General features: G+C 38.6%; 3 protein-coding genes across 6 annotated transcripts; 2 read left to right on the forward strand and 1 right to left on the reverse strand.

Moving 5' to 3' along the window:
• The first annotated feature begins 6064 nt into the window (after positions 1-6064).
• Positions 6065-15616, forward strand: masp2 (MBL associated serine protease 2). 2 transcript variants are annotated; one of them, XM_041799664.1, is made up of 6 exons: positions 6065-6151; positions 6224-6446; positions 6531-6708; positions 8820-8951; positions 10980-11176; positions 11399-15616. In XM_041799664.1, the coding sequence occupies exons 1-6, from the start codon at positions 6144-6146 to the stop codon at positions 11564-11566; spliced, it is 906 nt and encodes a 301-aa protein (XP_041655598.1). In that variant the 5' UTR covers positions 6065-6143; the 3' UTR covers positions 11567-15616. The 2 variants fall into 2 exon arrangements, with proteins under 2 accessions (XP_041655598.1, XP_041655599.1); XM_041799665.1 differs by lacking the exon at positions 8820-8951.
• A 138-nt stretch (positions 15617-15754) lies between these two features.
• Positions 15755-25862, reverse strand: dffa (DNA fragmentation factor, alpha polypeptide). Its single transcript, XM_041799663.1, has 6 exons — positions 25668-25862; positions 22091-22249; positions 21861-22015; positions 21123-21327; positions 20470-20597; positions 15755-17824 (listed from the first exon to the last, which is right to left on the reverse strand). Exons 1-6 carry the CDS (start codon positions 25759-25761, stop codon positions 17600-17602), a joined length of 966 nt encoding a protein of 321 aa, XP_041655597.1. The 5' UTR covers positions 25762-25862; the 3' UTR covers positions 15755-17599.
• Positions 25863-27587: 1725 nt separating this feature from the next.
• On the forward strand, positions 27588-103917 carry pex14 (peroxisomal biogenesis factor 14). Of its 3 annotated transcripts, XM_041800195.1 has the most exons (11): positions 27588-27676; positions 30383-30433; positions 46371-46415; positions 60595-60679; positions 70453-70578; positions 77864-77949; positions 79850-79952; positions 83739-83836; positions 96120-96211; positions 101750-102197; positions 103545-103917. In XM_041800195.1, exons 1-11 carry the CDS (start codon positions 27641-27643, stop codon positions 103566-103568), a joined length of 1194 nt encoding a protein of 397 aa, XP_041656129.1. In that variant the 5' UTR covers positions 27588-27640; the 3' UTR covers positions 103569-103917. The 3 variants fall into 3 exon arrangements, with proteins under 3 accessions (XP_041656129.1, XP_041656130.1, XP_041656131.1); XM_041800196.1 differs by having other exon boundaries at positions 101750-103917; XM_041800197.1 differs by lacking the exon at positions 46371-46415.
• The last annotated feature ends 15190 nt before the right edge of the window (positions 103918-119107 follow it).

The raw sequence follows: 119107 nt of genomic DNA on the forward strand, positions 1-119107 counted from the left end.
TCTGCTTCTAGCAATTCTAAATTACTCATCACAGTGCTAATCAATTCAGTGACATTTAGAAGAGTTGTCACAGGTTTCAGGAAAAACTCAAAACGGAGGACCCAAATGCAGATAAAACAAAAGGATTTAATGAAACAAAAGAACTTACTTGAACAAAAAACCAGGAATCAAAATCAACTAAACAAAATCCAAAGGAGCACGAGGGAAGCACGAGGAATAACTGACACGAGGAAGACATCAACAATGAACCGACACAGACACAGGGAGACACAGAGCTTATATACACAGGGAGTGATTAACAATGGCAGACAGGTGTGGACAATCAGACACAGGTGAAACTGGTGAAGGATAATCAAAGTGGAGGGAAACTCAGGAAGGAAGCAAAACTGGAATCACACACAAGGGAAGGCAACTACAAAATAAAACAGGAAACATGGAACCTAACACAAGAAGCACACAAGGACTGAAAACTGGACACAAGAAGCTAAACTACAGAAACACTGAAAACACAGGAGGATACAAAGAACCAAGGAGGGAAACTCAAACACAGGGAGTAAAACTAAAACATGAAACAAAACAAGAAGCACAGGGAAACTAAACATGAAACAGGGAATTAACTAAACATAAAACACAAGGAGCAAAAACTGAACATGAAGCAGGGAAATAAACTAGACATGAAATACATGGAGTACTACACATGAAACACAGGGGAAAACCTAAACATGGAACACAGGGAATTACTTAATACAATAAAAAACTAGACACATGGAAAATAACAAAAGCCCAAAATACACAGAAACACAAAGACTATATAAAACACTAAAAGCTGAACAAAGGAAACACAAGGGCTACAGATAACATCTAAGAACTAAACCAAATACAAAGTCAAACTAGAAAACACAGAATTCACAAAGGAAAACCATAGGAAAACTCAGACATTAATAAATCAAAACCTGGATCATGACAAGAGTTACCTTTACAAGTGCATACTGTCACTTTCAGACAGGGAAATTCTTAATGGCAAATTTTACAAACTGCTTTCACTGTTTTTTAGACAATTTTATATAATCATAAGCTATAAACAAATCATTTTAGAGACTGTCTCAAATCTCAAAATGAAACATTAAAAAACTCCCTTATAAAATGGACTTGTCTAAGGATATGATTTATTCAATCTAATTTAATAAAAAAAAATAGCTGCAAATAGAGTTGAATTTCACTCTAGTATGCAGGTACACTTTTGTTTTAATGAGATGCATCATCGTCTAGGAAAGTCTAAGAACCATCCATTATGTTGAGTATAAAGACACCATGTCAAACAGCAGGATCAGGTCGTGGCATTGCATGCAGTGCAGGGAATATGTCTCAAGTGGCTGTAGTATAAAGGTCCAGTCACTGGTTAATCAGTATTCCTGGCTACCATTATACCATGAAGACAAAGGAACACTCCAAGCAACTCAGAGAAAAGGTTATTCCAAAATATAAGTCAGGGGATGGATACAAAAAAAATCCAAGGCGCTGAACACCCCCAGAGTTCAGTTAAATCCATCATCAAGAAAAGGAAGGAATATGGCACATGAGTAAATCTGCAGGCCATCCTTGCAAAGTGAGTGACTATGCAAGTCGGAGTCAAGAGAGAGAGGCCACCAAGACACTTCTGAGAGAGGCAAAGAGAAAGCCACTGTTAAAGAAAACTCATATCAACTCTCAAGTAGAGTGTGCAAAAAAGCACGTGGAAGACTCTATAGGTAAGTAGAAGAAAGTTCTTTTCTCTGATGAGACAAAATTGGTGCCTTTTGGCCATCAGACAGGGCATGGTGATATGCAGTGTTTGATGGTGGACACCAAACATTGCACATAGCCACAAACACACCATCTTCGCTGTGAAGCATGGTGGGGGCAGCATCATGCTGTGGGGATGCTTCTCTGCAGTCAGCCCTGGAAGGTTTATAAAGGTAGAGGGTAAAATGAATGCAGCAGAAGAATATAGGAAGATTCTGGAGGCCAATCTAATTCAGTCTGCAAGAGACAGCTTATTAAAAAATCCAACCTCTGATATAACAAATGACCACGGGTATCTGTTAGAGTTTAGCTCTCCTGGCACAAGTAAACTGCATCTGCTGTATCTCACTTACTTGTGAAGGACCATGATTAACCTCTACCATCAGCTGCATGTTGTGTTGCCCAAGTGTCCTCTGTAACGGGTCTATACCCTCCACCCCCCTGAGCCTGGTAACACGACATACTTGAGGCGCTCTGCTTAGCTCTGCCCAACTCCGTTGCTTACTTCTTGTTTTGGATTGACTATTCCACTCAACAAAACTGCCGTCCATAACTAAACAGTTAACGATCAAGTTCGCTTCATGGATGAATTTCAAATAATGAGGGAGAACAGCTGTTAAAAATGGCCTTCCAGGTTAATGCTGAATGCTTCACAAGTAACTTAAAGCACAAACCAGGAAGGTAATTTTTAACAACTTTTCTCCCTCATTATCAGAAATCCATCCATTACATGAACAATGATATTTACTGTCATTGAATAAACATTATGGAGTACAGTTTTCATTCAACAGTCCTTCATTCAGAATGAGAGGTAGGCAGAGCTGAGCACAGTCTCCACTCTTCATCTTTTGATATTGTTTTGATTTAGGACCTCATGATGATATAACTGATCATAACAGCTACTGCACTCACTGATCTTCTCTTTACTTGCACATTCATACAGAGACATTGTTGAAGTATCCTTTTAGGCAACATTAAGCTCAGCTTTAATGTTGTAAAAGGCTTCTGTACTGGTAAGGATAATGTTGAACAGACTTATTGTGGACTTGCAACATTTAATCCTTCAGATACCATCCACAGGAATGGTTTTCTTGAAAGCAGTTCACTCTCCCACCAAGTAACCTGCTTTAACTGCTGCATCAGCATTCTGCTGTCACTTTAAGACAGGTATTACTGAGATGTTAGTCCTCTTTCTTGCTGTGTGGCTTGTTTTTTTTTTTTTACTTTGATCTCCCTGATTCTTCTCTGTGTTTATTTTAGTAATGAAATTTCATGAAATTCTTTTCCTTTAAAAGTGCGACATTAAATCATATCAGGCAATGTATTCTTAATACATGTACCTTTTGTACCCTTTTACAGCTATAACAGCCTCTACTCTTCTTGGAAAGCTTTCCAAGAGATTTTGGAGTGTTTCTGTTGGATTTGTACCCATTCAATCTGTAGAGCATTTATTGGGTGATGTTGGATGAGGGAGCCTGGCTTACAATTTCCATTCCAGTTCATCCCAAAGATGCTCAGTGTAGTTGAGGTCAGGGCTCTGTGTGAGCCAGTCAAGTTCTTCCACACCAAACTCATCGAACCATGTCTTTATAGTCCCTGCTTTGTGCACTAGGGCACAGTCATGTTGGAATAGAAAAGGGCCTTCCCCAAACTGTTGCCACAAAGTTTGAAGCATAGCATTGTCCAAAATGTCTTGGTAGGCTGAAGCATTAAGACTGGCCTTCACTAGAAATAATGGGCCTGGCCAAAACCCTGAAAAACAGCCTAATACCATTATCCCTCCTCCACCAAACTTCACTGTTGGCACATTGCAGTCAGGCAGGTAATTTTCTCAACCCAGACTCATCCATCTGACTACTAAATCAGAAGAGTGTTGGCAAGTTTTACACACCATTCCCCTCAGCAGTCATTTCACTCACTGTCGGATTTTACATTGTCTTACGCTTTGTGACTGAGTTGCTGTTATTCCTAAATGCTTCCACTTTCAAAGTATATTACAGTTGACTGGGGAATCCACTCCAGGTATGAACTGATACTAGACTTATAGTTAATTTTTTAGTGTTTAGTTATTATGAAGTCTTTCCATAAATTGCAATATATGCAGTGCAGATTAAAGAGGGCAATGACTTTTTACAAGCAGAGTTTTCAGCTGAAGCTTCAGTGCATCCAAGAAAAGTGGTAAGAAAGGTTAGAACAGGCTGTTATTTTCTCTGCAAACCAGCACATATTCCTTCATGAGGGACTCTCAGGATCGCTCTGTACCAACAAATAGTTTGGTATCTTAGAAGCATTTGTGCAAAATATGCTTGCGGCCAAATTTTAAGGGGTTTGTCAAGAGGTTTACAGAGTTTAAAGTGTTGATGCAGCCCCTTGAAGATTAGACCTTAATGAGAAAAAGCCAAGAGCCTTGTGTATTTTTCACCTCTAACATCCTGCTGAGCTCTCCCCAAAGGCAATAGAAATGAGACCCTCATGAAACTATGACAAAAGTAGATTTTCCAGGAATGTTTGCTGGTGTTAGAGAGGGTCATGTCTGTTGATATCCCAGTAGCTCCCCATTCAGCCAAAGAAAAGGTTATAGCACCATTAAAAAGAGCACCATCACAAAGATCATTTGCAAAAGGGAAAATTAATATTGATGCCTATGTAGATGATTATTGCTATTCCATTAAACACCAGCCATTGGTGCTTTAGTGTTCGGAGGTGATGGGGAATGGTCATTACAAGCTTACCTACTGACAAAGTGCTGATGGTTGAAAGGCAGCATCACCTCTGAATGACATCAATATCCATATTCCATCAAAAGAGACAGCATGAATATTTGCAATCCTCTTATTATGAAAGCATTTGCAATGAGACTACAGACCTAGACATGTAAAAAAAAAGGTTTTATTCTCATGGAAAGTGCTGTTGACGTACCCCTGACTGTTTGTGTCCCTGATACAGTAATTATGGTAAATGGACTGCACTTACAGGCTTTTTCTACCTTACAAAGTGCTTTTCAATCGTCTGTTATTCACACACACTGATACCAACAGAGATGCTTTTCAATGTGGGGTTAAGTGTCTTTAGCAATGACACATTGTGTTTGCACCTAATGAAAAGAGACAGTACATTTTGTGGGTAAAGTGTATACACTCATCAATCACTTTATTAGGTACACCTGTCCAACTGCTCCAATGCAAATATCTCATCAGTCAATAACAGCAGCAACAACCAGTGAATTTAGACAAGTAGACATGGCAAAGGTGATCAGCTGAAGTTTAAACAGTGCATCAGAAAGGGGAGAAAAGGTGATATAAGGGATACTGGATAAGGCAAACTCATGATCGACTGTGCCCCATCATTTCTAGTGTTTACAGACAAGTTCTAAAAACAAAAATTCACATGCTCATAACTATTCGATGTAAACAGTTTCTTTGAACCAGGGAAAAATTTATCATTTAAACTCCTATACCCTGTATGTACATTTGGCTTCCTTACAGTGCTATTAGATTTTTCCAGCAGCAGGCCTTCCCGTCCAGCATCAGTGCCTGACCTCGTGATTGCTCTTACAGAATGAATGGACGCAAATTCCCACAGATACAATCCAAAATCTTGTGGAAAGCCCTCCAATAAGAGTGGAGGCTGTTACAGCTGCAAAAGGAGGCCAAACTTGGTATTAAACTACATGTATATGTAATGTCATTACAGTCCCTTTTGAAGTAATGGTCAGGTGGCTGAATACTTTTATCCATATAAAAGTTTATTTATGTGTAAGTTGGCTCATCAAGGTCTTTTTTGTTTCTTATGTTATGCTCAAAGTAATTGAATCCCTATCTTCTTTTCAGGTGCTCAGTATCTTTAAATCAACACTTTTTTCATAAGGAAATGAATGATATTTATGTCTGTGACCCAGGTTTTAAATTGGTAATCCATTTCAAGAGGTTTAAATCCTACACCAAAAGCATCCCATTGATTGATTTGTGTTATATCATCCGGATTATAATCACTCCTTTTTTTAAAAATGTATAGTGATGATTTGGACAACCCAGTAATGTGCCTTCAGTCTCCCCAGTCATGTTTTGTGTGTTTTTTTGGAGATGTGAGTACTGTGTTAATCATTACTAGCTCATTAAAAGTGATAAAACATTAAGAAAAAGAGACTAACAGATGAGAATGAATATAAATGATTCTGGCATTCAGCTCTGTGACAGATTTCTGTGACCAAGGGTCAGAGGAAATGATGACAAACTGATCATGCGCCTGTCTCACTTTGTTTACCTAAATGTCGACCAGCCAGCTGGGTTCATTTACCCTCAGATCACTGAGAGTGAAGCACTCCAAAAACACGCCTCATATCTGGGGACTTTCATGCCAACATGACCAGGTGAGTGTCACTTAGTATTATTTGTGGAAAATAATCCTGGAAACTACTGCCATCAGTGCTTATTTTGCCCAGTGGGTGCTGTGTTTTTGTCCTATTTTCCCTCCTCCATGTCTCGCTGAGTGTGGAAATGACAGGATTATATGGCAGCTTCTCCTCCCCCAACTTCCCCCAGCCTTACCCTGACAATCAGCTCACAGTGTGGAACATCTCTGTCACTGACGGCCTCAGGGTCAAACTATACTTCAGACACTTCAGCTTGGAGCCCTCAAACCAGTGTGAATATGACTTTGTTCAGGTACACACTGCAAAACTACAAATCCCATTATCAGCACTAGAGTCTGTCATGCTCTTTCAAAAGTCTCTGACCTTTTCTAACCAGGTTCTGGCAGAGGGGAATGAAACGCTGCGGTTCTGCGGTGAGGAGGAGAAGAACTACGAAAGCAGCCCGAGGAACACAGTCATCCTGTCTGCCAGGAACCTGATGTCAGTCGTCTTTAGGAGCGACTATTCTAACGAGGGCAGATTCACCGGCTTCCAAGCATTTTACACATCAGAAGGTGATGCTCACTAGTGACATGCAATGCCTGAAGACAGACACAGTTTTTTCATCTAACATGCTAAAAATCACACAGTAGAACATACTGTAATTTTTAAAAAATCAAATACGGAAAGAAAAGCAAGGGTTATATAAAAGATTTTTAAAAATACCAAAAAAAAAAAACAAATTACACATATTAAGAAAAAACTAGGGTTGTCTAACATTTAAATGTCTTAAAACTTGTGATTTATCTCAGAGTTCCTATTATAAATTGCAAAATAAACCTCCGTTTAATTCTTATTTTGAAATTCCAATATTTTGCATTAAAATAGTTTTTGTTTAATTTGGGATGTTTGTACTTCCTAAAACTAAGAGTAACTGATTTGCTGTTCTGATACAGACCAGCTTTATTTTGGAAGAAAAGAAGGAACTTTTTAGATCAAAGATTACGTTCACAACTGAACCACAAAAAAGGAGCTTGTTATGAATTGAAAGGGGAAATAGGGGGAAAAAAGTTTTGAAAACTGAAGGTGTGGATGACTTTAGATTTGTCCAATTAACTGTCTGTGAGTTTTATGTGAATTTAAACATCAAAGCACAGTGGTGTTTTTATTTCACATCACTGAGGCTTCAGGGAAATGTATGGCTTAACAAAAGCGTGCTGAATTGCAGTGGTGGACTCTGAATTTTTGGGGAGGGCAGGGGCGAAATAATAGAAAAGGCACCTGCTGTATGTGATGGGACCCCAGGGCATGAAAGTTGTAATAGAATTATTAAAAAGTTGACTAAATATTAATACTAATACTAGAAACTCATAGTACTCTATTAATTTCTCCATAATTAGATGTGTTTCATAGAGAGTAATTTGTCTAATTTTGTATATTTAACACGGTGGTTTGTCATATTTTGTTCATTTTGGGGTGCAAATGAGGGCACTCAATTTTGTACATTTTGAAGTAAAATATTGGGCAATTTGTCTAATTTGGACACTAAAAAGAGCACCAAAAAAGGGGTAACTCATCCAATTTTGCCCCTTTAGATGGCATAAAACAGTGGAAACTGAAGAAACCCAATTAAAGGGCACCAAAGAGGGCAATTTGTCAAATTCTGTTAATTTAGAGGGCACCAAGGAAAGCACTTAGTCCATTTATAAACATTTACAGGGCAGCAAAAAGGCCCTTTGGGCGCATTTTTTTTTTTTTTTTTCAAATATTACAGCACTTGGAGGACTGTTTACCCCCTGTTTGAGTCCACCAGTGCTGAATTGGATAGTAAATTAATGCAAGTTTTGAAAGTGTATCTACTAATTATGGACCTTAATCACATCATGGTTAAGGTCATTGGCCTACACTGTATAACTAAATGTAATAATGCAACACATTGCATTTGCTGTTCAGATTTAAATTTACTTTTTTCACTAATCATTAGCAACTTCTGGGTCTGCCTTGGGGTCTCCTCCCAGTTGGGTGTCTCCAGAAGACCCCCACAGGGAGGCAACCAGGAGGTGTCCTGATCACATGCCCATCCATCTCAACTGGCTCCTTTAGGAGTAGGAGCAGCAGCTCTGCTCTCTCCCTCCAGATGTCCAAGCTCCTCACTCTACCTCAAAGGCTGAGCCTAACCACCCTTCTGAGGAATCTCATTTCAACTACTTATATCTGTGATCTCATTCTGTCAGTCATTATCTTCAACTCATGACCTTAGGTTTGGGTTGGAACATAGATTGGCAAGTAAGTTGAAAGTTTTGCCCTCTGATTGGGCTCCCTCTTCTCCACAACAGTCTAGTACAATGCCAGCTACACTGTCGATGCTGCACCAGTCCGCATGTCAATCTCACTGTGAATTCAACCCTCACTCGTGAACAAGAGAGTGAGATAGTTCTTTGGTCTGATGAGACCACAATGGTGCTTTTCGGCCATCAGACAAGATGATGAATACTTTTTACAGGCACTGTATGTGTCTTTGTTAGGAATTAGAGTCATATAGCTGACTTTATTTTTCTTAAGCTAAGTTTAAATCAGTCTTATTTGTTAAGTTTCAGCCAACAGCTGACACATTTTTGCGGTACACCTGAAGGCAATTCCTTATAACGTGTCATGTTTAAATCTCTATTTTCTTCTTCTCCTACAGATATAAACGAGTGTCTATCTAAGATTGATGGGGAGAGTGTGTGTGATCATTTTTGCCACAATTACATCGGTGGATTTTACTGCACATGCAGACATGGATTCCTTCTCCATGACAATAACAGATCCTGCACAGGTATTAGCCACACAGTTACGCTTAAAAAGAATGTTTAGAGAAGACAGTCGAAAGCTGTGCAGGGTTTAAAGCTTCCATTCATGCTATTGATCCCTACATGGTTTAGCAGTTTGGCAAGCTAAATACTCTGCTGATTAGCTTCTCAGTGCTAGACACAGCAGATATTTAGGGCGACAAAGGAAAACTATTTTAATTAGAGCTTATTCACTTCTTTTGATGCTTTTTAACACATCTGCATTCAAGCCCAGCTGCCAATGACATAACGGGACACAACACATATCTTTCAGTAAGCTACAGATCTTTAGAAGTACAAAGCCTGCTAATTTTCACTCTTTGTCAAAGGGGTGGAGGAAATTGAGCTCAAATGCTGGGTTGTAAGCTGATTACTAAACCTAATATTGGTAGAAAGTGGCATTTCTCTTTAAATCGGTGCTTCACCGTTGTACTGAACATCCAAAAAACACATTTTCTGACAATCTTGCAGGTCACAGAGTTGATAATATTCTAGATTGTATTTTGTTCCTTCATAACCGGCCTGTGCTAACTAATCTGAGACTGAAAAGCCACACTGATGCACAGAGTAGCTGATCTCTGCCAGCAAGAATGAGGCAGGGTTAATTACTGTCGATTCCTGAGGGATAAGCAACTTCAGCATGGCATTATAAATTGATACCTGCGTGCAGCGCTTAAAGTGAACAAACACTTGGTAATTAATCACAATTAACAGTTGATGTGCCTTAAATTATTATTCTTAGCCGGAGGAAAGAAAGGGTGACAAAACAAATCATGCAATGAAAAGGCAAAAATGATTATCTGTCTACAGATTGAAGTAATTATATGAATTACAGCAGCTCAGCCTCTTTGCAATACTCATTTGTTTTTCTCTAACATCTGCACATTTACTGCACCAATAATACAAGCCTAATTTAATCCCATTATTTATGATGCAAGGACATGTGTCAGTTTACATTAAAAAAAAATTTCTTTTGTTTTTAAACCTTTTTATGGCCATAGTAAAATCTATTCTTTTTCTTTTTGCCAGTCAAATGTGCTGTATTTATACCCCTGTAATGACCCCTGTTTAATGTGAATATCACAGCAGCAGCTGTGCCATAGAGGGAACAAGGCTCTGTAAAAGCATGACAGGATCACTGTCAGCAGGAGAAAACAACACTGCGTATGTATTTGTGCATGTCTGAATATGTGCTTCTGTTAGGCTTTGGATTAAACTGAACTCTGGAGGATGTTCAGTGCCTTGGAAATTGTTTCTGTACCAGTCCCCTGACTTATACTTTTCAATAACCTTTTCTCTGAGTTGCTTGTTCTTTTGTCTTCATGGTGTAATGGTAGTCAGGAATACTGATTGAACAGTGACTGGACCTTTCAGATACACATCTTGATACAACAATCACTTGAGACATATTCACTGCACTCAGTGATCCACATTTCACTAATTGTGAGACTACTAGCATCAACCGGCCTGACCTTTGTTGAATAAGTCAGTCACTTGGGAGGGGGTGAATATTTATGCAATCACTTATTTAAATGTAAATGTTTTTCTTTCATTTGCATTACTTTGTAGAAATCTATTTTCACAGACTGTATTTTTTTGTAAAAAGGGCATAAGAGGTTGTTGTCATGGTGCTTTCAGACACTGTCAACTATTTTGAGCATGTGTAATCAGGAAATAAAGCCCTGAAGTTAGGGAGAGAGCGTGCAATCATACAGCCAGAATTGAATTCAAACCAGCAAACCAACCAACTGGTCAGAAGCAGCTGATCAAGCTGTCACTGATTCATGCCCCCTTGTACACTGCATGTCAAATGACACGTAATCAGGTTGTAATTCAGGTTGGTTAATCAGTCTTGAAAACCTAGCATATGTCAAGCTTAAAGTGCTTACAAAGCAGTTGCAGGTTGATCCTAAGACTTGTCTAGTATCAAATAAACATTTTAGGGTTTTTAAAACAACTGTAGAAAATATCACGAACATTCCAAGATTACTCATGTTTATGTGTCTTTCCAACAGTGCCGTGCCAAAACCAGGTGTTCACCACACTGTCAGGGGTTCTCACTAGTCCCGGCTACCCGAGTCCTTACCTTCCCATGAGTCAGTGTGACCACACAATCCATCTTCCCGAAGGATACAGAATAATCCTGGACTTCCTGGAGCCCTTTGACATAGAGGGACACCCTGATGTCCCCTGTCCGTATGATACGTTGAAGGTTAGTCGTGTGTAACTTCGGAATAACACACATACACAGGATGGTACCAAAGCAATGTATTCCTCCTCATGCTTGTGGAGGCAGTTTGTTACTTACTTGTCCACCTCAGCTGATTAACTGCTTGGTTTTATCACGTCCCGAAAACGTACGTTTTTCTAGGAATAAATCAGTCAGGAGTTTCACAAATTAACATCTCTGTGTCTGCTGTTTCTCTTTGAAAAGATTTCCACGGTGGGGCAGGAGTATGGACCCTTCTGTGGATCAACGGCACCGGCTCGCATTGACACAGGAAGTTACCAGGTGCAAGTTGCATTCCGATCAGACGCCAGTGGGAAAAACAAAGGATGGAAGATCAAGTATACAAGTACCCAGGCTGAATCCAGGAACTGAGGGCCTGTTGACATGAAAATTACATATGGTTACACTGTTTTGAAAAGTTAACTTAATGATATTCTCATAATTAAGGCCACCTATAAGGGGAGACAAAGGGCAGAGCTTTCTGGGGCCCAGCCATATGCAGGGCCAATGGAAGTCTGGAAAATCATGGTCCATTGTAAAGTCAAGCTGTGATAACCATATTTTATACTTAACCTGAATGATAATCGCTCTTATCAAAGTAACAAAATATAAATTTTGTTTATTTGTTTATGCCAGAGTACAATATAGCATTTTTAAAGGGGCAAAATTATTATGAAAAAGGAGTGGAAATAATGGAAGCAAATAAAAAGTAGCAAAACTGGGTTAAAACAGCAAGTATCGGTTTAAAAAAGGCAAAAAAAAAGGGTTCAATTAAACAGAAAATGTTAAAATGAGTTCAAAAGTGGTAAAAAGGGGTAATAGCGGCAAAGACGGTAAAAGGTATAAAATAAGTTGCTAAAGTAGTTTGAAATAAGGGTTAAAAGAAGCAACAATTGTTAAAAGTAACAAAAATGATTAAAAGAGGTAAAAATCTGGTTTAAAAGGGAAAATCTGGGGAAACAGTGATAAAAATGGGTTTAAAAAAAAGACTTTGACATCAATAAATAATTTCAACTTCAGAACCACTATAACTGGACACTCTTTTAAGCTCCAAAATGAAGTAACTGTTAGCCAGCATGCCAATGCTACTGATCCAACACACATGCGTCAATATCATCGATAAATCACAGCAGGGGAGGGCCAATTCATCGGGATTTTCAGGGGTCCAGCCAACTCTGTGGGCTGGCCTGCCCATAATCGTAACTTAGTTGAAAGGAACTTTCTCAGGCATGAATAATAATGATATAAACAATCAATCTGGTTGCTTATGGGCCTGTTTGCCTTTCTAAGTAAAATAAAGCATCAGAACAGATTTCAGTCATGCTTCATAACAAGTTTGAAATCCCCACAGGATCTTGAACTTTACCTTTATTGAGGCAAAGCTTCAGCATTGCATCTATAATTTCCTGGCATGGCTTTATATAACACAGAGATACTCTTCAGATTAAAAATGGCTCATTGAATGTATCAAATTAGTTTTTTCAGTTATCAAAATACTACAAAACTACAAAAATCTACAGCACACTTGTGCTACTTGTGCATATAAGAGAGGACTGAAAGATACCGAAAAAGCATTAATATAAAGACAATTAAATAAATGGCAGCTATAATGTGATTCTTTGTGACCATATCTGTTCATATTTCAAAGTGATGATACAAAATTCAGTAGCTGCACTTTCTTTCATTGAAGACACAAACACTGGCAGACTAAATAGCCTGATTCTGTAAAGTAGTTAATAAATCAGCCGTCTGGTCTAAGAGGCAGCGACCGTTCGTCGTTTAACCCTCATACATTATGCAGCTTGTTCTCAGCAACCCCAGCTCCACTCCTCTATCTAAACAGTCATTATGAGGTTCTTCAGACCCATGTAATTGCCTCTCATTTCACACTTTTGCATACACTCATTAATGTTTCCCCGTCTATGACCTATGAGTAGGCCAAAGTGCATGTCTGGATGTGAGAATGAAATGCACTTGTGTTGATTTACACTTCTGTTGCTTTAGTGTTTTTTTTTTTGCTTCAAGTCTCATAGATAAAGCCCCCACCACTTTTCAGTGGACTTTTTTATGACCTGATTGTGTTCACTTTGTCTGAACTGTTATGCTGCTGTTTTCTGATCTCTTTGAAGGCCACAGCTTAGCAGAGCAGGGAGCATACTGACCCATACACCACCTTGGCATTTGCAAACATACGATACCTCAGGTGGACATGCATACGAAGAAAGTCATCTGACCACATCGCATTGTGTTTGTTTCCAGCATGACATGCCCAGACAGTCCTCAGGGCAGCTTGGTGCTCTCAGATCCAACCTGCAGTTAAACTGAGCACCGTTATGTTAACTCATTATATAATCCTCCAGACACTGTGACACATGAGAGCACCATCGACTGCTCCACTTTGCTCACTTTGAACAGCTGCGCCTTGTTGGAGCCAATTCCACAGGAATTACGCACACCATGAAACCCATTAAACAACAGTTGGAAGACATCTAGCAGCAGCATGCAACCTGTTGGCTTACAGTTAACACACCCATCACTATTTTGTTGACAACCCTGCCTACTTTTCTCCATGTGAAAGAGATGCACGGATGTTTATCTTTCTCAGAAAAAATGTTGATTTTATTAGTTTTAAACCACACAAAAGCTTTAGCTGGTCTGTTTTTAGTTCATTTATTGATATTTTATTTGAAAACTAGTCTTCTGATTTATTTTACAAGATCTAATGTAACATAATGTAATATAATTTTTTTTATTATTAGATAGTATCTTTATAAATCCATGTTACCAAGTGATTTACAGCAAACATGATTAAAAAGCTTGTATGATTAAAAAAATAAGTAAATAGATAAAAATAATAGAAATAACAGTTACCAGAAAACCCCCAAAACAGGGAGACATATACACTAAAATGATACAAAACATACAAAAACACAGACAGATTTGGGACTACCTGAAAGCTGGCGTAAAAATTTTTTAAAAGTAATTATTAAAGCTCCAGTGAGGATGTTTTGCTCTCAATAAAACAGACTGAAATTAATAGGGATGTTTCTTGATGTCCTGCAAAAGCAAACAGGACCCATCAGAAAGAAGATGAATTTTACTGCAGATATTTATTTGATATGCTTTTAACCCCTGTCATGGGGTTAGCTGTCAACAAGATGTTAAAAAGCCTATACAGCCTTTAAAAATCTTAAAAGATTTATTGTTTTGTTGTTTTAAAACAATGATTTAACACATGCACCAGGAGAGATCCACAAAAAATGGCATCTGACTCACATCCCTTTTCCAACTTTTAACAATTTTAAACTCTTTTCAGTATAAACCAGCTCTGTACAGTCTTTCTCAGAATGGTCTGTGTTGGCATGTCTCTTTAGATGCAAACAAGCCCCTTCTTACCCCGTTTCTCTCACATGTACTTCCATGACTCTAGACGGAGATCTCTGGGTGGAGGCCCCAGGTGAGGGTCAAGTAACATTAAAATAACTCACTAGGTGTTTTCCCGGGGCATTTCGTTAACAGAACTATACTGGAACGTCGCCATCATTTCGCCTTGAGGCACTCATAACAACGCCATGCTCCAGAGCTGTCAGAGCTGAATGGACATAGTTTGCCAGGACAGTTTGACAGTTACATTAATGAAAAAACACATAGCAAACATAACAGACTAAGCAATATTCCATAAATAAAAGAGAAATAAAGGTCAGAAGTCTAATCCAGGGTTAAATTATAGTATAGACCAGTTGTAGAAGTAGCTACGCTAACAGTGGCTCCTCAAGCATTGTCAGGTTTAGCTAAAGCTAATGTAGCTACATTAGCTTCATAGTTAACATTACTACATAAGCTAGTGTAGCTATGTTAGCTTTAATAACGTGAGCTTTAGCAAACATAGCAAGTTAGCTACATAGGTAACATAGCTAATGTAATTTTGTTAGCTTTAGCTGCGTTAGCTATCTAGATTTACGTGAATAAAAATATGGTTTTATGAGAAAAACTGATAAAGGTGGACAGTATGATACCTACATCGCTTATGTTGCTTTGTTAGCTTTAACCTAAGCTACATTTCACAGAAGACAAACTTTTCCCATGTAAGCAGACTCTTAAATCTTTAACTTTCTGTTTCCTAACCCTTGCCTTAACCCTGACCCTATCCAGAGGTTTATTCGAATTTTATTTTGAAAGTTGTAGAATGTATTCCCTTCCTGACTGATGCAGAGTCTGCAAGAGTCAGAGAGCTGCAGTCAGACTGTTCTGACAGGGACTTTCAGAAAAAAATGGAGCAACAACGCTGTGAAACAAATGTGGGATAGTTAATTCCAGAAAATCACTTTCATCATTCAACATGTTTTAAAAGTTTTTAAATCACGTACTTTACAGCCATAAACACATTTTATTTGTACCATTTGTTCAATGTTTAAATAAGATGAAAACTGTGACTATGTTGGGGTAATCACATGGCCTTCCTCACAGGGTTATAAAACAGGAGAATGACAGGTGATATCATAAAGCTCAGCTGTTGAGTCATACATTGACTGGGTGCTCAGCAAAGAAGAGATATTGATGAATGCTCCACATGGGTGTGTATTTAATGTTAATGTATGAGCCAGCAGCAACATCTAATTCTCATCAAAATACATCATTCTGCAAATTTAAATCTTTAGTCTATTGCATACATTGTTTAAGACTTGAAAACACTCTATGATAGGCATGACAATAGCCCTCTCCTATGTAACCTATGAGTCAGAGACCTACACACATCAAGCACACCATCTTACATCACAATGCCATAAGATTGATACACAATTTCAATAAAATGCATAATAGAGGATGTCTAAAATACTGAGCCTAATTCAAAGGTGAAGCCACATCATTCTGATACATAATGTTGGAGATGATCTGTTCAGTGAGACTTGGATGAATGACTGTCCCACAGATAATAACACAAAAATACTAAGCTGCACAATCCGTTTGGTCAAAGTAAGAACTTTTACATACAATACAAAAAAAAAATTTTTTTTCATGTACAGTTTGTAATTGCAGAATTTCTTGTGTATTACACTGAATAAACACAAGTATGTGCTTAGATATATGGACTAATGCATTCTAGTCATTAAAATATATAAATTATCTCTCTTTACCTTTATTGAGAATGAATACAAGAAACATGTTTCTTTTAATCTTGATTTGGCCTGCTGTCTTCCTCTATGCTCCTTTTCACCCAAGGCTATCATAACTTACAATTTCGAAATTCTCTCAACAGACATTTTACTACCAAGATACACAAAAGGGGGGGAAATGTCACATTTAGGTGGGTGAAACTTTATTTTAAAAATGCTTTTACTTGCAGTAAAAATGCTTTTTGTTTTTTTTTTCAACTTTTTGTTGAAGTCTACTGGTCTCTAAAAACTATGGCACAGTATACTATTGTTTTTGTTTTGGCAAAAGTTGCTTGCAAACACAAGCAGGAGCATGTCATACATATGGCATAGGATCAGTTTGGTTATCAGCTGATATAAATAACAAACTGCTCAATTCAACATTTCATCCCTTGGATGCTGAAGATGTAAATCTATTTGAAGTAATAGCAAAGGGTATCATATTATTTTTTATGTATTCTGTATTGTATTGTGTATTACTAATATGCTGGAAATCCAGGATGCTTTTATAGGTAGTTTGTAATATTTTTCTCCTTATTGTACTCAGCATTGCAGCTTGTTGTAAAATAAAAAATAGTGCATAGTTTCTGTTTTAATTGGCACTGTTTCAGTGGGAGCAGCATATAAACATTAACACAATGAAGCTGTTTCTGCTGTTTTTTCAACTAAACTTTATGTCCAGGTTTATTTCTTTTGCAAACCTCCTGGAGAGCCCTAGAGGATATGATATTATTGTTAGTCAGAATATTTTTTAACTCTTGACAAAGCCAGGCAGTGTGTTTTTCTCTTGTTCAGTCTTAACACTAACTAAGCTGATCTAGCAGGCTGCTATTCCAGTTTAATAGCTAAGATACAGATCTGAGATTATCAGCTGTACCAACTTAATATCTGCAACAAAGCAAGAAGGCATTTCCTCTTAAATCTGCAACTATTTCTTAAAGTATTAAACTGATGTTTTTTTCTGCATTTTAAAAAAGTTTGACGGCTTCAAAATAAGAAGCCATAAAAGTTGAAGCCAGTGGTTGACGCACAAATGTCTTTGATAAACATGACTCATGCAAATCACGCTGCTCTCTCTTGGTGCAGTCAAGTGGTTAACAAGGTGAACAAAGTGATCCGAACATCAACATTATTAACATTCATAAATTCCAGCATTATGGATACTATCAGCAACACAGGCAAAATCCCATTCTTCTGACCCTGAGGCAGGTAGTGTCATTGTTATCAGTCTCTGCTCAGGGAAAACTTTGGCCTAGTTGCTGCCTTCAGTTGGAGCTTTTACAATGTCCTCCTGGGTCGTCTCATTGGTTGGCTGGCTGCTGTCTGGCTGGGTACTACTCCTGATGGACTGCACGGCCTGAATCTGCTGGAGACGCTTGGTCAGCTCGGCTTCACAGGCTGACAGCAGTGAAGACGTCCTTGTTTTGTCCCAGCCCAGGACTGAAACCATGGCGTCCACACCTCTACTCACTACCATCTGAGAGCGAAGAGAAGTCGATGTAATTCAATTATATGAAAAGGGAAGATGCTAGATAAAATATGCTGTCCACCCACTAACAGAGGCTGCCCTAACGTCCAGTGATGTTGACAGTTAATTACAGAGAAGATGATTTAAGGGTTCACTGACTTTTTCTGGTCTATCACACTAAGTTGTTTTAAAAGGGGGGTTCTAATATTTTGCTTCCCTTGAATACACAAATTGAAGTGTACAAAGTGTAGTCCAAATTAAATTCCCTTTTGTTGATAAAAAAGAAAATCATTTAAAAAATCATTGTTGTGTTGTGTACAGACGAACAGTGGTATACAATTGCTTCTCAATTGTTGTATCCAAGGATTAAGCTGTCTAATGGTCTAGTGCAAACAGGGCCCAGTGCTAGGAAAAATGATACATGATGAAGCATATGAATGATGGCCAAATTATAGCCCTGAATAACTTATATAGTCATTAAAATGTTTGTTTATATGCTAAATAAACAGTTTTTAATTTAATCCTCTCTTCCAACTCTTCACTTAAATGTTTAAATAAATATGACACACCCAAAAAAGTTTAATAGCACTTCATACCATCTGATGAATCATGATGTATTTCATATCAATGTGATTAATCTGACTGCATATCATATCAAGCTGATGACTTGTCGTAGCCTGTTTTTTAGATAGCAGCTTGGCCAGCTAGCAAGCTGCCATACGGTTTCTCCGAAAACTACCGCAAAAGTTCAATGTTTTTAATGTACTCCCAGCACATTACGGACGAGATATTACTGAGAGGAGTTTCCAGGCATGTCAGACATCACAGAGATTTCCATAGGAATGAATGGACTTCCTGTTGACTTAACCATACATATGTGGAAACGTGGTGTGTTGCACTATGTTGCAACAGCCCTATCTCTACTTTTTTCAGATGTGTTGCTGCCATCAAATTCAAAATGAGCTAATATTTTTTTATAGAATGTTAAAATATCTTAGTTTCAACATCTGGTATGTTATTCATATTTTTTGGGGATAAAATATGGGTTTATGAGATATGCAGATCATTGCATTGTGTTTTTATACATATTTTACACACAATTTTGGAATTGGGGTTGTACATATAACACTGTGACATATACAAAAAGTGGCTGTCAGTGCCTTTTTTACTTTCTGGTGTATGATGAGTACTGTAAAGCTATAACCGTTTAATCTATTTTACAATTACCAGTACATATTTTAATTGAAAAGTATATGATTGGAAACTCAGTGTTTTTCAGTAACTCTTCCTCCTCCCCATGCATGATCACTGTGATCAATACACAATGTGTTTTATACAGCTTGATTTCTTATCTCAAACATTACCTGCCCTGAAGCAAGTTAGGTGTTCCATCGATCTACAGTTGCTGGTCTTTGGCATATGCAGGTCAGTACAGGGCCATGTCCTGTTCACACTATAGTCTGACACAGACAGAGCTGGCCTGAGGCATAAGTGACATAAGCGGCTGCTCAGGGCCCTGTAGGAAACCAGGGGAGCCCCCAAGAGCAAGGAAGTGAATGTTCACAAGCAGTTCATAAGAAACTATAGTGAGATCAGCCAGGCTGTGAAGGGGAATAAAGTGCTGGGAGCAAAAGTCAGGAAGAAACAATGCCCCACCTCAGATTCAATTGTTTAAATCGATGTTTTCTTAGGCTGTTTCTCAAGTCTGTTCTTTAGAACTAATGTAACGTAAAGTTCTTGAACGCACCACACAACAGTCAAACAGCATCTCTGCACGCTGTGCACCTTAGCAGTACAGACATGCTAAAAACTAGAGTCCCGTTAAACTCGTGGTTTTCTTAAGTTTCTGTTACCAAATTACAGTTTTGTCTCTTCTTAGCGGGAAGCTGAGCTTTGTAGGGTCTAACTGTTTTTGTACAGACTGGGAGAAAGGACATAAAGTAGATAAAAGAAGACTCGTCATCATGCCCCCATGCACACAGACAACATCTGCAGACCACACGGATAGATAAATACAATCACAGGTAAGATACCTTTTAATGAATTTATCCAGATTATGATTAACATAATTAGGGGAGGGTGTAGGACATCAGCACGTTTTATCTAATTTAAAGAATAAACTGAGACAAATCACTTCAGGATTAACTAAAGTAATGTACGTGATGTTATATGTTGAATTTCTTTCAATATTTATGATGTGGTTTTAAATAAAATGAACAAAATCTCAAGTTCTGTTACCTAATTTTTTTCTCCACTGGGGTTTAGATTAGTTATATATGTGCAGATTATCTAGCATTGACTGCATCAGTAACAGTAATCGGCGGTTGGGGGGCCTCCAGTCAAACTTTGCTTAGGGCTCCAAGTAAGCTTTGGCTGGCCCTGAACACAGTCCATAATCTAAAAATTGATGGAAACAGCCATACAAAAAAATCTGACTGGGGCATCAGAACTGAACAGTAATGCTTGTCGTGTTATTGCAGCCTTAGTTTTCTTCATGTAATGCTGGTGTGTCAGTACAAATTTGATTAATTTCTAAGTAAAACTGACTCTTCTGATGTGTAGAATGGCTTGTATACAGATTAAAGCTATATTTTAATATTTTATTTCTGCAGAAGTTTTGAGCCACTTTGACATCAGTGGTGTGAGTGGAGTACCTGCAGGTCTTCAGTGGAGAGTCTTGTTTCTGGGCTTGTTTTGCCTTTAAGCACCATCAGTGTCCTAGTCATGAATCCAGACGCAGAGTCCACCTCCATTCCATCAGTCACATCCATGTCTCCAGCCCCTGACACATTCAAAAGAGATCTGTCTCAGGCTTTGTGTTACAAGAGGGATAAGTTATAATAAATCACAACATATTTGAGATTCAACAACAATGCTTCCACCTAGTGACCAAAAGGCCAAAGCACAGCTTACTGATTAATTTACAAGGGCTGGCATGAAAACATATTTAAAAGGGCATAATGTTAAGTCACTTATATTGATGTTTTGATCTTGTGCACATAATATTACAAGGATAATTTTTGCGTTCATGTTTGATTTAGTTTTAAGTTGTGATGAGATACTTTGCAGCTTTGGGCATGAAAAAATGAAGGATATGGACATACTGCTAACATTACATCGATCAATAAAATATGAACAATTTTAATGCTTGTTTAAAAAAATTCCAACAAATAAATTCTAAGAGCCAGAAAGCTCCTTAACTTCTTAAAAGATTATGCCAAGATTGAAACGCTTTAGTGCCTTAATTTAGGATCACTGTTCATAATGACACAGTTAAATAATGACACTGCTGAGGACTAGGCCATACCTTCCTGGCTAGGTTGACTTGGCTCTCCCTGCTGTTCATCCTCTTTCTCCGCTGTCTGAAGGTAGAGCTGGAGCAACTCCTTGGACCGCCTCTCCTCCTCTCGTCGGTCCAGAACTCTCTGCAGTGTCTTCTGGAGGTCCTCTGTCCTCTTCTCTTGGAAGTTCAGAGCAGAGGCTAGTTCAGAGCATGGAGCCTCTACTAGAGTCTGGGACAGCACATGATACATGTTATATTAAAGCTATGGCATGCTTTAGTTTGAGTACATTTCTGTGTGCGTATGTTTTACTTCCAAGTAGCAGCAATTAAATAATTGCTGGTATTCTGTTGCTCCTGATGTTGTATTGTATTGTAATAGGGTTATGTGTATGTGTGTGAGCACTATTTTTGTGAGCTGGTGATGGGGTGAGTGGGATGTGGGGGCTATGGAAGTGGTAAAGCAGTGTGTTTTGTGTTTGTTGTGTATTATTGTAATGTATGTTTTGTGTTATTTTCTGTATCTGTGTTGGGACCCCCTCAAAAACAAGATGCTGCATCTCAAGGGGCTATCCTAAATAAATTGAATTAAATAATCAAACAGAAGAAAGATAAAATAAACTGAGCATTAAAGCAAACAAATCATCCAAGTCTTCAACTCAAGAAGGTGCTTTTCAAGTACAACTCTTTGTTTATTGCTTTCTTAACAGAATATACTTAGTCAGGCATGACAACAAACGCTCTTAATCTGAAATTATTAAATACCTGAAGGTCTGCGTCGGACATAAGGATGATGCTGGTAAGGTCCTGTCTCAGCTGCTGAGCCAGGTCCCACCATAATGCTGCAGAGCTTGAAGTGTCCACAGCATCAGCCTCCAGCACCACAGACTCCCTGGCCATCCAGGCCGTGCCGCCGTCCACTGAAATGGCAAGTAAATAACTGAGTACCTAAACACAAGACTATGCTGCTTTTGGACAGAAATAAGATGGCTTACTTTTGCGGACTGGAGACCATGTCTCTTTCTCATTCAGCAGCATGAACTTTGTGTTTGTGGGTAAACACAGAAAGTAGCCCTGATCCGCTACTATCGTCCCATCATCCTCCAGGACCACTGTGACTGATTCACTGGGGTTGAAGCCAAGAAACTCACAACCTGAGGAAAGGACAGAGAAATACACTTCACTAGTATCATTTGCTATGAGTAGTGGCAGGAACTGCAGGTAGCTCATGATGTGATAAGATACTAGACCAACAATAACAATAACTAGAAATAATACCAAATAAATGCTAGTACAAATCTAAATCTTAATTTTAATACTTTGAAAGTTCATGATTTTTGTATTTAAGGTTTAATTCCTGTACAGTGAGAGGAAAGCTAACCAGAGTCAAATTCCTTGTTGCGTAGGCACATCTGGCCAATGAAGCTGATTCTGACTTCAAGCCCGCTCTGGCCCCAGGACTACACCTCACTATGCCTGGTGATTTCAACTGTGTGAAATTATCTGATCTCATGTAAAGCTACCCACACCTTTACATATTTTACACTTCTGATCATGTCTAGTCAGCATTCTTGTACACTTTATATATCTTGCAACCATACTATCAATACACACAGACCTGTATACACTAAAAGACTGTAACAAAGTTGTTGCTCGTTTATTTGGCATCACCGGCTACTGGGGGCTGGCTATAGCTGAGAATAAAAGTTTGGATTCAGTGGTGTGGAGCCATGTTTCCTAAAGAGTAACCCTGTCCTCCAGAGCTACAAATAAACTACATTTAATACACGTGCCATTATTGGTAAAGGGGGCAGAAGCAGACAGAGAAGGAAGAGAGAAGGCTAGCCTAAGTTGTTGTAAAAGAGGAAAGCAAGGGTAAGAGAAAAAAAGCTACAAGGCGACGGTGCCTGTAGTTAACAACTGTATATGTACACCTAAACGCACAACAGCTATAACACAGTAGTGATTAGTAGTGGAAAGAGAGAAAAATGTAACTTCAGCTCGATCAATGCTTAGAGAAACACAACAACAGATCAACTGCACAAACAGGCAGTGATGCAACACGATCACCGTACGTCAGCACGTCAGCCGTACTGGTGGATGGGGACGTGAGGGGGAGCAAACTGAAGCAAAAAACAGCAACCCATACATATTTATGATTTTGGCATGGTTCCAGTTTCCCCAAGAAGTCCTCTGAGAGGTATGAATGACAATTGGAGCAAAAGGGAGGTTTGCAAGTCGAGACATACGGACAGACAGCTCCTTATTGTAGTAAGATGTTGAAAAAAAGAAGTTCTAGTGATATAATGCAAGGAAACCACATAATGAGGCATTGTATCTGACCAACTGAGGAGTACTTTATATCCCTTAAAAGATAAAGCGCAGAAATTATTTTGTACATACAGCAGTTTCTTAGCATTTCCACCTCTTACCATGTTTTATCTCTTGATCTCTTTTGACAGCAGTCCAACATAATCCCACCTTCTGTTTTTATCCTGCTGTAACCTCTTCTTAATTATTGTAATACTGAAAAATCAATGTTTGAGACTTGCAGACTACATAAATATTCACCACCTCCAAGTCAGTATTTAGTAGATGCACCTTTGGCTGCAATCACAGCACTGATTCTGTGTGGATAGGTCTCAATCAGGCTTGCACATCAGGACAATGTAATTTTTCTTCATTCCTACTTACAAAACTGCTCAGGCTCTGTCCGGTTGAACGGTGATCAGGCGTGAACAGCCCTTCTCTAGTCCAGCCACAAATTCTCTACTGGTTTGAGGTCTGGGCTTTGGTTCAGCCACTCTAGAACATTCGTAGCATGTGTGCTTTGGGTCATTGTCTTGCTTGAACATAAATCTTCTCCCAAGCCGTAGTTTTCTTGCAAACTGAATAAGATTGTCCTCCAGGATTTTCCTATATTTTGCTGCATTCATTTTACCCTCTACCTTTACAAGCCTTCCAAGGGTAGCTGCTGAGAAGCATCCCCACAGCATGATGCTGCCATTACTGTGCTTCATTGTAGAAATGGTGTGTTGATGTGCAGTGTTTTGGTGTCTGCCAAACATAGCATCTTGTCTGATGGCAAAAAAGCACCATCTCTGAGTTTTGCTTGGAGTGTTCTTCTGTCTTGATGGTGTAATGGTAGTCAGGGATACAGATTAAACAGTGACTGGACCTTCCAGACAGGTGTCTTTACACTACAATCACTTGAGACACATGGACTGCACTCAGGGGATCCCCGTTTCACTAATTGTTTGACCTCTGTGAAATCATGTCAGTCACTTTAAAGTGGGTGAATATTTATACAATCACCTATTATATCTTTTACATATTTTCTTTCATTGACATTATTTTGCAGAAGTCTGTTTTAACAAAGCCAAATTATATTGACCATGATTGATTTATAAAATCAATCAAAAGGGTAAAACATCCAAGGGGGTGAATACTTTTTATGGGCCCTGTATAAATGGGATTAGGTTAATACCAATGGCCACTTTAAATGGCAGGCTTTATCATCAGTGTGAGAGTGAAGAGTGAGTGGGTGTGACCTGGGGTGTATAAAGCAAGCTGAGATGTCAGACAAGTAGGAAAGTGTTCAACAAGCTCAAACCCATTTACCATTTAAAAAGCCTGAGATTTTTTGGTGAATGTCACACAGCACTTGATCAGTTGTTGATTAAGCCAATGCCAGTGACTTCTGTATTCACAATGACAGACTCCAATTCTGTCTCTTCATCTCTAATCTCATCATTTCAGTGCACTGCTGTTGAATGCGTCTTTTTCCTCCATATGGCACCTTCGTTGGGAGATTTGCCTTCAAAAACATTACTTGTGTCTTCTAGTACATTGTGGATTAGCTTTGTGTTTAGTTAGAGGCCACATGCATCTTGGGTGAGTCTTTAAGAAGATGTATGACAGCCAGGGAAGGATTAATGGTGCAGTAAGAATTTCAACTTCCCTCTTTCACTGAGTAAATAACCTGTCTAATGTCTGCTAAAACATATTTTGTGATCATTCATACAACGGTCAAAACGTTAAATCCATTACTGCACTCTCTCTGGAATACACCTCCATAGGACAGACAGAAAAGAGTGAACTGATCTGGGCAACGCCTGGTGACGAGCATTCAAAGAATGAGCAGAGCTGGAGGGAGGTCTTTTCTGACTTTTCATGTTCAGTTCCTACAAGTTTGGACACGAACAAAGAGTTGCCACACAGTGATCATGACAGATAGGTGAGCTAAAGTGTGCAGAAATATCACGGCGGTGATATTAACAGCTGACCACAGTGACATCAGTAATATTTGTTAGTGACTTTTACATAGTAGCCTACAACACCTTTCTGCTCAGCAATAACGGACCATTAATTTATGAACAAAGCTAACGGCTTGATGCAATAAAAATAAACATCACCTACCTCAATGTAGGACTGGGTTACATCTTAATGGTGCATTTTAGTGTATTTTTTCTAATTTCAAACACTTCTTTAAAAATGTCAGTACAGGTTAACAGGTACAAAACTCAGCCTACAGTCAAAGATACAAGTTTAAACCCGTCTATGACAACTCACCTTTTACTTTCAGCTCATCCAGGGAAGGAACGGCCAACCCATATGACTTCTGTCGGGTGTAATTGCACACCCTACAAGGTTTACAATCCGTCATTTGGGGCCTTTAGAGGAGAAATACCTCTCCTTTATTAAGCTTAAAACTGACAAATAAACACTGCAGTCTCACTTACTGTCTGCAGCAGTTTCGAACACGGAACCGCCGCACATTCTTCTTCGTCTTTTTCAGAGTTTTAACAGCAGATGGCATAGCCAGTGTCTCATTACTGCCACCCTCTGGGCTAAGTAACTTCTGCAGTAGGTTTGAGGTTTAAGGTGAATTTTTTAAGCTATCAGCAGTCAAATATACGTCCAGACCAAGGTTATTATACTGAACTAAAACGACCTAAATAACTAAAATCAAGATCTTAAAGCATTCTAGTTAACTGCAACTACATAAAAAATAGACTTTAAAAAAATACATTAAAATAAAAACTAACCAAAAGTGGTGTGGTGCTTACAGAAATAACAAAAATAAGAATAAAGAAAAAAAAATATTTCCTTTTATTCTTTGACAGCAGAAGACTGACTGACATGTCCACCCTAGCCTGGAGAGAGAAAAATGGCCTGATTTTATTAAAGAAGACTTAACACAATGGTAATTCAATGTCTAGAGTTGTATACAAACAGACAAATTGAATAGATAAAATGAAATGTGAAGAGCCTTCTAGGGTTTGGCCCCTGACAGGTATCCCATATTGCCACAGAAAGAAAAACTAACACCAAAGCTAATAAAAGAATAAATGAAAAAAAAAAAAACTTTTTTTTTTATGGGGGGGGGGCTTAAACTGACAAACCAGCAGAAAAAACTGGTTAGGACTAAGCTGAAATTTAAAACAAATGTTATAAACTTAATAATAATAATAATAAAAACCAGAAAATACCAAAGTATTATAACCTTGATTCTAAACCAATCACAAATACAGCATAAAACACACACACAGAAAAGCCCTATAAAGTAAAATATAACCATAAGAATCAGAGGTGGATAAGGGTATATTTATTTTACTCGAGTAAAAATAAATCTGTGCCTTGCAGCAACCACGTGTCTGAGCTCTACAGGCAGTTAAATATACTATTGATGTGCTGCACATCTATAATGACTTTAGGGCCCCTAGCACCCTACCTTTGCCTAGTGGTTGGACCACCTGCACAACACGCATTAATGAATCTGAATACAGCCCTGCTTTAAGCTCATTTCTGTTAATCTGCAATACCAAAAAGCCCCCTAAGATTAAGTCAATCTTTTTATGTTTGTTTAATTAGGAAATACAAAGACAATATGATCACCAAATGAAGCACTGTTACCATGGCCATACCAACTGGCTGAGATCACCATGGTCAGGACCTCTGTCTTTCTGTACTTTTCCAATATTGGCCTATCTAAATACTATCTTGTCATCCATCCATCTTCTTCCCTTATCTGAGGTCGGGTCACGGGGTCAGCAGCTTAAGCAGGGAAGCCCAGACTTCCCTCTTGCATTTTCAAATCCAAATACGTTAATCAGGGAAATTGGGGTGCTGGACCTCAGCAGTATTTCTAAAACCCTGCATATGACCCTGACTGTTACTGCAATCAGCTTTTTGTCTCAGAAATACTACATAGTCATACTGGCCTTTATTTATTGGAGCAATAAGACTGTCAGGTATGGGCGGTAAAATAAGGTACTAATGCATTGGTAACTTCTTTAAAGCTCGTGAACTTTTGGCCCTCAACAAACATATTTATGCTACATTATAGATTTCGTGGCAGCTTTGAAGAGCAAGGTAGGCTTGGTAACTATGTTGTTGGATCAGCCTGTCGCATGAACTGCCGTGCTCCTTTCACCTTACTGAAACTTGTGGGATTGAATACGGAATGTTGATCCCATTCAGGAAAAGCAATCGAGCGTGATTCACTCGAGCAGCTTGCTAGCAAACAAGGGATTGGAAGGAAAATGGAACCCACCGATCAACCTGATCCACCAACACAGGTCAATATTTATGCCAGTAAAGCATTTGTCTCCTTCTGTCCCTTTACAGCAACGAACTGTTAAGACGTGTACATATTTGCGACACACGATATTTCATTTGTTACGTTGGGAACTTCTCAACGAGCAAAGGTTAGCATACTTGCTAGTTAGCATGCTAGCTGTTGCAGCGTTTCCAAAGTTGTCTCTCAGACATGCTTAAGTTTACAAGTGGACGACAAATGACCCGAATGACGGTCATTTACATTACCACATAGTGCTAACATAGCTTCCTGACGGTTGCTATTCATGTTGACCACGTGTTCGTGTCCCATTTGTCAAGTTATAAATCTTTCTGTTTTCTTTTATGTTCAGATATTGATAACATGTAGAAAGGTCATTTGCTAGCTGAACAAACGTGTGGCTGTGTACTGACACTCATGCCTGCTCTTGACAAACATGGGTCATTCAGGACGTAAGAGAAACTTAAAGTAAAGTTTTGGTTAATAAATTCAGCTAGAGACATCAACCTAGCTGCTGTATTCTTTAGACTGGTTTCAGAAAGCATGCAGTACACAATGTGCTATACAGAGTAAATTTGCATAATTTCAGACTAAGTCACGTTTAAGTGAGTTAGTTAGGAACTCATCTCATGATGATCATAAGTGCTAGCATTCACTAAAAAGTCTGCAAACCTTTTGGTGAAACCTTAAGAATTTAAGGCAGGATCTAAAGATTCTGTCCAACAAGTTCCAGACCATATTATTGGTGTTGTCTGAGTGTGAACATTTGGGCCCATACCGATGTTTACAACAGCTATTTAGCCGATGCAGAAGCCTATACTGATTTTTAAAATCTCTTCTGTTGGTGTAACATTACTACTACACTGACATTTTCTCTCATTTTAAACCTTGAAAATCGATTTGTTCAACAGGTAACTTCTTCTGCATAATAAAAACTTCCTATTTAGGGATGCATCAATACCACATATTTCCAGACTGAGGATAAGTATGACTACTTGCATTCAGATTCTCACTGATAGAACCAACATGAGGACTTATTAGGGGTTGACTGATGTTCATTTTTCTGGGCCAGTACTGATACAGATTATTAGTTATTAATGAGAATAATAACTGATATTTAGAACTGATATACATTTATTGTGATGTAAAAATATACTGAATTTGGCAAAAGTAAATTTGCATAAACATCAAAATGAAGGAAAATTTTGTAAACAATTTAGCCCTTGTTTTGTCTGCATAAGGAACTGCACAGAGCAACTCAGTGACAGCAGGAAAAACAGAAGTGATTTCATATGCTCACTGTGTCAGTGGCACCCAGGCTTAAGTGTTTTTAAGTGTGATTGGCTGGTACTTATGACATCTAGCCAATCAGGTTGTGTTGTATGCAGGACATTTGGTGAGACTGAAATCAATGCCATTATTGATTCTGCTTATTGATTCAATTCTTTATTGATTCCCTTATCGAGTCCATCCTGTGAATTTTCATTTTGGAAATAGTAGACTATAGCCTATGGGCTTTCACTGTTAACTCAAATTTTATTGAGTCTCTTTCTCTCTGAACACTGAAAAAGACATATGCCACCTTTAAAAAGAGTCGGTGACATATACTGTAAAGATAAGTGGAAATCTTGTACAAAATTGACAGTTTCTGTACAAAAAGATGCATGCCTTGCATGAAATCACTGTTCGATAGACGTTGCACGTCCAGCTGTTCATGTCATTTTGTGAATGTCTGTCATGTTTACTTCCTTGTAAGTAAAGCATTGATAAGGGAATTGTTAAGATTGGATGTAAATGAGGCCGATTGGATTAAACCAGTTGTAATGAGTTCTCAACTGGAACCAGTTCTTGATTCCCATCCCTATTTATAACATTTTTAAAAAAGTCAATTACTGAACAAAAAAAATAAACAACTAGGCTAACAGTCAAAATGTGAAGGTTCTAACTTTCTGTCAACAGGATGAATCAGGCCTGTTGTTTGGGTTTGACTACATAGCATTTGAAGCCAGACGAGATTCCACACTACCTCCCAATACAGCTGTTTCATTCCAATTTATCATAAAGGTGTGACTTTACCTTAAAAGCCTGGTTGGAGATCCATATTCTAATGTTGTTATTGCCATTAAGGAAAGCATACGGTTTACTGTACACCTCCTCAGTAGCTACTCCATAATCAAAACTTAATGTAAACTTGAAATTAATAATTTTTACTTTATCTAGAGTATATTTTTAGGCCAGTTATTTAACGTGATACTTAAGCAAATTTTAACCAAAGTAACTTTACTTTTACTTGAGTACAATTTTCTTGTACTTTTTCCACCTCAGCTGCTATCGGTGGGTGCCAGTGTTAAACCGATGCATCCCTACATAGTTTGTGCATGTATCAAGCTTCTGTTTTGCTGTTTCTTTGACTACTTTCTTTAACTTAACTAGTACAGGCTAAAGCATGTTAAGTACAATGTAAATTCTTATTGTTTTATTCTCCAGTTTACTAGATTTTTGGGGAATTCAGCAAATCAAGGAGGCTTTGAAGAAACTCAAGTAACAGAAGTGTTAATTTTAGTCTAAATAGATGGTAAGGCTGACAGACAGAAAGAAAGACAGTCTCTATTTTCCAGTGCAGTTTTGTTCTTACTGCAGGAACACAGTATAACCTTTGCCTTCCACTAGATGGCACTCTTACACAAGTGTTTCTTTATTTTCTCAGCCTGTACTTCCACCTGGAGATGTGCCAGCAGCTGCTCCCAGAGAAGCACTGGTAAGGATTCTGTTTTAATACATATAACTTGACTGACAGGATAAACAAAGCAACATATAAGAAAATAGCAGCTAATACCACAGGTCTATTGCTGTACTTTAGTTTTGTAATAAGAAGTCAAAACAACTGCCTTAACTTATTGGTGTACGCCACAGTGTAAAAGAATACTGAGTTCAGTTTGTTTGATCTTTTGATTCAGATACATTTTCTTTTATTTCTACATCAACAAACTTATTTCTGTTGGCCATTCAGAGGACATTACACATTTCTTCGGCAATATCAAGAGTTAACAGCTTCTAATTAGCAGTGGGTAACTTAAGTGCCAGACTGATGTCCACAAGCCCATAATGAGAGTGAACTTTATGTTCCTTGCCTTTAGAGAATAAAAAGAATGTAGAAAAGTTTTTTTTAAGCTGTCGCTGTACACCGAGGCCGCTTTAATCATCTGTGGTGTTAAACTTTCCCTACATACTTCTGTAGTCGGTAGTTAAGCACACTTTTTTATCTGTGCAGATAATGATCCATAATGAGTCAAAATTGATTTTGAATTTATTGTAGTCTTGTGTCCAGAATAAGACTTACATAGCTAGATTTAAACTATATAACAGGTCTTGATTTTACAAAGATGAATGCCCTAGGATCATCTTCCAAGCTGTGAACTTGGAACCATAATATAATCTTTATTTTGATTTTATTTAAACAGGAGTAAGTCGTTAAGATGAAAAAATCCTTTTAAAGAGTGTTGTGGCCAAGAAAATCAGCAGGAAAGTTAACTAAGTTTCTGGCAAATAACAAGCAAACATATCCAAAAGCAGAATGACTTTAAAAATCTTATAAAGACACAAAATAACCAATTTAGCCTGGAAATGCTCCTGTGCTTTATTCAGTATATCTATATGCTTAAGTAATGTAGAGAAAATAAACAAGAAATCAACAAATAATCTACAACTTTATTTTGTTAACATGTAATTTTGTTGTCTGGCATCTTACCAGAGCTATAACTGAATGGTGCAATAAGGTTAGCTCCTTAAATGGGTAGATGCAGCTAGAAATGAAGACAGCCGATGAGTGGATATCATCACCTAGCACTAAAGGGTAAGAAGGTGGCACAAAGATGATGACAGAATTTTGCAATCCACCCTGAATTCATGAAAAATAAACAAAAACAAGTATCCTTTTAATTCTTTTAGGTTTATTCTGGATAAAATTCAAGCACAGCATTCAATAATTGCTCCACCATAGTAGTACAGTTATAATAGCCATTCTAAAGTCATGAAAATAACAAACTATAATTTTTTAAAAGAATTATTCAGGGGAAACATCTTAGAAACTTTTGCTTAACATTTTCTATAATCTTGCTGGTGCACTGAAGTTGTTGAAGTTATGACTACATGCAAATGTAAGAAATATAACCACATTTGATTATCACAAACATTTCAATATAGTGTGAAAAAGTGTTTATAAGACCAAGTGATGACAGTGATCATAGGCAGGACTGTCTCCTCGCTAATTGGGATGGAGTCCATCACAGGTACATTCCCTGTCCTTGTTTGGACAACACATCCAGGTTAGAGCAGTGCTGCATTGTTCAGCCTACATGTCTCAATGTCATTCACCACCATTCACTCTTCATCCTCCCCCCATCATCCCTTCATGCCAAGGCTAATTTAATCCTGGGGTTATTGATTGTGGGAGCATTCTCCCAGGCTTTCTTTCAATTTACTTCAATTTCATCATCCCAGTGCGCTTCAAGACTGCCTCCTCAAAAAGGGAAGAAATTCTTGTTATGAGGGTCCTGATTCGAGACTGGTTGACAAGTCTCCCCCACCGCCACCACCATCACTTCAGCCCCTTTTTCTCCTTTCTCTTTTTGATGAGCTGCTCTTTCCCAGTTAAGTGGATTATTACAGTAGGGATAATTCTTGTCACATGGCATTATTTGGATGAGGTGAATAATTGAAATTTGTGTCTGAAAGGATTTTATCTGGATGAGAGGAAAGGGAGTGCTGGCAGGGTTGAGAGGGTAGAGAGAGAGAGGGAGAGAGAGAGAGAGGGAGGGAGAGAGAGCGCACACGTTTGTATAACATTTATGTGCACATGTGCATGTCAGAGCAGCCAGTGTGTCAGGCTGGGGACACCAGTCATGTTAACAGGTTCTGACTCACCTCGCCCAGATCAGCAGGCCCTGGCAGACTGCATGGCGTGGGCTTTCCTCTGTGGCAAGAGGGCCCAGCTCAGGGGCCAGTGCCACAGCCTCTGCCCCCGTCCAGGCCAGAGGGGCCAGTCTGGACCTGCTGTGAGAGAGAGGGAGAAAAAGGGAGCGACCATGTGATTGTGTGTTCCATAGATGACTGGTATACCAGTCACTGCCAGCCGCTGCTGTTGCCGCTGGCAATGCTCCTTTCTCGCTCTCACCCCGACCTGCTTCTTCTCCATATAACCCCCGCTCCTCCTCTCCTCCCACCTTCAGCTGCCCCCTCCCTTTCCTTCTCATTTCTTCATAGTCTTTGTGCTCTCCTCCTGCAGTGACACCCTGCACTCACCCCTCGTCTCCTCTAATCAGTATGTCCCTACTGCTTTCAGCTGCACCCAAACATATCAAAACAATAATTAGAAATGGACAAGAACCTTTGATCGCATGTTACAGGATGAGATATGAAAGCAGCATTATTTAGGCATTAAGCCATGATGAATATCTTATTTTTTACTTTAATGAAGAGATTTTGTTTTCTTCCCTATTACAAGTGATAAAACGCTAAATTTGACAGAAATTTGTATCAAATAAAATTGTACAGTAAGAAAGACACTAAAAGTTTTTCATTATTAATTATTTTTTTACTTTGTGGAAAAATAATTTTCCAGTATCTTCCAAAGATTTTCCTTAAATTTGTTCTTAAGAAATTTTCTTAGAGAAAAATACATGGGGTTCATGACACATTCTTAAACTGCTGAATTGTTCATACCTGTTTTCTTGAGTTGAACAATGCTAGGTGCCCATAATCTCAAAGCACATGCACATTTCTCCAAATTAACAGAAAGAAATGCCCCTTTTATGCCCATATAAGGGCATGAGACTGCAGGGAGGTGTGCAAACACACAAGGCACACAAGAGTTCAGTACAGTTCCACACTGGCATAGCGTTGAGCTATGTGAGAGACAGCAGCTCAGTCTGATTCCACTCATCATATTCATCTCAGACACTTGAGGACAGTAAGTTCATAATACAAACCTCACCAGTTTGTGTCTGGGGGACTAATGTGAAACACAGTAATGAGGAAAACTCTTAAATTTAATATCTATAATGCATCATGAGGTAGGTCTACTCCGTCAGCCTGTCTGGCTTTTAATGCAAGCTGCAGCGACTCGTATGACAGCAGCTTCAACAACAGTTTGAAGTAGGGCTGGGCAATTCACTAAACTTTAGATTAAATTGCAATGTGGCCTGCTGCAATTTTCAAATCGCAGAAGATACAATAGGCTATTTCTTCAACTTGCAATGTGTGTCAAAATGCCAGTTTAAAACTTTTTTTTTTTCCCAGCGGAAATGTTGTGCCTTACACAGCATGCAATCCTTCAAGTGTATTGTTTTAATACTTTTCCAAAAAATCCTACTTTCCTCATTTTTGTAGTTTTTCAAAAATCATAATGAGAATTGCATAAAATTCATCATCTTTTAGCCCTAGTTTGATCTGTTTAATATTGTATTGGTTATAATATAGAATTATTTACTACTTCCTATGTTTGTTGAAAAATACATAAGATGAGAAAATAAAAAAATCATTTAAATTGCTATTGCAATGCTTGAAAAAATTGCAATAAGGTTATTTTCGTTCATCCTTAGTTTAAAGGTGTTTTAACTCATGACTCACTTATTTTAAGTCCACGTTGATTCAAAGAAGCAGGTGGTAGCGTTAAGCGAGGTCAGAAAAACTGCTATATAGAGAGACAGGGGGGCTGATTATTAAGACTTTGGCTGCTTCTAAAGATAAGTCAAATCAATAATAAACTTCCAACAAACACTTCAAAATAAAAGTTCTTAGTTCTTCTTTTGCTGCTATTTTTTTGTGGACGGCCACATCAGTTTTGGATTTGAAAACTTGACATCTGTTGCTTCCTGCTGCAATAGTCCCTAGGTATATTCTATTTGGTTAGATCATTTTTGACTAATTTGAGGAGGGTTTTTTTGTAATTGTAGATAATTGGTTTTACATAATCACTTTTTATAGTTGTGGGAATAATATCAAATTCTATGCATTTTCAAATATTTTTGGTCTTTAAATAAGAAATCCTGTTACAAGTTTACTAGAGCGTTGTGTATCCTCCTTAGACACCAAAAACAATATGAACATTAATCATGATTTTTTTTTTTTTTTAATAGCAGGTTTTATATCGGTATCAGTGCTGATGTATCGGACTCATATCCAACCTGAAATAAGTGGATCGACCCATCTCTAGTAAAAATGATCACAATAATTTGAAATACTTTGATTGTTCTAATGTGGATGTAGTGCAGCTCCAAATGAAACTAAAATAGGAAAGTTTAGGTTTTTTTAGCACCAGTAGTGGAGATGATATACATGCTACAAACATTTTTATTATATGAATTTACTATCTCAGATGGTGCTTTCTTCAGAAAAGACATGTGTCATGCTGTAATAAGAAAAGGATGCATTCCAGATAAGTTAAAAAATGTGGTGGGGGGGTTAATTTTTTTCCAAGTGAACTTGACTTGATTAAAACATACCTTTATTCTAAAACCTGATGCATGAAAATGGTGGAACATCATTCAAACACATTTATACCCACTGATGCACACATACCAAACAATATTGAAATTGTTTTTTTTTTAAGTATAAACAAGTCCAAGGAAAGTCCTCCAATTCCTTTTTTTGTCATGAATTAGTCTTGTCCTCCAATTTGCCGGCTTAAACATCACAATCCTTACTAAAACAGCATGTCTGTGTGTCAGGGAGGTTTTTGTGTACAAGAGTGTGCATCTGTATTATGTGCACACCTCAGTGTGTACAAATGTTGAGTTAACTGAGTGTGTATGTGTTTAGGTTTGTGGGTTTTAGCGCAGCAGAGGGAGGGTGGTAATGGGAGGGGAAAAAGAATTGTAAGAAGAACATCCCCGGTCTCACAGCAACTTCAAAAGCTCCCCTTCCCCAGGATATTAAGCGACTGTGATGAAAAATTTAGCAAGCGTTAAATAAGCCACTTTGAAGTGATCTGTTTTGGCTCAGCAGTCTCCAAATTTCCGTAGCCCCTCTGCAATAGCCATGGCACTGTAGAGATGAGGAGAAAGGTACAGTACGCGAGTCGTGGGGGACCTGGCAGGTTGGTAATGGGTCCACCACTGACTGTCCTCCCTTTTGTCTTTCTTTGGGTTCTTTTTCTCCTCATTTCACCTCTCTCTCCCTGGCTGCTCCTCTGCTGAGCCCTGTGAAGCAGGCAAACAGATGTTCCTCATATGCTCGCTATGAAAAGAGATTTTTTTTTCATCACTCGAGCGTGGGTGTATCACAAATGTAACACAGCGGAGATACCAGGAAGTCAGAGGTTACTCTCGGGTTCATGACTCAGTTTTTTTTTTTTTTTTTTTTTTTGCCTTTATCATATGGGTCATGTGTTTGAGAAAAAAATACCTTAGTTGTAAGTTTGTGTGTGCCTTTACTGGGTTAAATAGCTCATGGAAAAGAATTAATGACACTTTAAGTGATTTGAACCTTTATACTTTTCCACTGCCATAAAGCAAAAGTAACAAGAAGTTAATCTGTTATTTGATAATTCATATTTCAATTCATTTCACATTCATCACTTTTAAACCCATTACTTTAATTTTGGAGGACTCCAGGTTTCAACATGCTCCAAATTAATTATTGGGGCAGAATAAGAAATGGGAGCCAGTAATGAGTCTGCTATGGTTACTCCATTCTGTCCAGAAACTGGGCTACCATTTAGTTAGTCAGGGGAACCTTCTGTGAGATTTTCCTTTTTTCCTCTTTGCTCATTACTTTAATTGTAATTGTAATCCTTTATTGGAGCTGTCTGCAGTAAAGGAGAGTTATGGTCCGAGTGGGGGCGCGAGCCATAGAGATATTTCATGATTATTGGGGAAGACGGTCACTAGGTGGCAGCCACTAGTTCGGCCTCTCTGTAATTACTGAGTGGGAAGTGATGGCGATGAAACGGTGTGTGCGCACATGTGAAGGTGTATGAGAGGAGAGGTTTCTCCGGTTGTTACGCATTCCTTGAAAGAGAAAAGTGGAATAAATCTTATCACCTGCCATCTCACAGTCAATAAATTAATATTCTGTCAGATTGACTGTAAACATTTCTGCATGCTCGGAACAAAGGAGGCATATTCCTTCATGTTTATGTCTCAACTTTTTTTGGAAGTTTTCTGACACTTTGTTCTTGAATGTTTTACAGCGCAGATTCGTGGAGAAGACGTGGCATCAGAGCTGTTCTTTTCGCTCACAGGCTTACTTGTGAATCATCGCTGTTTGTTTCAGTGAAGTTTTCTCTCTGAAAAGCATAAAAAGTCCATTCTCTGTTTTCTCAGCACAACACTCATTGTGCATCATGCGCTGTTTGTTTCGGTGGTTAATGATACAGGAAGGGCCCTCCATTTTATTGTTGCTGTGTTGCACTTTTTCCCCTCCTCACCCAACCCTGCAGCCAAGCCTCCTTAGAGGACTCTGTATGAATTCTCACTGTCATGTCCAAGGACGAGTGGCGCAGGGTCAGCTAATTGCTTTTATGATTATGATTTCACGTCAGATTTATCGTGCATGCTCGGAGCACATCTTCCAGGTCCTGCCGACGTTGCTGGCTCAGATGGGGAAAATGAGTTTACAGCTTCTGGCTGTGACTTCTTGTTTAAGTGCAGGTCACACTTTTTGACTCATTAGAGTTGAACACAGGGAGTGAATCACAGGAGCTTTTCCTGTAAAAGCCTCTCTTTTCTCTATCAGTAACTGCACTGCTTTTGGCCACAAAAGAACGTTTCTTTGTCTTCAACATGTGCTGCAGTATGGAGGTCATGAGTGTGGAATGACACAGAAAGAGTTTTTTGGTTTTTCTGTCGTTTGAACTTTTTTACGAGCCATAAATCTCTCATCCGTGTGTCTGTTCACAGATGAAATCATTAGTCTTACTCCCCTCATGGTATGCCAGAATTATCAGTCGACTTCTTTTTGATGTTGGTGACATTTTATTTCTGACGGTTCCTCCCACCGCTTTGAAAATGATGAGCACAGATGAGTCCAACCCATTTTTTACATTTTATTTATTTTGTGGTTTTTCTGTCATCTGGCCCGACAATAGCATTTTTATCTGGGATTTTGAGGAGAGCACTGGAAATCCTTTTATTTTCTCTAAAGCTTTGCTTTATGAAGAAGAAGCTGTTGTCGGTGGATGCCAATAATGCACATATTTTATCTAGATGGAGTCTCATGTCATGACCCGTGGCGCTTGATTTGTAGCCGTAATCTGACCTCGCGGTGACCTTCCTGGCTGGGCCGCAGTGTGACTAGTGACAGATGCAGCCTGGGAATATGGTTTTGATATTTTTCCAATGCTCAGAGGAATGTAAAAGCTAGTTTTATGCAAAGTTCATTTTGGAGACACATGTAAAGTCTGTGATTAAGCCGAATTCAATAAACTTTAATGAATACTTAGGTCTTTATTTGTAGGGTTTTTCGTCTCAGCGAGTATATTAATGTAAACAGCATGGTAACAGAGCTGTAATTTCCTATTCTCCCACAATTTAGTGAACTGTCATAATATGTTTACTTAAGAAATGACAGAAATACGACAGCAGTTTAATTACAGTGCAGTCATTTTGCCTCAATATACTTGGGAAAGTGGCCTTATTGAGCTGAGCTTCCTTTATACTCTCTATTCTGCTTTGTAATTACTTCAGCCTGATTTATTGTCTTTTCTTTGTGTTTATGGTTGTAAACTGCTCGAGTGAGTAACTTGGTCTGAGCGTGGCTTGTCTCCTCGCAGCGAGGGCTGGAAATCTCCCGATGAATCTGAGATGTCTCCGCTGTCAAGACTGCTCACATCGCTCTCGGCCTCCAATGTCACTTTCAAGGCATAATTACACAAGTTGTGTTGATTAGTATGAGAAGCAATTACGCCAGCTTTCCGCCGCAAATGGAGAATGTGATGGCTCTTGATTGACAGGAAGCATCCTGGCTTTAATAAGTAAATGACTATGGTAATTCAGGTACTGAGACCCTTTGATTTGTCAGCATCTTTCTCATTTTTGTGATGCCCTCTGATTTTAATGAACATGAATTTTGATTGAAGCCCCCTTCATTTCCCCTGTCCCTGCACCCCCGTCTGTCTGTCTCTCTCCTCTCTGACCAGCAAGTGCTCTCACAAGGGAGCCATATGCTCACGCTTTCGGAGCTATCCTTAACAGTCTCGCTGCCAGGGCAAAATTATTTGAATCATTCCAGAGAGTAAAACTGAAAAAAAAAAAGGAAACAACATGGCACACTATTCAGAAGGCTTTTTAACACACCACGCTTTCACAAGTGTGGAAATCAGAGGAAAAATTATTTGTAATTGACACTTTGGGGAACATTTTTTTCTCTTTTTATCTGGCTTCCCAGTAAGTTATTAGCTGTTAATTTGTCGGCAAGCTCCCCTACAGCGTCAGATATTTGTTCAAATGCTGGGATCCCCTCAGCGCGTTTGTAACTACACTTCTGAAAATGCTGCCCTGTCTAATTATGTAATGTAATACTGGCTTTTAGGCAAATTTCTTTTAATTGAATAATATTAGTTCCAGCTGAAAGTGAGCTATTGGAAGAGCAGTGCTAAAAATAGCTCTCTATATTGTATAAAAAACCACTGTAAAAGTAGCTTAAATAGGGGCTGCATTTGACTCGTTTTATAGATACAGCAGTGGTGTAGATTAAAAGCTTTTACAACAACATGAGTACATTTTAGATATTTGAATAGGGGCCAAACGTTTAAATAATCCTGAAATTTGATTGGCCGGGCCCACAGTGTCATATTTCTTTCTTTGTTAACCACAGTTGGCCTAATCAAGTAATTCCCTGTTTGTCTTAGTAACCCCCTATAGAGTCATACATGCATAAATATAATAAAATAATTTGCTCTTGCACTCCCTCGCCCAGCTGTAATTTATATGGATTGAATGAGTGCTGCATTGTGGAAAAGCACGAGTGGACCAAATGCTCGTTTGTCACCTCTAATAAATGTTGGAATGTAAATTATGAAGTTATGCTTCAGATGTAAATGCACTTTATTCCAGTCCTTTAATGTAAACAGCCCACTCCAATACATTAAGGGCACTTTTGGGGAGGGCAGAGGGGGATATGAGTTTGAATTTTGACCGTTTTCACAATCAATAATAAGCACAAAAGAGCCTAGATGGGGAGTGTTATAACACATCTGAAGTGGAGTTCATAAATTATTGCATGAAAGCAGCCTTGTACACCAAAAATGTAAATACATTAATGTTATTAATAATGTAGTGACTAATAGTTCTATCAGGACTGTAATAGCAGTTTAATGGAATATGACAGCAAGAATGTATTACACTTCTTGCATTTAGACGGGACCTCACATGACATTTATCAGGGATTTCTGAAACAATTTTTTTGATTATTTTGTTAAGTTAATTGCTTCTTTTCCCCCCAACGTCTTCTCTCAGAGAGGGGCAAAAAACTGGTAATGGATATTAATTAATATGTGTCACTTTTCTGGGTTTGATTAAAAATAATGAAAGCAAAATGCTAATGGGATTTCAGAGTTTCTCTGTGTGTGGCGCCCTGAGATTGTGGCTTTATCGAGGGAATCTTAAAAAAAGAGATAATGGGGCTACTCCAGACTAAAACGAAAGTGACAGAAAACAGAAACTGAGATAAATTATCTTAAAACCCATGAAAAATTAAGCACCTAAGCAAAGATTTTGCACTCTAATTAGCCTAGCTTTAGATGTGTGATGTGGTGGTGCAGTTCCAGTAAACTGGAGTTTTCTAGATGTTTTAAAGGAAAGTTGAGCCTCACTGTTCCTCTCCTCCTCTCAGAAAGACGTTATTCTCACCTGCTGTTGCATAAGTTTGAATCATTACTGATAAGTTGCTGTTTTTTTCTCAGGTAGTGTGACTTTTTTCTGATCTATGTACCATAAATGGATATTTCTCATGATTTAAAAACCTTAAACCTATCAACACACATAAACAAAAAAGCTTTCTTCATGCAAGTGTTTGTTCATGTCAACAACACAAAACAACAGCAGATTATGTCCAATAAAAATCTCTAGACTAAGCTTAGAGATACTGAATGCTTCAAAAATATGCAAAAAAAAGGTAAACTCAAGCCCAACAAGGACAACAGATAGAGATACTGACCTTAATGTAACATTACTGAATATTACCACAATGTAATGTCCAACTTCAGACTTCTATAAGTTAATTCCTCTGTTGTTCTCAGCAGCTTAATACAGAACAACAGATCTCATCATCACACATGGACATAAAGAGCATGGTCAGTGAAGTTTAAATCACTTAAAGATCATTCCTGGATCCTTCACACTAAAGCAGAGAATTTCTGCCTCACATGGGGGAAATAAAGACTCACAATCATCCCTTTACACCAAGAGGACTCACAACACGATGATACAAAACGAGAGACTAAATACAGTTAGAGAGTCACACTACAGGTTACTGGAAGAAGTCAAGTCTCCACTGAGAGCTCAGCAGTAAGGCACAGACACATCTAATGGTGTTTCACTGTTCTGATGTGGTCAGAGGTGAGTAAGGTGAACACATCTGCCCTACTCATGAGAAAAGGCAAGTCATTACTTAAAAAAATGTCTGCTATTATTTATCGTCTTTTATTTTCAAATTAAATAATGCCCAAATGTAAAATAAATGCTGACAGTAAGAAATTACTGTCATCAGTCCAGTAGATTTACTGGAATGATGTCAATAAACACACATTTAAAGCTGCTTTTCAAAACTCATGAACACACAAAGTTAAAGAAGTCTAAATGGAGAACTTTTAAGGTATAGTAAGAGGACTTAACCGTCTCTTCATTCTTCAGATCATAGAAAAGCAACAGATTTAATCTCAAACCATTTTTTTCTTCATAAATAAAGGAGACCCACAGTCTAATAATGCTTTTATAGCTTAGATTATGATGCTATACAGAACTTCTTCACTGCTTCACTCTCATGCTCACCTCTGTTCCCCTGTCACACACCAGCTTCTCCTCCTCCACATGATGTATCTGTTTATTTACCAGCGTCAGACCATCTCCTGTAGGGACTGCAGAGTCTTTGACACTTTTGCCGCATCTGGATTGACTGTTTTTTTTTTCATTTGATGTTAATTACTGTTCCAGTCGATCATTTAAGTGCTTAAGTTTAGTTTTCTCCAAATACTTCTGACTTACTTTCAAGCAGGAGCTGAGTGGGGATGGGAGAGGGGTAAACAGACCTTTAAGAGACGTGATTGGACCAGTCAACAGCCATTATAAAGGGGCAGCACTGCTATGGAGCCGGTACATAATGCATCACAACGGCGCCGCTTCCTGATCTCACAAACTACAGAATGGGTCACGGGTCACACAGAAGGTAAATACGTTAATCGTGCGACAAAAAAAATTGGTGGCGTTAAAAGTAGTTTGAGTTAATGCGATATTAAATCGTTAACTTTGACAGTCCTAATTTTTTTTAATTGCCTTTGTCTTATCAAAGCAGCATTTATTTATCTGGTTGTATATAGCCTTTTAACAAATGTAAAACTCTTTGCTTAAGACACAATAAAAATAGGTAAAAAGAATCCACTTGTGGGCAGAAAAGCTGGTAAAATGGGATTTCAATAATTGCAGACATGGGTTAAAAGTGGCAAAAATTGTCAGAAAAATGATAAAGGGGGTCTCAAATGACAAAGAATGTATTTAAAGTGGCAAAAATTGGTGTAAAAACATTACAGTTAGACAAAATGGGCTTAAAAATCGATTAAAAAAAGGTTTATATTGGTAAAAATGAGTCAACAGAGGCAATAGGGTGGAAAGTGGCAAAATTTTTTTCAAAAATGTCAGAATATGAGGTAAAAGGGGTTTAAAAATGAGCAAAAATGGGTTAAAAGTGGCAAAAACTTTGTGGCAAAATGTCATGGGAAGGAGTTCAAATTTGGCAAAAAAAATTGCTTAAGGTGGCAAAAGAGAGGCAAACATTGCACAAAATGTATTTAAAAATGGCAAATAGTGCTTGCAAAAATGTGATAACCATATTTTTTTAAAACCTAAATAGTAAATAGGCTACTCTTATTAAAGCAGCAATTATTATGGTAGTATATAGCTTTCTAAAAATGTAAACCCCTTTGCTTAAAACAGAATTAAATTGGGTTAAATACACATTAACAGGCAAAAAAGTAGTGAAATGAGATTGTGATAGTTATATGAAGATATGGGTTAAAAGTGAGCAACATCGTAGTAAAGTGGAAAAAATAGTAATTAAAAAAATGGTAACAAAGGGTTTCAAGTGGCAAAAATGGATATAATGAACAATGAAATGCAGTTAAAATTTGTCAATGAGTTTGAAAAGTGTGGCAGAAAGTGATTAAAAAAAAGGTTAAAATGTGACAACAGTTCACTTAAGAAGGCAAAAATGGGTTGAAAGAGGCTAAAACTGTTGAAAATAAGACAAAGTGACCAAATAGTGGCAAGTAATAGTTGCAAAAATGTGATGACCATAGTTTATTTTTTTTTACCTGAAAACTAACCACTCTTGTCAAAGCACCATTTATTTATGGCAAAGTATACATCCGTCTAAAAATTTAAACCACTCTGCCTAAAGCAGAATTAAAATGGGTTAAAAAATGCAAAAATGGGCAGAAAAGCCGGTGAAATGGACTCTAAGCAGATGTAGGTTGGAAGTGGTAAGAATGTGTTTAAAATGGCAAAAAATGGTTAAAAGTGGCAAAAATGTGTATTAAAAAATGTGGCTTAAATTTGTAAAAATGGGGTAAAAAAGTGATGAAAAGTATTAAATAGTGGAAAAAATAAGTCAACAGAGACAAAAGGGTGGAAGGTTTCTAAAATAGGTAAAAAGTAGCAGAATAGGAAGAAGAGGAAGTCAAATAGGATTACAAAATAAGCAAAAATGGGTTAAAAGTGGGAAAAGTATGTGTAAAGTGGCAAAAAGTGATGAAAAGGGGTTCAACTGGGGCAAAAATGACTTAAACTGGCAAAAAGGGTTGAAAAAGTAAAAAAACTAGTGAAAATTGCACAAAATTGATGAAAAGTGTTAGGGGCCCAGCCAAATGTGGGGCAGGCCTGGCTTTGATATTTTTCACTCCTATTTCAGTATTGTTTGTTAATTTCAGAGATTTTTGTCCTTTTATTTAAATCAAAGTTTCTCTCGTCTCATGAAACCTTGGCACTGTCTAAAGCAGGACTTCTCCGCCTTCATCGATAGTCCACTACCGTCAGAAACGCCTGCCAAGACTTCTTTGTGTCTGTATGCCGTGTTCAGCAGAAAGAGGACTTTAAAAAGCTATCATTAAGGTGGGGCACAAGTGTAGACCAGCAGTGAAACAGAGGCTGGCACCATAAAAAAGCAACCATAGCCACTGGCACAACTGACAATTATCCAACACCTGGACTGGCTCTCCTCCCTGTTATGTGCGTCAACACTCTTGACTCCTTGTTAATGCAGTGATTAACAGGAAGATTGCATTTGTTTTCTTTTGCTGCTCTCCTGGCAGCCATACTTTGCTTTCTCTTTGATTAAAATAGTAGATGGATGGATGCATTGTGGCTCTGTCATAAACCTCCAAAGAAGGGGTGAGGGGTAGTGAAGGGAAAGGGAATAAATTAAAGAAAAAGCAGAGGTCTTTTTGTCAGATTTTCAGATAATTTTGATTGTAAAATTAGGGTTTTGAAGGAGGTGAGCTCATACTATGCTGCTCTCTCCAAATAAGGCAAAGTATCAGATTTGAGTTTGTCTCTAGAACTCCCTGTTTATCCGTGTAATTTACTGCCACTACGTGACTTGCCTTCAGTCTCTCCCTCCTCACTTCTATAGGACTGCGTCATGTCTTTCTCCACTTCTTTACCATGTGGAAAGGAGTTTTAAGAATCACAGGGACGAAAAAAGTAAGAGGCTTCATCAAACGGCCTGTACTTCTGAAAAGGAGAGAGTGGCATTGTCATGTGTTTTCTGTGTCAAGGTCGACAGAAAATGTCAGAACAGGTGCGCGTCTGCTGCTGAGCTGCTTGCCAACTCAGCCCCTTTTCTGTAACACGCCACCCTGTGTGACATTATAGTGGTTCACTGCGGGTCGTCTCCAGTCCTCTTTCTTTTGAAGGAGCATGGTAAAACATGTATTTCCCCCCCCGTCACTGCATGAGTTGATGCAGAGTTCAGATGGGTGTTGACGCCTTAACTGTGACCACTGCCTCTAACATAAAAAAGTGTGGGTGCTGTGCAGGACTGACTTGCAACATTCCTGCCTGATTGCTCCTTTTTTTGTTCAGTTCTGGTATTCTGATCTGATAAATCTTCCCATTTAAGGAGACGTTAAAATAGTGAGGGAAGCAAGATAGATTAGCAGTGATGGCCTTCTTTGAAACAGTATAGTGCAATAGTTTCCTAACACTGTTAGAGATATAAGACATGTTTTAAAAGTTGTATTCTGTGCTCCTAAAATAGAGCAGGCATTTACATAATTTAATGCAGATAAAACAGCTAACCTAGGTGAAAGTTTGTCTTGTCATTTACAATCCGCATCACACAACCACGTTGCAAAACCTGAAATTTCTGTCTGAACTTTTTTCTAAAGAGGTGGATTATGTTTAGGTGTGGCATGTATAAACCAAATGTCACACATGCTTTTGTCGCTTTATGAACAATAAAATCTATCATGTGGAGCATCACTGGTAGAGAAAGGTTGAAATGAAGAGTTATTATTCAATCAGACTAGCTGTCGTGTTTGCATCCTCTCTGGCATCGGGTTAAATGAGAAGAAAGAGAGCTGCTACTTCTGTGACCCTGATGAGCGTTGTTTTCTGACACTGTCAGCACCACGATCTGTGCATGCTTCTCCGACTCTCGAGGTTAAATTCTTACTGGCAGTTGTGAGCCTCCAGAAAAGGAGAATTAGCCAACATTTTTCTTTGTCACTTAGTGTGATCAGGAACAGACTCTGCCTGCTCTCTTTCTCCAAACTCCAAATGAAGGTCCACTCACTGCCTTAAGTTTGCTCCCTCAGTTGATGCTGATTTCACTCTGGCTTATCTGCCGCTGTAGATGTGTGGCCCATTGTCTTGGCAAGTGTGTCTAAATGTTTCTGACAGGTCTCGGTGAAAGACAGGCCGCAAGGGTAAACTGCCGGGCTTTCCTCCTCCCCTTTGACTCCTCCTGTACCAGCTCTGACCAGTAGATGGCGATGTTAATCTTCTCTGGCTTTGCTCCCGCTCCTAAGCGCCTATCTCAACACCGTCCCTCTCCTCTCCCTTTTCCCCTCTGTGGCACTTGCAGAGGAAAGATGGGTCTCACCCCGTGTGGAGGGTCATGCCACCAATTCCTGGCCCCCTTTGAAGACCATGAAATTGCTGATCCAAGACGCACGATTAGTGCATTCAGCCTATTGACTGGAGAAGGGTTGACGCCCGATTATAATGTCAGTGGAATGTCACAATCTGTCTGGTTGTCTTTGTGAGCACGCTCTCATCTGGTGGCACAGTGTACCCAAGAAGGAATAATTTGATCAATAAAAGGACACCTCGCTCTCTGTTGTCACTGGCCTTTATTCTCATTTTATTGGTTAATTTGGCTGGCTGGAAGGATCGTACACAACTCCCTGCATCCCAGCTCCATTGGGTGTGTGCTTATCACCGTGGTTCACTTCAAGTTGCTTCTCTGTGTGCTCTGTGTTTCAGTCAGAGGAGCCGTTTGGATCAACAGAGGAGGATAGGCTTGTCACTGTAAGTTGCTCGTGAAGGAGGCAGCTCTTCTTGTCACACCATAACACAACTTCTGTGGTGTGTCGCTCGGACACAAGCTTCGCGTTGTTTGCTGCTGGTGCCGCTTGCGTTTTGCCTCAATCAACTAATTGAATGTGAAAGGCTTGCGGGCCTTGATGATATGAAGGACAACACACAGAACAGTGGCACTTTTAAGAATAGCCTTTGTGTTTTGCTTATGTGTCTGCGGCCACTTACTCCTACCTTATTTATGCTTGCAAATGAACTTTAGTCGGATTCATGCAGGAGAGTTTGTTACTGATAAAACTTCATATTTCAAATTGTTCAAATTTGACCAATTAAAATTGTTTTCAGTACATTTTTGGTAATTTTGAAAACGTTTACAGTCGTCTTTGAGGCTAGAATGTCCTGTAATATTTTTATAAAGTTCAAAAAAGCAGCCAGTGGTTAAAATATCTACAAAACTAATATAAAAAAAGTTTAACCATGCTTTAATTCAGTTATTTCTTATTATAAAAAATCCCTATGGAATTTCATCATTGTTTTTGTAGACTATAAAACCATTTTCATGCCAAGGAAAATAAAATTTGCAAGCTCAGCCCAAAATGCTTTCATACATTTTTAAACATTTGATGCTTCTTCAAAAATGTTTAAATTAGGGCTGCCAGGATTTCTTGAGTTAATTGCAATTAAACAAGGTCCACAATTAGTGCTCTAATTTTTTTAATAGTGATTAATCTCATGATTAATTGGGCTTTTGAGCACACTTTGGTTAATCCACGTCAGTGTCTCCCTGCAGCCACAGTGATGAAAAATAAGTCCACTGTGGCTCCTTAATGTCTCATTTCACTTTAAAAACGCACAGTGGACGAGTCAACAGTTACTGAATCTTGTGTCATCAAAGATTTATCCTTTAATATTCCTGTATTTCCTTTAAAATCTGAAGTAAGTTCCTTTTTCTGTGGTTGCTTTCATAATCTTGATATACCTATAAGAGCAGGTCAATGTCCAGTCAGGAAGTCAAAAATCCAAAATGACAAAAACACTTTTGGATGCAAATTAGTGTACATTTAAAATGCAATAAAATGTATGCAATTAATCACGATTTAGACAGAAATTCTGGCATTAATTGCCATTAAAATATCTAGTCTTTTGGCATCCCTACTTTAAATATTAACTTCATATTATTTATTTATTTGTTCTTTTTTTTGTTCATTTGATGGTTAATTCCACTGGTCCTAAGTAACATCCCGCTTACCTCTGTGTCAAGAAATGTTCGTATAAAATAGCAAATGGAGCTGCTTGTCACAGAATGTCATCATTGACTGTAAGAGGGGAAAAAAAGAAAAAGAAAAGCTTCGAATTACAGGAAAGAGGCACTGCATTAAAGAACAAAGGAGATCGATGGCAGTACATTAAATTTTATGCGAATGAAAAAAAATCAACTAATTAAAATTGATTACTCCTGCTTTGTAAATGTGTTTCAGAATTAAATTATTGTATGAAAACATTTTGACCAATCGAGGAGCTGAGGAAGTATCCATTACTGGATTGCAGCTGAGAAGGGGCTGGAATGTTTTGTGGTGGTTAAGTAGTTTGTTGTGCTCCGCTGCGACTCCCCTCTTGCTCCCCCACTGCTAAAGTGCCACGGGTTAATCTCTGATGACCCTCATCTCTCAGAGCTGCTCCAGACTCATGGTTTGGGCCTTTTACCTGAATTAAAAGGAATTTGCGGCCTTTATAAGTATTTCTGTATAAACTGGCTGAAAGTGAGGTGTCACCGACAGAGTCGCTGCTCTTTAGTCACTCAGGCTCTTGGGGCTTGCAGAGCCCTGCTGGGGGTGTCCTTATCTAAACAGTCATCTGTCTCACTTGTTAAGCAAGGGCAACCCCAGGCAGCACCACTGACAGTTGCACACTAAGAAATGTCAGACTTGGCTTTATAGCGGATCTCTCAAACGCCGTTTGAACTGGCACATGAGAGGAGAAGAAATGCTTAAATTTCTGGTTACCTCTTATTTTTAAACACCGTTTTTTCCTAACACAACAACACATTTGTCCTTTTGTCTGACTTTTTTTCAGACTTTAACCTGTAAAACAGTCATCACACTTGCCTTCTTTTTTTAGGTATATAATTGAAGATTATAAAACAAGTGAAGCAATCCCATGACACCATCATGCATACCAAGCACACTGAGTCATGTTGCCTCAGTTTTTTATTTTATTTAATCACTGTATTAATTCAGCCTTTCTCAGTCTGCAGAGAAAAGGAGAAAGACAAGCTCTCATGTAACTCCAAAAGCTGTATTTTTCACAGCTCACAGTTTTTACACTTTGATTTGTCCTCAAGTGTTTGCTGAACCTATTCAACTTTTCCATGTTTGCGATCGCGCAGCTCTGATAGGGAAATGTTGCTGAATGGAAAGTTTGCTCTGTACATGCAGTGGTCTTGAAAAAAGCCTGATTTCCGTCCACCAACCCCTCCCCTTTACAAAAATTGCATAATGCGCTTTGATGTCATGTTTGTAGCCTTGCCCATGGCTCTAAAAGAGACACTGATACAGCGCTGTATGTTATTTTTAAACCTTTGCAAAGCAAATGTCAATGAAGTTTTCCATGACCCTTTTTCATCTATTGAAATGTCATCTCTGACCTTTAAATTTCAAAAGTTACGATCATTCGATGGACTGACAACACTCAGAGGAAAAAGAATGTCAAAAAAAAGCTCTACTGTATTTACTTTCCTGTTTAATGGAACAGTTTTAAAAGAAAGTTTATAGTTTTTCAGGAAATTGAAAGAAAAAGCTAGCGTTTAGCACCATCTCTTATCAGATTACACTGATCCTCATGTAGAATTTTGATACTGGTTGGTCATTTAATTTTCTCACTTTGTCAGAAACTCTTCTTCAGTAAGAGGAAAAATCACTGTGTTGTTTTTTACAGTCATTGTCAGAGTGATTCAGCTGAAGCTCCTGCAGCGTCTGAGTGAATGTGCAGTTAAGCTAAATGATTGGGTCTGCACCTCACTTCCTGATGTCTCTATGGGTCAATAATTCCCTATTGCTCCTCCCATGAGGCCCTGCTTCCTCCACTAAAGGTCACATTCAGGTGGCAAAGATGTCACAATTAGAAGGGCATTTAAAGCTGCTCTTTTAAAAAGATTAAAAAGCCCTATTAGGCACATCAAGCAGCCAGTCGACTAAAGGAAACACAATAATTGCATTAAAACTTCATTCTTCTCTGGCAGGGCTCTGGTATCACAAAGGTATTGGGTTAAGTCATTTAAGACAGCCGCTCCTGATAGCGAATCATACATGAAAGCACCAAATTAATATAGAGCTTCATTTTTCGCCGTCTTGCTCTTTCTCTGGCTTTTGGTCCTTCAAACGTGTGTTTGGGGGAGAAATTTGAGACACGCTTAACACAATTTTTGTTCATGTCTGTCAGTGTGTTATTATATCAGGGGCACTTCTCCACAAATGTACAGTCCAGGGCAATTTGGAATGAATTGATTTACACTGAGACTGAATCCTATACTTGCTAATGATTTCCTTTTAGCCCCCTCATTGCACCCCCACACCCAACTTCTGGTTCCATCATTCCTTCTGAATGGCTCGATTGTAGCAGACAAAATGTGTCGTAATGTTCATTCCCCCTCTACATGACAGGGATTTGGTAGTTGCCAAGTAAATGCATGTGATTATTCACAGTATGGTTGTTTCAGCGTCAGAGTTTTGAACTTTAATATGATACTAGGAAAAATGAAATGACAATCAATACCTGCTTTAGAAAATAGAAGTCCTGAGATCCAGATGCAGTGCATTCAGAAAGTATTCAGACTCCCTGCACATTTTTCAACTTTCTTATGTTGCTGCCTGTTGAAAAGAAAATGTTTTTATTCTCTTTAATCTACACATACCGGGTCCCTGCAGATCCTTGAAAAGCCTTAAAACATCTTCTGAAATTTAAGGCCATGAAAGTCTTAAAAAATTCCTATTTTTACTAGTGGGAGATCTTAAATTGCAGGTGGCTTTTTTACTAGGATGTGTGTTTATCTAATTTTTGTCCACTTAAAATGTATACAGCCCACAGGCCTCACTTGACAAAAAGTGTAAGTCTCCTTTGTTATAATTTATCAAGTGTTTAGCAAGCCTGCTAATATACCTTATGGTAAGTGTCACGATGCTATACTGATAGGACAGAGGCACTAAATGTGCCAGAAATCATCAAATTTGTGTTTTTATGGCCAAAAATGTCTTTGCAGTGGTTCTAAAACCTTTTGCACAAGGCACAATGAAGATCAAGCCAAAATCTTGAGGCACAATAGTCTCTTTAGTGCATGGGACAGTATCATTAGTTGATGTACAGTTGTAGTATATAGTTGTACCAAGTCCTAGGTCACACCATTTGGGATGCACTTGCCTTTATCATTCGACATAGCGTAACCATTAAATTAAAATAGAACAAAAAATCCTTGGTTCTCATCAGCCTTTCGTTTTTGATTGTTTGCTGCAGTGTTAATTTTGACAGCTATTTTTAATTTTAGTCTTAGTCTTTTGATTACATGTCCTTTATTTTTAGTCACATTTTAGTCATTTCTACCCTTTTAAGTTTTAGTCTAGTTTTAGTTGATGAAAACTCAAAAACATTATAGTCTAGTTTTTAGTCCATAAAAAGTCCTCACATATTAGTCTTTTAGCCCAGGCATTTATTCTCATGCCTAAATCTGATTCCAAGTCATGGTAGTGTGTCCCATGCACCCTGCAAAACCTGAGGTCCGTGCTTTCTACTGCTAAGAGGCAAAATAGCTACAGATGCAATCTTTTTTGACAGATTTACCACCAGTGGAGAAATATCACCGAGTCAAATGAAAACTAAATTACATTTCAGTCTTGTTTTAGTCATCTTGATGAAAAAAACTATAAACCTACTTTTAGTTAGTTTTAGTCATCATAGATCTATCTTTGGCTAGTCTTAGTCTAGTTTTCACCATGGGAAAAAAAGGTTGTTGAACAATTTTAGTCATAGTTTTAGTCGACAAAATTAACAGTGGTTTGCTGTGCTGAGACTAGTCTTTATTTTCTCAGTTCAGGTCTCTAAAATGTCTTTAAAATTCTTAAATTTTATTTTAAAACTAAAAGAACTCTGCTCTCAGTTCTCCATCATGACAAAGTGAAAACAGAATTTTAGACATTTTTGCAAATTTATTAAAAATCTGAGATATCACATTGACATGAGTATTCAGACTCTTTGCAGAAACACTTGAAATTTAGCTCAGATTCCCCCCATTTCTCTTTATTTTTGCTGATATGTCTCTACACCTTGATTCTAATCGAACTGTGGTAAAATTAAATTTAAGGTCAAAGGAACTGCCTGCAGATCTCAGAGCCAGGATTGTTGCAAGGCACGGATTTTGGAAATGCTACAAAGAATTCTATTGCACTGAAGGTTCTCAAGAGCACAGTGACCTCCATAATTCTCACATGGAAGAAGTTTGGCACAACCAGGACTCTTCTAAGAGCTGGTCATTTGGCCAAACTCAGCAAACAGAGGAGGAGGGCCTTTGCAAAAGAGGTGACAAAGAACTCGTTGGTCACTCTGACTGAGCTCCAGACAGAATTGAGGGGGCCTGAAGACTTTCTGATTGTGCTGTACTGATTATATATGTTGTTCTAATTACTAAAATCTAGGGCTGCACAATTTTGGAAAACAGTTGTTCTTTTTTTCCCCCAAATATAGGGATTATTTTGACTCATTACAAATTCGATATTATCTGTTGTATTAAAGGGAGTGAAGGCAAACATAGAGCAAAACATCTGTGACTCCAAAAATGCATTAAAGTAGTGTTTTGAGACACATTTTAGGTTAAAGAAATATTGCATCAGCTCCGATATGAAAATTGCTGTAAGACATATTGTGATCTAATCTAAATTTTGATTAATTGCCTCGCCCTGTCAAAACTGAAACATTGCAAGTGTTTTTGTGTAATTAAGATAAAATATAGAGGTTTATATAACCTTATATATATATATAGAAGTTTGCCCGCTATTTCTGTTTAATTTCTTCTTCTATGCACCTGTCTTATGAAATATATGTCACTTTTTTAAAGTGCTGGTAAATTTTGATTCCACTTTTTTTCATCTGTTAATCTTTAAAGTAAAAGAGTCCAAAAGCACATGGCAGAATTTGTTGCAATAGCTACATTTCTTGAATTTTGACAGGCTGTGCGTTGTCTCTCAGCATGCATACATTTATCTATTGAATGAAGCCCTTGGTGCAAAAGTAATGCCGTCATAATATTTTGTTTCAGTCTCAGGAAGTGAAGCCTTCATCTTCCCTCAGATTAATTGGTGTCAATTAAGTGCTGAAAATATGCTGTTTATTTTTCAAAAATTCTGTTTATGTTCAGAAAGATGATGCAAACACATTCTTGTGTAAAACATAAAATTGAACAGCTAGATGTAATATATATATGTTTCAACTAATGTGTGCTCTTTAATGCTTGTGCTTTATTTGCCATGCAACAAATCATTCTAAAATGATTTCCTGCAGGCCTGCAGCCAGTTGCATCACTGTTTTACTGTAAATGCTTTAGAGTGTAGTTTTAAAGATCAATAACATGCAGTTACGTTAAAAAAGGGCTTAAAGATGTATTTACAAAAACTGCATTCTTACCTTCTAACACTTTCCGTTAAGAGTAAATGTTAAGCGGTGGTTTTTGGCTGACCTGAATTATTAAGACTGAAAACAAAAGTCTTGAATGCTTTCTTGTAAGGCATCTCCTTTTTCATTTTTGTGGTTGAAATTATGCTCTCTTGATTATGTCAGAAACTGTAAGTTACTGCAACATCAAATACTGAAACCAACCCAGAGAATCAGTTGTAGGACATACAGTGCAGAGCTGTTTTTGAACACAACTCCTCAGATCCTGTAACCCGTGCACGGCAGGAAAACATCTGTAGGTCTTACTATATATCATAGTTAAGGGCTGTTACTAGTTGGAGCAAAAATATACAACTGGTTACATGCATTCCCTCAGGCGTCCAACGATGTGGTTCGAACTTAATTTGGTTTCATTCTCATTTCTTACAATTCAGGAGATCACGATTGTAATTTTGAGACGAGTGCAGTGCAAAGTCTTGTCCAATTCAAACTCAATAACATATCTGTAATCTTGTCTGTTCATCAACTTCACTCTCTTTAAGTGTGTTGGTTAATGTTATCTCTTCCTATGATTGAGTTTTCGCCTCTTTTTCGGCTTTACCTGACACTTTATTGGTTATCCGGTTTGTAAAGATTATTGCTCTTAACATGGAGCACTTTTGGTGCATTAGCAGGAAGCTTCAAGACTTACAAAAGAAGCTAATTGTTGCTTGAACTAAGAGGTGATATTCACTACTAGATTTCCAAAGGGATGGAAAAATTCCCCTCGTTCTTATTTTGGGTGTATTTATTGCCAGCCCATATTTGTCTTGTTATCCATCTTAACCCCCTAAAAGCCCGGTTGTGTGCTACCCAACACTATAACTGAGATGATCCATAAGTCAATAACAAGACAAGACTGAAACTGGTGCAATGTGGTTATAATTGATTGAGATGTCTGGGTGGAACTTCTGCAAAGCATCTATGTCATCCGCTAAGAAGTGCACTTTTCCTCTCCCTAAAGATCTAGCACTACAGATTTAACCAAATGGACATTTGCCTCATCAGTTTGCCACTGAGCTAGCTTTAATCCTTACAAAGATGTCATACTTTGGACTATTTATGTTTCCTGTCAATGAAGGACTGAAATTATAAGAGGATGTAAACATGACTTGCTCATTCAGCATATTCTTCCTCTGTTAGGTCATTATGTCTCAAAGGGCCTGCATCAATCTGAAATTCACTACAATAAATAAAAGAGTAGTAGATCTTTGTTTACTATCTCTGGTTTCTACCTTTACCACAAATAAACAGTAAGGACTTACTGTATCATAAAGCAAGAAGTCTTGTTATTGGGTATTTTCTCTGTGTTTTGACTGTTTCTTTTGGCTCTGAACATCAGTCGGGGGTTCACCATGCAAATGGTTTAATCTGCTTGTCACAATGAAGGTTCCGGGTGACTGACTTTAATAAGCCCTCAGCATATAGAGGAACAGGAAATTCCATACCCCTTGTGTAACCCTTATGTACATCAAGGTCACGGTAGTGTCACAGTGGAATGGCTGATTAGTGTTGAGATGAATTGTGTGAATCTGGAACATTTTCATAAAATTCCTTGTACAAGGGATATAACCTTATGCTCAGATTTCCAACTTTTACAAAGTTCTTTTATTTCTGTTACAGTGACAATAAAAATGCTAAATATTTCTTCATAAATATATTTATGTTTAATCTTTGGGTGTTGTAGTAACAAATAAAGCAGGGAACTATCTTCTTAAAAGGGACACTGGTGAGTTTTGCTTTCAAAAAGCAGAGTATGTCAAATTCAGTCACCAGGGGGCTCGCTATCAAAACAATAACAATGTTTCAATCTAAATGGCTGATTTTATCATTAGCTGTATAATCCCAAATATCCAAGCCAGACTTACCGCGAGCTACCCAAGTGTTAAATGATAGTATATGTTCCTTTACAAGACCAAAGTGTAGGAGATATTAACCTCTGTTTAAGGAAAAAATATCTATACAGCATAGTATCACAGTATTTTGTGTGGTGATATATTGTATCATCTCATCCACCAAGTATTTTTTTTTCAATTAATTGCAAATATGCACTGAAGTCTGTGATAATGGAAAAATAAAATCAATTGTTTGTCCAATGAGGTTGGCAGAGTTGACTGTCATAGAGCAGGAGAAAGTTAGTACAACAAATATAGCAGCACCAGGGGAAGGACATTAGGAATGCAAGCAGGGCATGAATGAGATGGACATGACGCATGAGGTTTGCAAGAAGTGCTACATAAAAAATAAAATACTGCGGAAATACGACAAACATGAGGGCAAGACAAATGCTAAATCAGCTAAACAGTTTGAAAAACAGTATACATTGCAATATATCCCAATATATGGTATTGCAATACTCATTGTATTGCAAAATACAAGACATCCGACGTCCGAAACATTGACTCTGTCCCTCTCTTCAAATCCAGGTTCAAAACCCACCTGTTTAGATTAGCCTACTCTTTGTAATTACTTTGTCCTATTTTATATTGTGTTTGCTTTTATCTGTTGTTTTTATTTTATTCATTTTTATCTGTAAAGTGACCTTGAGTGTTCAGAAAGGCGCTTATAAATAAAATGTATTATTATTATTATTAAAATGTTTAAATCGCAATAATATTGAGTCGTGACCCAAGTATCGTGATGATATTGTATCGTGGGGCAACAAGTGTTTCCCACCTCTAGTATGAAGTCAGTTAAACTACGATATATTAAGACAGTTTCATTCAAAATTTAAACTCTAAAAGTGTTGATAAAAGGTACCAACATAGTTTTGAAGCATGAAAAAAATTCCTGAACAGTATGTAAAATTAATCCCAATGGACTAAATAAACAGGAAGTGGCAATATCTCAGGTTAACATTTGTATATGCTCTGTGCAGACAGTCCTGTAGACTTCAATGAATAATTTGATCAATTATAAAATGCCATGACCACGACCCTCGTCCTACTTCCACATGTACTGTACAATGGTTTTGGAAGAGAGAGGAGATGTTTACATTTGACTTTGCAAAGCACCCAGTCCAGTCATCAGCCAGAGTCCATCTCTTTAAGTGGATTTGGCTACAGTACAGTTGCATTCACAGTGACTATATGGAACTGGTATTTGGGGTCAGATGTACTTGGATCTGAGCTTGGGTCCCTAATGTGAAACCACTATCAATAACCAAAGACAAGTCAGATGTCATCTGCAACTCAAATCAAACATTTAGCTTTTTACTGTTAATTTTTTTTTTATTTTAATCTATGATAAGTTCATTTTCCTGTGGTCAAGTTCATATTTAAATTTTATTGTACCTGCTGAAGCAGGTCTGTATCCAATCAGGAAGTAAATTACCCTTCATTTAAGACAGGACAAACATTACAAATGACACCAAAACAGTATTAAAAGCATAATGCATGTAAAATGTTTAATTGCTGTAAAAAGATGGGATTAATCACAATTTATTTCAGAAAATCTAAGATCAATTGTGTTTAAAAATTGTAAGCGTTTGACAGCCCTAATGATTATGAATTTCTCTTAAAGCAGTTTAGGTTTTTGAACAGAGTTTGGGGATTTGTTAGGATTTAATCCTGGAAGAAATGTTGTTTTCAGTCATTATAGTCTTGCTTATTTAGACAAATACAAGTCCACTGCTAATAGGAGCTGGTTTGTTGGAGCATTTTGTCTGTGTACATCAAGTTCTACTGATCTGTGGCTGGTCGACACAGCCTAGACTTCAAATTTACATCAAACAGAAACCAGAAAACTAGATATTAAATATCCCCAACCCTCTGTATGGATTTAAAATCTCCAGCAGTGTTTTATTAATAGTTTCTTTCCTTGTGATCTAATTTGAACTGCTCTGTCACTCTTTGGTCAAATATAAACTAAAATCAAACACAAGAACGTTTTTGACCCTGTGTAAACCAGCTATTAGAATGGCCCTGTTTGGTGTCTGTCTCTTTAAATTAGAGCTGTCAAACAGCTACAAATTTATAATTGCAATTAATCTTGGAAATTCTGTAGTTGGTCGCGATTAATCTCCACTTTTTGGACTTCTGCTACTCTGTATTTTTATAGTTTGAATATTTGTTCTGTCTTAAACTATGGGTAATTGTTTTTTTTCCTCTCTCTTTTTGATATGGAGGAAGCTGGAGTCACTCCATTTCTGGCCCATTCTGCAAATGTTTATGTTTGCGGACACATTTTGGAGTTAGGGCTTTTTTGAACTTTCGCCATGCAGAGATCTTTTCCTCCGGAGCTGGAAGTTGACTTTCACTGCTTTTCTTCTCAGCTCCTCTGAGCTCCTCCAGCTGAAAGGGGGTCACCATCTCTCTATTTTGGGCCTCTTCTGGAAGCTCCATCAGGTCCATTAACAGCTTCTCCTTTACCTGGGGACTTTTTGCTGGTTTTCTTCTCAAGTTGTTTCCTGAGCTTCTCCAGCTGGATGGCGTTCGCCTCTTCTTTAAGCCCAATCAGATCCCTTGACAGCTCCTCTAACTCCTTCTCTCTGTTGATGGTGCAACTGAGCTTTACCTTGACTTCCTGAAGCTCTCTCTGCAATTCTCTGTTGGCCAAATTTTCAGCCTCTAACTGGCTGAGTTGAACTGAGCTTCTGTTTTCCAGCATTTTGGTTTCTATTTCTTTTTTCTCGCTCTTAAGGAGCTCTGTTTGCTGCAGGAGCTTGTTCACCTTTTCAGTTAGATCTCTGTTGGCGTTCTGCTGAAGAACTAATTGGGAGGCCAGGTTTCTGTTTGTCTTGTCCTTCAGTGGCTGATCAGGAGCTTCAGTCATGTGGTTTTTGGAGGATTTGTCCTGGAGCTGACGCTGGAGCTCCTGTATCTGAGCGTTCTGGTCTTGGAGCCGGTTGTTTTGCATCTTCACAATTGCCAGGAGCTCCGTTTAGTTTGAATCCATCTGCTTTGGTTCATCCTGTGTTGAGCTTTTATTCAGACTCAAATTTCTGAGCTCCTCTCTGAGTCTTTTGACTCAGATGCCTTCCATGATATGACCTTCTTGGGTAATGGGAGTGTTGGTATGGCATCTCCACTGAGTGCTCAGCCTCTGCCACATAAGTAGCTTCAGGTGCTGGGTTCTCCTGATTTACAGGGCTCTGCTCCTGACAAATGGAGCTCTGGACCTCTGGGGGCAGTCCAATCCACACCACCTGGCCCCAGTTCATGTGTGCTGATTCTAGGCTATTTGTAATAGTAGGGGGTTGCTTTTGACTACAGGAGGCCTTGCAAATATCCTCCAGTGGCAGGTCAGTTTCAACCATATCAACCCAGCTCACAGACTTTGGTTTTCCACAACTTTCCATTGCTGTTATGGTTAAATTCATTAAACAGAAGATGGCTGAATTGAAAATTTTGCTGAAGTCTTCAAAACAGTGCTCTGTGTGACAGCTCTTACTCGTTCTTTCCTCCCGTAGAGGCAGGGACTCTTCCAAAGGAGATACTAGGTTGTTTGCAATCACATGATCCTGAATGCCTATTCCCAACAGGAAGTGGGGGACAGCCATTAGAAATGAATGGGATCAGAGGAAAGACAGTACTTTACAGCTCCAATGGCCATATGTCAGAAAATTCTGACACATATTTAGTAAGATTTAACAAGATTGAAATGCTTTATTTGGCTTAAAAATGACAAATTTTTTGAAGATGATGAAGAAGTTATTGCTATTGAATTTGTGTTATTGTTAATACTAGAAATAATACCAACAAACCAAAAAATAGTTATACCAAAAACCTGGACTTTAAGTGATTAAATGACATGTAAATTTTACATGTGTTTTTATTACATTAGTTCAAGGTAAAATAGGACATTAAAGTAATGCTTAAAATCTTGTTGAGAGAACTTGAAATAATTAAGTAACTTGGGTCCCAGTTTCAAACCAGTATACCCAATAAGTCCTCTGAGAGGTATGAATGACAATTGGAGCAACAGGGAGGTTTACAAATCGAGACATCCATACATACATACAGATAGACAGACAGACAGATGACTGTCCAACTATAGTAGTAAGATTCTCTTCTACTACAGCCCCAACTAGTGGTGGGTAGATGCTTTACAGACTGTTCATATTATATGAGTGCATAGAGAGCCTATAATATTTTGAATGTGATGAGCTGACTTCTGCTCCTGACTAGCAAAGATGACAAAGTTTAATAATTTGATTTACTCACATTGTACATCCCTAATTGCAATATATATTTTGTCTGTTTGGTTTCAAATGTTTACACTTGTATTAATTTTAAATTGCATTGCGAGGTATTGTTGTATCCCTCCTGTTCAAGTTTTCATTATATCTGGCAGTATTCCTGCATGTTTTTCATAGAATTTCCTTAAAATGAGAGTTATAAAGTTGCTCCTAAGCTTCATTGTAGTCTTCTAAAGAGAAGAAATATATATGTTCATAAGTTGTATAAAGTATAGCCTTTGTAATCCTCTACTGTATTGTGTGTTTGTCACAGAAATCAAGCTCTTTATGCATCTTCTCTGCCACACCTACCCCTTGGACAAGTTTAAACTGTAATTCTTTTGGATTGAAACAGGTTCATAGTATATGCAATGCATTACCCAAAACGAATTACCACTGGCAGGGCGCTCAATCACTTTGTATCTTTCAACACTAAGAGAAAAGAAGAGTAATCAAAACCTTTCAACCTATTAGAGGGATGACTTTTACAATTGAATCACGGGGACCACAGGTGCGATAATAAGTCATCTAAACCTCCCCTCCAGTGTGTTTCCCCTTTCTCCATGTTCTTACATATTTATCTATTTTAGGAGGCGCCACTTCATGGCGCCCCCTTCAAATTTATGTTTTAATGCCATTTGAGGAAGATATTTTTCTCCCTCGGATTCTTGGAAATGCATACTGGGATGGAAAATTAAGGTGCATCTCGAAGGAAAACATAATAGAATCGATGAACGCTGTACTGCACTTAAAACTACTGATGTTCTGATGCTATTTAACGTTCTAGTGCATTAACGTTTCAAGTCATTACAACATTCAGGCTGGGTGATTTGATCATGGCAGGTTTTTAACTGGAAGAATTACAGAAGTTTTCAGCCAAGGATTCTCAAGTTATTAGATACAAATGATCACCTCTGCATTAAGTATAGATTTTCTTCCACTGCGCACTTAAGAATGGAAGTTTGTCTTTAAGAGGGTAATAGCAAATTAAGCTCCATACTCCATTTGTCCAGCACTCTTGATGGGCTAATTTTATAACTGCTGATTTGGTCATTCCCCACATTTAGCTGGAAAGTGCTCAGGTGGTCTTCCTTCTCTTATGGCTGGGTGTGGGGGCTTAGAAGCAACTATTAACTGGAATCCATTTATGTTTTTTTTTTTTTTAACTGGTAATGAACCTTTTTCTTAAAGAAGGTCTAGACTGTTGTTTGCAGTGTTAAAAGCTTCACTTTCACTTAGACCTTCTTCCTCCCGTATGATCTCATTATGAGAAATTAAATCACATTTGTTTCTTCCCAGATTACCACTGCTGTGAAATTCTTACAGAACCAAAAAGTACGGCAGAGTCCCTTGGCAACCAGAAAAGCCTTCCTGAAGAAAAAAGGTGAGAATTTCATTTGCTTTTAAAATTTTTAATGAATGCAATTCAGGAAGCCTAGAAAAATGTGTCAGAAAATTATTTTAACATCATAATTTCATCTGTGTTTGTTGCAGAATTTGTTCAGCTAGAGATGCACTCCCTGCCTCTTTTTTTTTAAGATTAGTCTATAAGGGTCAAAGGTGGCAGCTGTAGCTATTTGCCCTGGGGGGTCTAACAGAGGTCGATTTAGCTTCAGAGTGCATGATTCAGGCCCTGTGAATAAATGACACACCAGTTGGGATGCTCCTTTGGGTTCAGGAAAATTAATATTGACAAACTCCCTCTGCATTTTCAATGGAATTATCAATATTGCCTTCCAGCATTTTAACCCTTTTACTTAATTTAACTGTTATCGTAAATTTAAGGCATGACACTGGGAGGTTTTCTAAGCAGGGATGCTGGAAATGTTTGCTGGCTCTTCAATTTCCTTGCAATTCATTGAGATTATTTCTGACACATGGCAGAATATTGTTTGTGCAATAAAACTTGCAAAAAGCTTTATTACTCTGAACTCATTTAAGTCGGTTCAATATAGTGCGGGGGTGGAAATATGCGGTGTTATGTTATGTACTTCCTACGGTCCGCCTATGGCTGAGCGATGACAGTGTGCACTGAGAGTTTGTGGCTTCACCTCACATAAACTTTAGGGTGAGATTTTTTTTTAGATTTTGCAGAACAGTTGTGTACTTAGGGGACCACAGCTCTGCGCTGCTGGGGGACTTTGCCTCCAGCATTAGAGTAGCCAAACAATGAAAAGTGAGCCTAAAAGCTCCATGACAGGAGAAGGTAACCTGAAACCAAATCCATGGTTGCCGGCTGCTACTACACACATCTCATGTGGCTCTAATGACTCTCGATATCTTTTGAAATTTCTTTGTCTTTGTGTCTCATTATTGACAACTAAGGCATGTTTGTAATCTACTGCTGGTTATCTCAAATTTAATAAAGCCTCATCAATAACAAATGATGTCATACTATGCCTCTTTTTACTTTCTGCCTTTGTTGGAAACTCCACGGAGCTTCACTATCCAAAATGGTTTGCTCTTACTGCACTTTAAGTCCATGAAATATGTATGACGCTTTAATGCAGATTTATTTTGGAAAGTTGGTTCCACTGTAGATCTAAACACGAACCCTCAATTTGCATGAAGACATTGATCTTAGGGAGAGAGCAAGAGTAAAGAAGAGAGAGAAGAATAGAGCACTGAAACATTAAACATTAGAGCATGGCTCAGTCCGCTTTCTAACTTTTAGTCTGAACCCTTGATTTTGAGTGCTGCATTGCCGCTTGAAACATAGTATGAGGAAAGTGGGAAGACCCTGTAAGTGCCTATTACATCATCAGTAGTCTGACAGATTTACATAAGCAGAAGCAATGACAATACCGGACATTTCTACTATGAGTGATTTTTTAAAAATCTCTCTTTGAAATAAAAAAAACCCCGCATATCTTAAATATTAAAAAGACAGTGAAACAACATTAAAGGGATATTTCTGTATTTTTTAAGTTGGGTTGTATGAGGTACTTGTCAATAGTAGTGCCATTAGCCACCAGTGGTTTCAGAGGGTGTTGCCCTGTCAAACAGGACGCGGTTGGAGAAGGTAGGCTAAAAAGCATAAAACAGGTTAAGTTAAAAAAAAAATATGGGCCAAAAAACAACTCCAGCTCACCTCTACGCTGTATCACTTATCATCCGGAAAGCCTCTGTGTTTGGCATTATTTTGTAATGCCAGCTTCTCCTACTGGCTAAGTGCTGTTCTGCCGCAGCAAATCTAAACAGTTGTTTGCATCTGTGGTAGGGGTGGGAGATCTGGAAAAAAAAAATCACATCACAATTTTTTTATGGCCATATCAAAATCTCAATTTTTGAACATTTTAAAAGTGTTTCAATGGAGGTCCATGAGCCAGATGCCTGAGTGTATGTGGAGCTACATGAAATGTGATTGGCTCATTTATTAGAGGGCCTGGCCTTCCAACTTCATTATATTTTGTTAAAATTTTATCTAAGTTGATTATTATTGGCATGATATCTGTATTGGCAGATATTAGCTTGAAAAGTGAATTATATTTCTTGGCAGATATGAAAAATTTCTAAAGATATTTACCACCAATATTTTGGCTAAAAACAATCTGCCCTTATCAGCTGTACTCATTTACAAATAAGTTATAGGAGTTTTAGTCTGGGCCAACATACATATCTCAGCTGAAGTGTTTTTCTTTGTTTATCCTCCTTTCCTTACATTTCAAATTGTATTTTTAAGGACTGAAATTTGTTATTTTGTTCATCCTGAAATTTAATTACCTCTGCCAAGGAGGTTATGTGATCGGCAGGGTTTGTTAGTTTATTAGATAGTTAGTTAGTTTGTTTGTTTGATTGTTAGCAACATAACTCAAAAAGTTATAATTTTCAGGAAATGTCAGAAATGGCATAAGGAAGAACTGATTAGATTTTGGGAGTAATACAGATCACTGTCTAGATCCAAGAATTTTTTTAAAGGATTCTTTACTATTGGGAAATAGGGCTAATGGTGGTGGTCTGCACTCTCCGAGTGCTTTTCTAGTTCTATATGTTTACGAACTGAAGTTTTAAGGCTGACCTACATTTAAGTATCGGTACTGATATCCGATAAAATTAATTTGTTAATATCAGATATCGACAAAAATTCAACATCGTGCATCCCTAGTAGAAGTATAAGGTAAATTTCTAAAGTTAAAACAAGTCAAAGAAGTCATCCTTATTACCCTACACTATTTGTTCTTTAAAAGCCTTTATCATAATGGCTTACATGAAATGTGTTTTGACTTCCTTTCATCGTGGTTTTGCAGTAGACAGTTTGATGAGTTTACTCGCTTCTTTGCTACATTAAGGTTACCTACACACAAGATGATTTTAAGCCCAACTTTAGACCAGGTTTTCCCCCCAACAGTCATCAGCAGTGTGTCCCAAGTCGAGCGTCATCGTGAATGATTATCTGTCCAAATAATCCTCAAGTATGTGGTGTTCACACTTTTATTTTACTGTTCCCTACCACGCCTGTGCCTCTCAGATCTCGAGTCATATAAAACAAACACATCTGATATTTATAATTCGTGGTCGAACAGCCTCTGATGGAATACCCAAAACAACCAATGAGAGTGAGCAGTGTCATCAACTATATGTTACATATTCTCATTCTTTTCCTTGTTTTTTGATTCTTGCTGCAGCTGTAACAAATGCCCGGATAGCCATTTGAGGATTGAGAATGTCCTCCATGTTTGTTTTTCTCTTTAAAATCACGTTTCACACAAAATTATTTGAGATATTGTTATCTTCACTTTAAAATCATTACTACAGAGAGCAAATGTGTAACTCACAGTCTGGCTGAGTTGTTATGTGTATGCACTTAGCAAACTTCAGTGCCAATAAAACTTTTATTAATGATTTCAAATGGTATTTTTGACTTATTATCAAAGAAATATATAAAATATAAACATAAAATGTAATCAGTTTAGAATTAAAAAATAATTATCAAGAAAGATTCATGTAAAAATGAAAGTTATGTGTGAAACTACTCTTATGATGTAAATTGTCACATGAAACTTTGTACAGTATTGTATGGTTTAACCACAACCAAGGACAGGAGGAGAGGCCCCAGTTTCTGACGCAATTTTGGGGGTCGTGGGTTAAAAAATTTGGAAACTTCTGACTTAGGGGAATATTATAAGTTGAGAAATAATTTGAAACTGTCCTGATGTCTGTGGTGTACTATGTTTTAAAATAAATTGAGGTTTAAAGATCATCTAGTGTGTGGCCATCCTAAGAATGAAGTATATTTGTATGTTAAGTATCATGTTTATTTTCCTCTGTTTACTAGGATTCAATTTTACTCCTCAAAATGATCATGTTTACTTGCACTACTAAGAAAACATGATCAGCCATAATAGTTACCAAATTGTATTTTTATTTTCTATCTTAGTCTGCCTAAAGCAAGCTTTTTCACTGTTATTGTCCAATACTCACAGTTCTCCCTGTTATTTTACCCATCATGCATTGTCCCTTCAACCCTTTGACCGAGAAACTCAATCATCCTCCTCCTCCCTCTGTCACCACAGCAAAGTGTCAGTCTTAATTTCTAATACAGTTTAATGTCATATTTATGTAAATACTTCTGGATTTTACTCTATATTAACAGCCAGAAATGTCAAAGCACACATAAAATGAAACAATACCATCTCCCAGTGGAGTGGAATTTAAATTGGATTCCTCTTGCAGCCAGTACTTACGCTGGACAGCTGATGAAGGGGAAAATAGGGCCCACTTTGATTGCATGTTGCAGAATCTTTACACAATAATCTCGCTCGTGCATATTATTTCCCTCCACATTTGTGCCCTAATCTGCACTGAAGGATGCCTCTCTGGTTAGATATCCTTTTTCTCCAACGACATCCTTATAGTGTGGTTTATTTCAATATTCATCGAAAAATATAATTTTCTGTTTCCCTTCAACCGTCAATTTCAGGGTATGAATTGGCAATTATGCAGTCTTATCTTTCTAGCTGCTTCTCTTATGTAGCTGTTGAATAAACTGGCTGAAATATTGAAACTCTGTCACTTAGATGTAATAAATCAAGATTTAAACCCACAGGTTTTTCAGTCGTTTTTAAGAGGAGTGGGAAAATAAATTGCATTTAAACTGGCTTACAGCCACTTTGAAGCAATTTTGCCTTACTTGTTCCTTGCCAAGATCATGTAAATTTTATTGTGTTTGAGCGAAATTTAATGCCCAACACTCTCATCTAGTGAATTGGGCTATCTGTGTCCTCTACAATTAACAGATGTAACAACTAAATAGAGTTGAGCCCCATTTTGGCACCACAATTTGGCCCAGACAATTAGCAGTTACACACATAATTACCAAAAAATCAAATTCTCAGGGCAAAGTCAACAACATTTTCCGGCTTTCAGCGTGTCACTTTAACCGTGGCCCCTAAACTGACATCACTTAGGCTCCTAGATTACCAAACGGAGCACAGTTTGTTTGGAAAGTAAATAGAAAACACTTAACGTGTGTATAACAGAGGTAAATTCAGCTTGTGAAACAGACGCAGCACATTCTCTGTCAGTGAGACATAAATGATGGCTTGACTTATTTCTTTTTTATGCCGTCCCAGTTGTTATTGACTTGAATAAATAATGCTAATAGATTTCACCCTGAGTAGAGGGCCAGTGATCGAGGGTCACTGGGAACACAGGTAGGCTGTTGGTCTATTACCATACCTGGTATGAAGGTAAGGGTAAGGATAAGGTTCATCATCCAGATATTAATAGGATGCTATTTGTAAGTGGGGTTATGTGACTCACCTCTCGGACAAAAATGACAATGACCAAGGCCTGCGTGGAAGGTAAAGGGATTGATGTGGTTATAAATTACTCCACGGCGCCACCTAGCCTAGCCCTTGCCTACTTTGTCATCAGTACAAGGCGATAAAGCAGGGAAATGAGACCAGAGTCTGCTTTTTTAATACATAAATGAATACTCTATGAGAGTGGTCATTATTTAGGGCAGGCTATTTTCCAGCAGTTGTACTGAACCAAATGACATGTAAAATCTCTGTCCCCAGCACAGCATGAGAAACAGGTTGAAGTTACACTCGACTTCTTAATAACCCATTGACCTCCATCTCTTTATGACCTCTGCCATGCTTTTTTCTAAACACGATATTCAAAATGTAAGTAATTTTCACCCAAGGGCAACTTCATAATTCAGGCCTTGGAGGGCACAGAAAGAGGCATTCACCTTTTACAACCCAAAATATTTTAGTAAGCAATTTTTATAATTGGCTGTCCAGCTGAGGTGTTGACCCATAAAGTCCAGAAGTGCCAGAATTGGAGAAATGGATTTAATGTACGAGCCTTGCTGCCTCTTTGCCCTTAAAAAATACCCAGAGAATATGAGCTGCTGAAAATAGAGCTGTAAATAACCTGACGAGCAATGGGTTTTCCTTTAAATAAATACCGATCAGGTTTATGTTGAAAGACAATAGAAAACGTAGCCCAGATATGCAGTTTACAGTATTTATAGCTGTAATATCGAGGTGCCAGCACCGTAATTTCATGCCCCAATGAGAATGGCAAGGTCAAAGCAAATGCTTTGGCTGAGCATCTGCTAATACGGTGACTCATAAACAGGCACTGCGTGTATCAGGTGCACCAAATAATACAGTATAATGAAATACAGAATAGCGTTCCATTATTGTTCTTTTTTATGGTGTCGTCATTAGATGTAATTTATGTTTTAAAAAATTCATCTTCCCACAGGTCGATCGGAAATGGGGGTCTAGGGGTCATTCCACAGGTTTTGGAAGCGATAATAAATTTCACAATCCCTTTTTTGTCTTCTCCTTTTATATGTAAAACCCACTTTCACCTTGTTCCCTTTTCTTTTGGATCTAAGGGCCCTTTCATTTGCTGTTGTCTACCCCTCAACAATATACAGATCAGAGCAAACAACACAACTTTGCAAGCTGTAATTTGCCTAGAAAACAGCTTTAGGAATTTAAATGTATTCTGTCTTAATGCAAACCCTTTCAGTTCTTGCATAAACAACATCAAAGATAAGCACACACATTAAGATGTACATACATTAAGCTTGATAGAAGCCTAATTGTGGATTATTAAAAAAAGATTTAACATTTCAAGGTGAAAGGGAAAACCTGAAGCATTTTTTTAACTTCTAGTATTCGGTGAAACTGAGATCCTTGCATGTCTCACTCAATAGTCTGCCACCATGTAGTCTGCTGTGGTCAGATGAATCAGGAGTCCAGGGACACATTATTGCTTATTTGACAGTGCAGTCTGACTGCACAAACTCAGCACATGGCGCTTACCACTTCCTGGCACTCAGGACCTGCTGTAGACTACAGGCCAGCCAATATTTGCCTTCAATTATTCAACAATTTTCATGGCCATTTGAAGTCCCCAGAGCATTTAAATAGGTGACTGTAGGGACCTCTTCTTGGCGTTAGCTGTATGGCAGATTATCAAAGGATTTCTTAAAGCTTTTGGGCTGCTAATGCAAGTAATGGTTAAAGTGGGATTTCTTATTTCTGAGTTGGATTTCAACCTGACATTTAGATTTGACTCATACTGAGGCCTCTTCACAAAAAGGCAAAAATCTCTTGATGAAAAGGATTTGGATATTTTATCTATCTTCAGAAATTTTGTGCTTTGCATTGTCAGTGTCCGAGGGGTCTTAATAAGTATTTAAAGTTGATAAATAACTTTACCAAAATTAAGGCTTTAAAAGTTATTAAAAAGTCTTAAATGCAAGATTATGAGGTCTTTTAATTTTGTAGCTTTTTAAAAACTTTTCATTGTCTCCACAAGAGGTTGTGAATTATTTATTCTGCGTTTGTTTTTAATGCTCTGTTTGAATCACATGTGAGATTCTTTTGGAACCATGCCACATCTGATGTTGTTCAGCGCATTCGTTTTCTTTCCTACTGTGCTGTCAGGACATCTTCAAAGCTTCACTGCATCATAGCAAGTGATGTATGACTGTAAATGATGGGTAAATACAAGTTTTTTGCAAGTGTTCTTTTCAGTGTGGGTTAGGGGTGTAATGGTTCACTGAGGTCACAGTTCGGTTCATACCTCGGTTTTGGGGTCACGGTTCGTTGCGGGTTCGGTTCTTGGAAAAAAGAAGAAGAAGTCCCAGATTTACTATTCTAGATAGCACTCACTTAATATATTTTCTTTTACTAATGTTAGTGCAGCTAATACTTTTTTTACAGGTGCAAAATATACATTTGATTCAATCAATTAATAATTTGTTCCATCTAGTGTTATTTAGAGCTATCAGTACATGCTAATGTTACGGGTTAGAAATTAAGGTCATGATAGGGTCATAAAATGTGCAAAGGTCTAGAAAAAGGTATTAGATTTAATGTAAGATTTTTTGTTATATTGCCATCTAAAATCCCTGTAAAGTGAAATCCAAACGTTGTGTCTTTAAATACTAGATATGTTAGGGTAAGGTTGCTGTAAACATGTGAAAACACTGAAGTCTACATGTGACTGAATTTTGGATTTAGACTGTTAAAAAGTTCTTCCCCTCTTTCCTGGCTTGGTTTTATTAGGGCAGGGCAAATATATGAACCCATGACATCACCAGTCCTAATGAGCCTACATGAAGGTCTTCATTTAAAGCTAACAGACAGTTCCATATTGTGCTTTCTTTCAGTGTGAAGTAAATTTCCCAGATCTATCAGCCACTGTGGCCTATGGGTCATTGAAAACATCATAGCAGAGAGATCTGTGCCAGAAAACAGTAAATTTAATCTCCGACTTCTGTCTATGCTCAGGTACAGAGCCAGGCAGCTGCGCTCAGAAGCATTTCTTAAAATTTGAGAGGATCATATTTCTCGTCCACCCCATCCTAGAGCAGATTTTTACTGCCTAATTTTTTCAAGCTTAATTTTATAAACTTCAAGATGTTTTTCATGAAATTATTTTATAAAATTTGGCGTGGTGGTTCATAATAAAATGTCTGACTGTCATACAACAAACCTAATTTTTTTTATCACTTTATAGACTTTAAGGACTTTAAGAACAACTCTCTATGCATGTTATCTTGTTTTTATGAGGGCTGTCTGGAGGTCAGTATCAGTATCAGGGATGCAGCAGCTACTATTTATGAAAGAGAGACATCTCTTAAATGACTGCAACTGAACCATTTCCCATTGACTGAAGTCTCTCAAAGCTTCTTCAGAGCAAGTGAAAAATCTCTAAACCCTGAGGGAATATTTCATGTGAAAGCCTCTCTTACAAAGGGGATTTTCTGTCAGTAAGAAATGGAAAGGGCTAAAGAAAGTAACAGTACAATGTTGTTTAAGAAAGCAATACACAACCAAATATTATTGCCTTGATTATGGGTATAATATAATGATTATTGTGAACCATGCTTGTCAACATGTAAGGACTACCATTCATACCTGTTTTGGTTCACCCTCCTAAAGCTTTCTTTTAATTGTTTTGCTATAAAGTCACTAATGTTGTTTTTAATGCAGTTCACTGGAAATTGTAATTATCCTCTTTGTTGAGACTAAGATGCTTATTAAAGGATGAGACCCACAGCAATGGCAGCGTATGGCGCCTGAAATAAAATCCTTTCTTGCCACAAAAGGAGATGTTCATATTAGATTCTTTTTTTTCCTCCTCCCTTCTGATTCTCCATCAGGGAGCCCTTTGCAATTTAATCATCACTAAAATCATTAAAAAGATCTGAAGATTAAATTATATTGGCATTTGCAAAATTATGTAATACATTTACATTACAATGAAGAAATTAAAATAATGCATTTTCGCTGTCTGGGGTGTATGAAATCTCCACATGGGAAATATAACTGGAGAAGTGGACAGACTCTTATTTTCTTTGCCTTTGGTGGCAGTTAATAGGCTTGCAGAGTTTCAGATTTCATTGTGTGAACTTTTTCACACTCTCCTTCCATGATGGATGTCCCTGAAAGACAACCCTCTCTGGAATTTCTTAATTATGAAATGAAAATGCATTTTTGAGCAGAGGGTAGGTAAAATTGAAAGGAGATTTGACATTCTTTCTCTTAATTGTACTTAAAAGATTTGTGGGGAGCTTGGGAAGTATTCAAGCTTGTGTTATGATTGCTGAGGAGCCATTTGGTGTTACCACGTCACTGCACCCCTCTCCAAATGTCTTAAAGGTGTGTGTCTCTACTCCAGGGCTGACGGATGTGGAGGTGGAGTTGGCCATCCTGCGCTCTGGAAGCACAGAAGTAGCCCTGCCTGTGAGCCCTGTGGGGCCCCCACATCCACTTCATGTAGCTCAGCTGGTACCTGCCACGCAAAGTAAGCACATGCACCCTTTTCTCCCCTTTGATACCTGCTGCATATACATTATATTAATATTAATGTGCACTGTCACCTGAGAAAGAGTTTGTGTTTGAAGCTGTTCAAGTTTTCTGTTTGAGAACTTCCTCTTGTTTTTATTAATTCAAACCCCAGAAAGCCTGATAATTTTCTCACACTTTCATTAGAGTTACACATATATATGACAAACAACTTTTGCTTTGATTGTGGATTCATACTCAAGAAATATGACTTCACATGGAGCTCATCTCTTACAGTCCTTTTTCAAGGGGTTCCACCCTGGCAGGACCTCACACCGCAACCTGTATCTTTATTACCTCCGGAGGTTATGAGTGCTGTCCACTGATTTACCAATGCAGAATGAAGTCCGCGTAATGCTTAACCCATATGACAATGATTCCAGATGTATTCCACCCTCATTTATTACCACACTGTCCTTGACTCCCTTGGCATCTCATGTTTTGTAATGAAAGTGATGTTGATGGGATGGCCATGTAGTTAGGGAGACTCGCGGCTCTCCGTCCATAGTGGGGGGTTTTATATCAAAACGGCTATAAGGGAGCTGCATAATGAGGTGAGAGCGGGGAGTCTTGTGTGGGGGGTCATGCTGAAAAGAGGGGGCTACCTCCCTTTGATGTCCTTGTTATGGGGACGGTGCACGGGGACCCGCATCCATCTCTGTCGAAGTAATGGATACTCTGATCTCTATTTCCACGCAGTAGAAGGACAGGAAGGCCTCCACTGAACCCAATAAATTTGAGAGGAGATTGGAAAAACGGGGGATGGAGACCACACTTCCACAGCTTAAGTGACCAAATAAAAAAAAGGAAGATGGCAGAGTGGAAGTGGAAGAGAAAAAAGGGAGAGACAGTGGAAGAATGAAAGGTCCTAAAGGGGGGAAAAGAGCAAGTGAAGACCCCTAGTGATGCAGTGAGTCTTGTTCAGGGTCAACCACCCATCCCAAGGACTCCCAGGCCTTTCAGAAGCAGGGTGTTCTGGGATAGGTGACTGTCTATCGCAGCCATAATGTTGATGAAGACCCAAATTTATGTGGTTACCATATGGATGCTGGAAAATGATTCAAAATTTTTGATGCGAAAGGTTACAAGTCCATCGTTGAGTGCTGCAGCAGCCGTGAAATATGCCCTTGAGAGAGAAAAATAAAATCACACTCACCTTGAAAATGCACCATATAGTCCAGTATGACAGTGGGTCTTTTGGTTTATTTGCATGTCAAATCAGACAAGTGGTAAGGCACAAGATCAATCTGGTTTACTTACTTCAAGCCAGTAAACATATACCACACAACCCATTAGGTGAAATCAGACCTGTAATAGAATATCAATTGTATACTTCAGTGGCCTAGCCTCTTCTAATTTCCTATTCATTTGGGCCCCAGCAGAGTAAATAAAAGAAAAAAAAACCTCATTCAGTAGATTTCCTCCAGACCTGTTTGTTGTTTAGTGACATTTTCAGTTGAATGCCTCTCTTATGAGGGGAATTTCCACTTTGACAGACAGTTGGCCTACCCATATGACAGCTTGCACAATGACACACTTTCACATTATCTGTCACTCACTAAGACAGTCAACTTCTAAACACACAAACACAATCGCATGCACACTTACCTTTGCTTCTGTTTTAGTGGCTTAAATAAGTTAAAGACATTAATGTCCTTCCTGGAAAAGAAGGATTGAATGAGCTCTGCGGATTAACCTGTCATAGTTTAGACAGAATAGTATAAATAGAACGAATTAATCATTGTGTTTTAGTATTATAAAGGGATGCATTTTATTGCTCATTCAATGTACAAGTACAATATAGACATTTTTTGATGTGATTTTATCAGAAAGGACACCAAATATACTAAATTTATTTCATGCATGTAAAGAAAAAAAAATTCTGTGTTTTTTGTACCTTTTATTTATAACTATACTGTATGAAAAAATGTATGTACACTCTTAAAGCTTAGATTTATTTTAGAGATGAACAGTATTATCTACAGGATATCAATATTAGGGATGAGTGCAATTAGCTGGCTAAAATATAGTCTGATTCCTGCATAGTCTGCACCAGAATTACTCGTTGGTTGAACTAATTGTTAATATTTTCAATCAGTTCAGTCCCATAATCCCGGTCTAAAGCTCTGTCTAAACTCTGCCACTTGCCACTAGTTGCCCCTGATGTGCTAAAAGGCAGTTGCCTTGCTGCTGTAATGCTCTTTAATCCAGTGTAAATAACAGTAAACATTTAACACTGATAGCATCCCATAGAAACAACGTCTGCTACATTGATGAAGAGAATGAGGATGAAGTTGTAGATAGGTTGTGACTGGTGCAACTCACATTTAACAAAAGCATTGAGTGACAGCATTCAGCACAGGAAGAGTATCAAAAACTGGTGTTGATGGTGCTGGCACTGCTAATGTTAGCTTCATTCTGTAAGCCAACTTTGTACTGTTTACCAACTGCTGCTGTGACCCATCTTGACTGAAAGAGTAGACATTGGAGCTTCCACAATCTCAAACACTTAATCAGTCCTCTTGCTTAGGCTGAACGCATTGATGGCATATTGCTGCCCCACTTTGTCACTTGGTTCTCCCTCTCCACTCTTACTATCCACCATTTTCGTAACACGTAATCATTTTGTAAGCGCAATACCGTGATAGTAACTATACCGTTAAAAGCGTTTAAACATGCATTTAATTGGATGTGAATTTATTTGCCAAAGAACATCTCTAGTTGACGTTGGCAGATAGTAGGGATGGGATTTTACCGTAGTTTCAGTACAGTAAGTACTTGCATAAACTAATGAACAAGTACTTGATTACTCTCAAATTATAATAGAAATGAAACAGGTATCAATGTTAACCATGACATTTTAGGTCACAATTATCTCAATGTGAAATTTTGATATTGTTACACATCTATATTAACCCTGGAGAGGGTTTATCTCAGTGTTTCATTGATAATTTTTTTTACTTTTTATTATTTCTTACCAAGTATATTCAGTTAGACAAACCCAGAAAGTGCAAGTACACATGTAAATCAGTCAGTGTAATGCAGCTTGAAACATCTTAGGCTAGGTGCTAGGGCCGGTGGGGTTGTCTGGTTAGATAGCCGTCACAAGATTAGTGAGTCAGTTACACTAATTAACTATAAGTATAAACGAAGACATGAAATCCCAGTCAGACGCCTTTTTTAAAATTGTAACGAAGACTCCCAGCACTAGTAGCCACTGTAGCTTCAGTTAATCCCCACCACCTTTCTGTCAGAGCTTTCCCTAGCACTTCCCGGACCTTGAATATGAGAAGGTTAGGGGTTAGCATGTCATATGAACACTGCGGTATGACTAAAACTAGAAAATGGAAATAAAGTTGTATGTAGGCTATTGAGGGTGATACTCACATGTAACTACTCAACTGAAGTGCCTAGTAAAAATTAAGCCCAGTATTTATCTGCAAAGAGGAACAAAGGATGACAGAGCTAACTGCTAATGTTAGCCATACTCTACACAGCCTGACGGGCTCACATCATACCCTCTGACACAATGACCCTGGGATTAACTTTAGGGCTGCAACAAACAGTGATTACAATCATCGACTCATCGGATGATAGTTTTCTCGATTCATTTTTGAATCCGATGCTTTTTTCGGGGGGAGGGGGTCCTTTAATAGATATTGGACAAGGATATTCCAAAGCTGTCAAAATAATATTAGAGTTTAAATTTCTATACTCTTTAAACTAAAGGAATACAAAATTTTTATGAGCTCTTTTAAATTAAATAACTTGAACATGCTACAGAATAAACACAAAAAAAGTAATGAATGATTTGAAAAAAATGAAAATGATATTTTATGTTTTTACCTTGCTACCCTCCTTACAAACATAACAAACATGTATAGACACTTTAACATCATACTAATGACAACAGACTGGGGATATGATTTGAATTAAATACTTTTAAAGTGGGATTCTGCTTTTTATTATGTCCTCCCAGAGGAGCCACAGGTAAGCTTCAGCTCCTTAAGGTTATTGATATTATGATAACATAAACATTTGTCACTCATTTATTCAACAAGCTAACGTTAGTTTGTTAATGCTTGTTGTCAGACTGACCCACACTCACAGATGGACACACAAACTATCTCTCCTCTCTGTCACACATTCACAGACACACACACACAACCAACTACTTCTCTTGCCCAGTGACTGCAGCTCACACTTTTCCTTCATCTCTTCTGTTAAAATTTTAGCGGACATTTAGAACAAAGTGAAGCAATTATCATGGATTACATGAACGCCTGACAGTCCGTGCTATTGTTTGTATCCAGTCTTGTATCGTAACAGAAACGAAACTAAAGTTCCGCCGGAGTTTTCACAACAACAGGCTACTTTTAGATAGCTAGAGTCTCATCTCCATCATGAGACATGGTAGATGAGGAATATATCTACTCAATTTTTCTGCTAATCATCAGATTGTAGTGAGAGAAGTACAAAATTAAGCGAAAGTAAAGTATATCAGCCATCTGTGGGTGACGTAAGCAGCTCCGCGTCACGCCAAGTGACGATAAACAAATTCTTTGCCAACACATCTAATTATCAATTTTAATCGATTTTATTAATTTGTTGTTGCAGCCCTAATTAACATGACCGTTTTCTACACATTTTGGCCTCTTTAGACTAGTCTTTTAATGGCATTTTAAACAGGCATTTAGCCAACTAGGGAAAAAGATGCCTGGGAACATCCCTAGCCTGTGCACAGTGTGTGAGTACTCTGATATTACTGAGTAATGATGGCCACATCAAGTATTCGTTCCCATCTCTAACAGATAATAGTTTGAAAAACATTTAATTATTAGTATCAGCAGTTATGAATGGACCAACATTAATTTACTTAGATTAACTAAAACTATAATCTGCATAAAAACGTCACATGTTTATTAAATGCTCTACAGAGCTTGCTGTCCATCAATAGGTTGTTACAGTGATGTTTTATCTCTCAAAAAGGCAGATGAAGCTTGGTTTTCCTGTTGAAAAACAATTTTAATATTCATGCAATCCAAAGAATATATTTCAAGCTTTTTATTTCTGAATGTCTATTTTCAAAAAAGTGCTGGTGGGAAAACTGTTCAACATGATGGAAAATATATAAACAAATTTCTATATATTGTGCATCTTTATTCTTGTACATAATGATTTCAAGGAACATTAATTTTATTAGGGCTGTAATTTACATTAGTAAAGTGAGGTAAGGAAACTGCAAACACACAATTACTACAGTGCCGTGAAAAAGTGTTTTCCCCCCTTTCTGATTCCTGATTTTGTGCATACTTATCACACTTAAATGATTTGGATCATCAAACCAATTTTAATGTCTCACAAAGACAACCCAAGTTAATACAGAATGCAGTTTCTAAACGATGATTTTATTTATTTTCGGAGTAAAAACATCCAAACCTTTTTGGCCCGATGTGAAAAGTAATCCCTCTCCCCCGCCTGTTAAATCATGAGTTAACTGTGAGTTACCACAGTTCTTGAAAAGCTGAGTTCAATTTCACTGGCCACACCCAGGCCTGATTACCGCCAGATGTGTTGAATCTAGAAATCACTTAAATAGAAGCTGCCAGACAAAGTGAAGTAGGCTACAAGATCTCAAAAAGAAATTCATCATGCCACGGCCCGAAGAAATTTAAGAAAAAATGAGAAACAAAGTCATTGAAATCTATCAGTCTGGAAAAGGTTACAAAGCCATTTACAAGGCTTTGGGACTCCAGTGAACCACAGTCAGAGCCATTATCCACAAAAGGAGAAAACTGAGAACAGTGGTGAACCTTCCCAGGAGTGGTCAGCCAACCAAAATTACTCCAACAGTGCAATGCTGACTCATCCAGGAGGTCACAAAAGAACCCAGAACAACATCCAAAGACCTACAGGCCTCACTGGCCTCAGTTAAGGTCAGAGTTCATGACTCAACCATAAGAAAGACACTGGGCAGAAATAGCACCCATGGGAGAGTTCCAAGGCCAAAATCACTGCTGACAAAAAAGAACACAAAGGCTCGTCTCACATTTTCTAATAAACATCTTGATGATCTCCAAGACTTTTGGAGAAATATTCTGTGGACTGACGAGACAAATGTTAAACTTTTTGGAAGGTGTGCGTCCCGTTCCATCTGGCGTAAAAATAACACAGCATTTGATAAAAGAACATCATACCAACAGTCAAATGTGGTGGTGGTGGCAGTGTGATGGTCTAGGGCTGCTTTGCTGCTTCTGGACCTGGACCACTTGCTGTGATTGATGAAACAATGAATTCTGCTGTCTACGAGAAAATCCTGAAGGCGAATGTTCATGCCCTCAAACTCAAGTGTTCTTGGGTTATGCAGCAGGACAACAACCCAAAACATACCAGCAAGTCCACTTCTGAATGGCTTGAAAAAACAAAATTAAGGGTTTGGAGTGGCGAGGTCAAATTCTGGATTTAAATCCAATTGAGATGCTGTGGTGTGCCCTTAAATGGGCAGTTAATGCTCAAAAACCCTCCAATATGACTGAGATAAAACAGAAGAGTGAGCCAAAATTCCTCCACGGTGATGCAAAAGACTCATCACCAGTTATTGCAACATTTGATTTCAGTTATTGCTGCCAAGGATGGCACAACAAGTTATTAGGTTCAGGGGGCACTACTTTTTCCACACAGGGCCAGGTAGGTTTTGAGTTTTTTTCCCCTTAATAAATAAAATCATCATTTAGAAACTGCATTTTGTATGTACTTGGGTTGTCTTTGTGAGATATTAAATTTGGTTTGATGATCCAAAACATTTAAGTGTGATAAATATGCAAAGAAGTCTGCAATCAGAAAGAGTGCAAATACTTTTTCACAACACTGCACACAACACTGACAAAAAACAAAGAATTAACAAACACTCTCACTCCTTGTAGTTTTCAAGATCGAGCTCATTGATTTACAGGCTGTACCCTGATGAATGGCTAAAACAGTATGAAGAGTTTTGTGACAAATCCCTGTTTTAAACCAGTGGGTAAAAGTCAGTTGTAGTTAAATTATAGTTTAGCGCTGCAGAGTCATAGACATCTGCATGGTTCTCTGAGTTTCATGTCCCAGAGTTTCCACAGGTTAATGTACTTAACAGACTGGCTGTTCAAACTGTATTCTAAGCGAGCGTTTCAACCCATTAAACGTCAAGTCTAGCAGTCTTCAAATCAGAATTTTACTGTGTTAAAATGATTTATCCTCCTTTCCAGGTCCAGCAGGTTACAGATGGCGAGACTATGGTGCCCTCGCCATCATTATGGCAGGAATCGCCTTTGGCTTTCATCAGCTGTATAAAGTAAGTTACACCCTGTTCCTCCTGCCCTCTCCCCTATGTTTCCTCTCTGACTTTGTTTTTACAGTTAATGTCTCTCTAGAATTTGTTACACATATTATAGTTTACATCCTCAGATCTGTCAGTACAGCCTCCCCCTTATATCAAATTTAAATTGGAGGGCTTTGCAAGTACATCAGTTTTGATGAATTATGGTGTTAGAATAGGAGGCGCCTCTGCAGCACCTAACATCACTCTGGTCTTGTTATTAAAGCAACCCTGCTTTATGTCAAGACATGATCTCATTGGAACCCCTTCTTTTAAACTCCCCCTTACATCCTCTTCTCATATATTTAAATTTTCCTTTAAAAAATATAGTTGCTAACACAGCACACAACCATTTTTTTTTTTAAGTCCCACCTTCTAAAAATAATCACCGTGGTTTTTATCGGGCTTAGCAGCCCTTGAACATGAGCTCATGAGGCCCCTTGTCCCGAGTGACATTAATCCCATAGTGGTTGTTAGTACTAGTGTGAGTGGCATGTGGAAGCCATTACTCTCGTTTTAGAGGAGGACAGGAGCTTAAGCAGTAGCTCAGGGCCTAGATGACAGGCTGTTCTCTGAGCCTATGTAGGAGAGAAAAAGAGAGCGTGTATGTTGAACATGAATATGCCTACCTGACTGCCAGCCTTTCATATGATGCACATCCAGAGTCTCTTGGCCCTCATTCCTCTGCCTATTTGGTCCTTCACAGGCTGAAAAACATGCACTGTACCACTCCACTGTTTCACACAAACAGCAGGGTTTGCCAGCCACCAGTCGTCTGGGAGGTGGGATTCCCTGGCGGGACGGCACAGGTTGCTGTCATGTCACTGGAGCGTAGCGCCAGTCGCACCATATGTCCAAGCTTCTGCCCACACTTTATTTATGTTATGGTGCACCTTGTAAACACCACACTCTCAGCATCCCACTTATTAATTACCACGTGTTGACACTCGTTTAATCTTTTTCTCTAAAAAGTGTTTATTACTTGCGCTGGTGTGGCTGCTCGCCACCTGAGTTGGAGAGAAAACCTGGCTGAGCAGAGCAAACAGGCTGTTGGAGATTAAGTCATCCTTACCGGCCCTAGAAAAAAATGATTAACAAAAATAATGACTTTGAACTCAGTTCACTCGGGTCACACAGACATTTGTATTTAATTTAGTGAGCCAGGCTCTTTTTACATGTAAAGGATTCAGTTTTATTCATTGGGTTAAAACTCACACTGGTAACAAACATGCTCATTTGGCTGTCAGACATACATATCATTTGGTAGAGTTCTGTTTATTCAGTGGCTGAGAGACTTTAAACACCATGACATTGTTTTTGGTTTTGGATGACTATTTTCAGTGTTCACAACCACCGTGTTTTCCCTGCAGGCCTGACTCTAGATTTTTCCTTTCCTGGGTTTCATTTATTTATATTTCTGCAAACATAGATAAGACAAGGCTCTCATTTGTGTAGATCATTGTGATTATTTTAAGATAAACATTGTTTTTTGAGTTTTGAGTTGTGAAGACTTGGCAGAACTTGAGTTTTTATCTTTTAAGTTTTTTTCTAACAAGAGACATTTCATTTTGTTAAAAAAAGATAAAAGCAGCCAGTATAGCAGCAGTCTATATTTAGCATTTTTCCTGATATTTAACTTAAGTGAAGATTAAAATTGTTAATTGTTTGCTAGTTTTCAAATGAGCAGATGTTTTATGCATTTCTGAACCTCATCCACATGCTCCTAATCAGCTAGTTGAGACAATGAGGCACTTGTCCAATAAAACAATGCATCTGACCCTCCGTTGCCAAATGTAGGTGGCCCTGTCTTTTCCTCATCTTTCTGCCTCTTCCCACCAGAGAGAAGTCTAATATTGTGCCATGCTTTTAATTGCAGAAATACATCCTTCCCCTCATTATGGGCAGCCGAGAGGACAAGAAGCATCTGCAGAGGATGGAGAGCAACATTGCGGCAATGAGTGGCACGCTGACACAGACAGGTGAAGATTAATATCTTCATCACTTTCTCCCTCCTTAACATTTTCCCTCATTTATCTGTCGCCAAAATCGGGGGGCCCCGCACGTTTTTAACAAATGACGCCGCTGTCATTTCGCTTTAATTTGAAATTGCTTGTTTACTGTCAGGCTCGGGCTCAATTAATTACGTTTCGCTGAAAAGCTCTTAACCTCGGAATATTAATGAGGAGTTGGGAAATGACAACTTTTCTCCCCCCACCCCACCCATCTTCTCTTGCTGCCCCCCCCTCCATCCGTCTCCTCCTGCACCAACCTCACCCCAATCCGAACCTCCACCACCATCATCATCATCCACCCTCTTCCCCGTAGGTGGCGAGAAAGTTCATTTTAATTTTCTGTGCGCGGATGTGTGTTTGTGTGTGTGCAGGATATGCGTGCAGCATGGCACTGTGTGGCGTCTGGGCTCAGCACTGGCCCTAGCGTGATTAAGTGCACAGTGACAGGTGCGGCTCCCATGTTGGACAGGTGAGGAATCTCAACCTGGCTGTCAGACATGGAGAGAGAGAGAAGCAAGGAGAGAGATGCTTTCCTAGCTCTTTGTCAGTGTAATTAAAAATCCAGGGAGGCGTAAATGAGAGAGACACTCTCAGAAAGTTTGGTCTCGTTAGCAGTAGTGTCGAACTGGAGGGTGTTTTTCACCATAAAGGTACCAGTCCCTGTTAAAGATAGTAGGCATGGTAGAAATGCAGTGACCTTTTTTCCCGTGCTAATATAAAATCACACTCTAGTTATTAATCGAGCTTTAAAATATATTAAGATTATTTGAAGAAACGAAGTAACAAGTATCCAATCTGGCTTTGAAAGCACTAAAAAGTGCAATTTTGGTTACTGCAAAACTGCAAAGCTTTGGTGGCTTTTTATATCATAAAGGCCACATTTCATTGTCATGAGCTGACTGCAGTACACATTTTCTGTATATAAATAATAATAATAATTATAATATCTTGAATTTATATAGCGCTTTTCAAGAAACCCAAGAATGCTTTACAAGAACACATAAGACATGGACAATGGATTTATCTAAGCAATATATTGTTTAATTGTTCCTTAATCTAAATTTATCTTATGTGTTTCCAAGTTTGGTTCAAAAGCACCTTAAAATTGTTCCTTGAGAGACAATCTGCATCCAGAAGTTATTCTTCATAGCTATAACTCAAAACTGTATCCTGAATACAGCCACATAACCTAGAATACAACCAACCTTTGTCTGATTGTCCCTGCATCTACAGAAATAAAGCAAATTAAACGTTTGAGTTTACAGCACCTGTCACAGACAAAGTGTACATGAAAAAATTGCTGTTATCATTTCATCCTGCCACACCCATGCTGTTGTTTTCAGGCTGGCTAAGGTAGATTGAGGACAGCAATTGTGTGAGATCGCGTGCAAGGTGCGCCACTCTGAATCTGATTAACAAATATATGCTCTTTTATGGTCATTTTCTCCCAACTATGCAAACACATTTCCTCTGGCTATTCCACTGCCAGTTCTTGCTCGACTTATCAGTTTTTGGAGATTTGCCAGCTTGTAAACCCTGTTTTGTTTGTCAGTGAAGGCGGGATTTCACAGTAAGAGGCCTCCTGTGTTGAGCAGGGAGTAGGTAAGACTTCAGTTAAATAAAAGAAAAAATAAAAAAACTCTGGTCCTATCTGCAGCCAGTGTGGGGAACTAATTTGCTATGACTGCACTAGCCAAGCTGCTATTGTAGTTAATGACTGTTGTAGTTAACAGTTGGGGAGAGGGGTTGCAATTACACTGAGTGTTGTCTGCCTCTGCTTTCCCTTTGTCTTGCTCTCCCTCTTTCTCCCTTTCCTCACTGCACTGAGTAATAGTGACCGACTGCGTCGCTGCTGCCAATTGCTTGAACCCCCTTTTGTTAAAGTTCATGTATTTCTCTAGTGCCGGGCCCAATGAGGTGATGTATCCTTTTGAATGGGGACCACATTAGTCTCTCTCACCAGCCTGAGCTCGAGAGTAGGGGCCTTGACTCCCATTATGATTTTCCTACAACTTCACACAGACAATTAATGAATGGATCTTGGAACTACTTCAGCGCGCCCAGGCTGTAATGGAATTGTGCGGCTGTTTGGGCTCTCTTTGTCAGTGGGAGCCATATTGGTGACCAGCTGGCCATTAAAGACAGAGACAGGCCTGGACATATGTAGTGTACATTATTTCGAGGTATTTACTGAATAATTTACTGAATACACAATGTGAACCCTCCTCGAGGCAGCTGCAAGCCTCACACATCATCTTGTCTCAAATTCTCCCTCTCTCTCTGTCACACACACAAAGCAGCCACAGCCTCCTTCTGATTCATGCCGAGCCAAAGTCACTGGCTTCATTATTCTTGGCTTCATATCTGTGATAACTGAGGATATAAAGTTCATTTTTTGTCTGAATAGTACAAAGAAGTAAACTTTGTGGAGACACATGAAAAGAGTGGGACTGTTTGGCTGAAGTGGCTGAGAGCGGTGCCAGTGGTAATTCAGGAGGCACAGCATTACAGCTGGCAGACTGACCCACACATCTGGATAAGCTGTTTTGTGGTGGAATCAGAGACTAATACGGCAGCTCTTGGTTTAGCATGCACACCCTGTCATAGTAACACCTTTTTAAGCAGGGATGGACACAGTATTTTAGTTTTATTGCCATCATCAAAAAAAGGCTGGTTCCACACAGAATAACAAACTGAGTACCATATTCAAACTGTTCGCACAATGGTCTTTTTTCCCCAACCACCAATCCTGCTCAAACTCGTATCCCGAAGGATTCTGCAGCATGAAAAGATCAAACATTTCAGCACCCCACCTATATTGATACAACCCCACCCATTTAAACACAGGTGTCACTACAAGATATTAGCTTTCTTTGAAAGATCAAATATTTTGTCTGTGTTGTTTTTTCAAAAGAAACAGCCTCCAAAGCTAGGCTCTGTCTTTTGTCCTGGTCTGGGTTAATACGAGAGGAGGCTTCTTTACATCCCGTCCAGTCGACTGCAGCTCAGGCTTTTAACCATTGGCCTGACAACCTCAGCAGCAGACCACCACAATATCTGTTGATGTTAATCCTATTAGGCTTGATTTAACACTTTACACGCCCATGATTTATATGAATGTTTATTGGTTTTCTGTAATATAATCAGCTCGGGGAAACTTAATGCATTGTTTGGTAATACACGCGTGACTGGAAGCAGGGGGCAACAAACTGCGCCCGGTGTTATTTGAAATCATACACCCTCGTCCAACACCAACACTTGAACTAATTCAATCTTCAAAGTCAATGGAAAAAGAACAATATTTATTAGGATTAGGGGGGACATTTTGTCTGGCAGCCTCCTCCCAAATGAGAGCCTTGTTTTTTCCTTTGTTGATCGTTTGAGGATTTAAGATGCATTAGAAGGTAGTGTCTGGGTGGATAATGGAAGGTTAGAGACTGTTATTTGATTTAAGTTCAGGCACTAGAGATTAATATCTCCATCCTATGTGCCCTCCCTTCCCACCCTCTACCCCCAGTGCCTCGTACAAAAAAGCTGCGACTTAAGTTACCGGGTTTTTGCTTTGATTACAATTCCTAGAGGACGGCTTTGATCAGTGACACAAGTCGAGTCTCATCACTTCTGTCATCGTCTCTCGAGAGAAAATCTTTACTTTTGTGGCACCAAAACAGCCTTATCACACAATCTAATGATTTTGATCATGTTTATTAGAAGTGCTGAATCTACTATGTCTTCCTCTGCTTGTTTCCACAGTCAGTCAGCTGCAGCAGACCCTGGCCTCCGTTCAGGAGCTGCTCATCCAGCAGCAGCAGAAAATCCAAGAGCTCTCGCAGGAACTTGCTGCAGCTGAGGTAGTCACCCTCTCATCAGTAACATAAGGCCTTTCACTTGCTACAAGAAAAGGATCTCAATTTGCAAGAAACTCTGTGTTTATCCATCAAAAATCTGAGATTTACCTTTTTATGGCATTAAATCCTTCTAAGTATAAAAAAAACACTGACAAGTCTGGAATTGTTTAAAATATGTAAAATAAGATGTTTATCTAGATTTGTCAGGAGAATGAGACCTAAAATATGTTTTTGTTTTAGCAAGGGCTTCTCCTTTTTATCACATTAATGATGGTGAAGAGTAGCACATCAGTGGTGGTCCTGACCGGTCTTGAAAATTCCAAGTCCTGCCAGTCCAAGGCCGAGACAAGACGTGTAAAAATGCTCTTGATTCCAAGACAAGACCAAGAAATTCAAAATGTGGTCATGAGACCAAGAACTTTCTTGAGTACTATAACACCAATACACAGCTACAACAGCCTGGCGCCTCCTCCTCATGCTGGTCACCAGCCTGGTCACACACTACTGTGGGATGGCATCCAATTCTTCGACCAGCATTTGTTGCAAGTCAGCCAACGTGGTTGTGTTGGTCACTCTGGCACAAACGGTACGCCCAAGCTGATCCCACAAGTGTTCAATTTGGTTTAGAGTTTTGCCACAGACTGTTGTGGGAGTTGTGGGATTGCCATTGGTTGTAGAATCTCATCTCTCTGCATTGAGATTGCTTCCAGTGATGATAATCAGGCACCTGATTGTCAGCAACTGGGAGTATCAGAAGCTTAAAACAAGAGTCTGTAGCAAAATATCAAACCAATGCCAATGCCACACAGCAAAATATCTACATACTCAGCTCTGCTGCTCATCCTACAAATGCATGTTCATTAAAAATGGGGCATCATTTAAATGGAAAAAAAGGCTTTCCAACAGTACAAGATTTATTCTCAAGTAGCATTGTTACAACAATGAAATAATCTACCAAACTCAAATGTCCTAAATTTTTGTGCCAAGTTTAGTTTGATCATGATTAGAATGGTTTGCCACTTCCAAAGCTCTGTCACTATATTCAAGATGAATGTTTTCAAGTAGCGATAGACAGGCAGTAACTTCGAAATTTTAGAATAGGCTAGTAAACATAAAGTTTCAAGTCAAATTTCTCAGATTGATGAGGACAGGGAAGACATTTCTCGAGGCCTTTGGGTGCTAAAATCTCATGCGTTTCCCCTGAGTCATAACTACCTAAGACGGACAGTCTTATTATACTGTATATCATCAGATAACAAGCTGCAGGAGAGAACAGTGCATCTCATCATGGGACCATAATCTTTAACCATATTGTCGTTCCTCTTTGCCTTGATTTTTATAGACAGTGTTCATAATCTACTCAGAATTGTAAGTGTTTAGGTGAATCAGGCTGAATGATTGTTCTAAAAACTTATGTGCAGAGATGAAATGTTGCTTGCCTCTTATAGCACCGCTCATAAATTGCTTTATGATCTCTGGGCTCTAAAAAAGTGCCTTGGAAGAGACAATCTGAGACAATGTTTTATGTCCACAGCTTGTTAAGCACATGGTTTCACTGTAGCATCTGGATATCGCAGGAAAACATATGTGGACACATCTGCTTTGACACAAAGAGGAAGAAAAATGTGGATCTCTTTCTCAGACGAGATTCATCAAAAACTAAAGACTCATGGCTCATTTTGCGCTGTTCTAAGATCCCAGCTGCACAAACTGTGCGTAGTAGAAAGGAACGGTGGCTTCAATCAGCTCGGGGGAGCAATGGTCTGATTTGACCTCACACTAGTTTGATACCAAACTGTTCAAGGTTTTTTGTTAGGCTCACTTTAAACAATGAGTTCCCTCCACCATTAAGGGCAAGGGATGTTTTTTCATTTCCTTTGTCATTTCTGAATCACAGATTGAATTAAAAAGTGTCTACTTCATTTGCTATGAGTGCCTCGTTGGACAGGGGTAGTGTATAAAAAGTATAATTCACATCAAAACACCCATTAAACAAATCATAAACTCTGCTTTATGGCTATAGTGTTGATCTTAAATTTTCCCTGTGAGTCGGCACAAGACCCTCTGTTGTTCCAGGCCATGAGGGAAATTGGGAAATTGTTTTCAGGTCCAGGATATTTGATGAGAAACACATGTCGGAGCTGGTGAGCTACTTATCATTCACCGTTTGCGGCTTGCGGGGTTTGCATCACCACGCTGCTCAAAGTGCGCCACACTTAGCAATTATACCTCTCAACGCGGAAATGTGTCTTTAACCCAAAACACATGGAGACTTCTGTTTCCTCATCTGCTAAGTAAACATTTCTCCTAGTTTGGAAACCGCTCAATTGCGGAGTGTGTTTGCTGTCCCAAAACTGGGGACCTCATTCTGAAAGTGAGTTTAGACTGACTGACACAGAGCACTCGCTGATGCTGCAGTTTTCCTTACTTAAAAGCCTGAGACGGATCCTTTCTTTTCTCCTTTTTTTCTCATGACTCTTAGAAGACATGCTGCTGTATTCTAGCACTGGTGTTCAGAATAGATTTGCCTGAGGGTGATTAATCCCTGATGTTAAACAGCCAAGTCTATTTCTGCCTTATTATCATTACAAATCTGCATGTTAACTGTGTTTACCCCGCTGTCTCAACTCACTGATCGTTCTCTTTATTAGTGGATACTACATTGAAGATTAGAAAACCGCCTCCTTGCTCGCGCGAGACGAACTGCCAGTGGGAAAGTGCATAAATAGAGTGAAATCAATTGCACTGTACCAGTGTTTCCACTCAAAAACACTCCTCTGGGGACTTCCTTTTGAAACTAATTCCATCATAAATATACATGCGTTACAAGAAAACACACTGTCTGCCGGCGGAGTAACTGTGAATTAATTTGCCTTCAGACACTCTTAAACAAGGCTTGTTAAAGATCTTATCTCGTTGCTAATGGTCCACAGGCATTTATCTTCATTTAGCCAGATGCATTGCCGTCATTGGGTGCTGCTAGACTTGATAGTCTTTTTTTTCTTTGCTTGTAAATATATATATTTTAAAGCACTTATTTAACTGGCAGAAAGAGGCCAACCCCTTTAGCACCAAGGCACCCACCAGAGACGTATTAGTTATAAAGCTTTAAGATCAGTTAAAACAAACAGTGCGGTATTTACACAGAAAGAAAAGCATTCAGCCAGCACCAGCCGTTGATAGTAAAATGGGTGATATCTCCTTTATAGGTTGAGATGTGTTAGATTGCCTCTGATTTGTGAGTATATTTGGGTTTTTGCTGTTTTGTTTTTTTTTGTCTTTGATGGTTCAGTGTGAAATGTTAAGAGAGACTTACTTTTGGTACTTTTTAGGTCACAGAGAGCCCTTTGAAACTACAAATAATGTATGATAATGATGGATTGAACAAAAACAGATGAGAGCAAAAAGAGACATCTACACTTTAAATGATCATCTGTGGTCCAATTTTGTAAAAAATAAAAAATTTTAAAAATCGTATTTTTGGCATATTAAAGTGCATTGCCAACTGTGAGGCCTTCTATAGAGGGGTTTATGCTTTTTCAGATCATGTCCAATCAATTTATTTTACCACAGGTGGACTCCAATGGAGATATAGAAACATCCCAGCAAAGACTGAGATACATATGAGGAACCTGAGCTGAATCTTAGGTATTTTTACAAAGGGTCTGAATACCTACATCAGTGACATATTTCAGTGTTTCATTTTTCATAAATTTGCAAACATTTCTAAAATTCAGTCTTTGTTGGCCAATCCATCTGTTTTACAAGGTTTATGTCATTCAGACCAATCAGTGTCATTTGAGGAGAAGGAGGCAGAAGCTATGGGTGGGGTTAGGTTACTAGCAGTTTGCAACAGCAAGTGTGGTGATTAGTTCAGATGTAGCTACAACATAGCAGCAGTTTTATCACAACTGGACAAAATTTCTGGATGAAATAAAGAGTTAAAAAAAAAAACACTAAAAACTTCTCATGGTAGAATAGATGTTTTTCGCTCTTCTGCCAACCTGCTTTGGCATGAGTTTGAGAGTTACGTGGTGGAAGTTAGTGAGTGGTTGTATACAATAGCTGCTAGTGGAGTGATTAGCTCAGACAAAGCTGTAGCGGATGTTTTATCAGAACTAGACCACATTCCTTTATTAAAACAAGAGCAAAGAGCCACACTGAAAGCTATTTATGACAGAAAAGATGGCTTCACTCTTCTCCTGTGCTGCTTCGACATGGGTTTGCGATCGTTATGTGTGGGGTAACCAATAGCTGCTGCTACAGCTGTTAGCTCGGGTGTAGTTGTAGGAAAGTGGTACTTTAATCGTAAGTGACCCACATTTTCTTTTAAAACAAGTATTAAGAGTCACACCAGAAGCTTGTCTTGACAGAGAAGATGTTTCTGCACGTCTTCCGCCCAACCTTGGCAAGAATTTTCTTCACAGACGAGCTTCACATAAGTCCCTTCACCAAAGTTCATTACTTAACAAAGAAAACCCTTTCCCATTTCATGCTGTCAGCAATGGCACCACATGGAAGAGAAATATCACAAGACCTGAGGAAAAAATAATTTCCTTACACCAGAAAGGTGAAGGCTACAAGAAGATAAGCAAAGCTGTAACTATCAGTAAGAAAACTGTAGCAAAGGTGATACAAAATTTTAAAAAAGATGGAGCTACAACCATCTCATTGAGACATCCAGGCCATCCAAGGAAGTTAAAGCCTCGACAGGAGCAGTTGAAGAAATTCGCCATGCAAGTTCACTGCAGTTAGTTAAAAAAGTAGTAAGCCAAACTGGGATGACACAATACAGCATAGACTGCAGAGGAATGGCATGAATGGGTGTTGTCCACAAAGGAAGCCTATCCTAAAGCCCATGCACACAAAAGCCCGCCTAGGATTTGCCAGGGCCCGTGCCGAAAAAGATGAAGACTACTGGAACTCTAGACGAGACCAAGATAAATGTTTTTGGAACTGATGGCTTCAACACTCTGTGGTGTCACAAAGGTGAGGAGTTCAAAGAAAAATGCATGGCGCCTACAGTGAAACATGGTGGCAGTGTCCTCTGGTGGGGCTGCATAAGTGCTGCTGGTGTTGGAAGCTGCATTTCATTGATTGTATCATGAATTCACAGATGTACTGTTCCGTACTGAAGAAGAAGATGCTACCATCACTCTGTGCCCTGGGTCATCATGCACTTTTCCAACATGACAATGATCCAAAACACACATCTAAGGCCACTGTTACATTTCTGAAGAAGAACAGGGTGAAAGTGATTCAGTGGCCAAGTATGTCTCCTGATTTGAACCCAATCGAACACCAGTGGGGAATTCTGAAGAGGCAAGCTGAGCATCACTCTCCGTCCATCATCCCGGCTCTATAAGCGTTCATCCTTGAAGAATGGAAAAAGATAGATGTTGCAACATGTCACAAACTTGTTCATTCTATGTCTAGAAGACTTGGTGCTGTTCTTAAAAATCATGGAGATCATACAAAATACTAGATGCAGTAGTTTTTGTTGTGGGGTGTATTCATTTTTGCATCAACTAATTTAAGTAAAACTGAAGATTTTGATCGAAGTTGTTCTTATATTATTAAACTTACTTTGATGTTATGAGTCAAACAAATGTTCAATAAAACTCAGTTTTGTCAAAATTCTGAAAGTTGTTCTTGCGGTCATTGAGATATTGTTTAAATTTTACTTTTCAAAGGGGGTGTACTCATTTATGCTGAGCACTGTATATGAAACAGTCTATCTGGCATGCCAGGTTAGTGTTGATATGTTTTGCAGCAAACAAACATAGAAACACCAACAAACACAAAAAGCAATTTAATAAATAAAGCACATTCACAATGTCTCTGGCAAAAAAGCAAGACTTTTGGTTATAGTATAACCATACCTGTTTGCAAAATGTAGCACAGTTGCGCAGTGGAGGTCATTTTGCATTGCAAAGTCGATAATTAACTGAGTCTGCAGTGCGGTGCTCTATAACCAGGGAGCTGGATGTCTCCTCTTTATGAAAGCATTTTTGTAATCAAAGGTGCTAAATCACTGCAGATGTTATTTTGATCAGCAGTTGTTAAAACATCACATCTTAAACATATACCATCTATTGGATATGTGTCAGCACTTCAGGGGGAGGCTTTTTAAGTCAGCCGTGTTTCATTCAATCTCTTTAGTCACTGATACCCCCTCCAGTCAGCCTTCACATAAGCAGCTAGTGCACTTAACTCAAGATTCTTACACAATGTGTGTGTACACACTCCCATAATGTATCTCAAAGCTGAAATTCAGTCCTGGCCCAACATTTAATTAGGTTTTGTCAGACTTAATAAGACATATGTCAGTGGTAGTGTTGTGTGACAAGTCTTGATGTGAGATATTATATGGTACTGCTTTGTGGATAATGCGTTCATTGTATATAGCCGGCAGTTAACTATTCTACTCTAAAGGGTTTTTCTCACAATAAGTGATACAAGTCTTATGAAACACTCACATTTTAGTCATTTTGTGCAATTTGCATTTTTGTTAAGTTGATTCACTGGCTCTGAATCTTTTTGCTCAGCCCATAGAGCAATTAATTTTTTTCCATGTAAAATGAGAGAGAAGGAGAATCCAGCCTTATTATACGGGTGCCTTAGGGAGGGGAGGGATTAAGATGGTTCTAATGAGGTGACTGCTGTAATAAGAGTGTCTTCAGCTGGCCTCCAATGCATCACTACTAAAACACTACTCCTTATCAGCGAGGTTTAGGAGTCGATAAGAGCTGTTAAAAAAAATAACACCTTCCCTCCTCGCCTCCTTTTTCGGTCTCCCATCACTTCTCCTCCTCTGCCTCCCTCCTTCCACTGTAAATGAGTCTGATCCCTTTCAGATGTGATTCAATTAATTTCTCTTAGATTTAATTACAAGCGAAAGAGTCCAAGTTATCCCTCTCCCCTTGGTAGGGGGTCCACGCTTCCTAACAAGCTTCCTCTGGTGAGTCAGTTGAGTCTTAATTACAGTTTTTACTTTTCTTTAATCCCACTTTTCCTCTTGTCTTTTTCCTACTCTCCCTCTGGCCCATTCAGTCTGCTCTCTTCTAATTTACTTGTTAGTGCTTTTACATAGAGTTGGACTTTGAAATGGAGGTATTTCAAGCTGCAACCTCTAGTGCTGTAATGTGAAGCCAGCACAGAAATGCAAAAAAAACTGCAGTTCACTGAGTGTCCAAAAGAGGCTGGTTCCAAAAGTCCCAGAACTCCCAATAACGCTCATGTTTAAAATGCCAATTTGATAGCAGGAATAAACATGTTTATAACCTGGGATAAAAAATAAATTTAGCCCTAGAAGCTCATGTATTTATCTGTGCTAATTGTAGGGAAGCTAACTTTTTTTAATATATTTTTGGGCTTTGTACTCCTTAGACAATGGATGGAGACAAAATCAAGGATGACAGGGCGGGGGAGAGAAATGCAGGAAAAGAGCCAAGGCAGGACTTGAACCTAGGACACCCACGTTCATGGGGCTGCTAGGTCATCTGCACCACGGAAGATACATTTTTTATAGCGTAGCTGTTTTTATGATATTAAGGATAAGATTTATGCATATACGGTATTTGTACAATTAAATTCAGACAGAGGTAACTCACAGGTGAACATGGGGTAGATGTTTGCCTGGAGGCTAAAGGCCTGCTTCAGCTCTGCCTCTTTTTTCTGATGCTATGTTCACCAAGGTTATTTTAAAGCACTTTTCACATTTGATTAGTAATACCTGGGATCCTCTGATAAATTGTGAATTACCCCTTGACATCAGTGTTTGGTGTGGTGCATTTGCACGGGATAAGTGAAGTCTGTAATATACTCAAATTTACAGACATTTCTGAATGAAAACAACACAGCATGGCTGTAGCAATGAAAGCACAGTAATTTTTTATTTCTAAATCAAGGCTGACATTTTATACAGATATACTAGTGGTATGAGACCACTGTCAAAGGGTTGGTTTTAGAGGGGGTTGTTAACTGCTCATTGCCAAACCTTTGAAGGGTTGAAATCTGGAAACCCTAAGTCAAAACAGCATGGGAGGGGTTTGGGATCACAAGTTTTTATTTGTTTTTATTTTGCAAAAATACTTCACTTTAGTTTAGTTTTTTATTTGTTTTAGTGTCTTAGGTTTTTTTTTTATTCATGTCAGGGCTGAGTGAATATCAAACATTTTTTAAAAACATATTCAAACAGGCTACTCTTCACTTATCATTTATTTATTTAAAGATGATGTTTGAATACAACTCCAGACATCAAACTGCCACTGTTTGAAGTCGTGACCAATCAATTCGGGCAATTTTACACTGCCCAGACTTTAATGTACAGTTGAAACCAGAAGTTTACATACACCATATAAAAAGGCACATAAACTTTTTTTTCTCACCGTCTAACATTAAATCAGATTAAACTTTTCCTATTTTTGGTCAGTTAGGATTACCAAAATTATTTCTATTTGCTAAATGCCAGGATAATGAGAAAAGGATTTTTTTAGACAATTTTTATGACTTTCTTCAAAGTCAGAAGTTTACATACACTAAGATTACTATGCCTTTAAACAATTTGGGAAAGCCCAGATGATGATGTCATGTCTTTGGAAGCCTCTGATAGGTTTATTGACAACATTTGAGTTAATTAGAGGCACACCTGTGGATGTATTTTAAGGCACACCTGAAACACACTGCTTCTTTGTGTAACATCATGGGAAAATCAAAAGAAATCAGCCAAGATATCAGGAAGAGAATTGTGGACTTGCACAAGTCTGGTTCATCCTTGGGTGCAATTTCCAGATGCCTAAAGGTGCCACGTTCATCTGTTCAAACAATTATATGCAAGTATAAACACCATGGGAATGTCCAGCCATCATACCGCTCAGGAAGGAGACGGGTTCTGTGTCCCAGAGAAGAACGTGCTTTGGTCTGAAAAGTGCATCTCAACCCAAGAACAAAAGCAAAAGACCTTGTGAAGATGCTGGCTGAAGCTGGTAAGAGTGTGTCATTATCAACAGTCAAACGAGTCCTGTACCGACATGGGCTGAAAGGCCACTCTCCCAGAAGAAGCCATTACTCCAAAAGAAACATAAAAAAGCCAGATTACAGTTTGCAAATGCACACAGGGACAAAGACCTTAATTTTTGGAGATATGTTCTGTGGTCTGACGAAACTAAAATTGAACTTTTTGGCTATAATGACCATCGTTACATTTGGAGAAAAAAGGGGGAAGCTTGCAAGCCTAAGAACACCATCCCAACTGTGAAACATGGGGGTGGCAGCATCATGTTGTGGGGTTGTTTTGCTGCAGGAGGGACCGGTGCACTTCACAAAATAGATGGCATCATGAGGAAGGAACATTATGTGGAAATACTGAAGCAACATCTCAAGACATCAGCCAGGAAGTTAAAGCTTGGGTGCAAATGGGTTTTCCAAATGGACAATGACTCTAAGCATACTGCCAAACTGGTTACAAGGTGGCTTGAGGATAACAAAGTCAATGTTTTGGGGTGGCCATCACAAAGCCCTGATCTCAATCCCATTGAAAATTTATGAGCAGAGCTGAAAAGGCATGTGCGAGCAAGGCGGCCTACAAACTTGGCTCAGTTACACCAGTTCTGCCAGGAGGAATGGGCCAAAATTCCTGCAAACTATTGTGAGAAGCTTGTGGAAGCATATCCGAAACGTTTGACCCAAGTCATACAGTTTAAAGGCAATGCTACCAAATACTAATGAAATGTATGTAAACTTCTGACTCTCAAGAAAATGATAAAAAATTGTCTAAAAAAATTATCTGTCTCATTATTCTGGCATTTAGCAAATAGAAATAATTTTGGTAATCCTAATTGACCAAAAACATGAAAAGTTTAATCTGATTTAATGTTAGACGGTGAGAAAAAAAAGTTTATGTGCCTTTTTATATAGTGTATGTAAACTTCTGGTTTCAACTGTAGGTACCAGTCAGTATGGTTGTGTCAGAAACTAAATCTAAGGATATTTTGTCTTTATTTCTATTTTATTGTAGTTAGTTTTGTAAGCACATAACACAGCTATGGTGAGTTTTTGTTTTTTAGTAAAGCTTAGTTTTTATTTAGTTTCAGTTAGCTAAAATGATTTTTAAGTTTTTGTTTTATTTAATTAGTTTTAGTTATCTATTATAACCTTACTTGACTCTGACAGGGCTTTTAGATCAGTCATGGAAGTCTTTCCATTTTATCTATGTGTCATTTTGGACTTGGAGAAAGCTAAGACCACGTCCCATTAACATACCGTCAGGGCATACTGTAGGAGTAAAGAGTTCTATTCTTTATCCAGAATTTGTTCCTGTAGTGTGAGCCATGTCTATCTTTTTAAATGTATTTTCAGTGGACATTTGATTTACAAAGGTTGCTTCTTTTCTTGGTCCAGTCAAGGGTCATGGGTAAAATACATTATGAGAAGGATGTAAGGAGAAATGTCAAATTATCTGTAATGCTGACATTTCACCTTTGTGTTTGAAAATGCAGAGCCACCTATAGTTATGAACTTAAGTAATACAAGAGGTAGAATGAGTTTCCTATTTAAGGGGCTGTGAGTAAGTTTCTCGTGCTCTGTCATTGTAAAGTTGGAGTAGAGTCGCTGTTCCTTTTCACGAAAAAAGGTGATTTGGGCAGCTAATTAGGATGCCTTCTGAGCTCCTCCCTTCAGGGACTTTCCAGGCACTATAGAAGAGAGGAGAGATTATTGAGTATGTCCAGAACATGCTGGAGGAATTCTGAATCTCATCTGGCCTGGAAATGCCCCAGGGAACCCCCAGGAGGAGTTGGTTGCAGGGGGTTGATTTGAGATCATTTCATAGAAATGTCTGCATAGCCTTGCTCACTTCCTGACAGTGTGACTCATCCCTACTGAGAGGAAGAGAATAATATGTTTATCTGTATCTTTAATCCACATTTGTGTGTGAACCGAAAAAAAACATCCAAAACTGAAACGTGTCTCAGTGTTATTTTATGGTCTTTGATGCTGTAGGTATTACTGATGTGCGGAAAAGGTTTTGATTGATCGACAGGTGTCACTTCACTGAGGTGACCAGTGCATGATGGGTTACTTGCTGAGCCAGATTATCTGATCCAGGATCAGTAAGGTGTTGTCTAGTAACTATAGAAAAGTGATGTAAAAATACAGGACAAGGGGCTCCCGTTCTGGACAAACACATTTAGCTCAGAATATGGGACATCATGACTAAGAAGGGACAGTTGACAACCCTAGTGTAGATACATCTTTTATGTTATCATCCTTTTAGGTTGAAACAAGTACAGATAGTTGTCTTCAATTGTAGGGAGTAAAAGTAGAAAGTCATCATAAAAATAAATACTCAAGTAAAGTAAAGATACCTGAAAAATCTACCTGAGTACAGTACTTACTTCCCCTTCTCTGACAATCTGACGTGTGCATACAATAATGATTGAGAAATTTTAAATCAACACTACAATGTAAATCAAAAACATGTAATCTGCAATAAACAACTATCCATATTTACTTTTAACGTTGGAAAATTTGTTGGAGCTCTTTAATTTAAACAGAAGCCCATGTTGAAGCTCTAAGATTTTTGTAAATTTTCATCAGATGCTGTCCAGTTTTGTTTGACTTTTGCTTTGTAATGTGTTTTCACTTTAAACTTGCCATTTTACAGCTCTCTCTGTCAAAGTCCTGCCTATTCCTAAAAAAGTGCTGCAGGGACAGATTTTGGCAGCAATTTGCTATTCAAATACCCTGTAGCATTTCATGCCACACCGGTTTGTGCGATAACACATGCCTTTGATAAAAGACAAAAAGAACAAAACAAAGTGCTAAGCTATGGTCTGCCTTCATGAATGTGGCTATTGTTCGAGACAGAGTCATTATCCAAAACTGGGGACACTGGCCTAACCTTTTAGATAGTATGGAAAAATATGTAAAAACTGCTTGATTCACACTCACTAGACTCTCTGAGCAGTCGGGCCATAAAGGTGGCTGTAGACGGCTCGTTTGTCCTTCCTGCACTCATCACCAGCAGTTGGCAGTTTTCAGGTTGTTATGGTGATGGATGACCTGACTACACAGAAAACACTTGGCTTTTTGAATTTGCATTTACCATATTTGTTTACCTTGTAGCCTATGTCGATTTTTAACAAAGCCTTCCTTTTTTGTCTGATATTGTTCTGACAAAGGCCTTTTTTGACTTCATGTGTGCTACCCAACATGTGACCTGAATGGTGTTGCATGTCTGTCAGTGACGGTTGTGTATTTGTCACACTTGTGTTTTTTTCTATAGGCATCATCTTCAACCAACCGCATACTGGACAACCAATCAGTGGCTGAGCTGAAGGCTGAGATTGTCTCTTTGAAGGGCTTACTGCTCAGCAGGTAACAAAGTCAGCAGACCTTCTAACATAAAACAACTTGTGTGTGTTTCTGTTTAAGGGCAGATGACTCACTCAGAACATCAACATGCAGTTACAAAGGTTGAATTATTGTGTTATTCCAACTAAAACTGGGTTTTTAAATGTATGTAAGAGCAAATATTAAGCATACTGAGCACTAAAAAAAACAAACTTTACAGTCTGAACTGAGGGATGCAAAGCTGGTCATCCAGCCTATCGGAGCCATCGGGGAGGGCCTTTGTAACAGAGGTGACCAGTGGGGATTTCCATTACAAGAAGCAGCTCGGCTCAACTTAGTTTGAGTCAGCATGGCAGCCCAGCACAGCACGGGATTTGCTTCTCCACCACAACCAAACAACCCGTTTTAGGGCGCTTCTAGAGCTGATGACCAATGTTTTAGCCCTCCTTGATCACATCCACAGTCTGATCTCTACATCTCTGATCTGATTGACTTAACATCATTTTAGAGCAAAAAAACAAACCATAAACTGAAAGCGCTGCTCTTTTCCCCTTCTCTCTCTCTCACTTTGTACAATCAATAAGCAAACAATGATTCACACTTATCAAAAAGTGAGAAATTTCCTACATAGGAGTTAAAAATAGTCTTCTGATGGTCAATTTATGGATCTCTAGATATCAGAAAACAAACACAATAATATTTTGGATTGGGCAATAAGAATGGCATGCTTTACCAGACACCAGTTAATAAATTAAAGACTGTCTCTATCACGGGCTAGAATTTATTTGTCTATCAGAAGGGGAAAGGGTCAAACTTTTAATATTAGCAGGGCTGGCTCGCTTTGGCCCCGCTCTAGAACAGGACCGTTCTTGGCGTGGCAAAACTGGTGATGGAGAAGTAAATCAGCTCGGCTTGGTTTGGCTTGGAGCAGCCAAAAGTCATAGTGGAAAAGCCTCTGAAGAACCCAATGGTTTTCCTTCTGTAACTTTGCCCCGTCTCAACACGGGATCTGTGAAGCTCAGTCAGAGTAACCATCAGGTTCTTGGTCACTTCCCTAAGGCCCTTCTCTCCCGATGGCTTGGTTTGGCCGGGCTAGCAGGTTTTGGAAGATTCCTGGTTGTGCGAAACTTCTTCCATTTATTTTACAACAGGTGGACTCCAATGAAGGTGTAGAAACATCTCAGCAAAGATCCAGAAAAAGCATCTGAGCTAAATTGTTTAAGTTGTCTTGCCTAAGTGTTTTTGCAAAGGGTCTGAATACTATCTCAATGTGATATTTCCACTTTAAATTTTAATAAATGTGCAAAAATGTATAAAATTCTGTTTTCACTTTGTCATTATGGGGTACTGAATTTAGATTTGTGAGAATAAAAATGATTTTTTTGACTGTAGCAACAGGCTGAAACACAACAAAACTGAAAAAATTTAAGGAGGTCTGAATACTTTCTGAGTGCAGTGTATGTTTGTGTATTTGTCACAGGCTGCCTAACAATACATGCTGTCTTAGACAAACAGTTAACATATTAAACATGTTTTCTTATGTGTGACTATTACGGTATAAACATCTACTTGCCATGTGGTGTGTGCTAGTCCTCTGAAATTAACCCATCAAATGGGAAATCTACCCATTTGACACTTGGCTGTAGTTTGTGTCAGACCCTGGACTTGCTATTTGCGATCTTCCTTGGTGAATAGTTTCACATCCAATTAAAGGGGAATCCTAACTGTTTACTCAACTAGTCTGAAGCCAGGAAAATACCCAGACAACAGTCAAGTTTATGTGAAAGTGATTTACTGAATTGTATTTTTGTATTTTATTTATTGGTTTATAGCAGGGACAGATGCAGTATACACAGAGAACTGAACCACAGTTTTCCATGTACTACACCACAGCATTTGTAGCTAATGCTAATTTCCACTGCCTGAGAGGGAATCATATAAAACATACAGAAGCATGCTTACATGAATCATTCAATGCTCTACTTTTGATTATCTCCATATTTTCCATGCTTGCATGTGTACAATTCATATCTCATGTGCAGAGGTTTATTTTCACGTATGTTCAAGCTAGGGCTGTCGCGATATACCAGTATCGACTGTAATCGTGGTATTAAAAAATACAATTTCAATATCATGATAAAAATGTGAATATGATAATATCGTGTAAATGATCCAGTGCTACTCCAGCGCTGTCATGAGCCCTGAACATTTTTAATAAGTCCATCAATGTAACAGATCATCAACTCCTGCACTCCTCTAACTTCTGTGCCCCTTGTTCATGAAACTGTCAAGCCTCACTTCGCCGCTCTCTCTCTCTCTCTCTCTCTCTCTCTCTCTCTCTCTCTCTCTCCATGCACGTCCCCGGCATACGCACACTGGGAGCCCAACTAGACGTCGAGAGAAAAAAAAGTTTTCTTTTTCCTCATTCACACAGCTCTTAACGGACAGGATGTAGAGATAGAGCCCTGCGTTGGACAGCTAACACCCTACCTGCCCATTCCCCCTGATTTCCTGATCATTAACACCTGCTGGTGCGTGTGTGTCATCTCTCCCTCCCACCTGCACCCACAACATGCGCGTATAATTCCTCCTAAAGTCTGACCATTCACGTAAAACACAGAATGACAGAAGCTGCATTCAGGTTAAGAAATTATAATATTGCGTTCACTTAAGCACTGCCCTTGACAAATAAGGTTTTTTCACTGTTCTAAACCAAGTTTTCTCACTGAATGAAGCACGAAAGAAAAGTCTCACATCCTCGTCAGCTACAACGCTCCAAAAACATCGGCAGCTGGCAGCCTGGACTAATTTAACTGGACAATATTGATAAGAGTAACATCAGGGTGATATTTACAGACTACATCCTTTGTTTTTTAAGCCGTAGGTGGAATTATTTTCCTGATCATTGTTTGCGAGTGCCAAAGAGCACAGCACTCGGTCAGCTCTCTCTGAGAGTTCGTTTTTACTCTGTTTGCCCCTCTCTGTTCCTGTCCTTGTCTGTAAATTAAATGCTTTATGAAAAGAGGCCAATTTGGATAGAAGGAATTTCCCCTCTAATAACAGTATTATGGCTCAGTATCTCTGTGCCAGTGTCCCTTCCTGTGCGTCATGAGGCGCATCACTCAATACTCTGGCTATATGTGACTTCAATTCGACATAGCTGAGTAAAATATCTAATCTTTTAAAAGAAAATGTTTTAATGACATTTGAGGACATATCTTTAACATATGATAATCCAAGGAAATACTTCTTTAAATACTTACAACTGAGAAGTTTCATATATTAAATGAAAAATCAATCACTAAATATCCCAGCTCTTATTAACCTGACACGCCAGATGGATTTGTTTCACACATCAATCCGGGAAAAACCTTCAATAAATGTTTGGGAAAGGGCAGAGCCAAAAAAAACAAAACTTTGAGCGTGATTGGAAGAATGTCGTGTCCGTCACATCTTTATGGACTAATCAGAGAAACAAAACACGTGATGTCGTCACTGCTACCGAGGTGCACGTGCGCAGCTACCGAGGAATAAACTCCATATAGAACTGCATAACGCGAAACATGGCGACTGTAGACAGTACACGACTTTTGTCGGTTATGAAAAGAAAACAACTCACTGTTGTTCTTTGTTCTTCTTTTAACAAAGAAATTTTGTCAAGTTCTGATAAAACTGGCGCTTTAGCAGCATCCACACTAATCTCTTCCATCATAACAGCACTGGCCTCTTGTTGATTCTTGCTTATGTCATGACTCTGCTTTGCCCAAAAGTACTGCCCCTCATTGCTAAATGGTCCTGTCACTTTCTAACCGGGCCCAAATGGTTCAGATGGGAGCTTTGCAAGATGCATTCGCCAGTGATAACATGGAATGGCTGTATCCATCTGCTTTGCAAGGTTAAGCTCTTTTAGTCTTAGAAGAAATTATGATCAAGGATTGCAAAAGCAATGGTTTGATTTCATTAATACACAGGGGGCTTACGTCTGGCCCAAACGTGAGACATGGAGGTTAAACTTGAAAGTGAACATTGAAAATAATGAATGGAACAAGATCTGCGAGAAGGCTCAAACAACAACTGCCAATACCAAATTAAAACTTCTTCAATATAATTGACTAATGCACACTTATATAACCCCTGTTAAATTACATAAATATAACATTAATATAACAGACACATGTTTCAAATGCAGAGATTTTCAAGGAACATTTATACATTGTATTTGGGAATGTGTCGAAATCCAAACATTTTGGAGGGAAGTGATAAAATAAAGATCATTTTATCTGTAAATATTCCATGAGGACCTAAAATGATATTGTTGCATCAGTCAAGGGAAAAGAATATAAGTTCATAGAAAAAAGAATAAAAACTCTAAAAGGTAACTCAGGGAAAAGATAAGATAAGACAATAAAACACTTAAGGAGAACTTGGTAAAATCTGATAAAACAAGAGGATAAATTGCTGAAAGATCATTCTGAAGGTAGAACTGAATCAGATAGAACCTACATCAATTAAACAGATTAAGCTGAGGATATTAAATTCAGGTAAAAGTCAAATTAAAAAGGTAGGTCTGGAGTTTGCATTTAAAAGCATTATTATTAGGTGTGGCCCACAGGTCTTCCAGTACCTGTGGTGATGGGTTTCCTCTCTCTAGCACTCACAAATAGAGCCAATTCAAAGAAATGTAAAATACATAGAAGGTAGTTACATGCAAAACTGGGAAGAAAAAAAAAATACACATGAATATTGAACCGTAGACACCGCACCAAATGGTTCAATATTATATTGAGAATTATCCTTTGTATACACCACTGATCTCCCCAAGCTTTATTCCTCAATCTAGTCAGGCACAGTCAGACCAATTTGCATGCATGATTACGTATCAGTGTCTATAATGAAGCCTGAAGTAAGAGTGTACATCAGAAAAGCGGCGAGAACGAAAATTGCCTCAGAACTGTCTAGTTGAGCATGTTTTGTTCCTCTCGTACATTCTAATCAGTAATAATCCCTTTGTCATTTGCTTTCTTGACTTCCTCCTGACTCTCACAATGAGTTTTGTGGCGAAGGCTTGAATCACAAAATAAAAGCTTAGTATCACCATCTGTCTCCAAACGTGTTCCCTTCCTGTTCAAATGATCCAAATCATCTCCAAACTCTTTTTTTAAACCGTCAAGATGTGCTGATCACATTACGATTCAACATTGTCTTTTTGATCTTTAAAGCTGCAGTGGATGTAATTAAAAAGAAAAAAAAATCTTAGAGCTTCTTTTCCAGGTGTGATGAACATCTGGCTGTTTGGTGGGAAAAGCCATTTTCTCACTTGTAATTATGAGAAATACTCAGGGTGCTTTGTGTGAGTCTGCATGCTAAAATCTGAACTACTGTTAAGGATATGATTTTATTGAACACCTGATTTAGGAAGCTTTGCATTGTTTTGTGGTCTCAGTTTACCCATTTCTTGATGATTAAATAAAGCTCTTTTGATTATTGTGGGATGTTAATCAGGTTGTGATCAGATCTCTTCTTCTTCTCTTCTGTCCATCTAACCCCACCCTGACTCCACAGGAAACAGTTCCCGTCCACTCCTGCTGTTCCTAAGATCCCCTCGTGGCAGATTCCATTAAAACCACCTTCAGCATCCACGTCCCCCTCTGTCAATCACACTAACAGCAGCAGCGACATCTCTCCGGTCAGCAACGAGTCAGCCAACTCCTCCCCTGTTAAAGATGGTCAGCTCAGCCCACAGGATGCGCTAGGAGGGCCTGATGGAGCAAACGGTATCAATGGAGACGTTGGCACTGGAGGTCTCACAGCCATGGACCTGAAGGACCAGGTCCGCATGGAGGTGCAGGGGGAGGAGGAGCAGAAGGAGGAAAGGCAGGAGGATGCGAGTAATGCAGATGAGGAGGAGGAGGACTGTCTACAGACAGAAGATCGTCGAGGTGGGGACGGACAGATTAACGAACAGGTGGACAAACTGAGGAGGCCCGAGGGTGCCAGCAACGAGAGCGAGGTGGATTAGACGACAGCACAAAAACACTCTCCTAACACAGCTCCTCCTCTCAGCACACAGCTTTGTTTCATTCTGCTGGAAATCACTGTTTGTTTTTATTTTTCAAATTAATCTCAACTGTCTGTTTCCACTCGTTTCTGTAACATGTTAATCTTTAGCAAAATGCAGAGCAAATGTGCAGGTGAGAGGATGCAAAACTGACAAATATTGGATTGTCAAGTTGACGCACAGCTTGGTTTACTTTTCATCATGCAAACTAAATGACTGCGTGCCCAGCCAATTACCATGTTGTGACATTTCTTTGAAAGGAGAAATGATGAGGAATAGTCAAATCAGCAAGACTTAAAAAGGCTTTCTTCAGTAATAACTGTGTGTGACTTCCTACTTTTAATTTTCATGATTTGATCAGATACTTCACAGCTTTGCCTTGGCGTCCTTTTGGCTCTGATACAGACCACAGAGGCGGGGCTGCACAGACTCTCTGTACAGTGCAGCTGTAGGTCAAGAGTCATATGTTGGCACTTGAGTCTCAAAGTTACCGTGAGCGTCCAGAAAAGCATTAGCAGAGTTTGTCTCACTGTTGATGGCAATCGGAGAGGACAAGCTCTTCCAGGGCTGGAGCTTTTAGCCTCTTTTATGTGTCCTTTCGCATTGGTGTCAGTCTGTCAATAATTCACAAGGCCAGCAGGGTGGCATTTGGGTGAAATAAAAGCCCTGAAATTCGAGATTAGACTGTGATGACGGGCTTTGTTCCACTCCGGTGTCAGAGTGCTCATACACTCAAAGGAGGGGAAGATAAATGTTTTTCCCCCGCTTTCCTTTTTCACTGAGGGCTGAATTGTGTATCTCTGCACTCATGAGTGTTTGTGTGTGTTTGTGTGAGGCAGGCATGAAAAAACTCAGACTGTCTGCTGAGCTGTATCTGTGTCTCCAGCAGGGCAGCTGATTTGGTTTGTGAAGTATGTTAATAATCAAATGATCAACAAATAACAGATGTATTAGTTCATGCAGCTTGAAATGTCAAGGAGGCTAAAAGCGGAAATCTAATACAGAAAGCCCAGTTGCATTGTATTATTTTCTGTGACAAACCCTCCGGTCCAAATTATGTAGGGCCTCCTACAGTGAGTAATCTTTACAGAAAACTGCGACAATATTTTGTAATTAAGCTGCAGTAAGACGTCGATGGCTGCCACAGATGGAAGTGGCAAAACTCGTGTCTTTTTTTCTCTCTCTCTCTTTCTCTCTCTTTGTGGAGGTGGATGGGGAAGTAGAAAAAAATGCCCCATGATTGAAAAGGAAAGTAATAAATGAATACTTGACTTATTGAATTACTCACTCTTTCTCCAGTTAACAGAAGAGAAGAGTCCATGAGTGAGAAGAAGGGATCGAGCCGTTTCCATCTGCATCACTCTACCTTCGAATGAAAAGGTAGAGAGGAAAAGTACACATTTCTGTGTGGCTCCGGTCCAAATGTGCTGATTCCGTTATTTGTGATGGTGATGAAATTGTTGGTAAAATGCTAAATGACATTACAACAACAATGCAGTAAGCTGTGTATTTTTAATTTAAAATAGATACATTTGTATGGATTTATAAGATTGTTAAGAGAAGTAACTTAACTGATGCTTCTGTAGTGATTGGTCTTCAGTGTAAACTTCTGATTGCTGTCTGAATCTGAACCAAAATTGTACATATGTGAAATAAATCTGGTTTACCTCCAGCTCTTTCTACTCAGATTTTTATTCTGCATTTCTTATATTCATAATATGTAACTGCAGGATTCAAAGGGTCCCTTTTGTAAATCATGATGTTGTTCAATGTATCTTAGATAGAATTACACTGTTATAAATAATCTTGAAGGAATAAAATTCAATTAAATACACACATTACAAAGACTTGGTCCTCCAAGTAAAGTTAGTCTTCATTATAAATGATGATGTGATTTTAGGTCAATCTAAACACCTCCCAGTTAGGGCTTGAAAATATGTTTAGTTTATAAATGTGTCAATATATTGTCAGTATTGTTTATGTTGATGGCTATTTGAAAAATACATGCCAAGCCTAATGTTCAGTAAAAACCTGTTAACCACAGTATAATCTGTCTGAAATGTTTTGTCTTAACATTTTATTTATTCTGTTTTATTCAGGTGCATCTTTATCATCAGTAAAAATCAAATTATTCAAATACTTATTTGGCACCACAGCATGGAAAATAGAAGTGTAATTTTTTGTTTTTAATTATCAAAAAATGACTGTAAACTCCTCAAGTTTTTTTAGTTGCACAGATACATTTGCAACATTTAGAAAAAGTAAATGGTAGAAGCACTTCAGCTTGTATTGCACTTTTACTGTCGTCTGACTACTCAAAGCATTTTTACACGGCAGATCAGACCTACCCATTTACTCTACATTCATACACTGATGGTGAAGGCAGCTACAGCACCTTTAAAAAGTATCTACCCCCTTGGATGTTTTACCCTTTTACAAATTTCATAAATCAGTCATGCTCAATATAACCTGGCATTTTTGACAAAACATAAGTTTAAAAAAAAAACTCCTTAATGTCCAAGTAAAAACAGATTTTAACAAAGTAATATCAGTTAAATGAAAATATTTAAGTTGAAATAAGTGACTGCTTAAATATTTAACCCCTTCAAGTCAGTATTTAGTATATGCACCTTTGGCTGCAATTACAGCACTGAGTCTGTGTGGACAGGTCTCAGGCTTGCACATCTGGAAACTGCAATTTTACTCCATTCTCCTTGTCTAAACTGCTTAAGCTCTGTCATGTTGCATGGAGATCAGTCATGAACAGCCCTTTTCAAGTCCAGCCACAAATTCTTTTGGGATTGAGGTCTGGGCTTTGACTTGGCTACATTTCACAACATTCAACTTGTTGTTTTTAAACCCTTTCTGTGTAGCTTTTGCTGTATGCTTCGGGTGATTGTCTCGCTGGAAAATAAATCTTCTCCCAAGCTGTAGTTCTCTTGCAGACTGAATCAGATTTACCTTTACAAGCCTTCCTGGGCTGGCTGCTGAGAAGCACCCCCACAGTATGATGCTGCCACCGCCATGCTTTACTGCAGGGATGGTGTGTTTGTGGTGATGTGCAGTTTTTGACGTCTGCCAAATATAGCACCTTGTCTGGTAGCCACAAAGCACCATTTTGGTCTCATCGGACCAAAGAACTTTCTTTCACTTGACCATGATCTCTGCCACATGCCTTTAGGAGAACTGGTTGAGATTTAATGAGATTGCTTCAGCAGTGGCTTTGCCACTGACTGGTGAACAGTTGTATGCAGAGTCTCTCCCATCTCCGCTTCTGAAGCTTGTAACTCATTCAGAATATTCATAGGTGTCTTGGTGGTCTTTCTCACTAGTCCCCTTCTTGCACGGTCACTCAATTTGCGAGGAAGGCCTGATCTAGCAGATTTACACATGCCTTTGAAATGTTTTTGTATCATCCCTTGACTTGAACTTTTCAATTATCATTTCTCTGAGTTGCTTCAAGTGTTCTTTTGTCATCATGGTGTAACGGTCGCCAGGAATACTGATTAACCAATGACTTTCGAGACAGGTGTCTTTATATTGCAATCACTTGAGGCACATTCACTGCACTCAGGTGATCCCCATTTCACTAATTGTGAGACTACTAGCAACAATTGGCTAAACCTCTACTGAATTAGGTTAGTCATTTCAAAGGGGGTCATTTATTTGACATATTTTTATTTATGATTGACATTTCTTTGTAGAAATCTGTTTTCACTTTTACATTAGTAATTTTGTTTTGTCAAAAAAGCCAAATTATATTGACCAGGATTGATTTATTAAATCAGTAAAAAGGTAAAACCACACACATCCACATGCCACTGACGCAGCAGTGGGTGCAATTTAAGTTTGACGGTCTTACCTCAGGACATTATGACATGTGACTCTATGAGCCGGAGATCAAACCCCCAGCCTTCCTGTTCTGATTTTACCACTGATCCACAGCCAGAAGCAGGTAAAACCTGCAAAGAGAGAGGGGGTCCATCTCCTGTTTCACCCAAATGCCACCAATGTACTCTCTCAGATAATTAGATAATGAGGTTTAACTCTACCGATCATTGTAGTTATGGAGTTTTAATCATTCTGAATACCAAGGGATAATGTAGAACATTTTGACAACTTCAGTGTACAGAATTTTTCGACAGTTGTTTTGTACAATTTAGGCAATGTGTTGTTACTGGAGAATCAAAATTTATTTGGTTATTACTAGAATCAAATGAGAGTTTACTATACTGTGACAGCCATTTTCTATGCTAAAAAAAATGTATAGATACATGTTATATATCAACATCCAGCTTAAAAATTTGAAGGTATGATTTTTTTTTTTAAATCTTTATACAGTTTGGATTCTTTTCATTTTATCATGCTGCATGTTTAAAAATGTTACGCCTCAAGCAGCATCAGGACTCTAGCTGGAAACATGCCCAACATGTCTGTGGACGTGCCGACCTGGATCCAGAAGTCTATGAATTATAAAACTGTTTGTAGATTATAATACAATCATATCTTAAAGACTGTGGTCTGACTGGAATCCAAATGTGCTTTTGTGTTGTTGCTGATGTTTGTTTGTTTGTTTGTTTGTTTGTTTGTTTGTTTGTTTGTTTTGTTTGTGCGGAATAATGAATCAACCAAAACTCAGTTTTCAGAAAGCATGACGGGTCAGGGACTTTCTTTTTCTATTCGCTTTTGTGAAAAAACAAGTGACACAGTTTTACATTACAGTATGAGAAGTTTTAGTTTGTTTCTGTAGGTGGACTGTTAATGTGGTTGTCTCTCGGTTTCTGTTGCAGGAGTGGAATGGGGTTTCCTTTTCATTTCAGGTAATATTTTCAGATAGTTTTTGTCATCTTTATCTTAAATGCTGTATGGAAAGTTTTTTTTTATCCAGTAGTTAAAAGCTGAGAGGCAGAGTGAGACACTCGGACAAGGAAAGAAGAGGAGAGCTGCTGTAAATAGTTGTAGAGACAAAAGGTATGCTATCATTCACAGTGATTTGATGTTGTTACGGTGGATCAACAAAGTTCTTCTGAGAAAAAAGAAAGAAAAGTCAATTAGGAATTTTAAGATTTTATATTAAAAAAATGTCTGGCAAGTAAATAAAAAAAAAAAATCTTTTAAACTATTTTGGTTAAACTAAAATTGATTTTAAAATGTGGAAAATGCTTTTCTCTGCTTAAATCTTTTACTTGGCTCTATAAAATGGGTTTATCTTATATGTATTTTTCCATGAACGCTTATGTTATTGAAGCAGTCTTGGACAAATAAGAGTAAGGTATAGCTGAACATAAAATTATGACCATAGCTTTACTATATATATATATATATATATATATATATATATATATATATATATATAGATAGATAGATAGATAGATAGATAGATAGATAGATAGATAGATAGATAGATAGATAGATAGATAGATTTTTTTTTTTTTTTTTTTTTTTTTTTTAACTAAAGTAATCATGCGGCACAATGTCATACATTTATTTGGAGCTAATGTACTTAAGGTATTTATTTGTACAGAAGCCAGAAAACTAATCAGGAGATTCACTGCATAATCCTGTATAAGAGAAACTCAAAATCATAGCTATGAAAAAGTTGTATCCCATTATACTGTGCTGTCAGACTTTTTGGACTGTGGTGTCCTGATACGTGGACTAATATGCATCAAACATGTTTGATATTTATGATTCAAGTAGGGGAGTAGAAGGCAGGGAGCAGTTAAACGATTGTTTTGACACTTTACACAGAAGACGTATTTGGATAAATAATTGTGTTCAAGGAGCCTCAACTCAGGACCCCTGATCATCAGGGGTAATACAATTGGACTGAAGTTGGGCTTTAAATTGTGTGGCATGTGGCCAGCATACCCTCAAATTCCACATACTCTGCGCAGCAATCTGCACACAAAGCACACTCTAGAGACATCCCAGCAGAGCCACTCTGCTCGAGTGCCATGTCCACTTTCATCAAAGGCTGTTGTCAAAACACATCAGTCCATGTAGAACAGATTGACCCAAACAGGAAGAGGGCGTACAAAGGTTCCAGTCAGTTGCAGAATACAGCACAATGCACAAACCTCTGATGGCAGCTTTCATCACTATATCAACATTATGTCCCACCCTGTGGCACTAGAAAAGTTAAATTGTGGAAAACCACAGGCTTTTATATAACAGTACATCATTTCTAGAAAAGATAAACCTTTTAATTTCATAAAGTACTTACCCATGGTAGATGCAAAAAACACAAGACAGTGTGGTTGCAGACAGTTCATCTCTCACAGACTGTTGATCCGAGACGTCGTCTATTTTAGAACAGAAATACTTGCTTAAACTTTCAAAATAAAATTAGGTTAAACTTAGGTTTAGAGTTAGGGTAAGGGTTAAGGTAAAGGTTAGGATAGCAAAAGTTAACAGCCTGACCTGTTAAAACTGATTACAAACATTTAATAAAGCCTCCACGAAAACATTCTAATGCAACAAACATAGCTTACATAGCTCTGTTCGCTACATAAGTTATGTACCCTGGTATTTACATAGCTAGTGTAGCTATGTAGTCGACATAGCTAAAGCTAAGATCACAAAGCTGCTACCTGTATTGCATTCCATTTTCCTCAGAAGTCAAATGTCAGAGCTAGAGATGACATCACACCTGAGTTTGATTTTATTTGCTAAGAGTTCATAACTTTGGGTATTTAAGTTGCTTCAATTTTCCAAGTTGGAATTCTGAGTTCAAGTCACATTTTTGATGAGGTATACTCAGAATTTAATGATAAAGGCTACGTAGCTACCTTCTCTGCATAGCTCCGTTAGCTTGAGCTACGTTTACTAAACTAACTTATGTAGTAATTTTAATTGCATAGCAAGCATAGCTATGTTAGCTTTAGCTATGTTTGGTGAAACTAACTTATGATGTAATGTTAATTACGTAGCTAGAGTAGCTATATTAGTGTTAGCTAAAGCTTACAAAGCTAAAGTGAGCTACCATTCAAGTTCTTCTAAAAAAGGGCTATACATACACTATATTGCCAAAAGTATTCACTCACCTGCTTTGACTCACATATGAACTTAAGTGACATCTTAATCCATATGGTTTAATATGACATCGGTCCACCCTTTGCAGCTATAACAGCTTCAACTCTTCTTGTGGAAGGCTTTCCACAAGGTTTAGGAGTGTGTTTATGGGAATTTTTGACCATTCTTCCAGATGCGCATTTGTGAGGTTACACTGATGTTGGACCAGAAGGCCTGGCTCTCAGTCTCCGCTCTAATTCATCCCAAAGGTCTTCTATTGGGTTGAGGTCAGGACTCTGTGCAGGCCAGTCAAGTTCATCCACACCAAACTCTCTCATCCATGTCTTTATGGACCTTGCTTTGTGCACTGGTGCAGAGTCATGTTGGAACAGGAAGGGGCCATCCCCAAACTGTTCCCACAAAGTTGGGAGCATGGAATTGTCCAAAATCACTTGCTATGCTGAAGCATTCAGAGTTCCTTTCACTGGAACTAAGGGGCCAAGCCCAGCTCCTGAAAAACACCCCCACACCATAATCCCCCCTCCACCAAACTTTACACTTGGCACAATGCAGTCAGACAAGTACCATTCTCCTGGCAACCGCCAAACCCAGATTTATCTATCAGATTGCCAGATGGAGAAGTGTGATTCGTCACTCCAGAGAACATGTCTCCACTGCTCTAGAGTCCAATGGCGGCTGTTTTACACCACTGCATCCGACGCTTTGCGTTGCACTTGGTGATGTATGGCTTGGATGCAGCTGCTTGACCATGAATACCCATTCCATGAAACTCTCTACACACTGTTCTTGAGCTAATCTAAAGGCCACATGAAGTTTGGAGGTCCATAGCAATTGACCCTGCAGAAAGTTGGCCACCTGTGCGCACTATGCGCCTCAGCACCCGCTGACCCCACTCCGTCATTTTACGAGGCCTACCACTTCGTGGCTGAGTTGCTGTCGTTCCCAATCGCTTCCACTTTGTTATAATACCACTGACAGTTGACTGTGGAATATTTAGGAGCGAGGAAATTTCATGACTTGACTTGTTGCACAGGTGGCATCCTATCACAGTACCACGCTGGAATTCACTGAGCTCCTGAGAGCGACCCATTCTTTCACAAATGTTTGTAGAAACAGTCTGCATGCCTAGGTGCTTGATGTTATACACCTGTGGCCATGGAAGTGACTGGAACACCTGATTTCAATTATTTGAATGGGTGAGTGAATACTTTCTTCCATGACTGTACTTCAATCCCAGATCAGACCTTTGATCTTTTGTCAGTTTTATTTATGAAATGTCACTTGGTCTATATTGTTTGCAGTGTGGTACTTTCATTAATGCAACTGCTAGACTTTATGAATAAAGTTGAATTTAAAAAAAAAAAAAAAACAATCGAAAACTGGAAATATGTTGTACCGGCTAATTACGATACTTCTGAAATAGATGGCATCTCAGATGAACAATCTGTGAGCGTGGCTGTCAGAGATGTACAGTTTGCAGTTTTGTCAGTCAGAGCAAGCCATAGCATGTACACAATGCTGCAGACACTGACTATGTGGTATTTGTGGGTTAAGGCTATAAAAAGCATGCAACACTGACAAAAAAGTTGATTTGAACACGATTCCCACCTCTAGCAAGGTACATTACTAATCATAGTTTAGGATTTTCTGATGTTATATATAGGTCATATATATTTCTTGCATGAGTGGCCAACCCTGGCCTATACCCTTGGTCTTGGCTTAACTTGAATATTTTGCACTATTGTCCCAGTTACAGTGTACATGCACAGAGGGAGTATCAATTTATTGACAGAAGCATGTCTGCCTATGCTATGCTAGGTAATGTTATTTCTCCTTTCAGCTGGTTACTGTGGGCCTTCTTCCTGACAACCTTTCTAACAAATTAACAAGAAGTTACTGATTGTATGGGGGTTAAGGGAAAACATGAAGACTTTCACAGCTCCACACATATCATACATACAGCATGCTTAAATTTTGGTATGAATATGATACACACTTTCCAGCTAGCTTACAGTAATATCCAAAGACAGGAGTCTTTGCAAAGATGCAGCTTCTGATAGCATTGGCGCTGAGCAGTCATCCAGTTCAGATTGTGGGTAAAAGCCTGTTACAAAGAGCACGTGTAGAATGCTGCTGGTCAGTCTGGTATGGCAGAAGTGTATTACTGGGGGATAATATCACTGCATTATCTGGGTGTGTTAGTCCAACTGCTATTCGATCAATTTTGAACAATCTCAGTCTGGCTGACATGTTAACATGTATTTTTAAAGTCCACTGGTTTTTGTTTTTTGGGTTTTTTTTCAGATCAAATCACTCACTCACACACTGCCATAGTCTGTTATTTTAATATGTTACAGACATGCCAATCAAGGTGCCACCACAGATTTCTTATAGAAATCTGCTCTGAAAAGGTCCCTTTTCCTTCATCCAGGGCATTCCTTATTTTGTCATGCATTATCAACTGTATGAATTTAATTTATCAAGGTCTAAATGATCAATAGTGTTTCACATATTGATGAGGTGTATAAACTTCGCTGAGGTTCGATACCACATCCCTTTGTAATCCATTAACCTCTCCCTGGAGTTCAGGCCAACCTTAGATTTATAGAGACCTACTGTAATAAATCCACTTGTACATCATTTAGCGTCTTTGGGGATTTGCAGTGCATTCCTGTCCAGAACACACCATCTATCCTACCCTCATATTCTCATCTGCATTTTAAAAGTGAATGTCCACCACAGTCTGCATACTGTAATATAAATGCACTTCCTGGGTAGAGCTGGTGTATAAGCTGGTAACCAGCGCCCTCTCAGTGTGGTAATTCACTGAGAGATTGTTTGTCCAAAGCAACACCTTGGTTTTGACACCATTTGGCTCCCTGGTTGGGAGCCTTAACCTCATCAATCTTACTGCTAAACGGAGAGCACTCAATAGGGTAGTGTATCGACGTGCACTGAACTCCATTGTTCACTGGAACTGAGCACTCAGCAGGTTAGAGGGCTGAGTGTCTCCTCGGATCAATGCAAGGGTTGTTAGCCTATAGCAGCCAGTCAGAGGGCTAGCGTGACTCTGTCTGCATCACACACGCATCATCTCCACGCGTTTAAAAACTCCTTATTGAGTCCTTGAACAGCAATCTTCGACCAGCCCTCGTTTCCTCATCACATTGATTTATAAAAGTTTACATTCATGCTTCATAGGTCTAGCTCTTGATTCTTTAAGCTCCACCCACCATGGCTCTCAAAAATCTCTCTTCAAGGGGAAACGTCCTATGAAAATTTGCATACTAAAGGTCATGGACAATGCAGGAAGAGGAGGCCTGAGGTTGAAATGCCTCTCCTTCCTGTTCCCTGTGAGATAAGATGCATGTGGCATGCAGCTGGGAGCGATCTGATGTAATACTTGATGTGTGACATGGCCTGATAGAACTCCAGTGGTCGCTTTTGTCCCTCTGGAAATATCCTTTTACTCCTTTGGAAACCTTGTTTGGACTGATGTTATCACTTTGTGCAGTGGTAATTTTTTCAGCTGTCCTTCTTGGCCTTCTAACTCCTATAGTTAAGGGTTCTTTAATTGTCTCTGGTCTCATGGTCTGTTTAGATTTTAGTATCATGAATGGTGAGAACACTGACTTTATATTAAAGTGGAAAGCTCGTCACTGCCTCCTACCATTGAACAAAAGTTAAGCCAAAATAACCCAAGTGCTGACATACTGTGCTAATGATTTAATTTTATATCAATAATCCCTCAGATCGGTACAGTTCACAGCAGAACAGATTCTTTGAAGTAAACACTCCTGCAGTAGAAAGGTCAATGACAGTATTGTTAGTTTAGAGCTTTTGATTATGATGTCATATCATCAGATCTTCCACACTGAACTCATCAAACCATGTCTTTATAGTCCTTGGTTTGTGCACTGGTGCAGAGAGATGTTAGAATAGAAAAAGACCATCCCCAAACTACTGCAACAAAGCTGGAAGCATAGCATTGTCCAAAACATCTTGGATATCTGAAGCATAAAGACTGCTCTAATAAGCCGGTGGGTCCTTCTTGCTTGTTCTACACTGTAAGAAAAAATTAGTTGAGCTTACTTAAAAAAATTATGGAAAGTCGTTGCCTCAAAAATAACAAGTAAACTACACTTGACTTTTCTGAGTTAAAAAAAACTTGTTTGTTAGTAGTGTGCAGTACTTGTTCTACTTGAACTATTTAAGTATTCACTACTAGATTAAAATCAATTATTTTAAGTTTTCACAACTGAGATTCAAATGTTAATCTAAGTTTGCAGGACTTAGCCTAAATCATCTACTTTGAGTGTGTAATACTTAACATTTTAACTGATAAGTTAATAGCACTCAAAATATCTTAGATAACGGATTACCTTAGAACATCGGCTAGTACAAAAGTTTTGTAAGTCATCATTTCACCTAAGGTGGACTATCTTATGCCACCATTTGCAACAATGGCTGTTGGTGACCCACTTCATCAATGACAGTATGCCATACAGCTTTCACTGATGCTGATAACAGTGTCAGTACTTCCTATGGGCGGGAAATCTTTAATTGAGACAGCAACTTCACTCGTGGTGCATTTTATTTATTTATCTTCTTTCACCTTTTTTTAACCAGGAGAAGACCTCATTGAGATTAAAAATCTCTTTTTCAAAAGTGTCCTGGCAAAGACAGCTGCAGCAAACAGAGTGCATAAAGGTTTAGTGCCCAAAGGCATTCTGGGAAAACTGCAGATTTGCTACAGCTCAAATAATATGAGTTATAACAACAAATACTTAAATTGTTTGAGTACTGTTCACTTAAAACTGAAATAAGTTCTATCAGCTCATAAAAATAGAGTTCAAATCGCTGTTTTGGATTTTTAAGTTAACACAACTTAATTATACCCCCTTTTTACTTAATTTTTTTAAACTAAGTAAACTTAAGTAAATCAAGCCCTTTTGCTGTTATGGCCAAGAAGTACAATTAACTTATTTATAATAAGTATTTAGAACAGGTTAAGAAGAACTGAGTAATTTCAACTCAATGTTTATGAGTAAAATGGATGTTGCTTTTTACAGTGTACTGCATGTATCTTTGTTTCTTTGTGTTTTGTTGTGCCTGCTTCTTCTTTTCTTGCTTCACAGCAGTTAGTAAATAGCATTTTTAGCATTATCACCACCTGGACTGAGGTGTAGATATCACATGGAAGCTGTTGTTTGCCTTTTTTTCTCCATTCAGATGCATTTGTTATGTGACTGCACTGATTTTGTAATGTCTGAACCGCGACTTTTCGGGGTTAAATGTAAATACTGTTACCCTTTTAATAGTCAGTGGCGGTGTCACAATTTCCTGTACATACAGAAGTAACACGTACTTAAAAGCACACAACAGGATAACCAAATGAGCAGGGAGATTTTAACTGAGGAGGCGATCTATTTTCACCTAGCATACTGAACAAAAAAACATACGTGCCCATACTTGCAGGCATATATTTCCTAAACTCAGTGGAAACTACCTTTAAAAACTGCTGACTCGTCATGCTAGTCAGGTCTGTTCTGACTCATCTTATATCAAGTTTATGCTCTGATCCTTTGACACACTTTGACTTACTCTTTATGTCTCAACTCATGAGACGTAGGTATCCTGGTGCTGCCAATGTTTGAGCAGAGGTGTGTAATGAGCTCATGAATGCATTTTTCCTGCACTTTAAATCTCCATAACACCATATATATATCTACAGCCACCTCTATACTTTCATGGATAAAAGTATTGGCACCCCTGGAATTTTTCCAGAAAATATACCATTTCTCACAGAAATTATTGCAATAAAAATGTTTTTGTCATACACGTGCTTATTTCCTTTATGTGCATTGGAACAACACAAAAAAAGCAGAAGAAAAAAAAAACTAAATTGACATAATTTTACATGAAACTCAAAAAATGGGCTGGACAAAATTGTTGGCACTCTCGTCTTAATATTTGGTTGCACACCCTTTGGAAAAAAATAACTGAAACCAATTGTTTGCTATAACCAACAACAAGCTTTTTACACCTCTCAACTGGAATTTTGGTCCGCTCTTCTTTTGCAAACTGCTCCAGGTCTCTCAGATTTGAAGGGTGCTTCTTGAAACAGTAATTTTGAGATCTCTCCATAGGTGTTCAATGGGATTTAGCTCTGAACTCATTGCTGGCCACTTCAGAACTCTCCAGCGCTTTGTCTCCAACTATTTCTTGGTGCTTTTTGAGGTATGTTTCAGGTCATTGTCCTGCTGGAACACCCATGACCTCTGACGCAGATCCAGCTTTCTGACACTAGGTCCTATGTTGTGGCCCAAAATTTATTGATAGTCTCCAGATTTCATGATTCCTTGCACACAGTCAAGGCACCCAGCGCCAGAGGCAGCAAAATAACCCCAAAACATCCTTGAACCTCCACCATGTTTGACTGTAGGTACTGTGTTCTTTTCTTTGTAGGCCTCATTACGTTTCCTGTAAACAGCAGAATGACGTAACCTGACACACCAGATAGATTTGTTTCACACATCCATCTGGTCAACCACTCATACACAGCATTTGGGAAAGGGCAGAGCCTTTCAAAAAAAACTGTGAGGGTGATTGGATGAACATTCTGTCTGTCACATCTTTATGGGCCAATCAGAGCAACAAGACACATGACATAGCCGCTATAGAGCTGCGCCCCTACCAAGGACTAAACTCCATAGGGAACTGCATAACGTGACTGTGGTGACTGTAGATATGTCAGTACACAACTTTTGTGATTTTTGAAAAGAAAACACCTCAGTGCTGTTCTTTGTTCTTTTAACGAAGAAATTTTGTCATGCTCTGATAAAACTGGCGCTTTAGCAGCATCCACGGTAATGTCCTCCACCATAACTGCACCGGTCTCTTGTTGCTGCTTGCATACATCACGACTTCACTGCGCCCCAAAATACTGCCCCTCAATGCTGACTGGTCCTGTCACTTTCTAACCAGCCCCAGACGGTTCAGACGGGAGCTTTGCAAGATGGATTCACCAGTGAGAAACATGGAAATATCGATCTGCTTTGCAAGGTTAAGAGTGACGTGCTTTTCCAAAAAGCTCTACCTTAGTCACATATGTCCACAAAATATTCTCCCAGAAGGATTGAGGCTTACTCAGGTACATTTTTGCAAACTCTAGTCTGGCTTTTTTATGTCTCTTTGTCAGCAGTGGGGTTCTCCTCAGTCTCCTGCCATAGTGCTTCATCTCATTCAGATGACGACGTATGGTCTGAGCTGACACTTTTGCACCCTGACTCTGCAGGACAGCCTGAATTTGTGTGGAAGATGACTAAGGATTTTTATCCACAATTCCAACTATCCTGTGTTGCATTCTTTTGTCAATTTTTCTCTTCCATCCACGTCCAGGGAGATTGGCCACAGTTCCATGGGTTATAAACTTCTTGGTTATATTACACACAGTGGACAAAAGAAATTTCAAGATCTCTGGAGATGGTCTTGTAACCTTGAGGTTGTTCATATTTTTCCATAATATTGGTTCTTAGAGCTCGAGTATTTTCAGTTTGATGAGAGCTGTGTAGAATCAACTCTACTCCCCCTCCCTTCCTGGTCTCTGTGTTTGAGCTCTGTAGTTCCACCCCTCTTCTCACATACCTCCTCACGGATGAGCATGTTTGCAGAATCGAATACTGACGGTGGCAAACCACTCATGGAGTGATTTTGCTCCACTTTTCCACTGAAATCAATGGCGGGATTACAGACAAGAAAACACTTCATCTCAGCATGAACAAATTCTACATAGGACGGAACACCGCTGGTAACTCTGCCATTGTATCAACTTCTCACTGAGCTGAGAGGCAGAAGCGCACCTACTACAGCAGCCAATAGGAACACTCCCTCTGCCCTGAGCTGTAAAAGTATGCCAATTTAGGCTTTTTTCTTCTGCTTTTTTGTGTTGTTCCAATGCACAGAAATGAAATAAACATATGTATACCAAAACATTTGTAATTGCAACAATTTCTGTGAGAAATGGTGTATTTTCTGGAAAAAATTCCAGGGGTGCCAATACTTTTGTCCATGACTGTACATGGTTGAAACTGACAGATCGCCACCGATAGTAGGTCCTGGACTCAGCAGTTTGGTTTGGAGTGACCAATCTCCATAATTATTGCATTATTTGTCAGGGATTTTTAAGTCGACATTCAAGGTGCCCAGAGTTAGTACAATGTTTTAACTACACTAAAAGTAGTTGATTTGATTTTTGATGCCCTCTATAGGGAATGATAGAATCAACTAATCTCACAACCTCTAAGCAATCTAATAGAGGTTTTTTCCTTAAGAATGGACATGAATAGCACAATACTTCCACTGAAGCCAGAGGTTAATGTCCAGTTTTTTCCTGGCAAGGTTTCCTTTTCTGTATGTCACTGATGTCTGCAGAGTTAACACTGTAGTTTCTTTGAGAGCAGGCGCTGCAGAAGTAAGCAGAACATACGCTACGGCAGCTTTACTTATTCACACTTCAGCGGTATGAACCCAATATAGACATTGATTTCAGTGTGATTCACCCACAATTTAGCAAGTTTGAGTTTAAAAAAAAAATTACAACAGCATGCTCCAGATTTTTTAAATGCAAAAATTCAAGTTTTTCCATGTCTCTCTATAGCTCAGACTACAAATGTACAACAAATGGATCCCAGCGCACTTCAAATTACAACCCCTGTTTACTGATTATGCATCATTATGTAGAGTCTTCAAATAGAGGGGAGAAGTAACTGTTGATATCTTCATTTTGCACATATTCCTTTCTTCAGGGCAGAAGTAATGTTTGCATGTCTCCCCTAGGAGAATGACATAGTTACAGTGATCACAGGATGTTAGAATGCCAGCATGTACAGTACAAAAATGTGACAATAGCAGTAAACATACCTGTGAATAGTACAGTCATTTTAGCATGTAAGCAAACAGCTGTTAGCCCTGAACTCAGGGTGTGCTGTACAGTTTTACAGTGTCAACATAACAAATTTAGACTCTTAGTTAAATTAGATCTGTTCATGGTTTTACTTTAAATAGACTTATATATATAGACTTATATTCAATATCATAGCAGGTCTGAACCTTTCTGATTGATGCTTTTCCTCCATGATGTTTTCAGCAGTGAAAGTAAGGAAGCATGGGTCACCTCCAAAAGCTCTCTGCGCCTGTCTCTCTAAAAGCAGTTCACCAGTTGTGAGCAGCCGCTGAACACTGGCTCCTTCCTGGTGAAAATGAGAACATTTGACAAGCCAAGGTCACTGGGGGGCTTTGCCTGTATAAGGCTTCAATCGCAGGGCCCAGCAAACACTGCAAAGTCATAAAGCACTTTGTCATCACTCGCTATATAAACTCTCAACAATCAAGTGGGATCACATTCCCTCCCTCCCACCCACCCTCCCACTCTGTGTGGCCTGTGTCACTTGATTTTCTCCTGGCGCTGTTTCAAATCCAAATGGAGTTTGTGGATACAGGAGGGCTGTCATGTGGAAGGCTGTTGGGCCTCTTCTGAACCTGAAGGAAAAGCTCGTCTCACCACTATGACAGGGAAAGGAAGGCATTGGTGAGGGGCAGTTTGGGAAAACAGCAGCGTGTTTGAAAAAAGATGAGGAGGTGGGTACTTGTGGATGTATTTATGAATTGCCCAATAATGAGCCATCAGCAGCACTGTGGCCATGAGAACAAGGAGGCAGACAAGAGGTAGAAAACAAATACCCTTGTTCATCGTTGGTGCAAAGTGGTGACATCTTTGTGAGGAGATTGGATTATCTAAGGGAAGGCCTGTCAGCCTGCTGAGGGAC

This window comes from Cheilinus undulatus, linkage group 11, assembly GCF_018320785.1.
Source record: "Cheilinus undulatus linkage group 11, ASM1832078v1, whole genome shotgun sequence".
Classification (NCBI taxonomy): Eukaryota; Metazoa; Chordata; class Actinopteri; order Labriformes; family Labridae; genus Cheilinus; species Cheilinus undulatus.

What these genes read in the sequence shown, in the direction of transcription:
- dffa (XM_041799663.1), bottom strand. Translation starts at nt 25,761, where the DNA reads ATGACGGATTGTAAACCTTGTAGGGTGTGCAATTACACCCGACAGAAG. An exon ending in ATGGTCTCCAGTCCGCAAAA is followed by an intron (nt 22,016 to 22,090) that starts GTAAGCCATCTT and finishes TTGCCATTTCAG; the next exon opens with TGGACGGCGGCACGGCCTGG. An exon ending in AAGTCAACCTAGCCAGGAAG is followed by an intron (nt 20,598 to 21,122) that starts GTATGGCCTAGT and finishes TGAATGTGTCAG; the next exon opens with GGGCTGGAGACATGGATGTG.
- masp2 (XM_041799664.1), top strand. An exon ending in AGCATTTTACACATCAGAAG is followed by an intron (nt 6,709 to 8,819) that starts GTGATGCTCACT and finishes CTTCTCCTACAG; the next exon opens with ATATAAACGAGTGTCTATCT. An exon ending in CAATAACAGATCCTGCACAG is followed by an intron (nt 8,952 to 10,979) that starts GTATTAGCCACA and finishes TCTTTCCAACAG; the next exon opens with TGCCGTGCCAAAACCAGGTG.
- pex14 (XM_041800195.1), top strand. Translation starts at nt 27,641, where the DNA reads ATGGAACCCACCGATCAACCTGATCCACCAACACAG. An exon ending in AGGAACTTGCTGCAGCTGAG is followed by an intron (nt 83,837 to 96,119) that starts GTAGTCACCCTC and finishes TTTTTTCTATAG; the next exon opens with GCATCATCTTCAACCAACCG. An exon ending in GTGCCAGCAACGAGAGCGAG is followed by an intron (nt 102,198 to 103,544) that starts GTGGATTAGACG and finishes CTCTTTCTCCAG; the next exon opens with TTAACAGAAGAGAAGAGTCC.